At 38.1% G+C, this 144,179-nt stretch overlaps 2 protein-coding genes across 6 annotated transcripts in view; one reads left to right on the top strand and one right to left on the bottom strand.

The window, feature by feature from the left end:
- Window positions 1-39,996: 39,996 nt before the first annotated feature.
- Window positions 39,997-115,413, bottom strand: DTWD2 (DTW domain containing 2). 2 transcript variants are annotated; one of them, XM_017807360.1, is made up of 6 exons: window positions 115,159-115,413; window positions 90,849-90,939; window positions 84,771-84,865; window positions 71,555-71,744; window positions 46,122-46,250; window positions 39,997-40,855 (listed from the first exon to the last, which is right to left on the bottom strand). In XM_017807360.1, the coding sequence occupies exons 1-6, from the start codon at window positions 115,242-115,244 to the stop codon at window positions 40,685-40,687; spliced, it is 762 nt and encodes a 253-aa protein (XP_017662849.1). In that variant the 5' UTR covers window positions 115,245-115,413; the 3' UTR covers window positions 39,997-40,684. The 2 variants fall into 2 exon arrangements, with proteins under 2 accessions (XP_017662849.1, XP_017662850.1); XM_017807361.1 differs by lacking the exons at window positions 90,849-90,939; window positions 115,159-115,413 and adding an exon at window positions 109,981-110,090.
- A 24,031-nt stretch (window positions 115,414-139,444) lies between these two features.
- DMXL1 (Dmx like 1) overlaps window positions 139,445-144,179 on the top strand; it is a 78,084-nt gene continuing 73,349 nt past the window's right edge. For all 4 annotated transcript variants that reach the window (XM_017807288.1, XM_017807290.1, XM_017807289.1 and 1 more), the window contains exon 1: window positions 139,445-139,560. In XM_017807288.1, coding sequence (XP_017662777.1) covers window positions 139,474-139,560 — 87 coding nt within the window. In that variant the 5' untranslated portion in view covers window positions 139,445-139,473. The remainder of the gene's footprint in view (window positions 139,561-144,179) is intronic.

The following is a 144,179-nucleotide window of genomic DNA, read 5'->3' on the forward strand; positions in this document are numbered from 1 at the left end:
TTAAATATTTTGCTGCTCTTGTCCTTCTTAGCACACTGATTTTAGACTCCACTAAGAATGTTCTATACCATCCTAATTTTTAAAGTTTTGTAGTAATTCATATTTTCCCTTTTTTTAAACATTGTTTTGATTGTTTCAATTGAAAACTTTATTTCTTCACTAAGACAGAAGGCCTCCACTGAAACTGTGCTCTTCCTCAAACACATTATTACAGGTTTTTTACTTCCCCTTAAAATGTAAGATCCAAATTTTTATTCACATTTTCCATCAGTTTTATTTATAGTTGTACTTATCTTTGTTGAATAAAGTTTTTTATGACTTAAAGTAAATATTTGACTGCTTGGCATCTTCCCTTTTCCTTACAATAAAAGCAAACAGATAATAATTGCTGATTTATAAACTATCGACCAAATTCCAACCCAGTCATAACATTATCTTAATCCATCAATATAGAGCTCTAAATGTAACAAACACATTCATGTAATATCATTAGAGGTAGAAAAACATCATCTGTAATTGTTAGAGACTTCAATGACTATACAATGACTGCTTGCACATTTCCTCCAAATTGAAATTTCACAGTAGCAAAAGAAGTCTCATTTTTATGTATTCAAAACAGTACTCTTTTCCTTTTTTCTGATTCAACAATTCTTAAGTCCAGCATTCCAGAATTTAGACCATAATATTCGAGGATAATTATTACAACTCTGTATTTTTATTGGTACATTGATCACATAAAATCAAGCAATGGTATTTCATCAGAACGCCACGTCCCTTAAGTATCTCTAAACTACACTGAGTGTCCTAAGTAGAATTAGGCAACAAATTTGTCTGGTTTGTAATATCTCAGTACTAACAAATAGCTCCAATCAGATATTAGAAAAAAATTTCTCACCAGTTGGATTTACAGCTTCCTCTTGTCTGTTATTATTGTCTTTTTATTTCTATTTTTTACATTGATTTTTTCATTAATCTCAATTAGTTAAAATTGATTGAAAATTTATGGACAATATTTTTTAATGAATTGAAATCTTTTTCATTCCACAAATTGGTTTGCCATCTAGTCTATGTTAGACTTGCCACCCTTGCCAACACTGGCCACAAGTGTTCAAGAACACTTGTGAGATTGAATATCTAAACTCTTCACTATTTCCTACCTTCTCTTTATCTCAGAGAAGAAAACTGACCTCTTTTTCCTGTGCTCTCCTTTGTAATTTCAAAACTATCTACAGACGGCAGTGTTCAACTGTCATCTAATTTATTCCCATTTACACAATCAATTGGACAAAATTTTCTGAAGACTCCATAATCTGGCCTAATTGTGCAAGTATAATTTAAACCTTTCCTTGAAGAGAAATTCATATTCCTACTGCAATTATGTCTTCTTCTGAATTTTCATTATTTTTAACAACAAATCATCAGGTATCTCAATAAGTTTGTTGTTTTATCAAGTATTTATTTTTCTCAGAGGTTAAGATATGGTGTATTTACCAGAATAAATATTCCTAGCCAAGCTGAGCAAGTTATTATTGCCATTTTTCTCTAGTCAGAAGTCTCTCACCTATTTATTTAATCTTAACTATTTACAGTCATGTTAATGCAATTTTGTTTCTTTCAAGCCGCCCATGGTAATCTCTCCTTAACCTTTGTTTTCTTGAATATTGCATAGCATTGGACTCTGAATTTCCAAAATAAACACATTCTCCTGCAGCTTATGGCACAACTTGCTCTTTGCAAACCAGAGCTCTGGTCTGTCTGTGTTTCAGAACAAAGAACACCATAAAAACTTTAGGACACCCACTAGGAGCACATTAAGAGACATTTGCACGATCAGAACAGGATGAGGGAATTCAAAGGAACCTTTCTTCCCAGTGGTAAGCATCAATCAGAAAGCAAGTTTCTGCTAGAAAAGACTTTAGTTAAACAGGTTCTCTGCAAACAAAGAATTAGTAGGAAAATGTCTTTGAGATAAAGTGTGAGATACCAGGTTATATACCATACAGATACCAAACATAAAGAAATAGTCCTGACCAATACCTGCTATTTAGTAGATCACTAAAACTACTGTTCGAGGAAAAAAGGCAACGCAGAAAGAACCGTGTATTGCAGAATACACCACCTAAGGAGTCTTTCTGCTGTGCCTTTTGCAATCGGATATGTCTGTCACGTATTGGCCTCATAAGCCACCAACGTGCCTGTAACAAATGTGGATAGAGCCTTCCCAAATCTTCGTTCGCGAAGCCCAGCCATGATGAAAACTACTGTGAACAGTAAAGAAAAGCTATCAGTTGGGCCTACCTTTGTTTTCCAGGGGACTATGGTGTCCAGAGCATAGCACCTTTCATCTGGACAAACAATAAAGTTGCAGGAATAGTGTCTCTGACATCAGTGAAGTTCTGCCAGCTAAAAACATACTAGAACAGACAATTTGGCTCTTTTTCTTGAAAATACTCTTTTTAAGAGCAGTGAATCATTATCCTGTGCTGATTCTCAGTTTCCCAAATCCATTGGACTAATATTTATAGAAGTATGATTTGAAAATAAAACTCCCAAAAATATTACCTTCTCTGAAGCTAATTAAAAAAAAAAAAAAGAAAAAGAAAAACTAAAAAAAAAAAAAAGAAGGAAAAAAAAGGCACAGAAAGGATACATGGGAGTACCAATATTTTGAGATCTTTCAATTTATCTAAAACATATGAGTACCACACATGTGCAGTTATCTCTCTGATGGATGCCTGAACCAAATATTTTCTAAATGGAGAAGGCAGTAAACATATTTCCACCTTTAAATGTGAATTTTGGGCTTCCACGTTCATTCCTTTCAAATTACTCATTTTTTAATCTTTTTGTTTTTCACCCCATAAGAGATTCAAACCTCAACATTCATTGCAGTGGCAAAACATATCTTTAAGAGATATAAATAAGAAATAAAATCCTGCATGTTGGGCTTCCTTTGCCACAACCTGGGATCTTTCACACATGTGCAAAGTGGATGTGAAGTACTGTAATCCTCAACCAGATAGAGTGGCCACACAACTGAAAACAGAGACAAGCTTGCAGCCTTTGAAAGAAGAGAGCCTAGGTACTGCTGAAACTCTGCAATGGGAAGAAATATTCTCCTCTCTGGAAGATCTCCACCCTTGGAACCACGCTGATGTTACTGCTGATCAGTGACACCCATTCTGACAACTTTATCCTGCCAGCAGTGTTATGGTCCTCTGCCATAAAACACTGGCACACATAAAATTCTGTATATCTCTAAAAAATGGGCCATAGGTGAAAGTAGGCCATAGGTGAAATAAAATATACAAATTTTAAAAAAGATCTTTCTTTTTAGGTTGGGATGCCATGTATGTGTGTCTATAGTACTCTAATATGCACTCATGATGAAAAGACTTTTGCCTCATCTAAGATTTGAAGCAGGTAATTTCTGTGGTTCTGTATGCAAAAAAGAGTATGAAATACTTGATAAACCTCAATATGACAACAGCTGCTCTGTTTTTCTCAGAGGAATTGGTGGGCTATTAGCCAGGGAATACTGGAGCCTGTAGGTTCTTTTAGTTTACTTTGCAACTGTGACCTATGAGTTTTTAGTTTTATGTGTGTACATCCATCTCTCACAAGTCAACTTCAATTGTGAAATAGTTTTCCTCTGTGTATATGTAGATAATGAATTCTTCCTGTTGCAAAGTGACCTCTAGAGTCTGAGAACTAGTTTCATTTCAATTTGTGTCAATGAAATACTTGACAAATTGCTCTATTTAGAGTCACGTACATCCTGGATTTCAGTACTGAGCATTGCTACCCCTCTGACAAAGACAAATCAGGCTGTAAGGTTTGCCCTGCCATGGCTGCAATTACAGATGTGAGTTCAGAGTGTAGTCTCTGAACAAAGCAGGATGCATCACAGTGACACTATTTACTTTCACAAACATAGCAGGCATCAAGCAACTTAAAGATTTTAGAAAAATTTTTAAACAGAACATGAGAAGTGTTTAAGGAAAACAAAACCACCTAACTAGGTAAGTGTATACAGATTTTCTAGTTAAGTGAATACAGAGGGGTTCTTTTCTTCTTTTTTTTTTCTTTAAATAAATACTAGTTAGATGCACCGTCAGCTCAGTTTAGCATTGAGGCTATTGATTTAAGACTCTTCACAGCATAAAGAGCATTTCTGGAAAGAAGCCATCTCTTGGCTTCTTTTCTGACTCTGCAGGATTCTCCTGAAGGAATCATAACACAATCTTCTTTATTAACCAAAAAAAAAACAAGGAAAATTTTGTCATGTTGATCTAAAGGCAAAGCCTTCATCACAAAGATGATGAAATCATGTGCTTATGGTTTGCCCTTCCATATGCTGCAGTGATACAAGCCAATGTTTCCTGGAGCATCTGACACTTGTTCTTTTTCTCCTTGCTCCTAAATCATTTCAGCTTCACCTGTTCTTTTCTCAAATTAGCCCCAAATCATTTTTCATTTCTAGACTTATGCCAATGATAATAACTGTGCCAACTGGTACCTAGGCCTGAGATCAGTGGGCCACTCACTTCTGAAACTGTATTCTTAATTTCTTTGAATGGAATCAAAGGTTTACAAACTTTTCTCAAGAATTCAAAAAGAATGGAATTTTTTCCTGAGCAATATGCATACAAGTGTCCAAACTTACACTATCATGTATCTCAGGAATAAAGAAGTATATAATGTAAGCTCCAAGGAACTAAGCAATCAAATAAAAACACAGAAAGGTGTGATTAGATTAATTAGAAACAGTCTGACTCCAAAATCCTCAGTAAGACTGAACTTAGAAAGTTGTTAATGCTGTCAAGCCCACATGCAAGTGAAAATTGGAATATTTCACTGAAAATCTTTTCTCTTTTTAACCTTGTTTATCATGTTAAGTTCTTACTGACTCTAAAACCATCTATAAACTTTACCTTGACAATATCAATTTAAGACTTATACCCAAATTATTATTTAAAATTACAGTTAAGGTTCATGTTTTATAACAATTAAATTCCTTTGTTCAGTAAGAAAGAAGGCAGATACATAGTTTGAATGCTTCAAACTGAAAGGCAGAAAATAAATCTTTTATTTACTCTTCTAATATTTGTGAAGACCAGAGCATTCAGCATTTACAACATAGCTGTACTTAGTCCACTTGTGTTTTTTTATTTTCAATTATATTTACTGGGAAAGTATAAAAAAATATTTTTTAAGTGTCTACTCTTTCTTCTCGAGATCTGTTTTCCTTACACATGGTTGTTATTTCAATTTGCAAAACACTTCTTTCCTGATCTGATCTTCAGTAATAGGAGATGGTGAGTTCTAAACCTTTCGTTAATGGCTTTTAATTTAGTTCTCCTCAGTCCTTACTTACAGCTCTCATTGAACACATCTTAAAACCTGGAATAAGTCTTATTGACTGAAGGTTACAAAACCAATTCAATTTCCATCTATCATTTATGATGCAACATGACTAATAGACCAGCCACAATTCAAAGTATGTGTGACTTTAAGACAGTTCCTTACGCAAAGTCCTTAACCAGCTCCTACAAATAATTATCAGTAGACAAGATGAATAATAATCCCTTGTTTATTAATCCCAAGCTTTAATTTTGTAAAAGAACTGATTATTAGAATTTTCCATATGCTTCATTTTAGGGACCGGCTAAGCTATTAGTAAAATAGGACCCCCACAGGCTCTGAAAAACTGAGAAAACCTGGTGGTGAAATCCATGTCTTTTTCTTCTAAAAGAAATGTTAGAAAAAATGCATAGCAAAACTTCAATATATTCCAACCCACCTTCTACAAGGACATTCTGAAAAATATGAGTATCGTTACAAGTAATACTGCTGGTATTACTCTGTAGGGAAAAAAATCCCCTCAAACTCCACAGAACCATGTTTTCTGCAAGCACAAGTGTTCAGCTTCCTCGTATATAGCTACAGTAAATCAAAGCAGGCTTTTATGCAGATTGTGCTAGAAAGGGAAAGGAAAGAGAACTAAATTTGATGTCATGCTTACTTTTGTATTTTTAACTGGGGTTTGGATTGAAGATTTTTTAAATGATATTGAAGTAAAATTAAGAAAAGGCAAAAAGTCATATGCAGGATCACTAATGAAACACAGCCTAGATAATGTGCACCATGTCTTGCTCAATGGGAAGTAATTACTATAACATTAGCTTTGCAGTGTTTAAACAACCATTTCATTATATTTTTTCCACACTGATTAAATTTTCTCAGCATTTATAATGCATCATTACATCTGCTTTGTGCACAGATAGCGCACAGCATAGCTGCTTATTAAAATTTCACTGCTCTCCTTCATAATTATAAATAAATCTAATTTGAATGATTTGCACAAAGTTTTAAAAAGAATTGTTAGTTCTTTATTAACACCATATCTTAGGTGTGAAGTGACTAGACTTACCACTTGCCAAAAGCAGGGTTTTTTTCTGTTTCAAGGCCTCAGAGAACTACACATGCCAGAGGTAAATAATAGTGAGCTCTAGTCATGAATACTGGTGTACTACAATGGCCCACAGCCAAGCATGGTATGAGCATATGACCTTACTTCCATTCTCCTTGTTGCTATGGCATTTTGTCTCATGGGTGCAGTAACAGAAAAATATTAAAATGTTGGTCTTCTGGTTCATAATAATCTTCATGGATACGAAGAATACTTCAGAGAACAACTAAGAGAACAACCTGTTGAAACTGTCTCGAAAAGAATTTTACATTCTCTCCAGCAAAAAGCTACACTTACTATTAAACCAAGTCTTACACTGGTTGAAATTTTTGAGTCTTTTCTGCTGCTTTAAACTAAGACATGAAAAATCCTAGCTTATTTGTTTCAACCATTGTGAAGCAGATAAATATATTTAATTATTGACCTTGATTTCCTCATTAAATGCAAGATCTTACCAAAAAACAGAAATTCATTTCTCTTGATCATTTATGATTTTATTTCTTTTTATCTTTCCCATATGTCTTACTTTATATGTATGAATGTATCTTCTGTTTGGACAACATACTTTGCTGCCGGAGATGACAGATCTGGGAGTCCTGAGGACCCTGGCTCCCAAATACACAGTTGCTGATTATGGGGAATGTGAAGCTTCCTTCCAACTCACAAAGTATCCTGAATTCTGGGGGGAAACCAAATCCTTTGTGACCAGGATGAAAGTACTTTCTGCCTGACATCAGAATAAAAAATCCATTTTCTTTTCTCTCTCCAGTAGGAAGTTATAAATCTTGACAAACAAGAAGACTCAATCAAAGCCAAGCTCTAGTTTCAGTACAAATCAAAAGAATCTTCTCTTACTTTTAGGGTGTCAGTAGTATCCAAGATGGGGATTTGCCCTGACATGTTTAATATTTCTATTATTTTAATTAGAATAAACGCAAAGATGGAGTGCTGAAAAAGAATGTTAAATTGATTACTTTTCTAATACCAACTCTTTAATTATTTTACTTCTGTAGTGATCCAAAACTATCACATAATTACTGTCACATGCTTCTAAAAATTTCAGTCAAGATACTGTATTATAGAATCCAAATTCTGAATGATATTGTCAGTATAGCCATGCAAACAGGTGGTCACTCCCAAAGAATTATCTTATGTCACAAAACAGTGAATTGGACAAGTGAGGAAAATATATTTGAGCCTCATTTAGAAGAGAATTATGAGTCTTTCTGCTGCGCCTTTTGCAACCAGTCGTGCCTGTCTCATATTGGCCTTTTTAGCCACCAGAGCCCTTCCCAAATCTTTGTTCCCGAAGCCCAGCCATGATGATGTGCAAATCAGTTATGGTTAATGATGAACATTTGCACTGGGAAATATCTTATTTCTTTCCCAAAAGCATGATGGTTTTGGTTTGTGGTTTGTTTTTTTTTTTTTTAAAGTCACCACAGCCTTCTGTGTGCAAGCTGATCTGTGCTGGACAGGCTTGCTTCTGCTTGCTCTACAGGCACTTCACAACAGAGAAAGGAAAGTTATCTTCTATTCTTGCTATAGACACAGATATTTTCTCTTAGGAGAACTTTAAGATTTTATCTGCTGAGTAAAACATAATTCATCCTCTGTCTTCTCCTCAAAGAGAACATGTTTGTCTGAAAATTCATCTTTGATAGGAATTAAACAACACCAACATTTTATTAGATATACTCAGTCTATACTAACTAGATAGTAATAGCAGATTTATACTAGACATGAAAGCCCAGCATCAGTTTCAGTTTTATGGGCACGCTGCTGATAATTACTCCTCAGTAATATTTATGTCACAAAGATTGCTCCTCCATCCTCACCCATCTCTTTCTGAAGGCAGAAGTTCCCAAAGTCCTTCTCCTGTATTTATACATAACTATTTCAAAAGAAAGTACTGGCCTGTGAGCCAGTGCTTCCTCTTTCCTCCTCTTAGGGCCACACTATTTGAGGTTTGCCAAATAAGACAAATAATAAAAAAAAAAATCAGAAGTTTATAAAGGAACAGCATTTCAACAGCTTAACACAACAGAATAAAACTGGGAAAAGGTAAGAAAAACACCAGAGAATAATAGAACCATTCTGTAGTCCCACAATGACGTAAGCTTTTAAGATCCATTCATTAGAAATAATTACAAGTCTCTCTCTTGAAGAGGAGAACAGCCTTCTTCAGAAAGCTTTACTCCCTGCTACCTTCAGCTGCCAGAAAATCAGAGGTAGAAAGCAAACCACAGGACTTTCATCTTTCAGATCATGAGACCAGATCCTTCAGAGGTGAACAGCATAGCTCTCCAGACAATACTATCCTCTCTTTTTCTATAAACAAAAGGAGTAATAGTGCCCCAGGGCTCATTTAAACTCTTCAATGGAGGTAATTATTATAGTTTTCACTTTCTTTTCCTGTAAAACCATTTTATTTCATTTTAGACTTAGAACACCCACCCATCACATCAAAGAGATTAGCAGGTGCTTTTCCACACAGACTGATCCTATGACCTTCAGCAGGGCAGCAGAGGCAGGGGTGTATTTGTCTCCAAACAAGGATACATGCTCACTGTACTTCAGGTTCTTGCTTGAAACCCATAGGATTTGTAGATGAGCACTCTTTTTCCATTGGTAACACTAATACCTACTGCTCTCAGTAAAGCTAGGAAGTCCATACCAGTGACCACTTCTTCTTTCTTTCTCACTTCTTTTTTTTTAAAATCCTCACAGAGCAAGCAGAGAGGAATAGGCAAATGACTTGGATGAAAGCTGCCTAGATAAGAAGGAAACAAAACTACAATATGAAGGCATCAGTCAATAAATTAAACAACTCTTAAATCAAACTCAATGAAAGAGATTAGGAATATGTAAATGTAGCATTTTGGATGCCCGATGATTTTCTAACACAATTTTGGATGAAAATCATCTCTGATCAACTGCAACCAGTGTTTTACTGAAAGAATGTCTAAAGGATAGTGCCTTTATTGTTCTGATCAATATCCTGAGCTGGGAAAATCTTTGCAAGATATATACATATATATATGTGTGTGTATATATGTATATGTGTGTATATATATATACATATATATACATATGTATCTATAATTCAGAATAAATACTTATATTCTCCCTACCTCACTACCCTTAACAGTAAAACTAAGTCAGTTACTTTTCCTGAGCACACTTTGGCCTAACTAGCTGCTAAAGATCCTTAACAGTTGGTGTATTGTATTATTTTTTATTCACTCGCAAATATCCTGCAGTTGCTACATTGACCTCCAAAACTTCAGTGATAAAAAGCAAATTGTAGATGACTGTATGGACAAATCAACAAATTCAATCTGTAAATTTGAGGCTAAATAGTAGGACATAAAGAAGGACAACAGTTGGAATGGACAAGAGCTGAAATACATAGAGTTTTATTTAAGATGCAGAGTTGATAAATCTCATAACCACCTCGGTTAAGAATTACAAGTAGTAGAAGTTCAGTTAAAGATAAGTCTCAGTGTATTTAGCTCTGCTTTTTGTCACATACTGGTTATGTACACATTAAAGTCTTCTGATAAAGTCCTTCCTTAAATGCAATTGCATCCACTAATCATAAAAACATCCCAAGGCCTCCTGAGCCTTTTGCCATTACAAACAAAATTCCTATTCTGTTCTACTACTCCTAGAGTAACTATTTATCACTTGCTAGCTGCCAAAAGAAAAAAAAAAGCAAACCACACAACCAAACCAAAACAACAAAAAAACCTTTCTCCTCCTTTTCTACATTTGTCAATATTAGACTCCAGATATTTGACTATAAGAGATCCCTTTGCACACTATGGCCTCCTCAATAAAGGCTGCTAGCTAGATGACAGAAACAGGGACAGATTAAAGTAATAAGAGAGCATCTTTAGCACAAAGTTTTTTGAAAAGCTTGCCTGAAAAAAACTCTCTAGGGTAACAGTGCCTTTAGGATATACAAACCAGGAAAAAAGTACCTGATAATGACCTAATGTATTCTCCATTAAAATGCAATTCTAATTAAATCATTACTTTGGTACTGGAACAAAAGTTTTCTTTAATGCATATAATATGGTGATATCTGATGCTAAAATTCAATGATTATCCTTATGGAAAAAAAAATTTCAGATGCAATTTATCCTATTCATTCCCTTGTGGATATAAAGTAGACCAGCATTCAACTGAAATTTGTCTCCACATATCTGTTTTAGTACAAAAATACTTCTCCTTTTCCACCTATTTTCCTCATGGTTTTCATCTCATCTAATCATAATATTATTGTGATTTCTGCAACTTAAGGTAGGCCAAGAAGCTTAAACCATTTGTGCAAGAACATGAACTTTGTAGGAGTTCAGTAGAATTTGACCCATTGGTGCTCAGAACCTTATTAAAGAGTTCAAGGGCTTTACTAGGAGGATAACTGCACACTGGAACAAGTTGCCCAGAGAAGTTGTGGAGTCTCCCTCACTTGAGATGTCCAACAACCTTCTGGACACAAACCTGTGCCATATGTTCTGGGGTGACCCTGCTTGAGCAGGTAGGTTGGGCCAGATGACCCGCTGTGGTCCATTCCAACCTGACCCATCCTGTGATTTTGTGAAGGATGTGGGTGTAGATGTCTGTGTGACCTATGCTTGATCTATCTATGGAAAGATATCTTTTGTCATTCCAAACATTTTCACTCTGCTGAAAAAAAAAAAAGAGTCAACAGTAATCGTTATTTGGTATATTGAGGATAGAGACAGCTATCCTACAGAAGGGAAGTGGCCAGCTGTAGTAGCCTAGGCACCAATATAATGAGTATTGCCATGCTTGTGGAGGGACATCCTCTGCTCCTTCTGTTTCCCTTTCCAGTCTGGAAGCAGCAGGAGTGTTCCCATGTGCTCTGCTCCCATCTCCTCTGTGGCCATGGCCCAGCCAGGTGCAACCCCTTTAATGCTTTGGGCATTAAAATTCAGCTCTGATTCAGTTTCAAAAAAACTAATTTCTGAGTCAACCTTAATCAAGAAAACTGAAGATTTAATGAAATAAAAACTTGGGCTAGCCAACAGGAGACTAAGGCCAGATAAGGCTGCCTCATAGAGGATCAGGAGGTGCTGTTCTACAAAGACCTCATCTCTGCTTGAAGCCTGTTCTTTGGAGTTAGGCTAGAAAATAATTCAAAAAAATAATAAAGGTGAGGAAAAGAGTAAAATGAATGTTTTATTATTGTTCTGTTCTCCTAAGGAGAACAGAAATAAAAATAGAATTTGGGGCAGAGACAGCAGCACATTCTGGCAGCGAGCATACTCATTTCTTTCTGAAAGATAATACTATCTGTCAAGATCTAGCCCATAAAGGGTTTCATACGCTTCTATTCCACTTCCTCACATTCATGCTGAAAAGGTCAGAAATTGTTTTTCTAGGGACTCAGAGTCAGAAATCATTCTTTCTATCCAGGTTGCAGTAAGAATGAAAAAGGTTATCAAGCCTAAAAAGACAATGAAGAAAGGGTGGTATAAAGGGGAAACATTAAAAGAAATGTGGGTGAAACCTGAAAAGAAATGTGAGTAGAGGCAGTATTCACAATGCAAATTAGACACAACCTACCAAAAAAATTCAAGAGGGGCAGGAAAAATTATTTCAGTATAATGAGCTGCCTTCATAGCAATTCCCACAGGTAGATGTCAAGAAATAAACAAAACTTCGCTCTGATACACCATTTTAAATATTACCACTCCAAGAGCAAGAGCCTGTGAAAATGTCCAGACAAATTTCAGGTAGTTCTGCTAAAAAAAGCAATGCTACCCGTGGGACAGAACTTGTATCACGATCAGCAAAGCATTCTGTCAATTAGGCTTCTTCCATGCCCAGGCTCTCTCAAGTCTCTGCAGGAGAAAGCAGTAATCACTGGCTTGTGCTAAGCTTGGGTGTGTGTGCTTGATTGCAACTTAATGCAGGCAACTTAGTCTGCAGATATTCTGGAACATATACTGACTTCAGATGTAAGTAACACTGAACATCAGTCTTTTAGAGCTCACAAGGTGGCATCCCCAGCACTACCACAGTGCAAATACTAAGTAATAGCAGGAGGACACAAAATTCAGAATTTTGTGATACAGATTTGGTACCATAGATTTTGGTGAGGATCCTTCATATCTGTCTGATATCACTTTCTTTCCCTGTGGGAAAAGGATGGTTGTATTCCTACAGTATCTCTAACTGGGAAATTACAATCTTGTTCATTTAGTGTTGAGCTGCTCAGAATTCCTGTATTTTAAGTAAAGACATAAAGCAGCCAGAGTTGCCTAGTAGTACAGCCATAAATAGTACTATTACTAAAAGAGAATCCTCAGGTACTTGGAAACTGCTTGGATTGGATGTTGTTTTAGATCAAAAAGACTGATACTGGAAAAACCCTTTTTCAAATAGAAAGTAACTCAACCGCTCAATTAAACTGAGCTCTATTGCCTCATTCCTGAAGTTTGACTGGAATTCACTGGAGCTTCACTGGAACAAACTAAAGTCAGGACTAAATGCTATTCAATTTCATACATTGCTCAAAATACCTGCATAAATCACTGAAGTTTTTATGTTGTGGCTTCTCCATGTTTCTAAATAAAAGAATGGTATGCAATCTTCTCTACCTGTCAGAAGCATTGAGCAAGCATATCCACAAGCATTTCAAACTCAGTTACATTCCTTTTCTATCCTTTGTACTGTCTTTAAAAGTATAGATCCTAAACCATATTTGTTAGCAAGAATGGACTGAAACCAGAAAAATTCAAAAACATTTCAATAAAAATACCAATGGCCATATAGAATATGATAGAGTAATTTCATTACTTCCACTTATCACATTTGCAGCTTCATCTATATTCACAGAAGTTCCAGGTGTACATTTTTCTTTGAAGCCTTAGAGTATGGAGTAAGCATGAGGTTTTTTGATTGGTACTCTTTCCACAGTTAGGGCATTTGTTTTCAACAGCACATGTTACAATTTATATTCATTTCCCTTCTTCTTTCTCAATCTCATGGGAGGAGAAAAAATGCTACCTGAAATTTTACATCTGATTACTCTGACAGCTGGTCTCAGACAGGTTTTGCAATCAAACAGAAACTACAATTTTTTCTGATAAGTGAATAAGTATAACATTATTTTTCACATTCCTTAAAGAAATTACACTCTTTATTTTAAAGGACTTGAAACTGTATGGGGGACCTGGGGGTCCTAGTTGATGGGAAGTTGAATATGAGTCAGCAATACCCTGACAGCCAGGGGGACCAACCATGTCCTGGGGGGCATCAGGCAAAGCCAGTGCCGGGGAGGGAATTGTCCTGCTCTGCTCTGCACTGAGGCATCCTCACCTTGAATATTGTGGTCACTGCAATATAAGAAGGATATAAAGATATTAGGAAGTGTCCAAAGGAGAGCTATGATGATGGTGAAGGGCTTTGAAGGGAAGCCCTATGAGAAGCTGCTGAGGTCACTTGGTCTGTTCAGCCTGGAGAAAGGAGACTGAGGGGAGATCTTATTGCAGTCTACAACTTCTTCACAAGGGGCAGGCACTGGTCTCTTCTCTCTAGTGACTAGTGGCAGAACACAAGGGAATGGCCCGAAGTTGTGTCAGGAGAGGCTTAGATCAGATATCAGGAAAAGATTCTTGCCCCAGAGGGTGGTTGGGCACTGGAACACACTCCCCAGAGAAGTGGTCACAGCACCAAGCCTGACAGAGTTCAAGAAGTGTTTGGACAACACTCATGGGCACATGCTGTGATTTTTGGGGCTGTCCTGTGTAGAGCCAGGAGCTGGACTCAACAATCCTATGATTCTATTCTTTGGTGTGTTATATGGGAAAAAAATGAAAAGCTCAGAACAAACTACTACCAGTGTTTGAAAATACATAAATCCAATATAAATTCCAATTTTGTCCAAGGGCTTCATTTTCTTTCCTACATAACACGATCTAGAGAATATAACATTTTATCCTATTGAAATCTTTTTTTTTCTGGAGATTTTTTTACAGTCCTGTATACCTTTGTGGATTTCTCTAAAGATAATTTGTTGAGTACTTAAAGCTTAGCTGAGACATATATTTGCAGGATTAGAATCTTAAAATCCAAAACTTGAGGATACATTCTCTCTGAACAGAACTGAATGAAAAAGGAAGAAAAAACAAAGAAAACTAAGGAAAAAAATAAATTAAAAGAATAGCAGAGTTGTTTACTCTTGGGTTTTTTAAATAGACTGTTTGAATCCAGTCTTGCCACCATGTTAGAAGTTCACATATCAGCTTGCTTTACCTGTTTTTGTGTCTTTAATACAGCACCTTCCTGAGCATCCCCACCCCTCTTTGCTGGACTCAGCAGTGTTTCCGTCCTCAGTCCAGATCAGCATCTACCAGAAGCGAAGAACTCATTTAATTATAATAAATGGTGGAGAAAAGGGGCAAGAAACAACCTCACTATAAGATAAACTAGAGTGGAGGTTATCAGAAAGTTTGGGGATTTCAACTAGATGTAGCCTTCTAGACTTCTGGTACATATCTATCACTTCCTATTGAAGTGATGATCGAAGTGTTGATGATTGCTCTAGAATTAATTGCTCTATATGCATAACTTAAACAGGGGAGAACCTCAAACTATCAAGAATCTCAGTATTGCCACAATTCAAATAATGTCACAAGCTATGGTAGGTCTCTATGAAAATTATATGCTTCTCAAGGAGATAGCTCTGTTTATGAGCTGCAAAACGTTTGAATCTGAGGTCTGATATTCAAATCTGCTACTTCTGGCAAGACTTTTGAAAGTTACCTCAGGGGGCAGTTCTAGACAAGTAGAGGAATTGTCCATAAAGTTTACAAGAAGTCATTCTTTAAACATTCTTTAAACATATCCTATGCCATATTTGATCATTTGGTAGATTTTCAGTAATGCACAACTCCTTCTCTGTGGCACTTGCTTCATAAAGCTAGAAATTTGTCAGGTCTTCATGGATTTTTTTTTCACTTGATCTTCTCTTGCAATTTGGGACTGGGGAGTCTCGGGTATTTTGGGCAGCAGAACACAAACTCATTGGGGGTCTCCTTTCACATTGATGGCATAGTACATAAACAAAACAAAAGTAGGTTTGCTCAATTTTACATTCATTTAGAGAACACAACATAGAAGGAACTAACAATAACTAGGAATTCCCTTCAGTAAGCAATGAGTCAGTCACAGGTGACTCAACAGTGATCAATATGAGCAAATATCAGACTGTGCACCTCAAGGTACCCCACTCCATATGTTAGAGTGTCTTATTTCCCAAAAGTGCAAGTCTCAGCAGTAAGCAGGGACTGGCCCCAGCTCAGGGACCATCTTGTTGGACAGGAGAAGCCTTAAAAAACCTCTGAGACAAGTTAAGTGACTTGAAGCCAGTGAGTAAAGGGTGGTTTTTATCTACACAAATGTCAAAATCAGAGCTTTAGGAACATAAACAATGAGAATTTCTTCACTGTTCACATCCCAGATTTCACAGCCATGTGATGAAGCACCTGCTATGAAATAAAATCCTGTCCTGGACAGGCTCCAGGCTCTAAAACAGGTGCTAATGACAGTAACTGAGTCACAGTGGAAATCTTAAGTCCTGCAGTGTAGCCATAAAACAGAAAATGAGGGGGGAAAAAGACATAAAATACACTAAGAAAGTATACAATTTATCAGAACTTTACCAACTTTATCAGAAAAACTACTGAAAACAGGTTCAAATAGCAACACTTAGGTCACTGACACTATATACAACTCTTGTTCTATTAGAAATTAGAGGTTAAAGTGAGGTGGTTGATTAAGCATCTTATTCTTCCTTATTCCAGTATCACAAACACTGGATCATGGCATTCTCCTGTCTCATCACAATCTGCCTTTAGGTTACAATCTTTCTTTGCTTATATCTGTCAGTGAAATATCTGAAAGTTTTGGGAGGGAGTGTAAAATCCACCAATCAGTGCCAGGAATGTAACATGTGAACACATGAACTCAAATAGACACATTATTAGTTTTTCTGTAAATGAATTAATGCAGAAAGATTTTGCATGTCTCTCTGTGTGTGCATGTGATTTTTCAAGGGTAAAAAGCAGAATGCTGAACCAGTACGGCAATTCACCCCGGTGTTCACCCTGTACCTCCTGTCAATCAAAATTAACAGAAGTTTTGTCACTGACTTCAAGGATATGAAGGTATACTGTACTATCTGAAGCTTCACAGATGCATGCAAGATATGCCACGGGGAAGTATCAGAAAAGCAATTTAATAAGTCAGCACATCCCTCAAGTAAAATAGCTGCTCAATTATCAAATAAGTTTCAAAGCACCCTTAAAAAAATCCTGATTTTGGAACAGTCTTCTTAAATTGCTCATTCGTCCCTCAGCAACCACATTCATAACTCTGCATCATCCATAAGGCTGAGGCTGATAAATATACTGAAAAGGTCATGTCATGCAGCAGTTGCTAAAGGGATACTACAAAAGGCCACAAGTAATAAGTCACACAGGAAAAATTTACTCACAAATCTTAAAACCCTTGCAGAAAGGCAAAATTGTTTGCAGGAACAGTGGATGTCCCTGTCTAGCTAACATTTTCAGTACCTTCCTTTTTCAAGTGTTCTACTCTGACATATCATTTGGTACATTAAAACTATAGAAGGAAAAAGAATGAGACTTTGCACAGTGTTATATAGGTCCATCTTAGCATGGTAATTACCTGGCTTTTCCAAATATAAGATGTGCATAAGGTATCAGTGACAAAACTTCCTGTGACTCTCACAATATTCTCAGCGTATAGGATATCACAAACAGCATGACTTCTGTTTTGTCAACAGTTTTAATTTACCTATGTACTATTTCACTGCAATCCTATTGCAGCACGTGTCATGTCACAAACACGACTGAAACTGTTTTTCTTCTCTGTTATTTCCCCTTACCTACTAAAAAATAGAAATAGACCTGTGTCAGGTAAGGGTTAACTCCAGAAATGAGTGCAATAAATGCTCTAAAAGCATTCTCTTGTCTCTTGCAACAAGGCATGGATATTGGAAACTCATCTAAGATACAGACTGTCTTTTTGCCATAGAACTCATATTTAGAAACAAAGTATATGGAACATCAGCTTACCTCACAAGAAAAAATGATGTGAATATTTGCTTTGGCAAAACTCACAGGGAAATGATTACTGATTTGTCGAAAATTTTTAAAGGTAAAATAAGGTTTAGCTCTTCAAAAAAAAAGTTAACCAAACTTCAACAGCAAGTAACCTAGGAAATCAAGTTTCTTTATTAATTTTTTTTTGCTGTTGTGGCAGCTATGCAGTGGCACATAGCATTTAAAATTATAACCAGTAGTCGAGCTAAAAGAAATCTTCTCATAAAGAGCAGCTTTACCAGAAATATATTCTGCTCTATAAATTTTCAAATGCAAATGACACAAGATATGAGTATCTGGCTACAATAGCGCCCCCAGGTGACGCCCTTGTTTCAGTTAGTTTTTTGTGTGCACTGAAAGGGACCGTGTCAGGATGTTTAGGACCAGTGCTTTGGAGCTGCAGTTCATCCTCTGGGAAGTCTGTGATACACGTACAATTTCCATCTGAGCCCTAGAAAAGAGCAGACTACAGGGTATGTAGGATTCGTCTAGATTTGTCTCCTACCCAGTACTTGAACAAGTCTTGATTGCAAAAAAATCAGCTTCTGTGCAAAGCACAGCTGATGGATGCTGCACTGAAGTTTCATCCTGCTGGGACATCAGGACATTCTGAACTAGGATAAGGGACAAGGAGGGTGGTTTTGGAGGAGACTTTTCTGGTTTTTTTTCCCATTAGACTGGAGAGTGGAGGAAAAAGGGGATGAGCTTAGTGGAGAGGATACTTCAAAGAAAGATATACTGAGAGTGAGTTTCATGAATTTGCTACACAGGTGCCATTCTGTACACCTTCAACAAATATTTCACATAAAAGCATTTATTCTGATACCAATATTTGCCAAGTAGAAACATACTTTACAAAAGTGTGCTGAGAAGCCAATAGGAATTTGCAAGTGAGCTAGATAAAACAGGCCATCAGGCTGAAAAACCATTCAGTAATTGAACAGGTATTTCTTGGACCTTATTCTGAGATCTTGCATTAACTGGAGAAGAGCCAGACATCTCTTTTAGCCCAAAGAAAAGTTTAATCTAGGGCTGGAGTAATATACAATGTTCCTGGCTCCACCACTCAAAGCCAAATATGTCAACTCTTGAGCAGCGCTATCAGGAAGTAGTGCAGAAGATATAATCCCTCAGTTTCCCCACAAATCTACCCTTGAAGCTTAGGCTTTGAATTCATATAGTACAGTGGTCTCACAAACCTGACCTAACTGTATAGCTGAAGTCTAGGGAGGCCAACGTGCATGTCATACATCCATGCTGTCTCTCCTAAACTGGCCTCAGGAGTCTCACTTAAATTCCATTTACATTGCTGATGGCTCAGGTATAACCAGCATGCATCTTTCACTGTAAGACAAATGGAAATCAGGTGGGATTTAATGACTACTATTCTCCCAAATATAGACATTGTTCTCTAAAAATCATCTATAAAGAACCATGAAACTTTAATAGAAGTTCTTCTTTCAAACCACCTGTTTGAAACCACCATGGGTAAGTCCCAGTTAATTCCTATAGGTATCTCTAAGAACACTCACAAATAACTGAAGACAAGCACACCCTGCTCATAACTAAGAAACTTTGTGTGAAGACCACATTTGCTATGCATCCACCTCTTTGTTAGAGAACTTAAAGACTCCTGTTGTCACTTCCAAGGCTATCAAAAGATGCCTGATTGAGTACTACAGCTCTCCAAGTGTGCATTGCTATTGTTGCATCCATTTCAGTGGACTTATTAATCTGTACAATGAGATAGCACGGGTGTGTCAGTGGTATGCAAGTATATCAGAAAGAGGTCTTACTCCAACATATAAAAGATTTAAACACATCTTCAGGTCTATGTGCAAGTGCAGGCCTTGAAGTTGCAAGTGCTCAGAACCTTACAGGACACAAGTCCTTTACCCTAGAAGCAGTGTGATATCCTCCAGACTGGTGGAGAAGTATAGATTCGACTTCAAACAGCAGAATTTGGGTTTGTTTGGTTTGGTGTTTGGGTTTGGTTGGTTTGTTTTTGGTTTGTTCAGTTGGTTGGTTTTGGTCAGTTTGAGTTTAATACAGAATACAATTGTATTTTCACTTGCTGTAACACCTGCCTTTTTGAAAATTGCACAGTTGAAGGGTTGGCTGCTCCAAACATTTAAGCAAAACTATGAATCCCCAGGAGTTGAGTTTTGATTTCTCTTTACTCGTTAACTTCTAAATTTAATAAACGTTTCAAGTCTATTTATTTATGTATAGACTAGATTGTTAGTCATGTGGAAGTTGTGTTCACTCCACTTAAACCCAACTGGCAACATAAAATTGTTGTCATGAGGAACATTATATTCTGACTTCCTATTGCGCTATAGGTGTAACAAATTTGGACATTAGCCTCTGGGAAGAACTCAAACCAAAATGTACCAAAGAAACCAAAACCGTGATCCCTACCTTTCAAAGCTCAAAATTTATCTAGAGATTTTCAAGTCAGTCAAAAAAGAAAAGGCACAGCCATGAAATGGCAAACGAGCACTTTTTTTCCGAGCTTTGAATTCTGAATACCACTGCACAGCAATACTCAGAATTAATGCAAAGGCTGAGAGGGGTGCTTGAGGTGGTAGCATAAAAGCACACATTCATTACCACTTTTCTGTTTAGCACAGTGTTAATGAAGTACAGCCTTTTCCCTTGCAGAGAGGCAGGGTCTGCACTGGTTACAGGCTGGTTTTTGCTCTAACTGCAAAGGAGTACTTCAGCTGCCACCTTCTGGATAATCAAGCCTACTGCACTGCACCAGAGTTCTTTCCCATCTGCCTTCCTCAGTCTTGTAATTACAGATGAAACAAGTTCTCCTTTAAGTGTACACTTACCCTAATCCAAACAGGTATTTTATTTCCTGTATTTTTCAACAGCAGACTGACAAACAACACTGTATTTTCAGCCTTGGTCTCAAGTTTGACTGCAAGAGACCAGAAAAACTAGGAACTTGGATATAACACAGAAGGACAGTGGTGGGTCCAGTGGAGGATGGAACAGCTATTGCAGCCCCCCACTAAGATGGCAGTACTGAACTAGGGGGATCTCTGTTATACAAAGATCTCCCAAGACCTGCCAAGTCTAGCCTTCACAGGGAAAATAAAAGGAGAAATCCTTGATGATTTTATCAACATGATAAGGTAAAACTGGTCATTAAATTAACAGCTTAAATACAGGTTTGTGGTAAGGAGGAGAAGGATATTTACATATGTATTTTTTCATTTGATTACTATCGTGACACCAGCTTCCAGGTAAGCCAGTGTAGGTTAGTCATGAGTGATACCTTAACAATGGCAAGAATGAAGTAAAAGTCTTTGGATGACCAGTGCATTACATCAAAGAAGCTGGAGTCTTTGAAATTCTGCATCTTGTTTACATGGGGCTATGACTCTAAAGTAGAAGGAAAAGAAGAGGATTTTTAGCTTCTTTGAATAAGAATTTGTAAGGAGGCCACATCTATCTATCTATCTATTTGCTGCAATGCCCAAATTGAACTACAGAGAAAATGCTTATGACAAATACGGGTATTTCACAGTGGTGACTCACTAAAATGAAGAAGTGTAGGATTCTACTTAGAAAACTGAAATAAATAGAAAAAAACACATCCTGGACCTCTTAGATATTATGTCTCAAGGCACCCTTGTACTAAAATAGTCAACAGAAACCGAGATGATGACAACAGATCTCCCTACTCATCAGTCCCATTTGACTCTGTTGGACAAGGCCTGGGTCATAGTTGAACATTTGACCTAAAGTGTCATACTTAGTTAAAAACAGGCTCATAGAGAGTGGAAAATCACAGGTACAACTACCCATATAGCTGCAGCCATCAGTACTATCTAGTATCTCCTCAATACGAGTCTTCAGCAGCTTGGGGTATTCTGAGACTGTGAAACAAACATATCACACTCTCAGGAAATGCAAGTAGCTCAGACAAGGCCATGGCTGCATCCTCTATTCAAAACCTCTGTTCATGGATGAGAAGGCCAGAGAAGCAGAGTAGCAGACTTAATCCCTGTATTTATAAAGAAGCAGCACTATTTCATTTTACCATAACGTATCACATTTACTTGCAGCCGAGCAAGACAACACTTACATAAAAACAGCACACTACAACAAAAATTGCTTGTACATTTGAAGTTTCCCTTTTACTCTCATAATCTCCCTGCAAATTTTCAGTTGTTGTGGGTTTTTCTCTTTTCTGAATTATGGCTTGTCCAGTGCTCTGCATCAGTGTTTGTCTCTGTGTAAAAGAGGCTGGGGATTTCTGGCCTAAAAGTGTAAAGATTGTTAAAATACTAATATTCTCTCCTTAAATTCCTAGTAACTTAGACAATAAGATGGAGAAATCAGAATCAACATTAACATCAAATAGGGAAATCAATGAAGCAACATGTTAAGAATCAGTAAAGTGGGTTTAGATTTATCTGAGAAAATCTAATCACACTAACAGCACATGCTCTGAGGTTTATAACACTAAATATCACCTGTTGATTTTCATCCAGTATTTTTTCCCCACTAGACCTCATTCATAGACTCCTTTCTCCCAGTCCCGATGTCAGTCTCCCAAGAACCTCCTGACTCTCCAATTCCAGCTGAGCTCTTCCCCTAGCCAGTGCCACCTTTGCACCGTGATCTAATAAAGGCATTCTTGTTTATCAGCAAGTTCAAAGTAATTTTTAAAGATGGCATTAGGCTCGTTTGGCTCTGCCATGCACTGTGTAGGTTTATACATAAGCCACAGTCATTTCCAAAACACTCTGAAGCTATTCTTGATAACATGAACTGTATAAATCGTCGTGGCCAGTCTTCACGAGCGAAGATTTGGGAAAGGTCATTAACCCTTCAAGCCTGCGCAGTGGATTTTTTAGGTGAGACCCAGTGTGTGCTGAACTGAGCCCACCCTTTAATCCTGAGGTTCATCTGCCGGGGCCGAGCAAGCTTGGACAGTGGCAGCGAGGTCCTCAGGACGTAGGTTTGTTTAGAGTGACCTTCTCTTAGATGGATTGCCTTACAGGGCTAACGAGCTCCATCTGTCTGGAGGAATTCCCTGACCGGGAATCGAACCCAGGCCGTGGCGGTGAGAGCGCCGCATCCTAACCACTAGACCACCAGGGGGCCCCTGACTGTATAAATAATGTAATATTTATTTACAATCTGTACCAATGCTGTACCCAGATCCCACACAACATTTCATAAGTTTAGGGAGTTGTGACAAGATTCTTATCAATTGTAATTACTATTTGTTAAAAATGAAACAAAGCAAAATAAAACAACAAACTGATTCCCCTCAAATAATTTAATCAGTTTTTGATCAAATCTTGGAAATACAGGAAAAGCTGAACTAACCCCATTACCCACCTCTCTCTCTGCTTCACTCTGTGTTTCAGTCACTTGTCACTAAGAAGAAGCATAGTTTAAAGGGAAAAAGCTTTCCCTTCTGTCTGGGAACAAAGGGCTTCTTGAAACAGAATGCTTTTTCATTTGGGGGCTGACCTTGCTTTCATTTCCTTTCACTCTTAATCTGCACATCACTACAGCAATGTTACTATGGCAGGGAGATAAATATCATCTGGCTATTGCAGGAAATAACACCCAAGAAAGTACAAGCAATTTATACACAACTATTAGGACATGAACTTTTTGAGGATTTCCTTCTCTCCACTAGCTGCTGGAGTAGCAGTATCTTTCATTGCTGATCTTACCACCATCTCCTCTGCTCACAGAGAACTGTGGAATGCTTGCTCCCTTTTAGCACTCTTAACAATGCACAAATTTGACACAGAAGGACAATATTTTACTGCAGTTTCCCAAGGGCACCAATTAGTTTCCTTTCATCTACACTTCCTTAGTAGGCAGGGGTGACGCTTGGTCACACTGAAGAAGACATATCACCATTAGGGCTCGCAAATACACAAACAGCACTGCTCTGAAGAAAACAATGCAAGGAATAAACATGAGCTTGTGCTCAAGGAAATGCAGTGTAAGACAGCTGCTGGGTTAAATATGTACACAGATTATTTTTCTGCTTCATCATCCAGATCTGCAAGTAATACAGCTCAGAACTGATGTTTCATCACCTTGAGGAATTCACAGCTATGCAACATCAGTCAGAGCCAGATCAAAGATCCACTGCTAGAGGCAATAACTTTTTGGTCTCAGCTTGCCTTGTTTCAGAAATGCTGTTTCTCTGCAAAAGCTGGACTACTGAACTAGAAAATTCATCAAGCTTTTTCTTTCAATTAGTCATCATGACATGCAGAATAGGTTTTAATGCTTCTCAGCATTCTATACATGTTAGCACTGCTTTCTGAAGATCATTTTGAGGCAGCAATGCTGGAGGGAGGATCAGGTAGGTCACTGTCATTAAAAACACTTTCACTGAATTTTGGCAAAGTGAAACTGCTGATTGTCCATTAGCACACTCATCTTTCCATACATTCAAGACTGCTTCACAACTAGACCTTGAAGCATCCATTGCCTTTGTTTTTGTAATTCTTGCTGAAAACAGAGTTAGGCAAAACACACTTATTTAGTATTCTCATTCATAATCTTTACTAGGATGAATATGTGTCAGTTTTATTCCTGACTGATATGATGTCATTATGAATGCATACATATACTGTTTCAAAAACAAGGAAGCTTTGGGATACAAACAAATTACATTGCAAATCAACCTGAAAAAAAGTCAAACTAGAACCTCTGCACACAAAATAATTCAGAATACTAATACTTGAATGAAGCTCATGATTGGACAGCTCACTAGGATATAGAGCAAGGAAGTAAAAAATTATGTTTGGGTTGCCCATTTCATAACAGGGCAAAGAAGGAACAGTCATTTGCTAGTAAAGTGATAGCACTAAGACTTCTGATACTTAGCTAGACAATTAAAAAATAAAAAATAGGCTTTACGCTAAGCAGTATCAGCATAAGAGGCTAGAGGACGAATCTGAGGACAAATTGAATTTTGGAAAAACTCTTAAAAGACTATCATGTACATCAGCCTAGTCAAGGTGAAGTAAGGAGAAAAGAAAGTAAGTGGATACAAACATCTGAAAGGAAGAAACATCAAAGGAAGAAGAATCAATTGCTGAAATAGAAAGCTATGTTGAACAAAGAGATGAAATTAAAATAAGGCCATTTAATACGGTTATTACAAAAAATAGCTTGTGCTAAAAAACATCAGGATATGGGATATATCATGAACAGAACTGAAACTTCATAACTATTTAGAGGAAGAAAAAAAGAATTTTTTTTTTAATAAGAATTCTGCAGCAGAAATGTGATGTTATAGAAAGTACTGAACAACAGTGATCCTATAGCACTTTAGTTGCCATGTCCTGCCAAAACAGGACTGCCCATGTGTTGAAAAACTGCAAACATTCAAGTGCTGCATTGGTAATAAGACTAAACAGACATTTTTCTAATAACATTGGAGCCTTTTCAGGTCATTGTAATCATTGACACACTTTTCCACTTCATATATAAAACATTGGGAAATACAACATGAGAGTATTTATGCAACCTTGGAGAGTAAAAGTTTGGGCAGTTTTTTCTGTTTCAGCCCCTACAATGATACCCCAAAGGAAGAGAGTGTCCCAACATCCACAACAGGACCCTTTGGAATATACCACCACATCACACAAGGTAAACTAGTGTATCCTACACACTTAAACAGAGCCATTTCCCAGGAGATGTCACCCACTTGCAGCACTGTGGCAGCACAGGGACTGTACCAGAAGATACTTTTGAGGTTTTTAAATGATCCATAGCTATTTATGTTATTCATTTCATTATTACTAAAACAGTGACAGTCTGACAAAAACTGCATATTTTCAGACAGATCTGCAGAACTAAGTGGCACAAAGCCTGCAGTCTGGCTGTACACACAATTAAAATGAACAGGCTACAGAGACAGATGCAGTCCTCCCTGACCTTAACAGTGTTGATGTTTACATATGAACCTTCCCACTCCACTGCAGATAAAGAATGACAGACAATATTACAAATTAGTGAAGGTCAACAGAGCAGGAGGCAGCAGTTAGTCAATTACAAAAGCAAATCTTCTGCTGAAGTACTAAGTCCTGTGTTTTCTCAGTGTAATCAACTGTCTCAGTCATGAGGTCTAATAAAATTGACCTGTTTTTCCTTTGTCTAATTGACTGATGCTTAGAATTGCATGAACTTTAGGTGTGCTAGAATTTAAGTCTTAATATCATGCAGCAAAAGACAGACATCTCATTAGTCTGTCTTCAGGTCTAATGGCTGATCCTGCGATGTGCAGTTCTATCCAACCATGACTAAATCTTTGCTTTGAAGGTGTTTACAAAGACAAAAAAAAATTGTTTACGAGCTATGTATGAACTCTACTGGGTGCTAGTAAAGTTGCTATAGCAAAACAGTTCTTGTGTGAAGAACAAGGATTGAATTATAGACAGAAAAAAAAAACAACACCAAAAAACCCCCAAATCCTAACACTTTGCTTAGACAAAATGTGTTGTTCCTTTCAGAGATGAAGAAAGTCATCACGTTAGTTTCCTTGAAATAGCAAGGTGTAAAAATTTTCCTGATTCATTCCCCAGAATAAGTAATTCAAACCCCTAAATAGTCTTACAGCTCTGGTTTTCCCCATTATCTCTGTGGATTATCTATATAACTATTCAGACCCTTTAAAAAGCTATATACTGCTTCAAGATCTTAAAGGGTTGGGGTTTTTTCCACATATTTCCTATATATTTTTAGCTTAACTTAAAATAGCCTTCAGAGGAAATGTCTCTTGCTCCCTAGTCATAAGTAGCTGCAACTGCTGTTGCTGCTTCTCCTCTAGCCACTTGTGTGTGTTCCTTAGCTTAGACACCACTGCTGAGCTTTAACTGGAACAAAGTTCGACACTGGTTGCAAGTACTATTTGACAGTTGGATTTTCTAAGGAATCTAGCACACCCAAATCCCACTGCAAGTGCTAGTGTCTAGCAAAATCTTAACCCAAACCAGAACATACTTCACTGTGTTTTGGCCATGTCTCAGCGAAAAAGTAGTTGGACATGAAAGGCCCAGTAGGTTTACTTTTACTTGGGGCTCTATGACTCTCTTTTCCTCCAACTAGACTCATTGAGATTAGAAATTCAAAAGTAGCTGTTAAACTCCACTATTACATCATTTTCAGTATGAGAGGAATAATTAAAAATAATGATTTTTAAAAAAGAGAGGAAAAAATTGAAACAAACTCCAAAATTGTACTTTCTGTGTACAACTCCCTGTGCATTCATAACAACCATCAGGGAGTTTCTGCTTTGGACAAAACAATTGCCTAGGGTTTCCAATAATAAATTCTGCTTGAAAATATATTAAGAATAAAGTTCCTCCAACAGGCCCTGAAAAGGGATTTTTCTAACACCAGAAACTATAGACCAAGAGGCAGAAGAGAACTCAAAGCAAAATTTTAGCCTTCATTTATGTACAGTTTAGTGACAAAGTACATATATTCTCTGTCTCTCTCTAATCACACACAATATTTACACAAACACAAAATTGTTTACACATTTTTACATGTGCGCAAATACAGCATACAATTTAGAAATACAACTTCTAAATTAATTCAGTTTCCCACTGTTCTACTAGTACTCTCTCTCTCTAAACCTCTAACACATTTTTTCAATAGTTCTTTTCTTTTCCCTGGGAAATTTACTAGCTATTTTCCTTCCCTCCCAGCTGCACATTTACTGATGTCTCACTAACACATTTCCCTTGAACTGATTTTGCTTCTCAACCATCTCTATGTTCCCCAGTGTCATACTGCTATTTCTGGACTAAACAATGCACTCTATCACCACACAAGAGTCATTCCCTAAGAGGCAAATCAATTTATTTGCTATTTCTCATTCCTTTTAGCAAGGGGCTCTCATTTGAAAAATCAAAATTTGTTTTCAACATTCCTAAGAGCAGCACACTTAAAATACACACCGTGAACTCAAGTTTTTTTAACAATACTTCAAATGTTAACATACATTCAGAAGTGAGCATTAAGACAATACTTCACGTTGCTACATAAGGCTATCTAGATCTACAATAAAAGGCCAGGAAAACTGGAATTCCTTTAGTCACTGCCAGGAGCCTACTACATTCATGAACTGTCACAGAGAAACATTTTAAAAGCAGAAAAAGGAAAAATAAGTAGACTTTACATCTTCTGTTAATCAGATTTAGTACATTCTGCAGGTCCATTCAGTTTTAGACAGTTCCACAGACAGGTCTTAGAAACCATTCAAAAGCTTTAAAGCTTCTCTTGAATTAACTCTTATTTAGTTCAAGGGAATTCACAACAGGCACTGGTCTGACAACATTAGCATTGTCATGCATAGTCAACCTTTACATAAATATTTCCATTCCACTGAAAAATTATTTATATGATAACACAAAAAAAACCCTGAGCAAACACCAGAAGCCTGCACATCTTCTACCCACGCTACAAATTAAAACAAATTAGTAGTATAAATTACTTTTAGCAGGATTAGTGCTCAAATGTATAAGATTCCCTTGAGATCTTTGAGAAATCACAGCCCAAATTTTCCTTTTAAATGAAAGATATGCTTTTGTACTAGACTACGTTAGCAAACAGTAAGGCAAATTTTTTAAAAAATACAGCTTCATTCATTACTAAACTGTGTTTAAACTCCTCAGCAAGGAAGGAATAACATCGCTTTGGTGAGACTACAGTCACTTCTGATGCAGTAAAATTGCATCTTAAAAAAAAAGGGAATGCCTTAACATATCCTTCCTCTGGCCATCACAATCTTTGTCTCATTGTCCAAAGAGGCTTTACAAAGATACAGGAGGAAAATTAGGGGGATAGGAAAAATTAGTGTTCTCACACATCATTTGTGCCTCGTGGTAGCTGGGTCCTGTTGCACACATCAGCAGGATCAAGTACATTTCCTACTATACTGGGTGTGCTCTGCATGTGGAGCTCGTGGAGCTCAGAAAGACAATACTAGGAGGGCTTAGGCTTTCTGTGACCACACTGAATAGACACAAAAACAACCTCTGAAAAGACTTTGGTAAATATCTATACCTCTATGCCTATATTCACTGAGTGTTGTGCATACCAGTTACATCTCTACTACGGTACACTTGGGCCCCTTTAGAATGCATCAGTTTTTGTCATAATGGAAAAAGAAAGGCTTGTTTCCAGTTTATGTAGAGCTTATGTCTGAGAGCTATAGTTTCCTCAAAAAGGGAAGCAGACACAAACCAAAGCCAAGGCCTATTGTGTATGAATATATAGACAATCAAGGGCAGAATTTACATAAGAAGACAAAATAGCACCAACATAACCTTACAAACTCATCCACAGACATCTCCTATAATACACTGCACAAATTTTGAGCTGGCTCTTGCATTTTATAGCACTTTTATAGAAGTTATGATCTGGTAAATTGTCAGTTAACATACATGAAGGCCAAAGAGGTCCCAAATAGGTAAATTAGTGAGAGCTTCCTGAAAAGCAAATTCAAAACATAACAGGTTATACAAAACAGATGCCATGGCAGCACCAATTCTATGTTGCAGTTTTAGTTTAAGATACAGGCATATGAACCAGAAAATGTTGTAATCTTATACTGAGATATGAGGTCTGTGGAGCAAAGAAAATGGATCTCTGAAAGGAATGTTAATAGAAATCAGTTAGCACAGTAAGGCAAATGAAAGAACTAATTTACATGCAATTAAACTCCAGAGACTCAGAGAAGTAATTCTTAAGTCTGGCCAAACAAAAACTAGACATATAAAAATAAGAGAAAGAATCTGTTAATTTATTAGTTGGGGAAAACTGGTACTCTGTTTTGTGGCAACTTGTCAGACAGAAGCCAAAGGAAATATATCTAAAAATAGGGTTTCAGAGAGGTGGGTTGACATATGCTCTACACTGGGAAGCAGACGTTTCAAGAGACACCAAGGAGGTTAGAATATAATTCCTAGCATAAAGGACATGTTGAAAATCAAGGAAAAGACAACAAAGGAATTCTAAAGGCTTGGAAAATCCAAGCAGTCCTGAAGGGATATCTGCAGCATCTCATGTTTTTTAAAGCACAAATTATGTTTCTACTTGCAATTTATGAGAATTACAATTTTGCTATGGATAAATTGCGGCTTGAGTGAGAAACCTCTGTCAAGACTGCAGACCTGATTTCTGTTTCACAGAGAGTCAAAAGTCTATCACATTTTTTAATGCTTCTGAAATTAGCTAGTTTTACTTTTGCAGGAACAAACTTAAAGGCTGCTCCACTGAGGATTTGAGGCTAACTGGATAGCTCACTGACTTGAAAAACACAATCACAAGATTCTAACCCTGTAACCATGTTGAACATTAACTACTCTACATTGCAGCTTGTATACACATGACCAGTTACCACATCTCACCCATCAAGAAACACTACTATACCATATTACCTGAAATATTTTTGTTCATATCACTAACTAAAAATCATACTCAATCATGTACAATCATGTACACCACTAAAAGATGGTGATCTATTTTGGTTTAGCCCTTATTTCCTGGGTTTTATTTGCAGAAGTTGACTCTGACATGCTATCTGGAATTACTATTTTTTAAATTAATTAGCTAAAAGGAAATCAAAAGCCATGGGGAGCCTGAAGTACTGACACTCTTTCTAAAGCTGTCATTACACTTCAGTGGGATCACATCTACTTTCCTGAAATGATGTCATACTGTTCCTTAAGAATCAATGACCTATGTATCACAGCATCACAAATACTGTGTCATGTTTTATTAAAACAGACTTTTGCTTCAAGGAACACTGAAACATAAACATGTCACAGCAGTTTTCTGTGTCAATATGCTCTAAGTGCCATTAAATGTAAGGTCTCTGGCATTACAGAGCATCATTAAAATCCGTTTTGTCAAATTGAGTAGGTTTAATTAAAACCTATTTTACCCTAGAAGGCACACTGCAAAAAACATAGAGAGTATGCAAGAGCTATACACAATCAGTTCTAACAAATGCTGTCAAGTAGAAATTGTCATATTGTTTAAAAACAGAGAGCTGTTAAGTCTTCAGGTGATGGGGAAAGAATGTAGAGTGGTATTTCAACCAATTACCTTAGAAGCGTAGTAGAATAATGGAATTACAGAATATCTCAAGTTGGAGGTGACCCTAACAGTCATTGGGTCCAAATCCCTGCTCCTCACAGGACTACCTAAAACTAAACCCTGTAACTCAGAGTGTCATCCACACACCCCGTGAACTCTGATAGGCTTGGTGCCATGATGACCACTTCCCTGGGGAACATGTTCCAGTGACCAACCACACTCTCAGTGAAGAACCTTTTTCTGAAATCCAGTTTCCAGTCAGAAAGGTCTTTTTCATTGGGTCAGATTGACATTGGTCCTAAATTTGGGGGTTTTTTTCTTCCTCTGCAGTACTGGGCACAGACCTTCACCAGGGCATCTCTAGGCCATTTTGGGTAAGAGCCTGCCCACTGTTCTTGCAGCATAAAGACACCAGAGGTGCCCTGAATCCCCAGAGCTGCCACTTTTCAGCCATCCCTGCACTCAGTAAAGGTGCAGTTTTGTCTCTGATCTGTTGTTTGTGTCATGTGTGTGCTGGCCTGGGCCCGGGAACCTTGTCCCGCAGCTGTGCTGTCAGCAGTGCATGTTCATGGTACTGGGCTTTTGTGGCAAGTTTGTGGGGGGAACAGGGGAGAGGCTTCTGTGGGAAGGCGCCAGAAGCTTCTCCCATGTCAGAGTCAGTTCCAGCCAGCTTCAAGATGGACCTGCTGCTGGCCAAGGCTGAGCCTGTCAGTGGTATCGGTAATACTCCTGGGACAACACAACCAAGAAAGGGAAAAAACTTCTGCAGATACTGCAATGAGTTTTTGAATGCCACTGCACATTAAAACACATTTTCAGCTCTGGGATGCTGAAACAAATTCTACATGCTGCAGTGAAGTCCTTATGCCCCTGCACAATGCCATGACAATGGTAAGGCAGAAGCAAAAGGAGCAGTCTCCAGCTGCACATACCTCAGAGAGGCCTTCAATAGCCACCATCACTGCAGCATGAACTCTGGCCTAACAAAACAGGTAAATAGGAATGGCACAATCAATCCATTAACTTTCCAAAATCTCATTTTAAGCATAAAGCAAACATGTTAGCAGGTTAGCAGGTTTTGGCAGTGAAAATGCAGAAACTAAGAAATCTTTTAAACCCCTCAAAGTGTCTCAGATAAAAGTCATTATCCTCTGTATAACTCAAGCATCTAAAGGCTGCATTCACAACAGGGAATACTTGCACAACAAATATATTTGTTTAATAAATATGGAAATTAAAACACAAGAGTTGGTATTTACTGTGCATTTCTTATATGAGCTATCACAGATCATTTTAAAAGGATATTTCTATTAGAGCTTGCTTGTGTTGCTGCTCAGATTATTTACTCAAGGAAATTTAACTCTTCAGGAAGAGTTCCTGTTCTCTTCAGGAAGCAGAGCTACATAAAGTGGAGTACCTGTTTCTTTGCTATAATTTCCACAAACATCTGTAAAATTTTGTCACCACACTCTTTCTTAAAAACCAGTTCAGCCTGTCTGAGAACTGGAGCGACGTTAGGAAACAGTGAACCTGCATTCCATTTCATTTTAAAACAGAGCATTTGTGACAGCTTCACAAGCGATATACATGAATCCTGTTTGGGGTTCAACCATACTGCATCCTGGTTATCCTACAGGACAAAACTTATTAATACTTAAAGATCAGCATTAAGACTATAATGCATTTTACATAGGATACTTTGGTTTCAACATGATTTCTTCATTGAGTCACTGGTCAGCAAGGCACTTGCTTCAATCTTACCTGAATTATTCATGGGGCATTCCCCTGTAGAAATCATCAACTGAACTAGAAGAATCACTCAACAGAACACTTCTGTCATATTTTATTTTTTCCTCTTTTTTAGGTTTCATTGTTAATCAAAAGCATTGCATTTCTACCCCAAGAAAGAAACAGTGTATGAAGCATTTATTCATGGTCATCTGTTACCTGCCACATATTGGAAATAGCACCCTGGACTGAAAGGTGGGAAATCTGTTGTGCACATGACAAAGTTCCTAAAAATAATTGAATTAATACAAAGAGGTAGATATTAAAAAAATTTTGATATAAATGAAATTTAATATAAGTAACTACTTGCCAAACATCTACTTCTAGGAGCTACTAATTATCTCAAAGGCACTGATATGACTGTAACTTTAGAGGAACTTATAAAGGAAATGAAAATCACCTGTCGACATTGAATAGACACAATCTATAGAATTATTTCAGGAGGATGACGTTTCATCATGAAAGCTGGAAACATATACAGAGTGCAACTAGGTTTCCATTTTCTATGGCTGCTTCAGTAATTTTGGAGGCAGAATATACTCAGTATTTTACAGGCAAAAAATCAAAGCTAACCGTAAAACTTGAATTTAATCCAAATCACTAAAATTTAATCCAAAGCTTCACAAAGGCAGAGTTCCTCTAGAAAGGGCAGCAAAGTTCCTTTTTAAAAAAAAAATATTTATTTCAACAGAATATAAAGATGAAGACTGATTTAGTTCTCTGAAAGGTTATCAAATTCACCTTACAATTTTTCTTCAAAGTACTGGGAAGTCAGAGCAGATGCAAACTACAGGGTCGAAAACTCTCTGATTCTGTAACTCACACTGCTCTTTACAACCAATTCAACTTTGGTAACAACTTCTCCCGTGCTCCTGAATTTTAGAACTATCTTTAAAAACAAAACAAAACCAAACCACAAACATCTAATTCCCTGTCCCCACACTTCGTTATCACTTTGAATTAGTATCAACTTCTTTTATACACACTGTGAAAACAACAACAAAAATAATTCAGAGGTGACTGAGGTCAACAATGCTGACTTCAGGTAAGTGAACGCTTCTCATTTGATTTTTAAATACATTTAAATTTCTCTTGATGTAAAGTCCTTAAAAACTTTAAAGAGGACATATCCTAAAGAAGAGGCTGCATCCATCCACAGATTTCCTTTTATAGCAGTCATACTCAGTATTACAGTTTTGAGCTGCACAACAGTCATGCCCCTTTCCCTCTGTCTTTGAAGTGATACATGCCTCTAGAGATAGAAAGACAAAACTGTTCTTCTATTCCCTTGAACAGAAGGGCTGCGATTTTCCTTGCATCTTGTGAAGGTCACATAAGCAAGGACCTGCTGTTACGAGCTCCTAGGTAAAGTGTAAAATCTGATCCTTAAAAGTTTGCTTTCATAATTTGTCCTTTATCATTGGACAATATCGACATTTTATTTTTTCCATTTCAGATAACCCCTAGTAAACAGTAACTGCAACAGAAACTGGTGTGTTCTCCCTTCTCTTATCAAAAGCACATAATGCCCCAACAGTGCCACAACAGCTCTGCAAAATATCATCTGCAACTCCACAGTGACAACTGAGTCAAAAGGAAACACGACTGCTGTCTGAACAGATAGGCAAGGAGGATTTAGTTTTGCAGGTAGAGATGTAGGTTCAGCCTGCTTGGCTAAAGAGTGGGAAACTCTGACTGATCACAACATTGCAAGTGCCACGAATCCCAGCGGGGAAAACTGCTGTCTGGGGAGATAGGTAAACAGAGCCAAGGAGAACAAGAATCTCACAACTGCTTCAAGATCAGCTGAAGTGTGCATCTTGTGTACTACCAATGCCTGCTCAAAGAAGAACAGAAAGAAAAAGTCTTTAAATAAGGCAAGGGTCACAAACCACAGCTCTTTTTTTTTTTTTTTTTTTGGCAAATACCTGACTACCAGTATTTTCCAGAATGAAAGAGAATGACCAGTAAGATTCCAGTTATGTGCAATACTATTACACCTCTATGGAAACAAACAAACAAATCAGGCATAGATACTAGTCCATGGACTTTCATTTTCAGTGAAAATTAACATAATCTTTCTAGGGAAACTTATATGAATAATCTTCTCATCTAAATCTAGTATTCCCCACAATACTGATTCCACATTTGGCATACACCAGCACATCTAGCACTGACTGAAGACATTCTATCTAATGCCTGAAAAGAATAAGGAGCTTGCTTTTGGGTAAAGTTAAATTCCTTAGAGGATTGCTTCAAATATAATAAAGCACCATAAGCTGATATATTAATATAGTACAGTGTAATTTTTTCCTCATTGCCTTCTGCTGGTAATTATGAAAAAAAATCAAAGGCAGTGTATGTGACCTCAATTCTGCAAATGCTTAATCACAACAAGTATATGACCCGTTTCTCAACATATCCACCTAAAAATGTATTTAAAAAAAGAGTATATAAAAATCCCAATAGAAATTTATATTTTTATCTACACATTTTATATACATATATATATGAGTCATTCAGCAACAAAAGGAAAACAGGTAACTAGAAGCAATGGCTTTTGTTTCATAGAAATTTTTCCTTTTAAAGCTTTTTTTTTTTTAATTGGCAATAACTTCTAATAACTTATGTATTTTATAAACACATGATCTCTATTTACATGCATGTGTATAAGCAGCAAATGGTTTATATGTTATTAATTTGCCAAATATTCTGTTGCTTTCTTACACTAACACATTAAGTAGGTCTGTCTTAAGGTGCTTTAAATATTTTGTACATACTCTGATATTATCTCCTTATTGAGAGTAAATTCTAGTATTCAAGCCCAAAAGCATCTCGCATATGTAACATAAAGTTCCAGTTTCAGTTCAGCTAAAAAAGCTATAAAAGCTAAAATATGTTACCTGTCCTTATAGACACAGCAGGCCACAGCGTAGCATATGGTCTGTTACAGCTACTGAGGTTTTTAATTACTACTTCCATGGGCAGAGAGAACAGTTCAAAGCCACTTCCAACTGAGCATCTGCTGCCTCTCACATCCAGGACATAAGAAGTGCAGTATGCATGGTCCAACCAGACCAAGTGGTGTATAAACATCAATTTAAGCCCTAACTGTGCTGCAAGCATTGCTGTCCCATACATATAGCAATTCTTTTGTTGCTCAGTGATAGAAGTACCTCCTCACATAGAAAACTAGTTAGCATCTTTCAGGAAATACAAAGGGATCAAAAGAAATATTGCGTGAATCTTAAACCAAAAAAACAATGCAGGTGCCCTACTCCACAAATAAGTCAAACTGTTAGGACAATCTTGGTATTAAGTGAACACAAAGCCACAGTGACGAGTACCAAGGTTTTTAGCAGACATACCCTAGCAAAAGAAACAACTTTTCCCTTAAGCCTCTGTACTTGTTTTGGCTGGGGTAAGTTAGATTTCTTCACAGTGGCTGGTATGGGTTTGTGTTTCGGTTGATAATACAGAGAAGGTTTTGTTATTGCTGAGCAGCACTTGCACAGAGCCTTTTTTGCTTTTCATACTGCCAGGCTGGTGAGGTGATGGGGGGTGTGTGGGAGGCTGGGAGAAGGCACAGCTGGGACAGGTTATCCCAACTGACCAAAGGGATATTCCAGACTATATGGCATCATGCTAACATATAAAGCTGGTGGAAGAAGGAAAAGAGGGATGTTCAGAGTGCCGGTGTTTGCCTTCCCAAGTCACCGTTACGTGTGAGTGGGCCCTGCTCTCCTGGAGAGGCTGAACACCTGCCTGCCCATGGGAAGCAGTGAATTAATTCCTGTTTCGCTTTACTTGCACATGCGGCTTTTGCTTTTCTTACTAAACTGTCTTCATCAAAACCCAGGAGTTTTCTGGCTTTCACCCTTCTGATTCTCTCCCTGATCTTGCTGGTGAGGGAGTGAACATGCGGCTGTGTGGGGCTTGGCTCTGGCTGGGGTTAAACCACGACAGTCTCTTATTCAGCTTCTTAAAACACAGACCTTTCTCTTTTTCTCTCCTCTTTACTTCCATCTTTCATATGTCCTTTCACTGCAAAAGCAGCAGCTCTCAGGGCCAGGACTTTGGAAGGTTTGCAAAATGGGATAAAAGGAAAAAGCCTGCTAACCAAGGCAGTATGGAAGCTCCTAAAATGCAGGTTTTATAGCAGAAAGGTGAGGAATGGCTGCATTAAGAAAGGAACGAGTTCTGGTTTTGGTTTTTTTTAATATGAGTGTAACAATTTGGAGAAGGAAAAACTGTGGGTGAGGTACAGAATATTCAGCTCATTGCTCCTACTAGGACACTGGCTGGAGATGCAGAGAGAGTGTAGGGAGATGTGCATGCTTTTGGGGCAGCAAATGGGAGTTAGCCACCACTGCAGAAATAAAGAAGAGAGCTCTAAAACTGAAATGCTTGAGTAAGGGCCAAAGCAATTTAGTCTTCATGGAGGTTTCAATGCATAACAAAGGAATCCTTTTCCTTCAAACAGCATAGGCAAAGCCATCTCTCTTCATTAACTGACTGAATGGTGTTAAAAAGGCACAAAAAAGGACTAGGCTTTATAATACCGCTTTGTATTACTGGTACATGCAAACAAATTCGGTTCTGTAGAGATGTAGTGGCACATCATCACAGTAAATTATATCTTTTACTGCTTTGAGGCAGAAACAAATATATAATTTATGTGCATTCATGTACATAGATATAAAAAACACAAACACCAAGAGAAAAGCACAAAACACTATCCCTTTTAAACCATTCAGTTTTTAATTATATTTCAAAACAAGCAGGGAAGTTGTACAAAATAATGCAGCATAAGCAATTTTTTATCTAATGTAGCAGTTGAGAAAAAATTCCTTAGTCTTAAAATAATGTTTCCCCTTTTTGAAGTCAGGTTGTTTTTTATTTAAAAAAAAAAAACCTAATAAAATAGTAATTTATTGGTAGTATGGGGTTATGAGGCAATGAAAGTAAAATGTTGAAGAAAAATACATTTATGTTTGTCCTGAGCACCTCCTTAATATGAAAGCTTTCTAAACGAAAGAGATGTGGTGTGTCTTCTTACTTAAAAAGATTTCTAGCTTTGTATTTTTTCTTAGACTGTGTCTCACAGATTATAGAAATATGGCAACTTAACAACGCCCACCATTGAAAAATATATATACCTGTTCAAAAGCCTAATATCCATGTCACCAGTTTTCTAAAGCACAACACTGGAGCACACAGAAGGCAGATTTCATCTTGGTAGCAATATTTGGAAGTACAAAGTGGACAAGGACAAAGGACCAAACATTAGAAGCAAACACATTCCTTCTTTTTTAATCAATATCTTGTTAAGACTGGTGGGTTTCATTCATTAATCTTTCGGAAAGTGAAAAATGAAACAGATCTACCATAACAGCAAAAATAAAACTGAAAATTAAATTCATTCTATTGGAATTGCTTACAAAGAGTGCTGGTTCATCACACACAACTTAGTCAAAAGAGTTTGGACTTCAGAGTACTCATTTCTTTGAGGTAATGTATTTATAGGCAAATTTTGAATCCAAAAGACCTGAAAACAAACTCTCTAAACTCTTTCTCTTATACTGTGCACATTTTTAAAATCATGAAAGTTCCACCAAAAAAAGTTTTAAAAAGTATTGTGTTTTGTGTTTAATAGCTTCGAACAAACCTAAAACTGAACTTCATGTGACTGCTCTGTTGCACCTAAATGTTCACTATATTATAGCTGAGCCAGGACACACTAAAAAAGCTCCAAAAATAAAATGCCTGGAGGTTTGCAATGAATTGGTTTTAATTTCTTCAGCAACTGCTGCATAGTGATTGATCTAGTATCGTACAACACAGGAAATTAGCAATTAAAGGCTTCCATGCATCCAGCATGAGATCCTACAAATCCTGTTATCCACGGGAGCAAAATTAAAAGAGCAAGAAGAATCAACAAAGCTAAAAAGTGCATATTGTAAGCTGTGCAGAATTTGTCCTTTGGTGAAAAACATGAAAACTCTGCACAGACTGCACACATGGGAGCATTTAATGTAGGATTATAACTCAATTAAGACAACTATTTCTCTGATCCTGTAATTCTAAGGCATTTTGCAGATGGCTCTGAATTCCAGGCTGTAATACAAATTTCTTTCTGTTTTCTATAATATAAACTCACATATTATGTAAAGACACATTTAATCTTCTGTTTAGGAAAATAATCTTCACGATGTAGGTCAAAAGATACACTACTGTTCTAGATGAATCTAAAATAAGGTAAATCAAATTAACACACACAACATTAAATGTGAACATCATCCATATATGCAAATATGGCATTAACAATAAAGCTTAACTGATACCCTTGTTTCCTTAAGGAGTTATTGAGCACATCCCACAGCACAGGGAAAGAAGATTCCCAGCCCAGCAGGAGTCATGCCAATCCCAGAACTGGAGGCAGCATCACACACAAGGCTGCGCAAGCAAATTGCATGAGATTGCAACTTCAGACTCCAAGTTAGCCTGGAGATTGGTGTGTTACAGGAATAAACATGCCCTTTCTCTGTTCCAATGTGAACGAAAGTGCAACTACACTATCATTAATCATATGAGACTGGTTTGCTTCAGATTTGTCAAAACTAATTCAGCTTTGCTGAATATAGCGACAGATACCGGATTTATCTAGACCAGGAGAAGAGAAAAAGGTTATATAAACTTTGCTAACATAGCCAGACAAATTATATTGTTTATCCATGCCTAAACAAAAGGTCACTATTAGCTCAGGGTTAACTAAAACTTCTTAGCTAATCTCTGACCTAATTTTGACCTCTCCTGTTAATCGCAGAAAAGCTTTCAGTTAATATATTGATTAGTTGTGTTTACATCCCCCAATTCTGTAGTTTCTTGCCTTGCATCGCATAAATTAAAGACAAAACATCTTTTTCTAAGGTTAATTAGTAGCCAATTAGCTCCATGTTGTTACCTAGAGTGGGACCGACAGTAAAGACAAACATTAAGCATTTTAATCTGTTATATGAAGGAGGCATTTATGTATAAGAAGAAAGGATCAACAGACCCTTTATTTCACTCTGTTTTTTCCTCCAGATCATAGAATATTATTTCAGAAAACTTGTGATAATACCCAGTTCTTCTGCTTCCAGCAGTTCCCATTAGAAAGAGGTACAGTTATCTATCACCATTAGAAGTGAAAACCTAAAGAACACACGAAATCTAAGATCTGCAATCCTATTAGTAGGCTGTAACCAGACATAATCATTTGTCATTGCATCATACTTCTTACAGAGTCATTTACATAGGACTTGTTTAATTCCTTTAGTAGCATAACCATTGCATGTCAAGATACGGGTATGATATATTCATATCTGCAAGATCTCCCCATTTGCAGAAGACTAGTTTTTACTCAAGTAAGAGTGAAGCACCTGAGTTAAAATTCCAAAAATCATTTTTCTACATTGCCTTTTTTTTTTTTTTAAGTAGGAGTTGTTCAGTTTCTGGTAAAAACATATGCAGGCTTAATTTAAAAATTAAGTCTGAGAGAAACAAAACCTGACTGCATTGTAAAATATATGTAAATTTACAAAAAGGAGTTCTAACAATATAAGAAATAAAAATCTCAAAGTTAAAAAGAACTATCCAAATACCATGCCTTATGTTCATCTGAACCAAGTAATATAAGGAATTACAGTTTGAAAGCCTACTGTAATTAGATACTGAAGCTAAAAAGCTCAGCAGAAATTCAATATAATTCTAAATGCTGAAGCCTTACTGTCCCATCACATTCCTATTCATATTTCTTGTCTTTTTGTACTGATAAAAGCCTCCCAAAAATAAATTTATCCAGTCATATTGAGGATCGTATTTGACACTCAAGTGATAGCGTAACTCTAAATTATGTTCAGAGTTTTCTTTCTCTTCTTTCCAGGAAATGAGAATGATCTTCCATCATCTGAAAAAAAGGCACCTGGCCTACTGCAAAAATGAAAAAGCTTGTCCATTACTGTTTGTCATGTTGGTAGATAAACTCTTTCCTATGAAGGCCTAGAAGTTGTTTTATTATAGTACAGTCAACCATTTGGATCAAATCCAGAGTCCTATTCATTAGTGAGCTGCAAATAAATTCCACTGCACAGTCAGTACAGTTTTCTTATATTTTAACATTATTCACCAAAAGCTCCATTCTTCTGAGTTTGCGTTTATTCTTTGGCATTGGCTTGTCATATAAGCCATTTTTGAGAAGATGTTCCTTGCTGTGATGGATCTGGGCACCATGCTGAAGCTGGAAAGAGCATAAAGCTTGAAGTGGATGGAGTATAGTCTGCAAAAAGATGAAGGGGTGGGGGACAAAAAACCCAGCCTTTTAGTAAGATATTTTAAAGACATCAATTATTCTATCAATTTTTATTCAATGACTACTTAAAAATGCTGATAAAATATAATTTGGATGATAAATGCTGATAAAATATAACCTTTGGAGACACAGAAGGCACAGCTGAATAAGAGATGTACTGAAAAGAACTACACAGCAGTCATATATTCACCTACCTGATGCCATCCCTCACTCCTTCCTCGAATCCACTCAATCCTGACTTCAGCCCCAGCTACATTACTCTAAGTTATGGCTTTGACTTGACCTTAGTAATGGACTACAATCAATTACTGTGGCTCGGTCAACAAGCTGTAATAAAATAAGTCACAATAACTAAGCTGCTTGTGTTTGCACAAAAGTCCCTGAGGCAGGGTTTTAGAAAGAGAGGAGGGACTCATGGTCGAGGCAGCAGGACTGCTATCCTGGACTGTATCCATGCTTCCAGCAATATTTATACCTAATGATGCCACACAAACCAAATTCATCTCAAGAGGTTCCTAACTGTAGATTCTTCATTTTCTGGTTGCCTGACTCAGTATCAAACAACCTCATGTGCAGATGTGTACAGCAATCACAAATGTAACTGCAGCCAGCAGGAGCTAAGATTCTACTGAGAAAAACATGACTCTTACGAGCACAGAGGAAAATCAAGTGACTTATACTAGGCATCAAACTAAGTGCCCGTTTTTAACTTCCATAGCTTTCAACTTCAATTCACCATCTTATATGCTGGGAATAGCACTCAATTCAGAGAGCTTTCATGAATGTAGCTCTTGGCTGCTGCAACACTTTGAGAAACAGGTAATTTTGTCTTTGAAAAGTAGGCTGAGCCAGTTCTGAGTGATAAGGATGAAGCAATACAGGTACCAGAATACCAGATGGGTAACTGTGGACATGAACTAAACCCTCAATAAGACAGAAGTCCTAATGAAGAAAAGATATGTTGTTGTAGCACAACAAATAAAAAAAAAAATATAAACCCCCACATATATACACAAGTTTCTTGAAAAGCCTCTTTACACAGAGTTCCAATTTCTGAGCCATACTTTCTTGTGTGTCCACAGACTTTATCCAAGTCTAGTTTTAAATGCAATTGATTTAATGCTAAGGAAACTCTCTACTGTCACAGAGGCAGATATGGAGGTGGCACACTATACACTATGCAAGTGGTAGGAGTAGTTTTTGACCTGAGAACCTTTTATAGTAGACAGAGGTTGAGTATCAACATATTAATTAGCTGATGCAAAGGTGTATGAGCAATGCAGGGTGAACAGTAGCAAGTAGTGGGTACATGGATGAGCTTTAAATCGCTTTTCACAGATCCTTCTGTACTACATCCTGAGCACATGATCAGATTGCAGACCAGGGCCTATGGTGCAAAACTACTCATAGGTGTTTTTCAGAAGGCTTTTTAAAATTATATTACTAATGTCAGCAACAAAAGATTAAGAAGGACATTATCTTAATGACCTCTTCCATCACAGACTAGTGGGATCACAATTTACAAGGAAAGGTTAATGTTGATTTAGTATTCTTTGACCTGGGATAAACTTAAACTCAAGAACTATTAAGTCCCAAATTCCTCCAATGACATATAAGAGTTGTGAGTTGGCTGCTAGGAAGACATAACCCAGTGGGTTGCACTCCATGCCCGCAGGAGTGCTGGAGGTCAGTGGCCCTGTCTTACAACAGCATTTAATCTTCAAGATAGCTGGGAGTGGGTATTCAGATCATCTCTGCTGTCTAGTTTTTGCAGAGAAAAACTTACTATTTTCCATGCAGTACTATACTCAATCTCCTGTCACAACCTGTTATCAAGTTTTTGAGAGTCAAAGATCACCTTGCTGTGCTTCAACTTCAAAGGATAATTAAAAATTACCAATCTATTAAAAATGATAATGGTTATTTGACTTCAATAAATATTCTGAGATCAACACATGCTAAAAAGGAAATTAATCCTATCTGACTGCTAACTAAATGAAACTTTTTAGTCTAGCACCAGCTACTCTAAACATCTGTCAGCTCAGTAATTTTGAATTCAGATCTTAAGTGAAGTTAACCTGAAATTTAAGGGAGTTAAACAATTTAATATCCTATGTAAGGGAGACAGGAACTTTACTAATCTTCAAATTTTCTCAAGTTTCTCCTATCTTGAAAATGCTCAATTTTTAACAAGTTGTATCCAAAGGTATTTTACAAATTCCCAACAGCCTCATCTGGTAGTACCTGAAGTAATACTGTTCCTCACTAATAGAATATGAAGAAATTGGGGGATATATGTGAATTTTTCTATGACAGTTTTGTTCTCAGCTGAAGTAAATAAACATTTTAAAGTGTGTACACATACATATCATATCCCAACATTTATTGTAGGATGTGCAAATTAAAATTAAAAACTCTCCTGACTTTAAGTGGCTTCACGTTTTAGCTACCACTAGGAAAAAACACAAGAAAGTCAAAGTCACTGCTTGCCATATTGTTCAGTATCAAAGAAACATAAATCAACTAAATAATCATCATGTTTTTCTGGCTTCATGAAAATTAAGACATCAGAGTGATTTTAGAGTATAACCTCTGACAAGCTTGCTAATATATTCCTTTGCTACAAATACTAATCATACTTTAGAGTGAGCATAACTTGGGTAACATAAAGAGTTCAACACGTACATTCCACATATTAGTACAAGTGAACAGTTGTTAACAGCTACTTAACAGCGTACACAAAATAAAGCAATTTTCTATACACTATAGTTAAGAAATACCCAAAAGAAAGCTGTGTTTTTTAAAAAATCAGTCTAGCACCTTACATTTGTACAATTTTGTATATTACACTTGCCTGGTACACAGTCTATGTTTTGAAGTTTTGGACTAAAAAATGTCAAGTGAACTTAGAAAAACATCACACGAAGAGATAACTACAACACTGCATCTCCACACGACTTTCCCTGCAATATACATAGCAGTACTTCTATTTGCTTGGGTCTAAGTCTCCAGCTGCCTTCTCTACAGATTTTTATTTTGTATTACAGCAATCACAGTATGTATTTGGCACCTTGAAATCAACTTTTTAAAGAAGTAATATATATGCGATGAGAGTCTGAGTCACTCTTCTCATTACATTCAGAGGGACAGGAAGAAGTGTGGAAAAGAGTATTACAGGATAAGAAAATGTGATGGGAAAGAAGAATGAGGTAGAAGGAAAGAAAGAACTGGAAGACACTACAACACTGTCATTCTCCCAGTCCCTGCATTTGCCTTTCCTGACTTGGGTGGCGTGGCTGGAGCACTTGCTGTTGAAGACTGAGGCATATAGCTGTTGAGAACATCAGCCTTCTCTTTGCCCAAAGTAGCCAGGTCTCCCATTTCCCTGTAGAGAGGGCCAACAGTATTCCTAGTCTTTCTTTTCCTTGTAATAGATCTACAGAAGTCCTTCCTGTTATCCTTGATATCACTGGTCAGACTCAATTCTAACTTGGCTTCCCTAAGCTTACCCCTAGCTTCCTGTACAATTTCCCTGTGTTCCCTCCAGACCACCTGTCCTCATTTTCACTTTCTGAAAGCTTCTTTTTTGGTCTGAGTTTGCTCAGCAGCTCCTTATCCATCCATGGGGGCCTCCTGGCATTTTTGCCTGATTTCCTCCAATGTTGGGATGCATCATTCCTGAGCTTGGAGGAGGTGATCCTTGAAATTCAGCCAGCATTCTTGGGCCCCTCTGCCCTCCAGGGCTCCATCCCCTGGGACTCTACCAAGTAGTTCCTTGAAGAGGCCACAGGCTGCTCCTCCTGAAGTCCAGGGTAGTGAACTTGCTGAGTGCCATTTTCACTGGCCTGAGGATCTCAAACTCCACCATCTCATGGTCCCTGCAGTCAAGGCTGCCTCAGAGCACTAAATTCCTCACCCTCTTGGTGAGCACAAGGTCCAGCATGACACCTGTCCTTGTTAGCTCCTCAATCACTTGTGTAAGGAAGTTGTCATTGACACATTCGAGGAACCTCTGGGATTGCTTATGCCCTGCTGTGCTGTCCCTCCAACAGATATCAGGGTGGCTGAAATCCCCCATGACAACCAGGGCTTGTGAACCCCATGAGAACCAGGGCTGCTCCTGTCTGCCTAGAGAGGGCTTCATGCACACCATCCTCCTGATCAGGTGGCCTGTAGCAGACCCCAATATAACATCCCCTGTCCTCCCTTTAAACTTCACCCAGAAGTTCTCAGCTGTCTGCTCATCCTTCCTCAGGCAGAGTTCCATACTCTCCAGCTGGTCCTTGACAGAGAGGGCTACATCCCCTCCTTGACTGGCAGCATTGGGATAGATAGGTGCCCTCTCCTGAAAAATCTAGTTTAAAGCCCCATTCACCAGATTGGCAAGTCTCCAACCAAAGATACATTTTCCCTCCCTTGTCAGACCGACCCCACCACCTCCTCAGGAAATCAGGCTTAGGAAAGCAAGTCCCATGGTCTGAGTAAAAAATCCTGACTACAGTCCCATCACTTTAAACATCTGCTGACCTGTCAGATTCAGCTGACCATTTCGAGACCCTCTCCTTTGACCTGAAGGACTGATGAAAAAACTACTCGAGCTCCAGAGCCCTTTACTGACTCTGTAATCCCCCAGACTGCTGCAAGCTCTCACATGGAACACTAATAGTGGGTAATAATCAGTGGGTTTAACTAGGCTTGGCAGCTTCTCAGTGACATTCCTTATCCGGGCTCCCTGAAGGCAATACACCTCTCCTGAGAGCAGGTCAGGCCCTTAAGAGATGAACGTCTCATAAAGCAGAGTCACCCACTACTATCACCCACTGCCTTTTCTTGGTTGAACTAGTTGCTAATTTCTTTATTTGTGGAGCAGGTTGGGCTGCCCGAGTTAGCTCCCTCTGTGTCAGGTGTTGCCTCATTAGCCTGTAGAGCTACAAAGCTAACAAACATTCAGCTTGTACCTAACAAGTTTCCTTAGCAATCTCACAGCTATGTTGGGTAAAGAACAGGAAAACCGTAGAGCCTTTATGGACAAACATGAAGGAATCACAGTAGTCTGAACACATTGAAGAAAAATGGTTTCCATTGGTACATTCTTGTTTAGTTTCCTATTCAACAAAACCATTACAATGTCATTAAGATTTCAACTGTCAAATGTGTTACACTAATAGCAAAGTACCTTTGCTGCTCTTCTACCATTCATAGAAGAAAAACCCAGGTGTTTGAAGTTACATACCTCTTGTATGCTCTTATTCTTTTCCATGATAGTAAGAGCAACAGCTGCACATTCAAGTGTAGACAGACAGGTGTTTGTTGGCTGTGTACGAATTACATATTGACTTGAATGATTGGTTTTTAACTGCACCTGAAAAATAGTAAACTCTAGTAAAATAAACAGGTCAGGATAGCAAACAGGATACCTATTCTCTACACCAAGCAAAACACATCCCCTTTCCCTTTGTGGTCACTTGCCCTTTTTTTGCTGTTTAGCCTCCCAGTAGACAATGAACTTATGCTACTGTTAAGTGTAATACTGTAACACATGTGAGTCACCATCAGAAACAAAAACTGCACATTTGTTACTGTACAAACATGTAAAGGAAATACGACTGTTTCCTAGAGAAAGATTAAGTTAAATTTTAGCAACCACGGATATGCTATAACAAAAATAAAATTATTCACTCATGCTTGTTTTATTGCACACTCTAAACAGATACATAATCCCGTGCAATGTACAATGGCCATATAGTCACTAACACTATATACCTTGCCTAAATATTATTTGTCAAGTTCTGGATTAAAGATTTCTAGAAACTACACTTATTTATATAATGTACTAGGTCACTGATTAGGGCTATTTGCTTACCTAAATCACATTTGAAAATTATTTAACAGCTCTGCCTCAAGCAATAAACACTTTACACCTTGCAAGTTAAAGGTTTTTTAAAAAAAAGGAAATTTAATTCAACTACTACATGGCCTGTTTTATCAGCTCCAAAAGCTTTTATTAAGTTTATAATCAGTGGTTGAAACACCACAGAATTTACACTATTAGACTCTATGTGAAAATTCAGATATTATTCCTTTATTCCAAAGATTTCCATCTCCACATATACCTAAAATGTAATTTGCAAAACAAGTAATGTTTTAGCAATATTCCTAACCAGAAATTCTCAGTTCCTTTTCCAAAAAAATTCTAGTACAGAACCATAAAGCCTGATGAATTATTCTAAAAGAGCAAGGTTTTTTTTTATCTCATCCAAAAAACTGCCTTTTGATTCTTCCTGAAAAAATGAGTGACTGATTCCCATGGCCATCATCATATTGCTCCCATTTTGCTTGCCAGAAGTCTGTCAGCATTCCTCACTTCATTCAACACTTTCCCCCTTCACTTTCTCATTTTTGTTTTTATTTGTAATGTTTCATTTTCCTTCATCTCTTTTACATGCAATTACCCATTCTCTAAAGTTCAAAGTGGCTCATTTATAAAAGGAAAACTCCAAGCTGCTGAAGAAACATGAATGAATAAGATCAAATTCCACTGCTTTACCTGATCTCAATTTAATGGAAATAAAAAATAAGAAAATAAAAAGAAGGCAACAAGAGAAGAGAAAATGCACTCTGGAAAGTACAAGTAAGTTAGCTATAAAACCTCAATCTACTAAAATACAAGAAAAACCAGAAAACTGTAGCCTTTATCAACTACCTTCTTTAATTTGGTATTCAAAACCAAGAAAAGAATAAACGAATTTAGAAGACAAAATGTAGAATTTGGACATCAGCATATGTAATGAAATTAAAAAGAAAATTAAAAATTAAATTAAATTAAGATTTTCATTTGTCATTCCTCAAGGTTTTCTTTGGTTTTATGCTTCCTCTCCTGGCACCATGTATAGATCTTCATCACAACAGAGTAGGAACACTAGTTATTTGAAGTATACAGAAATCTATGCTGCCGGAAGCTTATAGTCCCTACTTAGAAACTTACAGACAGGTATCAAAAACCAGGTGAACTCAGTCCACCATTTCTCCAACATGTAACCTGAGCAGCAAAGCAGACATATACCCACACCTTTTCTCAACAGTCACATTCTTCACAGAGTATCTCTACAGAGGTCGAAACCGCCTGATGGACTACCTGCAGCACACAGGCTTCCCCCTCCTTGGGCAGTGCCTTAAGGTGCTTTTTTTGTAGAGTTTGGAAGTAGTTGTGTCTGCTGGTTTCTATACTTCATTTCTTGGGTGTCATGCTGAAAAATATTTACAATAATCAGCACTCCAGAGAAAGAAAAATTATTCATGATTGCAAGACAACTTCTACAGAGAAGAAAAGCTGCCTGCACTATGCCACACACTGTGGAGCTCAAAGGTCTGTAAGTTCAGCTCTCAAACAACAGACAATGTATAGAAGGGCAACTTTCTAGTTCTAATAGCAACAGCAGCAGCAACCAAAATCCTTCTTTCCTGGGAAGAATATGAAAGGATGGAAACAAGTGATGCCCATCCATTTTTCTGAAATATTACATATTCCCTGGGATAAGATTAAAATACCACAGACAGTGGTGGAGATAGAGGAAGAATACCCGTTCAGGACAACTTTCTGCTACAGTTTGTCTCTTTGGCTTCTTTCAGAATACACTGTACCCTAGTCTTTAATCCAGAGCAGCCCAGTATCTACATAAGTGATACTTAGTCATCTGAAATACAGTCAGGGTAGCCTTTATCTATCACAAATTGCACAGATTCACCAAAGTTTCTATCTGAAACTAGGGACATTCACTGAATCAATAAAACCGACAATGCGCTGCTAACTCACAGTATAAACTGAATGCTAAGACAAAGACAAAACAATACAGAAACTAAAACAAATTAGTATAGTTAATACTTATTTCAGACATGGGATGAATATCTTCTTAAAAAAAAATGCCTAGATATAGAAAATATTTACTGTTCTCAAACTTGACTGGGTAGGAGGATGACTTCTGTCATTTTCAGCCAACAGGTCTAAAACTTGTCTTGTCTTTTGTGGAGTTAATAATTTCAGGTAGGGTATTGCAACAGTCTCATGCAAAAGACATATGGATTCCTTGTCTGTCACTCGCATATCTCAAATCCAGGTGAAAAAGTTTAATTCAGATTTAGAGAAATGTTCATCTCCAGTTAATTTAAACAAAATCACATTATTTACCTCTGACATTAGACTTTAAAAACTCAGAATGAGCATACATAAATATCCTATTCAAGAACATTTCAAAACAACAATCATGATATTTTACAAGCACTTCTCCATTAAATAACAAATACCACAACACAGCAATTTACTTTTTTTCTTTTGCTTCAAAGAAATTTTCAAATCATATGTACACTCTAAAATAGTATTAGTTTCTAACAAAATATAGCAATGTCAAGTTGGAAAAACAGCAGCTGATTTAACACCACACACCTAAATAAACAATAACATAAGACAGAAGATGGAAACTATCTCAACCAATTCAAACTAGAGTGGAATTTAGATAAACTGAATGCAATTACTTGCTGGAATTTAGCCAAGACACTGAAATGAGTGTATCTATTCTCTGTAAGTTCAGGGGAGTTTGGGGACTTAAGTTTCCAAGCCATCAGAAATATGAAGCAACACATAAAATCAAATTTTATTTCTACTGTAACTCAACACCTGTGGTTTCCAAAAGCCTGAATTTCAGCAATTCTCACAAACTGTTACATTAACTTAATAAACACTGTTTTATCTGCCAGTGCACCACTCAATTAGCAAATGCTACAGACTTTGAGCATTTACAAAGGATTTGAACCACAGTAAAAACAGTGACCCTTCAGTGTTTCTCAGGGCTGAGTTTTTCTTCCTGGGCCTTCTTTGGACATACCCCAGGCAAGTAACGATCCCAGCTGATCCCACTCAGCTGTTCAAAGCTGATGGAAGAAAAAGTGTTGCCTTGATGGGGTCGAAGACCCACTGTTTGAAATTTTAAAAATTTAAGCCAGTAAAACCAGGAAATTGATTTCTGCTTTTATTTTAAATAACAGAACTGGAGCTCTCACAGAAAGCTCTAAGTGCTTTTCTCAGTCCCCTCCTTAATGTCAATATACTTAACTTTCTACCTTTTCTATGCCAATTTTTTCATCATTATTCTTACTAGCTTTACTTTCCAAATAGAATCCAGCATTATCCAAAATTATATTTGGAAAACATGCATCACCAAAAACTCAAAAAGGCTACAAAGTTAGTACACCTGTCTCACAGGGCACACTAAACAATTCTTGCCTGTCCTGTTGTCTGCAATAACACCACAGGCATCTCAAAACAGGCAGAAGCACAACATATTCTTCTGTGGCTTCTACGAAAAACCTAGTACTTAAGATCCCCTCTTTTTTACTTACATGTCTTTACAAAACCTGAATTTCTATTTGGGAATTAATCTGCTAAACTCTCCAAGAATGAAGCAAGCAAGCACCATCTGTCCTCCTGCTTAACATAGGCAGTAGTTATTGTTCATACGTTCTATTACATTAATAAGTATCTTTCAGAATTTTTTTAAACAAAAGGCACAAAAAAATCCCAGAAAGAGCACAACCATATCCTGCCATCTTCCCTGTCCTTCTAGAAACTAAGAAAAAAATTGCTTTTAAGGTGCTGAGGGGGAAGAGCATTTTCTGTGTTCTACAGCACAAACAAACTCAGACAGATGATGGGTGTCAGGTATGGAAAGATTTTTCACTCAGTATCCAGTTGGCACAAGCACCTTTTACCTGTAAGCTAAAAGAAATTTCTCTTTTTGACGAAATTTCATACAGTTAAATAAAATTACCTTTCTGCCAGAGAAGACAGCCTGAGTAAATTGAGTCTCAGCATGCTACTGAAATTTAAATCAAGAATATAAATAAATTATTTTGTTCAAAATCTTGGCTTTAATTTAAAGTGACATCTTAAGAGCACTCTGTTTCTAAAACACTGGAGGGAATAACTGCCATGCAACTGTCACAAATGGACAGCTGGAAAAAGCATACGAAGCTGTCACAAAACCCTCTATCCACCTTGCACGACTTTCATGACTGGAAAAAGAGAAATATAGCCCCCATTATTAAAAAGGGGAATGCAGAAGACCTGGTGATCTACAGACCAGTCAGTCTCACCTCTGTGCCAGGCAAGATCATGGAGCGGATACTCTTAAAAACTGTGTATGACGGTGCTACAGCTCTGGTGGACTGGGGCAGAGGAACTGACATCACCCATCTAGACTTATCCGAAGCGTTTGACACTGTGCTGCTGGAGAGACATAGATTTGATGGATGGGCCACATGGTGGATAAAGAACTGGCTGTATTGATGCACAAAAAGAGTTGTGGTCAACAGCTCTTTGTCCCTGTGGAGAGCAGTGATGAGTGGTGTCCCTCAGGGGTCGGTACTGGGACCAGTACTGTTCAACACCTTTGTCAGCTTCATGGACAGTGGGATCGAGAGCACCCTCAGCAAGTTCACTGACAACTTCAAGTTGTGTGCTGCAGCTGACACCCTGGAGGGAAGGGAAGCCATCCAGAGGGACTCGGTCTGTGTAAACCTCATGAAGCTCAACAAAGTGAAGTGGAAGGCCCTACACCTGGGTCGTGGCAATCCCCAGACATACCTACAGGTTGGCTGGAGAAGTGATTTGAGAGCAGCCCTGTGGCAAAACATTTGGAGTTGATGGTAAATGAAAAACTCAACATGAGCTGGCAGTGTGTGCCCAGAAAACCAACCCTGTCCTGGGCTGCATCAAAAGGAATGTGGCCAGCAGGGCAAGGGAGGTGATTCTTCCCTTCTACTCTGCTCTTGGAGTACTGCATCCACTTCTGGTGTCCCCAACATAAGGACATGGAACTGTTGGAACAAGTCCAGAGGAGGCCACAAGGTTGATTAGGGGACTGGAGCATGTCCCCTACAAAGACAGTCTGAGAAAATTAGGGCTGTTCAGCCTGGAGAAGAGATGGTTGTGTGGAGACCTCACAGCAGCCTTTCAGTATTTGAAGGGGGCCTATAGGGAAGCCGGAAAAGGACTCTTTGTCAGGAAATTGTAGTGATAGGACAAGGAGTAATGGGTTCAAATTGAAAGAGGGGAAATTTAATTTAGATATTAGGAAGAAATTCTTTACTGTGAGGGTGGTGAGACACTGGAACAGGTTGCCCAAGAAGGCTGTGGATGCAGCAACTCTGGTAGTGTTCAAGCCCAGGCTGGATAAAGCCTTGAGCAACGTGGTCTAGTGGGAGGTGTTCTTGCCCATGGGAGAGTGCGTGGGAACTAGATGATTTTTAAGGCCCCTTCCAATCCTTGACATTCTATGATTTTATGATTCTATTTTGATTGAATATTTAGGAATATCCATGTAAAATGGTGAAACAAGTCATAGATTATATGGTGACATTCAGGTAAACCTGAAGTAATCTGTTCAATTTCTAGGAAATATTTTGCAGACTGTCTTTGACAATTTCCCAGGAACTCTTCTCTTTATGTATCCCATAAACCCTTTCTCTCAGGCAATTTATGGTGTCAGGTTAGACTCCAGAGTCTCATTACTACAACAAGCCTCAGGATATCTCACTGCTGCTACGGTGGGATTCTGTGGTAAGTATATAATATTCTCTGTGTGGAAGAGAAGCATAATGACTTTTGCTGAACAGTGGCTGTGTGTAGGTTCTGCCTACTTACACTCCTTTCAACCTATGCAGAGTTGCCATTCAAATTAGCTCTTTTGCAGGTCAAAATCAGAAGCCTTCTTACACCCTTATAAAACACACATCTGTAAGATCAGTGCCCAGATTTTCTTTCATCAAGTATGTTGGTCATGTATGAAAATACATTAAACCTCTATGTGCTTTCAAGAATGCCCTTTCTTTGCTTCTGGAACCAAAACAATTTAAGAACCATACTTCATTGCTGCGGGCTATTATATGATAAAGATAAATGGTCCAGAAGAAATCAGTAGAACTACTCACTGAATGACTTAATGTTCATAATCTGAATATAATGCTACACGATGTCTCTCTGTCCCATGACTATGTCAAATGACAACTATTTTTAAAAAATCACCTCTAGTACTTCATTATGTCTCTTTCCTGTATAATCAAGTTCAAAATAACATAAGTATCCTGTAATTTGACATATAGAAAAATATTTGAGAACGCCACAAGTAAATCCTGGGAAAAAATCAGTTTTAGTGTTTCCAAATACTCTGACCCTTCTTAAAACATCTTTTTCAATGAGAATAACTCAGATTGCACAGAGTATTTTTCTACTGTGTTCCTTGCTTTCACTCTCAGATGCAGCTGATTGACAAGAAGATAAAGTAAATTGCAAAAGGAATGTGTCCTTCACAAACAGAGATTCTTACATCAAGCTCCTAAGAATTTTTTCTTTTTTTTAAACAAAACAAAGCAAAAGAAGAGAAATTTGGGGGGAAAAAACCCCAAACACAAGCACATGCACTTTATCCACCCCAGCGTTGCCAGGCTGACTTTTTAGATTGCTCCTACTGTGCTTCAGCTAATTTCTTGGGCTGGGCAAGGAAGCGATGAATGTAAAAAGGAAATACTGCCTTTAAAAAGTAAATCAGAATAAATACAAAGCTTTTATGATCATATATGATATGATAACATTACATTTTCTACATGTAAAAAATTGTGGTAAATTAACCAAGACAGAAAAAACACTGATAAAAAACCATTACTAATAGGATAATTTATCTAAGGAAGACAAGTTTCTCACCTAGCAAGCTTCCTACTTTGTAATCTATTTTGTGTAAAGACCAGAGAATTTGACACATAAACATGAAACTTCAATTTATTAAATAGTTCAAAGAACTGCAAGCTAAATATTTACTAAAGTTAAAAAATGGCAACCAAAATAGATACCTCACTTTTCCAAATATATCTGTAATCTAATCTGTATATCTACATTGATCATCTTTACACATGATACTATATGAAGTTAAGTGAAAATTCAGGTTCCAAAGCCCAATTCTGCTTGAAAGAGAACCTGGTAATTCAAAATACTTAGTACCATGTATGCAGACTGTTTTGACAAAGTCCAACAACTACTTAATCATTCCTTAGGCTACATAGTTCTGGTTTTAATGCACTATGAAATCAAAGGTCTAAACAAAAACACAAGATAGTTTTCAGTGACCTTCTTAGTACTTTTCTTCTATGAAACTATTTATAATGGGCCCTTCTTCTTTCTGTTTATGCAATAATTTCTGAAGTGTTTTAACCAGGAATCCCACGTTAAAGTTTTTGTAAGAATTCAAATTTTTGGCATCTTCTCAAAGATGCTAAGAGAATTCAACAGTTTAGCACTTGCCATGTCTTGTAAAGTCAAATTCAATTGTCTTCTCTTTCGATAGTCAAATAAGGCAGCAGAAACACCAGCAAACTTCAGCAGTTTAGAAACATCACCAAAGTAAACAATGCTTTTGAAAGTTACTTCAGATGCTTATGCCCATCTGTATACTTTGATCCTTAACCACAGAATCGTAGAATGTTAAGGGTTGGAAGGGACCTTAAAGATCATCTAGTCCCAACCCTCCCAGCCATGGGACACCTCCCATTAGACCAGGTTTCTCAAGGCCTTTCTGGGCTGTGAGCACACACTGTACAGTTTTCCATCAACCACCTCCCTCAAGTCTTTCTCCGCAGAGCTGCTCTCAATCACTTCTCCAACCAACCCGCAGGTCTGTCTGGGATTGCCACAGGCGTAGCACTTTGTTTTGTTGAACTTCATGAAGTTTACACAGGCCCATGCACACCTCCCAAGACTATCCAGATCCCTCTGGATGGCATCCCTTCTCTCCAGTGTGTCAACTGCACCACACAACTTGAAGTTGTCACTGAACATGCTGAGGGTGCCCTTGATCCCACTGTCCACATCACTGACAAGGGTGTTGAACAGTATCAGCCCCAGTACCAATCCCTGAGGGATACATACTTTCCCCCTTGTTTCTTGTATGAATATTTCCAAGCACAAGAGGCACTAAAAAAAAAAAAACAAACAAAAAAAACAAACCACCAGGCTCTACTATCCTTACAAAAAGCAAAATAGATTTGCCTTCAGTTAAAATAGCTAACTGAAATAAAGCCCAATGAAGACAAGCTGTAGTTCTAATCTAAAAGTAATAGTTCTAATTCCTGTAAAAGAAGGCAGCACAAGGCTGACTCAAATATCCTAAAAATTAACAGCTAAGAGACAATGAAACTGTAAGGAGAGGAAAACCCTCACAGCTAAGGCATTACAGAAGATAGGACTGATCCAGTAATGTCTGAACTATGCATTTTGCACAAATAACTGAAATACCGTCTTTATGGTCTCCAGTTCTGATAGTGCATGGTTTTATCTATAACTAAGGAATGAAATAATTCTATGTTTTATGAAAATAATTACATTTAAGTGCAAGTCATATAGGGCATACCTGGCACTTTGTAAAATGACTATGCATTTCCAGCTAATTTGCATGTCTTGCAATTCTTTTGTACTTAAAGAAGGGAAAATCCAGAAATTATTCTGGTAATAACTCTCTTGTTCTGCTTACATTTAAAAAATTAATGTCAGCCAACAGTTCAATATTTTATGCAGCACTATTCTTTTAATAATTAATAAAACAGGAAAGTGCTGCGAGTAAATTCAGTCAGTGAACAGAGTATGGATCTAGAGAATGGGGTCATGAAATGAAGGAAGAAAAATTAATTATGTGCATTGTCACAGACATTTAACTTTAATTACCTGCAAATATCAGAAAATTGAAAAGGAAAATTAAATACCTCAGTGTCAGAATGTAGTATCAATGCAATGACACTGTTCTTTGGAATCTACTAATTACTTTTGCTTTCTGTGATTTCTTTCTTTATTGTTATACGTGAATAGTAGTAAGCACTTTCTTGGATGGGGAAAAAGCAGTGGAAGAAGCTCCTGAGAAGAATTTTGGCAAGGGCACAAGAGAACATAAAAAGAAAGACTAAAATGAGAAAAAAGCCTTCAATTAACCTAGCTATTTTAAAGCAAACTCAATCAAAATGAAACATATTTCTAGTTTACTTTTCAAAAAATGTTCATATCCCATGAGAATTTCAACATGGGTACAATGGTACACAATATGCAACTGATACTGAGTTTTTTTAGCAACTTGATATTCAGATATTTGTCAAAGAGTTTGACAGCAATTATGAAAAAAATAGCAAAAAAATAAAAGCAAAGTTTCTGCCCCAAAAAAGCATATGCTTTTGACATCTGGCAAATTACTTTTCAGTTACAAAGAAAATGTCACTGTATTGAGAGGTAATAAAGACATACCTACGACTAGAAAAATGCCAAAACGGACCAGTGTCATTCAAATTAACCTAAATGTCAGAAGGACAGACTGCTGTCGATTGCTCAGAATCATATCTCAACTATGAGATAGTCAATCTTGACCCAAAATAATTCCCAGTTCTCTCCATCTGATCTCAGCCTTCTCAAACAGCAATTTCTGCCAATCCTTTGTTCTCTAGAGTTCAAAATATTTTTTTTAACGTTTAAGTTGTAATGAGACAGCAGCTAAAAACTGAACACATCAAACATTTCCCAGTATGCGACAGGTTTTAGTGATTATGTTTATCTTACAAGCCATCATAGCCAGGAGAGGATGTGCGTTACTTACTCCATGAAAACAAGTTTTCTTACTACATCAAAAATTACACAATTGGAAAAAACCAACATAACTCACAAACAAAAATTTACTATCAAAGCTCACAAAGACTTCTCCACTCTAAGGATAACTGGGTTGTCCTGTGGGATTATAAGTGAAATCACCAGTATCACACACATATAGATAAAAACATGTTTAAAACAAGTCAGTGAAAATGGAGTATTTTTCTTCCATTAGTATGAGGATGTATGGATGAATGTATACCACTTTCTGGGACCAACTTTACTACAGTTTTCCTGCTGCAACTATTGTGGCTTACCTTTGTCGCCTTGGGTTCTGATTTGCCTCCTGCCCACCTGCACCCCTCATTCACAACCATACTTCTTTCCCTTGCAGAATTTAACTGGGCATTGTCCATTTATTTAGGTTCTATGGCAAAAATTGGTATTCAATCTCTCTCTATCATGCAAATTGGAAATTGTAACAAATAAAAACAGAGATAGGAAAGAATATAGATAAAGAGGGACAGTAAAAATTGCATTTACTACTTGGCACTATTTAATATTTAGTCCTCATGTAATCACCTCCCTAAGTCTCATAGCTGTGGAAGATGAACAAGTGTATTTTTCTCTGGATCTCCTGAGCTCATTGACTAGGAGATTTAATAAAAATTAATTCAAAGTGCAAACATCAGAAAAAGAATAAACTAAGATACAGCCAGATGACAACAGTGATGCTTGCTATTTTACCTTTTCTTCTGTTCTGGGTGTTTTCTGTGTGCAGATGAATGGATTTTTTATATTTCTACTTTTACATTAATTGTAATCCTCTCTCAGGGTGTTCAGACAGTTGGCTATACAAGTTAAACTGTATTAAATTCTGTGTCTGTGAGCACTACATATAATAGTAGGAAGTTTTACCCTCCTCTAGAAGGAATTTATCTAAATAGTAGATTGCACTTTAGAATCGCTGCTTGCCCCATCAACAAAATTCTTCTGATTTTTGGACATGCTTTCAGAAACAAACTGCTACTCATTCTTTAACTCTCTAGGCTTGAAAATGGCAAATCCCCAAATAAAGTTTTATAACCTAAACGCACCAGAGGACTAGATCACAAAACCTACTTTCTGTTAAAAAGCACAATATAACTATTTACAAAACTTGTGAATCATTACAGTTTGTCTACCAACTCCTTCATGACTCTACCTATCATTACCAGAAAAATAATAGAATTAAATTCAGTTTTTGCTCGATTATGCACGCTGTCAATTTTGTATTGATAATTCTGGTATTGTTTCGAGTTGAATTGCTGACAGAAGATCCTACAGCCAACCACAATTCAATGTCTTATACCTTTTGACACTTTTGCATTTTATCTCATCTGCCACAGAGTTTGCCTTAAACTTAATGGCATTTTTTGACTTCCTATTTTCCATTTAATCCTTCAGGGGAAGCTCATGGGCTTCTCCTACGTAGTAACTCCAGCAGCACCACTTGAATTGAAAAGCAAGTGGATCTCTAAAGGAACAGGTTTTTTAACTTTGTTTTTCTTTTCTTTTAAATAAAGAGAGTGGCAAGAGTGTTTTGAGCAGGCTCATTTGAACAAAGATTCCTTACCTTGCTTTCCATACTCCAAGAACAGTTCCTTCCTTTCTTACTGACACAGTGCTCAGTGAGGTGGTGAGAATAGTTTGAGCATCCCTTCACCAATTCCTACAGAGGAAGGATGAGTATGCCCTCCCAAAGAGTCCCTAGGATGACAGCATTTCAAGCAAGGTGCTTGATAAGACTTACTCTCAGGCATCCCATGCCATCTGTGAACCCATGCTCACCCAGCAGAGGCAACACAGAAACTACAAACACAATCCAGTAAGTGCCACTCACTTTGCACAGCATGAAGTTTTGACATGAGCAACAAGGTAAATTGGCAACAAATTCTTAAAGCAGATGTTGATGTGACTGACATTGGTGAAAGACCAAAACTCTGGAAACTCAGAGAGCAGTTTGTGTTGACAACTCCTCAGGCATATTACAAGAGAGTCAGTGAACACTTGAAAAGAAACAGAAATGCCTAAGTGTTCCATAAATATTTAATCACACCATCTTCCAAACTGTAACAAACATGTGGACCACATTTCTCAGAAGCTGAGAGTAAGAAAAGCTTCCCCTGCCTGAAAGTTCTCTTTCACTGACTGGAGTTCTAGATAGCAGATAACCTTGACATTTCAAATTCTAGGTCCTTTTTAGAAGACAGCATATCAACTATAAACTGGCAACAATGCTTTTAATTAACCAGTTTATGAGGTCAAAGACCACAGTTTCTTGTCATCGGCAGCACCTTTGGTAAACCTTTCCTTTCTATTGAAGACAATGAAGTATTTTGAAGGGCTTTTTTGGAGTATTATGGCATTTTAACTTACTAATACATTTTCTTAACAACCTGATTATACTGTTTGCAAATTAAAGCATGTTCAGTAGCTTGTGCCCATCCTATGCGTGGAGTGAGAATGTTACGAAAAGGTCATATAGAAGGGAGTAAATAAATAAACTTGGAAGGAATAACCCTTTGATAAATGCAGTGCTGAGTAAGAATATTCACATGATACCTTGAAACTTTGCACTTTATTGCCACAAACAAGTTCATAAGTCACCCTGAAGGTCTTGGCTCAAAACCATTATGTTTACCTGCGAATGTACAACCTATTTTAATAGCTTTATTATGATGCATTTTACCATAGGATTCCTAAGATCTTATACAAATATGAAGAACTGATAGTAAAAAAAAGGTTTATGAAAGAAAACATATAGCAGCATTTACCTCACCTAGCAGGTCACATTTTTTTCTAGTACATTTCAAGTCCATCAAACTGTGTATCAAAGAACACCCAAATTCAATCGGGAAAATGGGAGAAACTGAATGTAAGGAAAGGTTTAACCACTCTGGGAAAAATTTGGCTAGGATACTTGAGCTAAAAGCCTACCACACGTGGGAAGACAAAAACTTCAGGGGTTTGGTATTTGTTTTAATTTATTTATTTGCATAGAATCATAGAATAGTTTTGTTAGAAGGGACTTTTTATGGGTCATTTAGTCCAACCCTCCCCACTTGTCCTTGCTGAACCTCATGAGGTTCCCACAGGCCCATTCCTCAAGCTTGTCAAGATCCATCTGGATGGCATCCCATCCTTCAGGAGTCTGAACTGCACCCCTCAGCTTGGTGTTACCTGAAAACTTGTTAAGGGTGCATTCGATCCCTCTGTCTTTGTAATTAGTGAAGATATTAAATAACACTGGTCCCCATATGGAACCCTGAGGGCACCACTTGTCACTGATCTCCACTGAAGCACTGAGGCATTGACCACTACCCTCTGGATGTGACTGTCCAACCAATTCCTCATCCATCAAATCCATCTCTCTCCAATTTAGAGGAAAGGATGTTGTGGGAGACCCTGTTAAAAGTTTTACAGAAGTCCAGATAGATGACATCCATAGCCCTTCCCTTGTCCACTGATGTAGTCTCTCCATTGTAGCAGGGATTGGAACTAGACATCTTTTAAGGTCCCTTCCAATCCAAATCATCCTATGGTTCTACAATTTGCAAGAGAAATTTTTGTATACACTATAGAAGACCTTGAACGATTTGCCAAGGCAGTAAAATACAAACAGGTAAGATTTGCGCAGGATAAAGAGACCACTCAGCTAGAATGGACTCAGGTACAAATAAATGCTGCAGAAGGTATTACATTACATGTCACGGAAATAAGTCTAAAAAGGCTGCATGTTGAGAGTGTTGTATGAAGTTAATCTACCATCATATTTGATTGCTACTACTAAATAGAATGTCAACTAATTGAAATCCCACTTCCAATTAACTTCAAAAGAATTTCTGCACTGGACTGACAAATACCTTTTTAATTTGTAGTAAAGAAGTGTTTCAGTTGTATTTAGTGAAAAGATTTCAAAGTAGAAAATATCTTGTTGGCAGTGGTGTTGCCTAGGGGCATGTCAATTTAACAATTCCAAATCAGGTCCTGAATTTGAAATATTGTCTTCTGGGTATGTAAAATCCAAAACATACATAGATAATGTAGTTAGATGCTTGAGTTCAGCCCCTAAATGACACTTCTAAGTAGTTTCTTACATGAATATTAAGTAATTGCTCAGTGGTATGAAAAAGACTATGGAATGAACTTTTAAAACCAAGGACCAAATTCTGCTATCCTTTTTTTGCATGGTAAAATAGTAAGTAAGTTCAACTTAAATAAATGTAACTGATTTCTTACATGAATAAGCAAATTCTGTTCCTAATTTCTCTTCTAACACAGTGAGACCTCACTTCAAAATTTCACTTTTAAAAATAAAAACCACATCTAATTGTCTCCTTGACTCAATAAACCCTGAAGAACTACCACTCCTCCAGAATGGCTGAAAAGTGTCTTTATCAACAGCATGAACTTTCATTAAAAAAATGTGAAATAAAATAGTTTCTATAAAAGAAAGATTTTGGCCTTATGAACTTTCAGGTGGTGAGGTCAAAAAAAGTTTGCTTCAGCTTTCTCATAAGCTGAAGATAAAGGACTTTAATAAAATAAATGGTAATTCTAAAAATAAATTGATACTGGAAGAGCTAGTGAAACTGCCTGCACTGGAGTGGAAATCTAAAATAAATAAAAAGAGGAATGTGACCAATTACAGAATCTGGAAAAATCACAGAAGTGACTTTTGAAGTCAAATAGTTCAGTAGTTGGTGAAAAAAACAATAGACAGACCAAGTAGCACAAAAGACCTTTAAAAAGATTAAACAAAAAGAAAGCCTGATTTAGAAAAGTCAAAAAGTGGCTGCAGAGATAGGAATCCAAAAAAGAAATACTTTTGTTAGAAGTAATTTATACCAAAAATTTATATAGACAATGGCATATAGAATAGAGAAGATGAAAGTAAATTAGTGATTCTGCAGAAGAGAAGTAGGCACTGTTGTGCAGAAAATACCACAAGAAAATAAACAAAAATAGGCAACAGGCTGTCAATTTTAACACGTTTTAATACTGAAGAAGGTAACAGTACTTGTATAAACATGCCAAAATTATGTGACTGGCGGCTCCGGTAAAATTTACTTCTTGTCTCTCTGTTGAGGATTCGGTTGTAACTGTTCTCACCATCAGTTGCTACTTCTTCGTTACACTGACACCACCCACTTAAGACCCCATCAGATTTCAGGGTCTGGGCATCAATCTCCTCCTGGCTCATTGTCACCTACATTATTCCATCTTTTCACCCAATTTAGTTTCACTACTTCCTCTTTTGGGGTATGGATAGAGGGATGGAGCAACAAAATATTTATTTTGTAAAGTATGGGTTTACATCTGTCCTTAATGAGAAAAACAAAAACATAACCCAACATTAACAGCAGAAGACTATAAAAAAAGTACACACAGAAGTACTTCCCCTGAATGTTTTTCTAACCTTCAAGAACCCAGGGTCTCATAGGCTGGAAGTGAGCCCTTGGCATTTAACAACAATTTAATCCTTGATGGATTTTTCTTTCATGATTTTGTCCAGCTAACTTCCAAATTTCAAAAATATATGAATTCCAAATGTAAAAAATTCCAGTGCTTTTATACCTGTGCGAAGAACTTTGGGGTTTCTTCTATGCAGCCCACCTCATATTTTGATCATTTGTAGGCTTTCTCTGAACCTCTTACAGTTGTTTGTGAATTTTTGTGCAATTTTTTAATAGAAGGGCTTCGGGCCTGAAAGGGAAAGCATGTATGCATTCAAGCAAGCAGATGTACATCTAACATTAAGTAATATTTCAATGTTCTTGGGCACTGAATTGAAGTTTTGACAGAACTTGCTGTTATAATCCAAAAATCTCATTGCTGATGAGTGAAGTGCCCAGTTAAGAAGTATTAAAAAAAAAACCCAACAAAATTAAGATACTTTTTTTAATATGCTCTGATTAACATTTCTCTACAGGGAATTTCCTGCGCTTTGTTAATGTCCAGTTACTGAGCTTCACAGTCTTTTACAGCTCTTCACAGATGGTCCTCGCTACCACTCTAAATAACTTAACATCTTGATGAAATTTTATCACTGAACTAGTAAGCCTTCAGTATTACTTCAGAATATGCTAAACAGCATTGATTCACTGCAGGCTCCATTGTTTTTTTCTCTATAAACTGTAAAATAAAATTACAACCACTCTGAAAACAGACCAGTTACTGCTGTCTAGCATTTTTTTTCATGAGACAGTGTTTCTTACAACACCTAGTTTTATTGAGGGTATTCCGTGAGGGCACCTGCCAAGAGTGACCTCTGCACACCGCTTCAGTCAGGTTGCTTCTGAAGGAACCACAAAGCAGGGGGCTAAAGCCTCCAGTAAACCTGTGAGATATGTTTCCTGTTTCCAACTGCTGCACTGAGCTAGCCCAATACTGCATATATAACCCTGGATCTTCTAATTCTATTCTTTATCAGATTTTATATTAAGTTATTTGCTACAGGTATTAATGCAGTCTACCTAGACATGTGGAAAGATACACAGAAACACAGCCAATAACATGCAGCACTTGAGGAATAATCAGGGACTGTGATAATCTTAGACTGCAGAGATGTTGAGACTTCCTGGTGCTCACACTTGCCCACACTCTCCGTGTTGGCAGGGTGAGATGGCAATGAGGCATGACTGTCTGCAGAAAACTGACGGATCTAGATCTGAACATAAACTTTGTGCCCAAAAGATCATTCTGGGATACTTTACCCTTATTTCAAGAATCTCCTTTGCATCAAGTGTCCTTGAAGTTTAAAGCACTGGCAGGAATGACTTTGCAGGACGCATGTCCTTACACACATATCATGCAGTCTAACACATAGGAGATTAGCACCTCTTCTGATACAGACATTTTGTGTGCCAAGTATTGATACGTGTATACATCAACAAAATGATACTTACAATTTTAAATTACACAGCCCTCATTAAAAATGCTTACATAGAGAGCCCGCTTTGCATTAGTTGAAATAATTTCTGACTATTAAAGGTTGTTTATCTCAAGGCTTACTGCAAATAGATTACCTCAATATTGATAAAAAACTCCAGCATCCAAAATCTCTATATAGAGATTATCTACTGCAATAGACAGTGTTTGTCAAAACCTCTGAATTACAATCAAAGTCTGTACACATACATTCTTGTAATTTCTGGGTGCTTCTGCCTTCTATTCTCCAGATGGTATTTGGAACTCTCATCTCTCTTTCAAAAGAAGAAATACACAAATCACTTTTAACGGTTTAAGCCCTAGTTACAGTAAGTCAGATTTACTGATGATTCCCTGATCTCAAAGCTACCTCTTATTTTTTAAAAGCTCTAGCAAGACTGCAGGCAGATCTGATAAAAGTCTTTAAAAGTCATATCCTGAGCTCTGATGAAGCTGGTTAGGAAAATAAATTCCACCTCAGGGATGGAAGGGTGAGGAGGGAGAAAGAGCAAGAGCAAGAGAGATCTCAAGCATAATCTTGGATATGAAAATATCAACTTGTGTGAGGAGTAGTGCTTGAAACAGTACAAGTATACACTAACAACCACTCACCACTAGTCAAGCAGATTTAAGCATACAGTGCAAGCTGAATTGAGCAGTAAACCTCAAAGGTTAAAAATTTGAGAAACCAGATTTCAGCTGATGATACCAATTTTCATATAACAAAGAAAGTATAAGGAAAACAAACTAGATGTGTCAGAAACTGTGAAGGCATGATGGGAAAAGAAAATGAGGTGTTGAATACATGAATAACAGGGATACTGTGATGAATGCATAAGCAGAATGATTTGTTGGCACAATGCTGCTTACACTATTATGCCCATCAACTAGCAGAGGAGTGCCTCAACAAAGAATTATGGAGTTACAGTGAATATGAAACTACCTATAGTCTCAAACCAAGGTCACTCATCCACAAGAAGGCACAGCATTCAGATCAACAGTGATTCAAGCCAGAAACAGAAAGTTACACAATCTCTGCAAATGGTAACATTACAATTGGAATTACCACTTCATGAAAACATTCTATAGTCTTCCAAGATGTTTACAAAGTATTTTGTCACTACAAAATGTCAAGGAATTACAGATTGTTAAGTATAAATGTTATGCGTAACAATATAGGAAGAAAAAGCAAAATAATTAACACTGTATGCCCCATTCCTGACTTTCTAAAATCAAATTTTTCTTGGCTGTTAGCTAAACAGATATCAGCTTAAAAACAGAAAGAGAGTTTTCATACATAATTCTATATTCACTTAGAATTATTTATCGATACCTGTACATTAATTCTGCCCCACCCCCAAAATTCTCAAAATCACAAGTGATTTGACTGGGGTGGTGGGAGCTACTCTAGAACCTGGGTGGGCACAGTCCCTTTGGCATCACCATGGCACAGTGCAGCTCCTGGTGCCACTGCTGCTCAGTCTTGCCTGGCACGCTGACACACCCCAAGCATTGTTTCTGATGCAAAACTACCATTATCTGGAGCTGCACCACTACTGCCTGTAGCTCTCAGGGGACAAAGAAAGTTATTCTGTTTGATAGAAGGACAAAAACAGAAGAGAAGCAAAAAGCAAAAACCCAAACTTCAAGCTTGACCAAACATTAACATGTTGTTAAGAACTCAGTCCAAATGCCTCTTAAACACAGAGGCTTGGGCTATTGATGACCTCTCAAGGAAGCCTGTTCCAGTGTTTAACCACCCTCTCAGTAAAGAAATCCTTCCTGATGTCCAGTCTGAACCTCCACTGGTGCAGCTTTGAGCCATTCCCACATGTCCTGTCACTAGACCCCAGAGAGAAGAAATCAGTACCTCCCTCTCTGCATCTTCGTCTCCAGGAAGCTGCAGAGAGTGATGAGGTCACCCCTCAGCCTCCTTTTCTCCACATTAGACAAGTCCAAAGTCTCAGCCTCTCCTCAGAGGAAATGCCTTCCAGTCCTCTCAGCAGGTTGGTTGCTCTCCTCTGGAGGCGTTCAAGGACCTTCATATACTCTCCCAGCAGTGGGGCCCAGTACTGAGGAAAGCTCCAGATGAGGCTGTACCAACGCTGAACATACTGGGGCAATGGCCACTGACCCAGTGGCCACACTATGTATGATGTGCCCAGGATGGAGTTTGCCCTCTCAGCTGCCTGGGAACACCACTGACTCTCCTTGAGCCTGCTGCTGACCAGTATACCCACGTTGGTTTCTGCAGGGCTGCTCTGCAGCCGCTCCTCTTCCAGCTGAGACCTGTGCCAGGAGTTATTCCCTCCTAGCTGCACTGGTTCAATTTCAAGCACTGATGTAGGCCCAGTGCTCTAATCTATCCAGATCCCTCTGCAAAGCCTCTTGTCCTTCAATAGAGTCAGCAACACCTTCCACTTTAGTATCATCAGAAAATTTGCTAATGTGGCATTCAACTCCTGAATCCAGATCACAGATCAAAATATTGAACAGCACAGGGGTGAGGATGGAGCCCTGAGGGCACTGCTGGTGATGGCTCACCGGCCAGATGTGCCCATTCACTGGAACCCTCTGAGTCCTGCCATCCAGCTGGCTCTTCACCCAGCACACTATGCCACAGCTGGACAACTCGTAAAGCCTCTTCTCCCAGGAAACTAGTGATTGGACAAGGGGAAACAGCCTCAAGTTGCATCAAGGGACATTCAGGCTAGATATTAGGAAAAATTTATTCACTGAAAGAATGGGGAAGGTGGCAGGGTCATCATCCCTGGAAGCATCCAAAAAACAGGGAGATTATGGCACTTCATGATATGTTTTAGTGGGCACAGTGGTATTCAGTTGAAGACTGGACTTGATGATCTTGGAGTTCATTTGCAACTTTAATGATTTCATGGTTCTATGATGTCCCAGCAATCCTTTTCCACTCCAGACTAGCAAGTCTAGTGTGGCTGTCAGTAAGTCAATTTTTTCAATCTTTTTTTTGGTGCTGAAGGAGTAAAAGGACAAACTGAGTTTTTTAGCCATCTATTCCCACAATGCTCTGCTTACCTCCTCATAACCAGAAGCAGCTTCACCCACAGCAGTCTGTGATTGCTTCATACAATACACCACCACACCAATAGTGCCTACAATGCCTGCTGTGCAAACCAGGCACTCATTCCCTCAAACTAATTGTGTCAACTCCTCCTAGTTAACTGAATGCCTTCTCTGTATCACCTCTGTTAAATATTTTAGGTTCATAAATATATTTCCTGTGGGGCTTTCTGGAAGAGCTCAATTGAAATATCTTCAAATATTTTTTTTCAAAGGAGAATGCTCTGCTCTAGCTATTAATTAAAAGAGTTTTTATTGAAGATCTAGACTAATTTGAAACAAAGTTTATTAAAATATCCTACAGTATCTTTAAAATCATTCAACATAGCAATTTTTATTACCCAAAATCAGCAAAGCTGTGAAGGAACAAAATTAAATGTTTCTTTCAATGCTTCCAATCTATTGTGTCTTTGTAGTATATCTTGCAATTAAGAATTGCTAATCTCTTCATTACTAAAATAGCTCTTTCCTACCTCCACAATATTGATTAAAAGCTCCAATCACTATTTATTGAATAATTTTAGTTTCTTTTTAAATCACAGATAATGTCTGCAGGAATCAATCCTCTTCTCCTTGAATATCCCCTTCATTTAGCTATTGTCATGTCCATCTTATCTTCTTTCTGGGACCAAAGCTTGCCTTCTTATATTTCAAATATAATGATACTCTACTCATTTTCATCTCACAAAACTGCATTATCAAATCCAAAGTTTCAAGATATGATCAACAAAAACTCTATTGAAACAGAGAACCATTGACAAAATATTTAAATGTGAACTATAATGTAGAAAACAATAAATAATAAAAAGCCAGTAAAACCCTACAGTGTTGGCCATGGTGTTTAGCTCAATCAGAAAGGTGAAACTCTATCACAGGGTGAACAAAATTCAGTGTGTAAGTGTGCTGGTGTTTGCTTGAAGGCAGTTTTATTATAACCTTTTGTGGTGGTTTGGGCTAGGCCTTCCTTGGTGACCAGTTTGTAACCAAGGAAGGGTCCAGATTTACCCAGTATTCCCTACAATTTTTACGTAAGCCAGATTATAAGAAGAGAGGAGGAGAGGCCTTAGTCTCTCTTTCCTTCTGGCAGTTTGGAGGTGCAGGTTCCCTGCTGTTGAGTCTGCCGTGTTGGGGAGCGAGGCCTGGTTAGGCCTTGCCGACCTTGGGAGAAAGAGGTTGCCGGCGATCATTCCAGAGCGACTTTCGGTTGTCCCAAGGAGAGTAGTGAGCTATTTCTTTGCTAACTCTTTTAGTTGTTAGATATTGGGTCACTAATTGGGTCACTAATTGGGGCCCCTGGTGATCTAGTGGTTAGGATGCAGCACTCTCACCGCTGCGACCCGGGTTCGATTCCCAGCCCCCCGGGCAGATGGATCTCGTCAGCCCTGTAAGGCCATCCATCTAAGAGAAGGTCACTCTAAACAAACCTACGTCCTGAGACCCTCACTGCCACTGTCCAAGCTTGCTTGGCCCCGGCAGATGAACCTCAGGATTAAAGGGTGGGTTCAGTTCAGGACACACTGTGTCTCACCTAAAAAATCCACTGCGCAGGCTCGAAGGGTAATGACCTTTCCCAAATCTTCGCTTGCGAAGACTGGCCATACAATTGGGATATATATATTTTATTTTGGTTTTGTTCCTTTTCCCTTCCCCCTTCCCTTTCCCTTGTGAAATTGTATATATTTCAAGTGTATATAACTGTAACATAGGTGTAAATATATTTATATATATCACTTTAGCTGTCTCTCTCTCGTTTTGGGTTTTCTTAGTTTTTTCCCTCCCTCTTCTCCCTGAGGTTTGGGGGGGGGGGAAACTTCTGGTGGTAGGGTTTGGAGACTTGGCAGGGAACCAGCTTCAAACCATATCACCTTTTAACACCTGACTGCTAATTTTAACTACTTAGAAGTTATAGTGGATTGCACAAGTACCTCTAGTTCATTTCAGCACAAAATAGCCAAACTTAGTGTAATACACAGTTGTGTACGCAGCGCATAAATGTAGTCTTTGCACTGCTCCACGCTCAGCTGGTGCCTCTGCTGAGCACCACCTGTCTCACAGGTGCCTGCAGCACAAGTTCTGACTTAGCACAGGACAGCAGAAATAAAGCTGAAATAACAGTCAAACCACTAAGTATAATTTTTAAACTTGATCTAAGAGACTAAAGCCAGTCAGGTCACACTTCATCATAGGAAAACATTTTTTTTCCTGCAGGAAGCTATTTCTGCGTAAGGGAATAATGTCATTGAAACAGCTCCATGTGATTTGAATCATAGCAAGTATCAACTAGCATATAAAAATAAAAATCAAACCAAATATTGATTTTAGCTGTCATAGATTTAGTATTAAGCCATCCATCCATCATATTTTTAAAAAATTAATACTTGTGTTAACCTAATACTTCAAGAGTCACTGTATTTTTCATTTTAACTAAGACTTTAAACTCTTTAAAACAAGAGTTGCAATGCAATTCCAATAAAAAAAAAGGGTAAGGAGAGTCAAATACTTTTTTCCTTAAAAAAAAAAAGGACCAGATAAAAAGTACCGTGTTAATTAATAACTGCAACTGAAATAGAGAATTCAAGTACGCACAAAGAAGCAAATCTCCTAACAATGTTTCTGATATTCCTGCTCTCTGCTCATGTTTTCCTCAAGAGTTTTAAGTATGACCCTTCGCATCACTGTTTCATAAACCAGTGCCTCTGAACATTTTCAGAAAGCAAGTCTGTGACTCACCCAGTGCCAAACTATATCTGATAGACTTTTGCAAAGTCTTAAACCCTGTACAGAGGCTTACACTGCAGGGAGGGAAGGCACACGGTACTCTGTTAACAATTTCCATCTGCAAGACAGATTCTCAGGGCTGTCCAGCAGTTACATGGTTTTATCCACGTTCATGTACAGAGATTTATAGCTTAACATTGCTACACCTCGTTTGCTCCTATAGCCATGAAATTTTGTACAAAACAGGATACAAAAAACAGTTATGGGCAAATTAAGTGTCTATAAAATCCTATGTAGATGTGATTCCTACCTAATCTTTCTGGTGTAATAAACTCCCATGGTAGGAATACATTTGTTTGTAAACAGGAAATGCTTTTTCATTTGCTGTAGTAGACAAATACATTTGATGAAATACACTGATGAAATACATTGATGAAATCTCCTGTAATAGTAAAGTAAATCTAAAGTAAAGTAATAAACTGGGGTTTATGAGATTTTTAAAGTATTTATTATTTATATATTTAATAGCTGTATTAAACAAGGTTTCATGCACCATAGTTAATACTACTGCTCACTTTCCCAAGAGTTTTTGGAGTAGTGTCTTACTTTACTTCCATTACATTATTTTTACTTGTTCTATCACTTCAAAGTCTTTTTCAGTTTCATTTTGCATTAGGCAGGATTTCATAATTTTAAAAGCATCATTTGTATGTAAAATGATCCATAATTTTGCTGTCCATTATTTTAATAAAATAAACATTTTAACAGCCTCAGAGATACTAATTACATTTTATACTCCACTACAAGGCCTAAAAATATTTTAGGTAGGTAAAATGCCAAAATACTAATGGTTTTAGACCACAACCCTTTGACTTTCAGCAAATGCTCAGACCACATGAGCATTTATGTAGCTAGGTTCATTCAGACAGTACTTAACAGCACTGGTTTAAGTAACCTTTTTACCAGGATCATAACAACACATACACATACACAGCACATGCTGTTACCATAACTGCTGTGCTAAGATTGATACTGAGATTTAAGTAAGAGACTAGTTTAAACCAATTGCTTCAACACCGTCTCGAAGACATATCCATAATCAGGAAAACAGCCCTCTCAAGTACAACACAGCTATAATTTTAGGACTCCAAGTGTCAACACTTGAAAATGGAATTAAACACTGGAGTCTCTTCAAACTTGACAGTTATCACCTTCAGTATTTGACTACTATCTCATCTAGCTCTGCAATACTTCTTGTCTTTTCTCCATGGTGAAGAGAAGGCTCAGGGGGATTTCATCACAGTATTACAGTACTTTAAGGATATCTACAAAGAGTAGAGAGATTCTCACTTCACAAGGAGCCTCAAGGAAACGACAAGTGGCAGCTGGCACAAGTTGCACTGGTAGGAGTTTCATCTAAACATAAATTATTTTTTTACAGTGAGAACAATCAAATGCTGGAACAACCTCCTCAGAGCAGTGATGGAGTACCCATCGATGGACAAAGTGGTGCACAATCTCATTCAGGCTTCCCTTCCCACAAAAGAGTGGAGCAGATGATCCTCTGAGATTGCTTCCAACCTGGGCCATTCTATGGTTCTGCAGTTATGGTCCAGGAGTTCCCGTGTCAAAGAAAATACCATAGCATAAAGACAAGCAATCCTAGTCTTATGGAAATACTTAAGAAATAGACACAAAATTATTGTTCATACAACCCAGAGGGCAGTATTTGCCAACCATTTGCCAAGAGAGAAAGTTTTTAGTATGGTGGAGACCACACATTGGGGAAGAGTGTGACATTTTTGTAAGAAGCTACAAAATTCTACTTTCAGCTTCCCTATTACTGCAATGCAAAATACTTATGCAGGGGAAAAGAAATGCTTATTTCAATCAAGAAATGTTTTTTCAATTTGTATGTTCTAACATCTTAAACAACATGCTACAATTTTCTACACAAACCAGTTTTCAATTTGCAAAACAATGATTCCCTATGAAGTAAGATACACTGACTCAGAACAAATTTCAAGTGGGGAAGTGAAAACCCTCAATATTTACAATCATCTTTCTTACATCTTACAGATTGCTTTATATAATTGTTGAAGCTGTCATTCTATTGTCAGCTGGTTACAGCCTCAAAAAACCACTCCCTTCTGGCTGACCAAAGCAAGCATCTACCAGACAAAATTAATTTTTTTATTTTACATTTTTTAACTCACCTGCTTGGGAAGACGGAAGAGAGAATTTTTGTAAAATATATCTTTAGCCTGGCTCCATGTTCCATCAATGATGATCATAACAGATGAACTAGGAGACATCACTGCAACTTCTTCCAAATTGGTTGCTTCAGCTCCAGGATATAAAATTAGAGTATTGGGATTCCTGCATACAGTTGCTAATTCAGGATACCTTCCACGCACAGAAACAAAATTAAAATAATTATTGAAAGTTTTCATGACAGACACATACTTGCAGATACTCTGAGTTACTAGCTCCCACTCATTTTCCCCAAATTTTACTTAAAATATTCCTTTCTCAGCTACCACTTTCTTTTTCCAAGAACTCAGAAGTTGTTGGTTCTCTCTCCTGTGAAGAGGGAAAAAACACACAAAAGTAATCAATGAAACCTTGATAAAGCGATATATCAGGAATATTTTCCAGCACTTTAATCACTAAGTCTAACGTCTATTAGAACCAAAGATGTTTTGAATTGTTTACAAAAATTTAACATGTATCTAGCAAAATTTGTTCAAGCACTTGCCATGCTGATGGCAAACTCATTGAAGCCACCAAATTTCAAGTGGAGATTGAGAAGCTGAATTTCTAAAAAAGTACTTTTCTTCCTACAGATAAGAGGTTGACTTTTAAAGAATTTAAAATTCCGTATCAGCCAGGGCAAAAAAGAGAGAGAACATTGCCACATGAGAAATAAAAGAAGGTCTTAAACAGTCTGTTTCCCCTGAGTGACAATGTGAATTTACTTCCTAATTTAGGTACTGTACTTCAGTGTATTTCCAGACTCTGTAGGCTTTAGAATTACTTTGTTTTCAAGCTACTTCACAAACAACTTTTTTCATTCAAAGAGTGGATCACAAAGAATTTCAAATACAAAAATTGTCCTATGTTAACTTAAAAGCCATGAAGACAATCAACTAAGCACAGTCTTCATTTACTTTGTTACACGTATTCATGCACTATTAAAAACACTTATCAAAAGCTTCATGTAGATTTGTTATGATTAAGACTTGGAAGCCAAGAATCTCCATCCTTAAGTAACAATCTCAAAAGAATATAGCAAATCTCTGATGAAATTAGGAATATACACAATTCACTCATACATATGTGACAAGAAAAAAGATATGTAACATTCCACCCTTAGCCAAAGCAATCATTTGACTGAGCTCTTAATTGTGAGTGGGAGGAGTAAGAAGAATACAGCATGAGTTTTTCTTTCAGAAATATTATTCTCTATATAAATATATATATATGTATGTATATATATGCCATATACATAAACTGAGGACCCCTGGTGGTCTAGTGGTTAGGATGCAGCACTCTCACCGCCACGACCCAGGTTCGATTCCCGGTCAGGGCAGATGGAGCTCGTCAGCCCTGTAAGGCCATCCATCTAAGAGAAGGTCACTCTAAACAAACCTACGTCCTGAGACCCTCACTGCCACTGTCCAAGCTTGCTCGGCCCCGGCAGATGAACCTCAGGATTAAAGGGTGGGCTCAGTTCAGCGCACGCTGTGTCTCACCTAAAAAATCCATTGCACAGGCTCAAAGGGTAATGACCTTTCCCAAATCTTCGTTCACGAAGACTGGCCATGATACATAAACTATATAAACTACAAGAGTTTATAATAGTTTTTAGTTGATGTCATCTGAAAGGACCTGATAATGAATGTGACTTAGTTGCCTGTAAAGGCATGATTTAGGTTTCTTAATTAGTGTTAAGTGAGTACTAAGCAATACAAACCCTGAGATTAGCTCAGTTGGTTAGAGCACAGTGCTAATAATGCCAAGGTTGTGGGTTTGATTCCCACAGGGGCCATTCACTTACAAGTTGGATTCAATGGTCCTTGAGGGTCCCTTCCAACTGAGAATATTCTGTGATTATGTGAAAAATAATTACTAAAATGTGATTTAAGTGATGGAAGTGACACTTGGTAGGAATTAAAAGGACTTTAAATTATATGTGCTAGATGTTAAAGAAAAAGAGCTTACTCGAAAAATACACTCAGGTAAAAGGAAGCTTTACTTTTTCTGAAGCCTGCAAGGCAGAGTAAGATTTGTTCTTTTCTCTGTGTGTCTCCAAGTAAAAACTAAGGAACAAAAGATTAAAGTGGGGGCATATGAAGAATCACATGGCTTGGATTTTTCTTTTCTAACCAAGACAACAGAATTTTAAAAACAAAAGCTATTCACAGAATTGATGGGCAATACTACAAATAAGTATGAAAGGAAAAAACAAATCAGAAAACAAAATACAGCAATGCAGTGAGAACTTTTTCCATATCCTGAACACGTCACTGATGTCATAAACTGTATGAAATAGAAAAAGTATAAGCAAACATGAACACAGATCCAACAGGGACTCTCTAAGACACTAAAGATGGCTATGAAAGTATAGCACAAAACTAAACGAGTACTACAAGAACCATCACACTGGTCTGCAATCCAGAGAAAGAATTAGTAATAAATAAAATTAGCAATAAGTAGAATCTCAAAAATCATATTTCACAGTCGACTTTTTCAATGGAATAATGTGGGTAACACCAGCAGCATCAACCCACAAGTCAGCTCATACATTAGAATACAGACCACCTCAAAAAGTCCTCTGCTGCAATTAAAATGCAATGTTCTTTACTATACACACAAAAAAAAAACCCCACAAAATTCTGCAGAAAGTCCACTACCAAAAACAACAAGAGAGATGAAACTAACTTATTCTGCACATCCATAGAGGACAAGAAAAGAAATAATAACTGCAGCAATAAAGATGCAAACTAAACAGGAACAAAACCTCTCAGGCTTTCTAATGGTAATAAGTTAAGTTCATATGTTCAAACAGATCTACAGAGAATTCTGCAGACTCTTCTGTAAGTGCTATTAATACCAGGCCTACTTGCAGCTGATCTCACTTTCGCAGGAGAGTAAGTATTGGCATCTTGATTATCTTTTTATCCCTACTTCTCCAACTATGCTGCTACATATAGCAGCATTTGATGTATATATACATCAAATATACATAGCATCGGTTTGATGATACCAAACTAAGTGGGCAAGTGGACACCTTGGAAGAGAGCGTCATCTTGCAGGAAGACCTGGACAGGCTGAAAGAGTGGGCTAACAAGAACCACATGAAGTTCAACAGAGACAACTATAAGGTCTTGGACTTAGGAAAACATAATCCATGAGTGCAGCATGGTCTGGGATCTAGCCGGCTGGGGAGAAGCTCTGTGGAATGTAACCTGGAGGTCCTGGTGGACAACAAGTTTAGTCTGAGTGAACTGTCCTGCTGTGGCAGAGAAAGCCAACAGGATGTTGGCTGCATGAACAAGGACACCACTAGCATAGATAGAGAAGTAATTATCTCGCTCTACTCAGCACTTGTCAGGCTACACCTGGAATACTGTGTTCAGTTTTGGTTCTCACAATATAAAAAGGATGTGGACAGGCTGGAGAGGGTCCGGAGAAGGGACACAAAGAACCAGGAGGCCTGCCAGATGGGAAAAGGGTGAGAGAACTGGTTTTTTTCTGCCTTGAGAAAGAAGGCCTAGGGGAGACCCAATCACAGTGTTTCAGTATTTAAATTGTGCCTACAAAAAAGATGAACACACTCTTCTTACAAGGAGTCACATGGAAAAGATGAGGGGTACTACATACAAGTTATATCAGGAGAGATTCCAATTGGACAAAAGAGAAAAAAAAAATTGCAATAATCTCCCCAAGGAGTGGTGGATTCCCCGAAGCTGGATACTTTTAAGACTTGGCTGGGCCAAGGTGCTGGGCCATCTTGTCTAGACTGCTTTTGCCAAGAAAGTCTGGACCAGATGATCCTTGAGATCCCCTTCTACCTTGGTATTCTATAATTCTATGGTACATATATAATGAATATCAATGGCCAATGTTGCTCTTTAGCTGATCTTATTCTTAAAACACAATGATTTCAAGTAATTGAAGGAATATCCTCTATACTGACTATGCTTAAGAAATATCATCTGTTCATATATCACGACATTTCCAGTACTTTCATTAGCAGTTTGCAGACTATAGAAAATGCTGGAATTCCCAAGAGAAATCAATTTTTATCATTTACAGTTGAAGTAATCCAGTCTGAAGATAACCACTTTCTTTCTATAAATACAACACCACAGAATTTCTCATCTGTTAGCCATCTTTCCATGACTAACAGTTAATGTAAAGTTCAAGAAGATGATATAATTTAAAAGACATGCCGTAATGTGCAACTATGGACTTGAACTCTTAAAAGAAATACTTGCAATACTTGCTTCTCATACAAACCACTGTTCAGCTTTGTGTTTGGTATGCAGCAGGCATTGAAGGCCTTTATAATCCATTTAGTCTGATAACAATCTCTGCTAGAGCAGAACTATTCAGATGTTTCATTCATGCCTCAATTATATCCAACTGCTTTGTCATAGCAGATTTATACATTCTCATGATTGTACTTAAGACAAGTAGCATTTCATTATTTCTGGGATCCATGCTCTTGAGATGCGTAATTTAGACACTATCTTATCTCATAATCCCGTTTCTGTATCATAAACATTTTTATTACACATGCACAGTCAGTTGCTCTCAAACTCTCTAAGTGGTTTTAGTTCCACAGAGATGTATTAAACTTTGCCAAGGTGAAAGGCAAGCATTCAGATTTTAAAAATCCAACACTACCATTTGGTAGCAAACAATACTAATATTAAAGTACAGATGCTAATTTATTATCTGTAGAACCATCATGTTAAAGGGAACTTCTCAGTTTTTGTTGTCATTTTTACTATTTCACCTTAGTCATAAGAAGGTACCTTGGCCTTTCTCAATACTCCCGTGCTTGGAAGAATGTAGGAATGCTGATTGCCATAATTCCCATAAGGTAGCAATTCCCATCAAGTAATAAAATTAATAAAAATAAAGGCAATTGTCCTCTGTCATTTCCCCATTCAGAAAGATGCCCTTAGGACCAGGACTGAAGCATGAGTGATATCCAGCAAGAGATATCAACTGCTTTTTTATCTACTTTTTTATCATTTATCTACTTTTTTGTAGATAAATGACATTTACTCCCTAATACACTCTGTATACACAAATTATCTTTGGTCAAAAGATCAAATAATGACATATTTTTAAGGTTTTGAAACCTGTAATTTTATAACTAAATGTTTTAACATTTACTAGGGAAAGAGGTCATAAATACAGCTTAATAAATAACCCTTTTTATTCTATGAAAATATGTATATAAAAAAGTTTCTAGCAAAGGTTCTACTGAGTTCCCCTGTAAAAAAAGCATCATTACTACCACCTCCAAATAACATTCGCTTTTACAGCATAACATGGAAATAAAACAAAGCTGAGTTTGTACTGGTACCCTAGTGCTTGATATTACTGTGACAAGTGGAGCTGGCCTGCAACATTTAATAAACTACAATAAAAAGGAATAATAGGTAACAGTGGGTTGTTTTTATAGTCTTCTATTACTTCAATTTCAATTTATTTCTCCCTTCTCATATACTGTGCTTAAAGCAAAAATAGAACATAAGCTAGTAATAAAAGGAAAACTATTTCCTGCCTGTACTATCAAAGTACATACTTTTCTAGAAAAAATGGTTTTCAACCAATCTCAAAATGTAAAAACCTGATTATTCCAACCAGTATGTCCACAATCATATTTGGTGACATTGGCAGATTAGTTTTGAAAATGAATGCAATGGCAAGGAAGGGAAGAGGGGAAGGAATTACTAAAGTTACAGGTCCAGCTTGGTAGAAAATATATATATATATATATATATATATATATATATACACACACACACACATATATACACACACACATATATATGCACACACCTTAATTCTAGCTCGATGTATAACAAGAAAAAGAAGCAGAGAATTTTACAGAGAAAAGAGTTCAGATCAAAACTTCTAAAAACAGCTAAAATATTGAAGCAAATTAGAAACCGAACTGCAGGAAATAAACTACGTATTTGAAACAGCAGCAGCAATTATTCTATCTAGAAATGCTATATCACTTTAACATAAATCGCATCCATTACTGTTTCTCTGAAAAAGCTGCATGTTTTGTTTCAAGGAAGTAATGCATCTGTTTCTCATCTCTAATGGCCTAGTGTAATTAATTTCACTATTAACATAAAGCATTCACAACAAATTATTTCCAAGTGAAACAAGGGGAATAAATTACTAATGCCAAGCAACTTCTACTTTTTACTCAAGGTGAAAAAAGAAAAAAAATTCAGTGCAAATTTTGGCACTAATTCACAAAGCTGTTGCTGAAATGGGCCCAGAGGCATCATCTTGCTAAGGCAAATTCGAACCTCCACATTATCTTACACAGCTGGTAAAGCACAGCTCCTGGTCACTACATTCACTTGCACAGTTCCTTAGCTGCATAGTGCAGAGAAATAGTGCAGCAATAGTGCACATTTGAAAACAAAAAGCCCATAATATCAAGTCTTTCTCTTCTACCTTCTATGCTTCACTGTGAAGCATAATCTTTAAGAACAGAAACATTAGGAGAAGGATCACGGAATCATAGAATTCTTTACATTTGAAAAGGCCTCAAAGACAATCAAGTCTAATTGGACACACTGCCAAGTCCACCACTAACCCATATCCCCAGGTTCCACACCTGCAGGTCTTCTAAGTACCTCCAGGAATGGTGACTCAACCACTTTCCCAGGCAGCCTGTTCCAGTGCCTGACCATCCTTTTGGTGAAGAAATTTTCCTAATACCCAATCTAAACCTCTCATGGAAGCACAGCTTGAGGCCATTTCCTCTTATTCTGTCTGTTCATTGTTACATGAGAGAAGAAACCAACACCCATCTCAGTACAACCTCTTTTCAGGAAGTTGTAGAGAGCAAGAACATCTCCCCTTATGCATCATACGCTGTGTTGGGTTCATGTCAAGGTTTTGGTAGAGAGTAAGCTGCAAGCGTCCCCTGTGGATATGCCTGAAGTGAGCTGCAGCCCATAGACAGCACGCAAACTAAGGTAAAGTATGAGGAGGAAGGAGTGGCAGAAAGCAACTGCTATGTACTGACTGCAAAGCTGAAGGCTGTAGTATTCAAAGGAAAAATAGCCAGAGAGAGTGTTATCCAAATTATATGGAGGAATGTGAAATTTGATATGGTAAAGTACAGTCTCAGATGTAAAACAACACATGTTCAGTTAGCCAGCATTAATTACTCTCATACATAGAACCAAGAGAAGCTGTGACAAGCCAATGATCTCTGGTCATTGTTGACTGAGATGAGCAGAAAAAAATGTGCAAATTTAGTTTGATAACACAATGACAGCAAAGCACATGAAAAAAAGCTTACTGAATAAATAGCTTTAAATTTTTTGTTAAGTGGCAAGATTTGATACAGTAAGAATTTTTGATACAGTAAGAATTTTTGATACAGTAAGAATTTTTGATACAGTAAGAATTTGATACAGTAAGAATTTTTCTTTCTCAACAAGCACTAGAAAGTGCCATACCTACTGTATGTAATTGCCATAAACAACTTTATAAAATCAACAGAAATAAGTTACATTTTATTACTCCAAAACTGAAGTTACAAATTTTTCCAAGTGCTCCAATTAATTTCTGATCCAAACTACTGAACTATAGCAGAGCTCACAACTATACTGAGATATCACAGAATCACAAGATATTTTGAGTTGGAAAGGACCCACAAGGATCATTGAGTCCAACTCCTGGCCCTGCACAGGACACTCCAAGAATCACACCAGGTGCTGAGAGCGTTGTCCAAACACTTCTTGAACTCTTATCAGGCTTGAGAGCCTCTTCCACTGCTCAATCACCTTCTGGGTGAAAAACTTTCTCCTGATATCCAACCCAGACCTCCCCTTACTCAGCTTCATGCTGTTTCCCTGAGTCCTGTCACTGGTCACAAGAGTGAAGAGATTGGTACCTGCCCCTCCACATCCTCCTGAGGATGCTGAAGACCACAATGAGGTCACCCCTCAGTCTCCTCTTCTCCAGGCTGAATACACCAAGTGACCTCAGCTGTTCCTCATATGGCTTCCCCTCAAGGCCCTTCACCATCTTCGTTGCCCCCCTTTGGACACTCTCTAATGGCTTAATGTCTTTTCTATATTGCAGTGCCCAAATTGCCACAATATTCAAGGTGAGGCTGCCCCACTGCAGAGCAGAGCGGGACAATCCCCTCCATCAACTGGCTGGTGATGCTTTGCCTGATGCCCCCCTGGACAAAGTTGGCCCTCCTGGCTGCCAGGGCACTGCTGACTCATATTCAACTTGCCATCGACCAGGACTCCCAGGTCCCTTTCCACAGCAATGCTCTCCGGCCTCTCATTCCCTAGTCTATACACACAGCCAGGGCTGTCCCATCCCAGGTGCAGAATCTGACACTTGACTCCAGAGACTCCAGAGAGCAATGCAGATAAATTTGTAACTGCCCTCTCACTGTCCTAAATAATGGGGTGGTGGATGCAGAGATATTTGCATCTGTTTTCCTTTAAGTGATCACCCATTAGAATGCATAATTTAATCACAGCATCCGGAATTACCAAAGTGTGAATATTTGCAAGGAGGAAAGGTCTGAGAATAAGATTACCTTTTCAGAAAAATAAAATAAACAAAATAAAATAAGGCAAAACCACTTTCATTTTTTACTTTGTGACCAAACAGTCACAAAGTAAAAAATGAAACTCAAAAGCAATAGTGCCAAGGTTGTTTATAAAACTGTGATATCAAATTAAAATAATTCAAATTTTTTACATGTTAGACTTCAGAAATAGTTGCTATCACTGTTCAATATATGCCCAAAATTCCTGTTGAGTGGAACAGTATTATTATTCAAAATCAGTTGCCTACAAAATTTTATTAGTAGCCTAAAAAGAACATCATATTTTATTCATTAATATGAGACTAAAGTTGTTTTTTGCCCTAACATTTCCATAATGAATAGCAAAACTACTGCTGAAATATGCTGCAATTATGAGATACAATCCTAAGAACAATGCTAGGAAAAGGCATTAGCACACTTCTTTCACCTGCCCTGGTTCATTCCACTTTTTTGAAATTTCTATTTATAGCAAGAATCTTAATAGACATCCTTCAAACGTAAATGCTTCTGTAACTGCAGTTTCAGAAAACCATACTGCAAGTGTCTATCCAGTAATATAAGTTACATCTTAATTCCGTATCCAGGAAAGAATAATTACCCAGACAAATTAAGACAACAAATACCCCAGGCACCCTTCTATCCTCCCCAAAACCTTTTATTAACCGCCCCTGCTCATGTATACTAACATTTTAAGTGAAGGAAAGAAAACAGCAAATATTAAGAACTCACAAAAAGGCTATTTTTACAATACCACCACTTACATTGCGTAAGTATGTCCTGGTTTTGTCTGTGGTAAGGTTAACTTTCCTCCCAGTGGGTGGTATGGGGCTGTATGTTGGATTTGTGCTGAACATAGGGTTGATAACATAGAGATGTTTTTGCTATTGCTGAGCAGAGCTTACACTTATATAAGCATATAAGCAGAGCTTATATGATTTTCATACTGCCACGCTGGCAAGGAAGGTGGGAGGCTGGAAGGAGACACAGCTGGGACAGGTGATCCAAAATGATCCAATGGATATTCCAGACCATTTGACATCATGCTCAGTCTGTAGAGCTGGAGGGAAGAAGGAGGAAGGAGAGATCTGGAGTGATGGTGTTTGTCTTCCCAAGTAACTGTTACACATAACGGGGCCCTGCTCTCCTGGAGAAGCAGAACACCCACCTGCCCATAGGAAAAAGTGAATCAGATCTTTGTTTTTCTTTGCTTGTGTGCACACAGCTTTTTCTTTCCCCATTAGACTGTCACTATCTCAATCCAAGAGTTTTCTGGCTTTCAGCCCTCTGATTCTCTCCCGATCCTGCTGGTGGGGGAGTAAGGGAGTGGCTGTCTGGGGCTTAGTGTTGGCTGGGGTAAACCACAACGAAGTACTTATGCCAAACTGTTTGGTTTTAGCTTAATCATTTTGGCACATCAAAGATTCATCCAAGTATCTGATACTAATGTAATCAATACCAAAAAAAAGTCACTCTTTTCAGTACTTGGGAAAAAAAAAAATCCAATTAACCAACAGAACCGGTCTTTTATTTCAGAAAAGCCATGTGAGGAGCCAAGTCACCATGCAAACATTGCATATTTTCAGTAGAATTAAAATGTCAGCTTACAGGAAGAACGGACAAGACTGGGAAAGATGACATATTAGCTCTTAAAAAATTAATCACTTCTCATCTTTACCATTTCTTTATCAATTATATGTTGAAGATACCAACTTCTGGAAAGACTTCTAAAAGTTGGTTCTTTAGCTTTTCTGCAATATAGGTCAATCAAGAATAAGGTAAATTTAATCTACATAATTTGTTTATCGGCTTCAACCACAAGAAAAGGTGTACCCAAGGAGGAATTGAGTAGAGGAAATGATTAAAAAACAAGGGGGGGAAAAAAAGTGCTTTATGTTTACTCTTTCACCCAAACATAAGTTTAATAAAAAATAAAATTTTGATTTTCAGTCTTACTGTCATAAACATCAGAGGTCCAAATGTTAAGCTTTCATTCAAATCATGACATTTATTCTAGAGGACGCAATTCTGTGTGGAGCTCCTCATAAAATCCCTCTGCGCTCCTCATACATTTTGGATCCTGATGACAAAGCATAGGAAAAATAACCAAGACACACTTAAAAAACAAACTTGCCTTCTCCTTCAAAAGAGGGGCACTGAAGACTAAAGAGCTGCCCAGCTGAGATGGTACATACATTTTCCCCTGAAAGCAACCTCCTCTGACAGCTACAGATTCACAACAGTCAGTCTGCCAGTTGGCACACCACTGCTGGAGCTGCTGCAATGGAGACCAAAAACAATCAGCTGCTGTGTACAGCTTAGTTTCCACTCAAATCCATAATGACAATTAATTCTGTTCACAAAGGCTGCCTTGAAGCGTTCTAAGTTTACAGATCTGTTGCCAAGAGCTGCTGGATCCCATGATAATACAAGTATGTGCACTACCATTCTATTCTGATAATTTACAAAAATATGGGCAACCATCAAGGTCATCACTTTCACAGGTCTGCTGCATGGTAGGGCTTCTACATGTACATGGAGAAACAATGTGTGCACCACGTTACCCCTCCACCTGCAGGCACTGCTCACATGCAAGATCAGTGCAAGCAGAGATTCTGAGTTATACTGATTTATTCCCTTCCAAACCATGCACTTATATGGTGGAAGCAGCAAATGACATAAACACTATCACACACTGTCAGGAAAAAAAAAACAGCAAAAGTATGGCCTTAATGTGCTTCAAAACAATGATACTTCTAAAATGTATCAACAAGCATTCTTTAATAATTTATTTCTTCAAAGTAACTAAGAACAGGGGGCAAGGTTGATCAAGCTGCTTGTACAGCACCTACCAAATTGCTTACACACAGCATGTTTTTTAAGAAATCTAGAAAACAAACAAGTCCTGTTTAGTTTAATATGTCGTAAAACATCAGCTGGACCACTGCAATTTATGAGGCTTTAAAAATCCCATTAGCAGAGACTTTCACCCTAAGAGAAGAGCAGGGACCAGTGCAGCCCTTCCCATTTACATTAAAACATTGACATGTTTCTACCCATCTGCAGATGCCTGTTGCTTTGCTGTTATAAAGAAGGAATATTGATTAACACATTGACAGAATGTATTTATGGCTAAGAAAAAAAAGTATGTAGAAATAACACACTGCAAAGCTGGAAAATAATTTTTCACCTCTTCTCATCTTTCCTCTTTCCAAAAAGGTGATCACAAACTCAGTGACCGAGCATTCTCAATTTTTCCAGTCTCACATCATCAAGAGCAAAGTAGGCATAGTGCAGATGCTTAAAGTGGAGCCATGACTATCACGTAAGTAGTTTTAGCACTCCATCTGGGTAAGACAAATCACCCAAGGCAAACTTTCGCTTCTTTCACCATCTCCAGTGTGTTTTTATGGAAAAAAAAATTAATAGGAACTAAGTAATTATGAATCAATTTAAACTATTTTGAGGCTGAGATGTCCTACAAGCAGTTTTGGCCTAAAGAGGATCCTTTAGGTTAGAGAAATATCCCTGTATTCAAACTTTAAGAAGCTTTAATACTGTAATTGTCTCTTCTTCTTCTTCAAAAAAAAAAAAAAAAAAGTAGATTTACTAGAGGCAGACTGTACTGACAGCATTCCACCCGGTGCATATCAGTTTGAAAAGTTGCTTCATTTTCAGGTTTTAACAGGAAGACAGTATAACTTCCCTGTAGTCTGGAACTTTTCAGATAATTATTAGAGTTATTATCATAGAAGACTAAAAAAAAAGAAAAGCAATGTATTTCTAATGTTTTCTAATTAGTATATGGGCAGCACAAACATGTGGAAGCACCATTCTGAATTACCTTCCACAACATTTTTGTTCACTGAACTCTACAGAAAGTTTTCTCCAAGGATTAAACTCAATTTTAGAATCAATTTCCTTCAATTTCCTTTGTGATTTCTATTTGCTTTACTGAAAATGTATGTAGTAAAATTTCACTGGCATTTGTACCAAGAATTGGTTTCTAAGACTTAGCTTCATCTAATGAAGATTAAAGATGTTACATGGGAGAGCAATACTTTCCAAGGTCTCAGAATATTAGAAGAAAAATAATTAAAAAAACTCCAAGAGCTATACTTTCTTATAATTAATTTTAGAGAAAGAGGAAAGAATTTGAAAAAACTACATTCACTAAGAGTTTTTTACCACAGGGTTGTCAAATTCCCACACTTGAGTAAAAACTATTAGTTTTACTTCAGTGACACCAAATGGTTAGTCAGACAAAGCAAATCAAAGAAAGAACCAAACAGAATAGCAAGATAAACCTAGTACCAGGTAAGAACAGAACTGCAAACAGCCAAGAGTTTGACAGTAGCCACTTGAACCTTCAAGAGCATAAAACTGAGATCATAAATACTACAACCTAGAGGAAGAATATCAAGTGTTTCTGACTACCTTGGGAAATCAGAAGCTTGTATCAAAAGTGAATATGCACACTTAAAATAAAAATTAGGAGCACTGTTGGTTGTTAATAAAGACATTGAAAAAAATATCTCTATAGTTTACAGAGAATCAGAAAATGCACAGACAATCCTGCTCACCTGTCTTCACTAAAACGTCGACCAACCAAAATTTTACATTTGTCTGGAGGGAGACAAGCTGCTAGCAAAGGCACTGTCCTTAACACTCGACTTTCCTGTAAAAAAAGAAAATTTACTTTTGAATCAAATCAAGGAAGGCTTCTATGAATGCTTAAAGCTTTCATTTTCTATCAAATTCTTTTGACTACAGTCACAGAAAAGAACCTTACCACATAACAGGAAAAAACAATCTACAAGAAAAATACCCAATCTTGATGATACAAATTGTATTGTTTCGATGACAGCACTTAAATTTTAACTCTAGGCTAACAGTATCAAAAACAGTAACAAAATTTCTCAGACAAATAAAGAATAGACAACAAAACAGCCTTAGCATTAATGATGTCACAGTCTGGGGAGCTAATGTCTCTATACCAGAAAATGAGGGGAGAGCTCGATTTCCACAAACAGATGCTAAAATTAAAAGCACTGGCTGCATCAGACCAGACACTGTGAAACGCAAACATCTCCACTCCGCTGTCACTTCATTTCACAGTAACCTGGACAATGACACCTATGCTGCCATGAATCTTCCAATTTATGCCATTCAGGCTGTATTGATCAGGCATCTGCCTACATCTTTGTGACACAGAGAGGAAGGTGACCACCATGCTTGAGTGGGGAGCAGGGGCTCTTCAGATCTCAGAGCATTAAAGAGAGCTACGTGGAAGCAGGATTTCAGAAAGTGGAGGAGGGGTGAAGTAATAACAGCTGAAACAAACTATCTACTCGTCAAACAGAGCAATTTATTTCTGTGCTTTATTTAACACAGCTGGGAAGAAACTTTTTGTCTAGACAAGAACTAATGCAAACTGAGCTTCATTTGTGGAATGTCAATTTTTGTTTTCCCATCAAGGAAATGGAAGCAACAGAAAGCCAACACTAAAACACTGAATGAAAGTTTCAGTTACTTTATTTATCGTAAGATGAACAGAGGAAGGCTAATAGCTGAATCTAGCAGGAGGCAAGGCACTAGATGTCAGGTGAGGATTATGAAAGCCCTAAACCCAGTAAGAGTTCTTACAACACAATGCACCTCTTACAATCTGAATGTCTCATGATTCAGACCATGAAAATCCAAACATCAATCCCTAAACTATGGGATTCATTAATGAAAACCCAAGGGGCTTTTGGTCTGCCTTTTGATTTAAGAGCCTTACCTCAAAAACAAAATATTTGTGAACATGTGAACATGAGGGTCTGATTAACTCACTCTGGGCAGATGTTACTTTCACAAGCATCAATGTGCAGCCATCTGCACTCTCACATTGTCTTGCTACCAAACTCCTGTTAAAATAGTTTTGTGAAAACTTTTATTACTGTTGCCTAAAACCTTAATTCATTTTGCTTTTTCTGATCCTTATCTACTGATCCTCTATAAATAAAACATCGTGGAGTTGAAGGAGTAAGTTGTTCTGCTACATCCACCACTATTTCTCATGGTGGCAGCAGCAGCGTAATGTCTCCTAGGGACAGATGAAGATCAGAGTACCTTGGAAGTGAAGTGCCAGCAAAAGGAGGGAGAAGTATTCTTTAAATTGACATCAATTTCTTCTATCTCAGAACAGCAGAATCAGCCATCAACAGTGTCATAGTATTACTTGCTTTTATGTCATCATAATTAAATAACATTCCAATTCACTAGTCAGAAGCCTCCCTTCTCCATAAGAATCTAACAAGTGGCAATAAAGGACCTGGAAGAAAATCAATTATTTGCCTCTGATAAGCAAAACCAAAAGAGCTGTCAGCAGTCAGGAGAAAGTTAATCAACTATTCTGTCCAATGTCACATCATTACTTCAGAATTACCTTTCATTCAAATAAATACATTCTTTTACCAAAATAGAAAACTGTTTTCCAATCTAAAAACAATACGTGCTTATAGGAAGATAAAACATAAAATGTAAAGCTCAAAGGAATTGAGAACAGAAGCTTAAGAACAGTTAAGTCAAACTAACACTAAAAAAGGTTTCATTTGTTTATAACGTTCTTCATTAAAGAATTTGTATTTAACTAGACTATAGATAACTTATTTGTTATCCTACCAACAATTTTCCATTTACTAGCTTAAAAGTGAGTAGTTACTCTCTTTGTTCTTCTCAGTGTTCTAGCAGTTATTTGCAACTCTTTGCTTATTAATTATTTGACTATTAAAGTATATAAACAGAAACAGGACTGGGGGATTTATGTGGTGGGCTGACCTTGGTTGGCCTCCAGCCAAGGTGCCCACCAGCCACGCTATTATTCCCCCTTCTCAGCAGGACAGAGGGGAAAAAATAAGATGAAAATGAACTCTTGGGTCAAAAAGGCCAGGGGTGGAAGCAAAAGACAATAAAAATATTTTATTCTTATTTCCCATCAGCAGGTCAAGTCCAGCCACTTCCTCAGAAGCAGAACCTCAGCAGGTGTAGCAGTTCCCACAGAAGACAAATGCCTTAATCACAGATGCCATTCCCCACCCACCCACCCACCCCCGGCTTTTACTGTGTCATATGGTATGGAACATCCCTCTGGTCAGCTTGGGTCAGCTGTTCTGGCCATGTCCCCTCACAGTCTCTTGTCCACCCCCAGGCTACTGGCTTTTGTGGGCATTTTGGAGGGACAGCCCTGATGCTGCGTGAGCACTGCTCAGCACTAGTCAAACTCTCATGGCATGCTACTACGGTGACTGCAACGTGGAAACTTAATTCCATTCCAGCTGGACTCAAAACAATTTACTTTTGTTGTTCTTTTTCTTTTCTGGGGATTTGTGGTAATTTCGGTTACCATAGCATTATCCATCGACAATAAATAGGACAGTTCAAACTAATAAAAATATTTATTAAAGCCAGGAGATATATATTTCTTCCATTTCTTTTTTCTGAATTGCTAGGACAAGCAACAAGAATTTCCCCCTTACATTTGATTCCTGCTGTTCAATAAGGAATACTATACAGCAGAAGTACTATAACAAGCAAGCCAAAGCTAATTCCTGGCATTAGATCAATACATAGAATCATTAAACACGCACAATCTAAATTTTCTTCTCAGATGCTTAACACCGAAAATTCTTACTCTTACAGAAAGAAAGATGGCAAGGAATGAAAACAACTTAAACAGACACCCTCTGCTATGCTTTAGGGGTTCTGTCCCAACTTATACTTATCATCCAGCTTTTGAAAAGCACATAATGGCCTACATTGTACTGGCAGTCACATTAAGAATGATCAAAGGCAAAAGTAAGACAAAAGTGTACAGGGGTTTATACTCTTAGCTGTGTCACTGATCAGTCCTATGGATCATAAGAGTAGGCATGAAACAGGAAAAATGACAATTTTTTTTTTTTTTTTACTTCTACATATATATATATTTACATACAAATTTATCTATATGCAAAGAAGAAAAATAAATTACTAGGCATATAAATATTTCGCTTTTGCACTAGTCCTGATGCTGGGTTTCTTTATATTTAGTTTTTAAATGACTCTCACAATGAATAATGGTACAATAACAAGTATTTGCCCCTTGATATGGAATGCTGAATTCCGGATTCCTTCACTAATAAAAATCTAATTAATTCATGTACCTATTACGCAAATAATTCCTCACTTGTGATCCACTGTTCTACAGTTCCTCTCTCTTTCACAATATGTGACACATGCACAGGTCTTTCTGGCAGCACAGTCTCTGGAAAGTATGAATGTGGAGACTTAGTCACATTAATCAGGCACCAGGAATGTTGCTCCTGACTTTCTACATTACTATCTTGCCTGAATACAAGTCTCAATAGCATCTTTTAACCACAGTTGAAGGTTTACTTCACCGCACTGCAGACTTCCAAAGACAATAAATAATGAAGCACATGAAGGATGACAGCTGGGGCTGACACGCAGTAAGGGAAAAACATTCACTATCTGGTTAATTCAATGAGATATTTTTGAAACTGAGTGTACCTGTAATGAAATGGCAGACTGAAGGATCAGATGCAGTTCAGAAGGCTTATCTGCATGCAAGATCGATTCTGTTTTGAGTATGAGCAACTACAAGCAAATGGAACTTACCTCTTGTCAGGTACGCCCCTGCTGTTATGGAATCAAAAGCATCACCCGTGAACACTTTCAAAGACCACTGTAAGATGTTCTTAGCTTCCCACCATTTGTTTGGATTTATGTCTGATAAGCCAAATGCCCTCATATAGCCAGATAGTGGTCTTCCAATACTGTGTAAATTATTATTATGCAATATATACTAACAGAAAACTTGCATCCCACTGTAACAGACAACTGTTGCGATTGCTGATTCATAAAATTGTAGACAGTCACTCAGACTGTCACAGCTATGGTGTATGAAATCTAAAAAAACCCTGCCAACTTTTTCTAATACCTTCCACTATGAATAGGAAATTCAACACAATTCAAATGCCAGTTCAAAGTCTCTGACGCATTTTTAAATCCTTTTTTCCCTTCAAGTTACTTTAGCATATATAGAAGTACTTCTGAAATAAGAATTAACACAGAAGAGTATTCCTATTATAATTATGTGAATTAAAAATTACAGTTTTCCCATTAAGGGCCCAAATATGTCAAGGACTCTGTTTTGTTTCCCTGTGAGAGAATACTTCTTTTAAACTTGCTTTTTTGCATTCTGTTTAAGTTCCTTCAGGCAAAGACTCTTTGCATATTGGCCAAGCTACTGTAAAATGTCAAGCTGGACCACAAGAGAACAGCTTTCTGAACTTCACAGTCTTATCTGTAGACCCACCATCTACCCAAATATGTGTAGCTGCAGTTCAATTTCCAAAACCCTTATGATACACAAGAAAAACATTAATATATATTCTCCTATTGGTAAACCAAAACATACTGTTCCATTGGCTAAAATAGCTAAGGTCATCACTACAATGAATTGCGTAATTCATATTTTTAACAGAACACTAACATCAGTAAAAGACCACTGCCATAATCAAACACATTCATCCCTATATCAACTCCAAACACCTCTGTGAGACACTGTGTTTGTAGAATCCTAGAATATGCTGAGTTGGAAGGGACCCATCAGGATCACTGAATCCAACTCCTGGCCCTGTGCAGGACACCCCAAGAATCACACCATGTGCCTTTATGTTATTTAATGTTATTTAACAATTATTTTATTTAATGTTAATTAATGTTATTAATTTTTACAATTTGTACCAAGGCAAGCAGATTTCAGATTCGAGTAGGACTATTCAGATAAGATGAGATGTCTTGCATGCATGGAATTGCAGAAATAAGATGTGATTTCAGAAGATAAAATAATTCAGAAGAACTGAACAAAAAATACAGTAACTCAGCTGAACTGGCATTCAATCATCAAATTTAAAAGAAAAAATCATGATACGACAGTCTTGGTTTTGGCTGGGATAGAATCCATGTTTTTCCAGTAGCTTGTACAGTGCTGTTTTGGATTCAGGATGAGAATAATGTTGATAGCAACAACCAAAACACCAGTGTGCTAAGTAGTGTTTACCCTAAGACAAAGAATTCTCAGTGTCCCACGCCCTGTCAGTGAGGAGGTGCACAAGAAATCCTGAGAGAGCATGTCCAGGTCAGATGACTTAAACTGGCCAAAAGGATATTCCATACCAAAGAATGTCATGCCCAGTATATAAACTGGTGATGCCCAGGAGCCACCAGTTACTGCTAAGGGATGGGATGGGCACTGATCAGTGTGTGGTGAGCATTGTATTGTGCATCACTTGTCTTTCTTGGGTTTTATCTCTCTCTCTCTCTCTTCTTTTTATTGCAATTATTATTGCTATTATTATCATTAGAATTATTAGTACTATTATATTTTACTTTGTTTCAATTTTTAAACTGTTCTTATCTAAACCCACAAGTTTTTACCCTTTTTTCACTGATTCTCCTCCCCATCCTATCTGGCACAGGGGATAGTAAACTTAGCTGATGGCTGGGGTTGAAGCATGACAACAATGGTAACAGCATAGCTGTTTCCTCTTGCCTACCATTTGCTGCATTAAGATTCTAGATGAACTCTCAACAGTTAGCACAGCCTTACTCACCTCTGCTGGATGCTGGATTATATACAAGCAGGTGGAGACCTTTAGCGGATGTACAGGCAGGAATGGACATAAACACACCTTCTGAGGACGGCTACATGGCAAAAGAAAGCAAAAGAACAACAAAAGCAATCAGCAATTTGTGAAAGATGATGTAAATACACTGCACAAATACACACTGCATCCCAGAAGGCACAATGAGAACTTCTTCTTACAACACTGTACTAAACCTGATTTTTTTTTCATGGCTAGGCTTCGCGAAAAAAGATTTGGGAAAGGCTCTATCCACATTTGTTACAGGCACGCTGGTGGCTAATAAGGCCAATATGAGATAGACACAACCGATTGCAAAAGGCACAGTAGAAAGACTCCTTAGGTGGTATATTCTGCAAGACACGATTCTTTCTGCGCTGTCTTTTCTCCTCGAGAGTGATCCTGAGTGCTTTCTCAAAGGAAGCAGCAGCGTTATAGATGGTGTGTCTCCAAACCTCTTGATTTGAGGCCAGAGTAGACCAGTTATGATGCTCAATATGGCCAAGGCTGAGATGTTGGTTCAGGGAGTCTTTGTATCTTTTCTTTGGGGCTCCTCTCTTGCAGCAGCCGGTGGCAAGTTCACCATAAAGCAAGATCTTAGGGAGGCAGTGGTCCTTCATCCTGGAGATGTGTCCTGCCCAACGCAGCTGTGTTCTCATCAACATGGCCTCAATACTTGTGACTGCTGCTTGCTGTAAAACAGATGTATTGGTCACATAATCTAACCAGTGGATGTTTAGGATTGTACAGAGGCAGCGTTGATGGAAGCGTTCTAGGAGACGCAGGTGGTGGCGGTAGATGACCCATGATTCAGATCCATATAAGAGAGTAGACAGCACTATGGCTCTGTAAACATTGATCTTTGTACTTTTCTTCAAGTGTTTGTTTCCCCAAACTCTTTTATGGAGTTTTCCAAAAGCACTATATGCCTTTGCTAACCTGTTGTCTATCTCCCCATCCAATCCGAGGAGATGATGCTACCTAGGTAATTAAACTGCTGGACTGATTTGAGCTCTGATTGGTCAATGGTGATATGGGGATGATGGAAGACTTTCTGAGGTGCAGGCTGATAGAAAACTTCTGTCTTCTTCAGGCTGACTTCCAGCCCAAAGAGCTTAGCAGTGTCTGCAAAGCAGGATGTTAAACACTGTGGAGCTGCTTTTGTGTGGGCAACAAGGGTGGCATCATCAGCATAAAGCAGCTCCCAGACAAGATGATTTAAGGTCTTGGTGTGGGCCTTCAGTCGCCTTAGGTTGAAAAGGCTTCCATCAGTACGATATCGAATGTAGATACCGTCCTGATCATCGAGGTCTGCTGTGGCCCTTTGGAGCATCATGCTGAAAAAGATTGTTAATAGAGTTGATGAAAGAACGCAATCTTGTTTCACACCACTGGTAATTAGAAAGGGCTCAGAAAGTGCATCACCATATCTGATTTGGCCGCATTGATCCTCATGGAGAGAGATGATCATTTTAAGGACCTTGGGGGGACATCCTAAACGTTCCAAAATCTGCCACAGACCTTTTCTCCTCACAGTATCGAAAGCCTTGGTGAGGTCAACAAAGGTTACATAGAGATCTTTGTTCTGTTCCCTACACTTCTCTTGCAATTGTCTGAGAACAAATACCATGTCTGTGGTGCTCTGTTGGCTCTGAAACCACATTGGCTTTCAGGTAGAATTCCTTCTGCTATAGCAGGTATTAGTTTGTTCAAGAGTATTCTTGCCAGGATTTTGCCAGCAATGGAGAGCAGAGTAATACCACGGTAATTTGAACAGTCTGATTTATCTCCTTTCTTCTTATACAAGGTGACGATGACTGCATCACGAAGGTCTGATGGTAGTTCGCCGAGTTCCCAACAGCTCACCACAAACTTGTGAAATTTAGCATGGAGTGCTTGGCCCCCATGTTTCCAGATTTCAGGTGGAATTCCATCAACCCCAGCTGCCTTGCCAATTTTCACCTGCTGTATGGCCTTAAGAGTTTCTCCCAAAGTGGGGGCAATATCTAAATCATTCTTCACTGGTTGTTGTGGGATGGACTCAATTGTTGAGTCTTGAACTACTCGACTAGTACTGAAGAGAGTCTGAAAGTGTTCAGACCATTGATTCAGAATGGAGGTTTTATCTCCAGCCAAAACCATTCCAGAAGTGTTTGACCATCTGCACTGAGTAGAGGGCTTTGGACCTGGTATGCAGGCCCGTATGCTGTTTTCAAGGCCTCATGGAATCCTCTGTGATCACCTGTATCTGCGCATAATTGAGTTTTCTCAGCTAGATCGATCCACCACTTGTTCTGGATGTCACGGAGTTTCTGTTGGAGCTTGATGCATGCAAGACGAAAGGCTGTTTTTCTTACGTGACAGGAAGGCAGTGCAAGGTGTGCTTGGTGAGCAGTTCTCTTCTTCCTCAACAATTCCTGGATCTCTTGATTGTTTTCATCAAACTAGTCCTTGTTCTTCTTGAAGGAGAACCCTAAGGTTTCTTCAGAGGATTGCTGGATGCTGTTTTTAATGCGGTGCCAAATTGTTTCAGGAGAGGAATCTGTAGAATCTATGGAATGGTTTTCGAGCCTAGTTTGAAGGTTTGCCTGGAATCTGTCTCTCACCGTGGCTGATTGGAGATTGTTAACTTGGAGTCTCCTCCTTGGGATACTGCCCTTTTTTGGTTTGAACTTAAGGTTGAAGCTAAGTTTGCAGCGCACAAGCCGATGGTCTGTTTGGTATTCTGCACCGGGCATCACGCGGGTATGGTGGACATCGCGGACATCCCTTCGTCGCACCAAGACATAATCAGTGAGGTGCCAATGCTTAGATCTAGGATGCATCCAGGTTGTCTTCAGACTATCTTTCTGCTGAAAGATAGTATTAGTGATGGTGAGCTGTTGCTCTGCACAGAATTCAAGCAGAAGTCGACCATTATCGTTGCAGTTTCCAACACCATGTTTGCCTAATACTCCTTTCCAGGCTTCAAATTTCTTACCTACTCTGGCATTGAAATCACGAAGGATAATGATCTTATCACCTGCAGGAACCTTTTGGATAAGGCAGCGCAGGTTGGTATAAAATTTATCTTTTTTGGCAGGGTCAGCTTGGAGAGTTGGGGCATATATACTAAAGAGGACAACGTGTTCCTTGTTGTGAAGTGGAAGACATAGGGAGATAATGCGGTCAGAATGGCCTGTTGGCAGACTTTCGAGTTTAGGAACAACAGAGTTTTTGATCATGAAGCCTACTCCCGAGAGGTGCCTTTCAGTTCTAGGTTTACCTGACCATAAACCTGATGTAATTTTGTTTGAAATTCCCTCAATTTCTAAAATTAAAGAAGCAAGGCTTTCATTGAAACATTTGAGAACAGTGCACAAACTCTCCCTGTGGGCTGGTTAGAGTTAAAACACTCTAAAAATCCTTTTGTCATATTCAAGATGAGCAGCTTACTAGTATCTATAACCCTATCAGAGAATTCTGTTACGGCTTTCCTAACAAGTTAGTTTCAACAATTTGATATACTACTATAATAGAACAATGTCTATAATTTACATATTTATAAGATTGATTAAAATAAAACAGTTCAGAAGTATCCAAACATGAAACCCCAGACATGCTGTATTTTAGTTTTTTGTAATTCCATTTATGTTGAAATACGTAGCAGAAATACATTTTCAGTATGAAAACAGAGAAGTCCTTATTAGGAACTTCTAATCTAAGTCTGAAAAAAAAAATATCTATAATTCTTCAGTGTACTGCATGAACCTGTTGGAATGGCTAACTAAAGAATTGTGTCTAAAGAAATTAACTTAAATATTGCTTGATATGAAACTGATATGCTGAATGATCAAGAATAAACAGAAGCAAAGAACAAAGTTTGAAGTTATAGACTAATTGAAGTTGTTACTCCAGAAAACCACACATATGTGCACGTGCACGCACAGATATCACTCTGGCTACTTGCATATGTTATTCAAGAGCTCAGAGAAATTAAGGACTTCCTTAACAGCGAAGCTATTGCCTGTTTTCACCAACTAAAATCATACCAACCCTGCAAACAAAGCTCTTTGAGCTTAACAAATACAAAGTCAGTATTTTCAGCACAATGATAGGGGCTTGGAGCACTCTTTCACCTGCATCCTCCTTGTAGTCTTCATTGGCAACAGTTCACGTGTTGCTCACATATCAGAGACAGTAAGCAATCGATCACTGCAGCAGATATGATTCACTGAAGTGAATTCTGAAGACAGGCTCAGATTAAATTCATGACAAGCCTGTCACTGAATGTGCTCGTCCACAAGAGCACACACTCACACAAGATGTACTAAGTATTGTTACAGTAGTCCAAGCCAGTACAACTGTTTCCTAGTCAAACAGTATGGTAGTAACAAGAGGTAAGCTCCTCCTTATCAGTTGACAGGTTGTGTTAATTGAAACTCTCTATTTCTAGCTGCAGCTACTGTGGTTGAGAGACTATTCCCTTCTCCACAGGGAAAATATTTTAAATATTTTAATAACTTTTAAAATATTTTAAATTATTAAATAAAAATAAATTATTAAATAAAAATTAAATATGTTAAAATATTTAGACTAGAAGGCCCACAGGCAAGCAATCAGTCTAATAACAAATTGGAAATTACTCTGATACACTCTTCTGGTATACTGTTCCAGTGGCCCATGTTTGTCTTTTTTTCACACTTCTGGTGCTGGCAATTTCCTGTTGCTAATTCTGCATAAATTTGGCACATTCTCTTATATAAGGCCAGGCTGTGGGCCTAGAACTAAGTACTCAACAATTTCACTATTCAGTGCGCTACTCTTGGGACCTTCATCATGAATGAACTGAAACCAACCTCACTTTCAGGTCTAGTGGGTTGTTCTCCAGTGCTGTAGCATTGCTTTTTCCCCAAATTTTCTCATGTGTAAGCAATTTAAACAGAAATTTCTAAAAACGGTTTTGTTAAAAACTGGAAGCAGCAAGTACTGCAGAGGCTGTTTCTTGCCTGTGCCCTGATTGTTAGGTAGCAGTTCATCCTCTTTTTGATCATCAGAAATTCAATTTTTTACCAACTGTGATTCCTTGGTTTCTCCCCAATAGTTGGTTTCACTAACAAAAGAAGTTTTTAAAGTTCTTCCCATTACGTCATTTTCTGCTGAGGAGATATTAGGACATGACAAAGCTGTTCCAGTAAGCTGTTCCAACAGTAAGCTGGTGACTTCAATCCAATGAGTTGCATTGCTCATTAGCTCTTATAAGCAGACAAAGAGAGCTTCCGGTGATTTCTGACCTCAGGGTGTTTAATTACAACAAATTTCACTAAACAGAACTTATGTTCAAGTCTCCCTTTAACATACACTTTTTGTATTTTCCACAAGTTTGGATTTTTCACAAGTAGTTTTTTAAGCTTTCTTAACCTCACCAAAAAAACAAAACAAAACAACAAAACAAAACAAAACAAAACAAAAACCACATGCACACAACAAAAACCACCAAACATAAACAAAAAGAAGGAAATTACCTGGAAAGCAAGCAAATAGTTGCAGAATAAACTCTGCCTATATTCTAAGGAGCAGAGCACAGACTATGACAAATAAAATACTTTCCAATATAATTTAATTACTTACGTATGCATATATATCACTTAACTTTAAGCACCCTATTAGATTCCTAATTATGTTGAATACATAGGTTTACAACCCCATCCTGGGGCACAAGACTTACTTATTTCTGTGATTTTACTTCGGAAGGTAATGGTTATTGAGTCGAGACAAAAACATTATTCCTACATGAAACTGACATTACCAGCCTACATCTGCCAGACAGGAAGCACTGCAGAACAAAAGAAGTTCTGTTCCACCACCACAAAAGCTGCCTTTGCTCTGAGAAAGGCCACCTAGGCAGAAAAGGCTATTTGTCTTTTTCTTTTGTTTAAAGATTCTGTTACATTCTTGCCCTACATACAGAGCTGATGTTACAGAAGAGCAGGGAAAGCACCAGGAACCTATTCCGCGCTGAACATCAGTTTTCTCCCATTTCTGGAAATCAAAGTAGCAATCAGCTCTAGGCAGGAACAGTAGCATTCAGAACATTAAAGAAAAGGTGTGTAGGTGGGGATTAGGATTTGAAGGAGTATAATTTTTATAGTATTATTCACCTCTATGCGATTTCGGTACAGTTCGAAGCTACTCAGTGCGTTCTTAATTGTTTTTAAATACAGCATTTCTAGTTTAAAAACTTATGACAAAGTAACCTTGGCAAAGTAACAATGGCATCTAAAATAATCATTCCACATCTCACAAAGTGCTTCATATGCAAGAGACAGCCATGCACATGCACTGACTTCTCACAGCTTTCTTTCCATTATTCATATCTAAATTAATGATGTTCAGAATAACATTTAGTTATCTTCCCAGGAGAACTGAATCTGGACAGTGGATTGTGCTGCGGTGTCAGATTTAGTGTGATTACTAGTTTTTGGGCAGAGATACTCTAAAAGTGAATTTGCAGTAGTCTGGAAAATAGTGAGCTAATTCTGAAACTCTTTCCAAGTCTCTGTATTATTTTCCTGTAAATAAGTCCTCCCTTGCTTCAGAACTAAGTTTTACCTCGTTATAGGCCCAAAGAGCTTCTGAAAACAGGCATCATTCTGGGAATGCAAACAACTGTAGTCTTACACCCATATTCAGAAAACTACAGGTAGTTAATTCAAGGATTTAAACCACAGTAAGCAAAGACTAACAAAGTTACAATTTTACGCTCAGCATACATAGACATTTTTACAGAAACACATAAAGGGGTCGAGTCCGCCAACCACATCTTCTAGAAACAATGCGAAGAAGCTCATGTTTTTAAACTACTAACACTTGTAGCAACATTTTCATGTTCCAGCACATATTGCCAAGGTCAGGCCCTAGACTCCATATTTTCAAAAAAACACGCCTGCCAAAATAGAAACGGCTGCTGCAAGTAAATTAGATTTCTCTACTGTTTTCGTCAAAACACCAAGGGTTTCAAGGTCAAAGCCCACCTGAGAAGTCTGGAGAAACAGCAAAGTTACCATATGTTTGCTTTATACTAATGCTTTTGTATGTGTTTTATACTGACACAAGTCCATTACACACAAGCATTAAAACAACATTCAGAAGTTTTACAAAGCTGTGTGGGAAGTTTATAAGGAGAAGCCCATACCTTTTAAAAAATTTGAGAACAAATGTTATTTTTGCTTGTTTTATGTTACAGGACAAACACAAACTAAAAATTGCTTTAATATTATATTTTGCATCCTCCACCTTAACCACCACAGCTGTAGAGGGAACATAAAAAAGAATGAGTGGATTAAGTTAAACATAGATAAACAAATTTATGCATTTAAGAAGAAACAATCCTAACCCAATAATTAGAAAAAAAACCAGCATCTATGGTTTACATGACATAACATTCAACAGTATGAACTCACGATAAACAATTCTGTGAAAATAGCAGTTTAAAATGCCTGGCAGTTCTCAAAAATGCAGATCAGATGTTAAGTGTTACTAGTAAAGGATTAAATAATTAAACATGGAACATTATTATGACACTACATAAACCTCTGGTTTGCACTCTAAGTGCTAGAGGAGCCAGGTCAAAAACACAAGGAGTAATTCCTCATGCCATCTGCACTATTAAGATTTCTTCTAGGCTTATTTTGAACATTCTTTGCTCAAGCAAAATTTTCAAGCCTTAGTTTTAATGGTGCTTCCTAAGAAAAATCAGGCATAGAAAAATTACTCTGACTTCAGTGTTTTCCAGTTTCTATTCTTTCCTCCAGTCTCTTTCGAAAGACTTTGGAACTCACTGGTCATGAGGCATTATAATGTAAAATTAAATTCTTACAAACTTCATTAAGAGTCAACCGTCACATAAAAACACAGTATCAGAAACACAGGTGGAGAGAGTACCAAGATCAACAGAGCACTTCCTTTTCCACTTAATAATCTGTATAGCACCAGCTTCCTGGCAAAGCAAAATCAAAAACAAGAAAAAAAAGAAGGCATATTGTGAAGCTTTGCTTCCCTCAAAAAGTTACAAATAAATAAAACAGGCGTATGCGTTTGTTTCATTTTGTTGTTTTAGTTTTTTTAATGATGCAGCCCCTGAATTTCACAGAATATATCCCAGTTTCCCGAGTAAAAACATACTCAGGAATGCATCTCAATGGAGAAGCATTAAATACAAATCACAGTAAAATTTTCTCTTCAAAGAAAAGACCGCACATAATACAAGAAAACTTGTTTCCATGTTACCTGACAATATGAATCAATTACTTCACAAACAAACTGCCTTTAGATGTAAAGAGGTAACTATTTTAAGAAATTTTACAGTTATCTTGCACAAAAGCTTTTATAACCTTTTCAATACAGTTAGGGACAGCAACTTCAAGCAATCTAACACAGAAATAAAGTAACTCAACTGTTCAGAAATCTAGAATATTGTTCTAATTCATATAAAAAGTTCTACCATGGCTCTCATAGTATCATGAGAGAGCTATGGAGTCACTTGGTGTCTTTGTATTTTGCAGATCATTTTCCAATGCACAGTGAAAGTAAACTGTGCTAGTGAGCTACTAGTACTGAGTTTGAATGTCAGGACTCCGTGTAACATCATATCAATATCAGCTTCCTCCTTTCCTTGCTTCAGAGTGCCAGAAACAAAAAGCATCCTCCTACAAACATGCATTTAGGGCATTATCAGACTAGATCAACAGCAGAATGGCCTGAGTTGAAAAGGTTTCTCAAGACCATCTCATTCCATACCTCTTGCCTTGGAAAGGGACACCATCCAGTAGATCAGGTTCTTCAAAGACCCATCCTAGCCCTGAATGCTTCCAGAGATGGGTCATCCACAGCTTCTCTGGAACAACTGTTTCAGTGCCTCACCACCCTTATAGCAAGGAATTTCTTCCTAATATCTAATTTAAACCTGCTTCCTAATATCTAAGTTAAACCTACTCTCTTTCAATTTAAAGACATTGGCCCTTTTACAATTCAAAGTTGTAATGTATTCTGTTACAAGTTCCAAAACTTTTCTATCTAGTTTCAGAAAAAGCCACTGCAGCAATAAATATCAAATTCATTAAAATATACCAGTTTAAGTTTAGCTTTTTGCATCAGAAGACAATCAAGGCAGTGGCACAAATTTCCAAACAACATGACCATAAAACTGACCAACTGAATACAGGTTACCATTGTATTCAATAATATCATTTCCAGGAGACTTTCCTGGTTGTTGTACAGTCAACATAACATAGCTAAGTTAGCAGAGCACACTTCTTCTTGCCACAAGGCACTATCAACACAGCAAGCCTGGCCACGGTATAAAGAGGCATGATATACAGCAGAGCCATCCAAAAAGCAATACAATATTTTCAGACAAAAACTGCCTTTGAACTGATCTAGTATTCCACTGAAACTATCATGGGCAAGGGCTGCAGCAATGGTAAGGGGTCAGAGATATACCAGAGAAGAGGTACAGAAAGAGGTACAGAAAGATATTCTGAAAGGGGAGAGCCATCTCCCTGCCTCTCAACAAGACATACACTACTAATGAGCAGCTAAGAGATCACAGAAAAATTTCCTAGCATTCAGATACCCATGGCACCACCTCTCAGCAGTTCTCCTGCTCCTACATTCTATGGTGAGAACATACATCCCTTGTCATTTTCTTTTCTGCTCTCAGCATTATGGTCTCCTGATCAAAACCCTGATTATGTTTTACATCATATTCACTGAAGATTTCTCCTTCCATTTGAAAACTGTTGCCTTCCTGTAAATTTGAATAATCCTGGGCCTCTGCCCAGACCACTGGACTTCAGAAAACCCAAAAAAAGAATAAGGTAGTTAATTGGTAGAGGTATCAAGCAATACCAGTAGAGACCAAGTTCAAAAACAAACACTATTTACATCTGTTCCATGAACATGTATCACAGGATGGAGGGGGGGGGGAGAAATTCACAGCAATAAAAAGTTAATAAAGCATGAAGATATGCTTTTTAGTTCAGAAAATCACAGAACCACTATTCCTATCAGCCACAAAATACCACTCTACAAGTGCCCTGTACTTATGCTGACTCCCAGGCACCTGTTATTCATTGCTCAGCTCTTCAGCACACAAATCTTGGGTTTGTTCTGAGCATGGTTTACTGGCACAATCACTACTTAAAAGAATACAAGCTGTCAGGCCATGCCAAGCAGCTCTCAGGTCTTTCAGTCTTCCTCAGTACCCTATGCATGAGTGCAGGTTTTACTGCTAGTGAACAACGATACAAACATGTTGGTGAGCAACAGATATAAAAACAAAAGCAAACCAAACAAACAAAAAAACTTAAAAAAAAAAAAAAAGCAATACACCATTATCCAGCTCCTAGTCTCAGCAGGAGAAAATAAAGCTCGGCAAGATAAGTGTTCAAAACAAGATCATAGACTATATGTGGTCCCACTTTAACATTTACTTTCAAAGCAATCCAATACATTTCAGGAATTATGTCCTGAGCTCTTACTGGGAAAAAAAGTGACACATCTGTCTGAAAAAGCAAAACCATAAGAAGTATCCACAACGTAAGCCTTCAAAGAAGATGTTGTGTTACTGCTGATTTTCAGCTTGGAGTTTTCTGTTGTTGACAGCTAGCCACCAGAAATGGATTTACATCTCAACTCATTTCTTTTTCAGCACCAAGCAATGATCAACTTGTAATGATTTTCAGTCAAAGTTCAGCTGGTCTGCTTTTGAACAACTGTAGCAAAACATTCGAAAAGCCTTACTTACAAAGACTACAAGATTTAATTCTTCCTAGATTTAAGACTAACATTGGACAAATGATGCAACACTCCAGCGGTGAGGGATTGAAAGTCACTTAGTTCATGACAAGCTCTGAGTTCTCCTTAAGGACAACCCTCCTATCTTTTGGAAAATTACATCAGTTAGTGCTGTAATTAGGCAAGTAAGTAAACACACATACATATCTATCTCTCTGTTTAGAAAATGTGTATTTGTAAAAATATCTAAAATTAGTGAAGAAAAAAATCCTTCAAGTATTTGGTAGCTTATGCATCATTCCAAACTTCCCTTCTATTTTGCATTACCATATTCTTCACAGTAGTTTGGAACACTAAGTAAATAGTACAACAGATTTTATTACCATCATCATCAGTAATAGCAGGAGTAGCAGCAGCACACTGCTATTGTGTTGTATCTAGAAAATTACCATTTAGGGATGAAGTGGCTTTTATGGAGAAGCTGGTAACACTAAAGTGACAAGCAATTATATTAGGAGTATTTTCAATTAGTTTAGACATTTCTTTAGAGATTGACACTATAACAGAAAGCAACAGGTTACCCAACAAAATCAGAGATTCAAAATCAGTAGATTCATTAGCACAGCTTCTGTATAAATGCTCCACGTGTGAGCTATCTTCAATGAATCTTCTTTCACATATTTTCATGCTGAGGGTAAACAGACAAAAATCAGTATATTTCAGAAATGTGGGCAAAAGCAGCACAGACCTTATTAAAGGCTTTTTAGTTGTGCAGTGTTCTCATGCGTCCATTTCCCAAGGCAAATAACCTTTTTGCCTGACCAGTTAAATCATAAATAAAGGACAAACAAGTAAGTTTGGGGATTTTTTTAGCCTGGAATGTTCATGGCAGCTTTACAAGGTTAAACAGAACATATTCAACAAATATCTTCTAGTGCTTTAAAAAAGAAAAGGTACAAAGAAGAAAGGAATAAAATATTCACCCTGTATAATCTTTTGAACTTATAACATGTAAGAAGACTTTGGCAGGCTGCTTTCCTTGTAAACAACCTAAATTAACAAATCAGTAGGAGAACACTCTTTCAACTATTTCAAATGTTTCCATTAAAGTTGGCTGTGGTTTCCACTGTAACTAATAGGAGTAAGTTAAAAAAACCAGCATTTAGCTTATGCAGCACTGCAGTCATTACAGAAAGGCCAGGAAAGCCAAAAATTAATGAGCCTGAGATTGTTGACATTTTCATGCATCTTGGCTCTACAGTCTGGCAAAATAGCTGGCAATCTGACAAGCCTGATGCCAGACAGTTAGCAGAGCTTTAAATTTGTTGAAGAACTGAAGCAGTAATGGCATTTAAAGTGAGCCACTGAGACACTAAGAAGTTAAACTGAAGTCCTACATTGCCAGCTCTATAATTCCCAACCTGTTTCAGAAGTTTAGAGGCTATCACAAGGAAAGACAAAGCAGGAAAATTCTGTAACCAAAGTGACTTGTAGAAAAGCTCAGAATTTCCCAAGGGAGAGAGGAACCCACCAGTCCAAGAACAAAAAAGAAAAATAAATATTTCCAACAATACAGAGTCAGCATCTTGGGTCTGGTAGACTTGCAAGCCTGCCCCAAGAGCCTCTCCATGGAAGACCAGAAACTGTGGCTAGCCAGTCCTTCTCCCCCTCTCCTTCTCAGTCTGGTACCTCGATGTGAGGGAATACAGGCTCTTAACACTTCTTGCGCAATAAAGGTTCATAATGAATCCTGCAGTGGGGAAAGGCAGCTTGAAAAACTGAGGGATTAAGACACTCCAAGCAGAAGATGCTGACAGTACATTTCATCTGCACTCAGTGGTTCAAAAATAAAAACTTCTAACACTACATTTCCATGTCCCAGTTTATATTTTTTTTCAGTTTTGATTTTAAGTTAGTTTAAGTTACATGCATAGAATTCTCTTGTTCCAAAAACACTGACCATGTTTCAAGAAAACCAGCCTTTTTAATTCCACAAAAGCAATAGGCTTTTTAAAATCTGAAATTTAGGTCTCCCTATGCAATTTCACCTTAGTTAATATAGTAGTTTAAAGATGGAGCCTATTGACATGTATACTTTATTCATTAATAATAAAACAAGTCTGGATCCAAGTCTGAAGCAAGTAGATGAGAAAAGTGAGTTTAAAAAAAAGCTAAGTTCTGCACCAAGTGAAGTCAAGTGAATTCTTCAGTTGATTTTTAATGAAAGCAGACTCAGTACCCAGGCATCTCTCAGAAGTTAAAAGAAGAAGTTCTTGTGTTTCTCAGTCCATGACACAATGCCATATCCTGTCACTTACAGCTATGAATTTTAGCTTTTTTTTTCAGAAATAGAAAATAATTTTAAAAAATCAGTTAAATTAAGGTATTGCTCTAATTTATTATGGTAAAAGAGAATACACGACAGAATGCTCATTCTAAATTATATTTAGCACTAACATAAAAGTAGATACCTTCTATCAGACAAAACTTCTTTAAAGAGTACATACTCTTCTTAAAAGATAGATTCTCTGTAGTTTATCTTCAACTGAATGTAAGCAAAAATACAGTTAACAAAGCTTCCAGTATTTCCTAAAAACTATGAGGAAAATGGTTAAATTTTCAGTTGAAGCATTCTAGTGTATTATTAACTTCTGCCATACATGGTAGAAGAATAGAGTTGTGTTTATACATTCAGAAAACTTCAGTGTATCTTAACATTATAACACCCTATGCACAAAGGCAGTTTGCAAACAGTGTTCTGTTCAGAAGCCTTCATGATGCTGCTTCACTGTAAGAGCACTAGAAATGCTACACTACACTCTAGTGTCCTTTTTCTGAATAGCGGCACTTTTGTTGAACACACTGGTTTTTGCTCTAGCACCAATATTTTTAAAAAGCAGTCAACTGGTTTCCTGGTATAATATAACACAATAATGTATTTTAAAACATTATACCTGTTATTTAACTGTAAAAGGTTATTATATTTCATCAAAACATGTTTTTGCTAAATACAGAATATTTCATTTATTTAACCAGGCATAAAGTTCATTAAGCCATTCTAAAGCTTTTCGGGGATACTGGAAGATGCTGCTTTTAAGGTAGGTAATCCATTAAGCACAAGTGCTTTTTAAATGCTGAATATAGCAGTCACCACATCAAACCTCAGAACCATATTGATTTGTACCACTCAAGGCACTTTGCAGGCTGCATGTCTTGAGAATAATACCTTACAATAATGCTTGCTTTTAAATAAGAAAGCTAGAAGTCCACTGCATAGATGAAACTTTCTTATGTAACTTGAAAACACCATTTTTATAACTAATGAAGTATATTTAACAAGCATGTTTGTAAAACTTAATAAAAACAAGGTTAGACTGCACCCGAGTACCTCATTAAGAGACTGACAGGAATAAGAAGGACCACAACAGTTACAATTTTGCACTGAGGAAAACAGCATTGCTTGATCTGAAAGGCCACTGGTATTAACTTAGGCAGAACACAGCAGTACAAAGTCATAAACGGACCCATAAAATAACTCAGAATTGGACAGATTTGGACTGAAACCAGGACTAATTTCAAAGGACTTGAACCACCTGATCTGAGCGTTCTAAGAGTAGAGGCTCACCAGGCAATGAGCATTTAACCCCTCTCACAAAGCGTAATTCATTTTTTCTGAAGCTGAAACACAGCTACACTCTCGTTAACAGACAGGATACACTTGACATCTTCTCCCACTAGGGGATGCTGCTGGTCCCTGCTCAGCCCGCTGCCCACCTTTGCTGCAGGGTGGTTCCTTCGCTGACAGTGCTGCATGGGTTCGTTCCGCCCTGGGCACAGAGTTTTCAATGTGCTGAGTTTCAGGAGTCTCCTCATGACTAGACAGATGTCAACGTCTCTCTGAGAGGCAGCTCTAACCTACAGCAGTACAGCAATTGCTCCGTCCACCTGGCTTCACCTGCTGGCTGCGTAAGTCTTCACCTTGCCAACCTGGGCACCAGGAGCATGTTCAACAGCTTTGCACGCAGCATAAACCCCCACGAAAACCTCTCCTACTTTGAACTGTCAACTGTTTGAGGCCAACAGCCCAGGCAGCTCTCTCTGTTGGTTTTGTAGACCTATTCATCCAGTCTGTATCCTCCCAGCTTGACTACCAGGATATTGTAGAAAACTGCAGAATGTTCCCTTAGTATTCCTATCCACTCAGACAAATGTAACCACCTCTGCTCCAAAAGCTGTCATCATGGTTAGATACTGTTAAATCCATTAACCAGTCTGTCAAAGAAGGTGGGCACTCCTGCGCCCTACACCCACTTGTTTTAGTGGTACATGACTTCAGACCTCTGATACTGCCCTTACTAAATTTCTCCTCTGACTCCTCTCCAAACAGCTACATAATCTGCACTTGCAAACAGGAACTGAACACAAAACCAAAGCAGTAGCTCATAGCAGAATTATATTAAAGGATAAGTAACTTAACAGGGTTTGCCAGATTATATCCACTGTACCATTATAAATATCAAAAATATTATTAAACCAGTTTTAAGCTTTAAGATATTTAGGTGTCTAGATCCCTTTAAAACTACTTGAGTTTAAAACACGTTCACCAGCATCCCTGCTTCAGTTTTGTCAGGCATGAAGGGGCTATACATATAAGTAGGCTTGTTGTACACTGTGGGTTTTCTTTTAACCTACTTGAATATGGCATATTCTAAAAGGCACTTAAAATCTACTTAATGTACTGCATTAGCTGCCTGCTTTCTCATATATTACGGTTGTTAAAAGAACTTAGATGTTCATGAAGAATTTGACATAGATCTCCAGGAGAATCAGCACATTTGTTATTTTAATGAAGGAATTCCCTATTAAAGGGTACAATTAACACGCTCTTCTATTAAAGATACCAAAACACATTTAAACTCTAAGGATTTTACAGGCTTAAAACTTCATTTGATGAAAACTCTAACAAAGAGAGTTTCTAAAGTTTCTGAATCAAATTCTAATAAATACAGAGAAAAAATTAAAGGGCTTATTTCCAAATTGCTCAAGTGTAATATTGAATTCAGAACTATAAGGAAAAATAAATTCCATACATTATAAAACTGAAGTGGACCACTACTATTGTTCCATACGCATAACAAACCATAAGAACCCCCAAATCACCCTTTTTTTGAGAATTCTTCTTTATAAACTACCACCCACTTGATTTACCATTTTATAGTCATTAGAAATATGTGTTAACAAAACTAGACTTATCTCTGATTAACTTTTGTGGCAGTGGATTTCCTCAGACTGTTTACCTTCCTTAATAAGCCTATAAACTCTAGGTGCTTTTTGGGTAAAGTGTATTTTCTTTCCACTATCTGATATGAGCATCAAAATACTGAATTCTTGAATATTTCACATCCACTCCAATTTGATCCATTTATTCTCTCCCTAGTGCACAATTCACCTATTTTCAAATTCATTAAACTGGACTTCTGAAATAAACAGAAATGTTGAAGTGCTGGTACTAAACAGAAATATAGGGAAGAATGCCTATTTTATGATACCATAAGAAAAAAAAAATTTTATACCCAATATTGTAAGGGTGTACAAGTAGATACTGTTAATTCATACAAGTGTGCATTTAAAGGTGATCCTTCTAAAATGTAAGAAGCATGCACACTCAATTTTATTTAACATTTCTAACCTTTTGGTTGACTGCTTAAAAAGGAAAAAAGGCCAAAAAAACCTCTCAAAAATTGTATTATCAATTATTAATATATCAACAATTAAGAAAAACATGTAGAAAGAAATAAATTAAGTATTCAACTACTCATTAGGTAAGAAAAATTCATGTTAATTTTACAGCATAGATAATCTACTATCTGCTACTGTTGTGTCAGAAGAGCCAGAACTTATTTGATCCATTTTTACACAGCTCAGTAAGACAAAAATGCTCAGCATTTTTATACAGCAAGGACATATTAACCCTTCATGTGACTAAGCTAATACAGGTGGACATTCATAAGGAGCTAAACTTGAGATTAAATAAAAATCACCTGTTACAGACAGTTTGCAAGTCTTCAATATTGATATGCTCAATAGATTTAGGAACTGAGGACATGAATTTAAAAAGAAATTCTTATCATAAATTTTAGCCATCATCAGAGTAACTCATAAATGCTATGTAGAAAGATGGAGGAAAAAATAGCTGAGGACTATCTCTTAGAAGCCAAAGGAGAGCTATGCAACCACTACACTGACACATCCAGGAGTCTGAAGTTGGATTATTTGTTCCAAGAAAAAAGCATTACAGACTGATGAAAAACATTTCAGCAGAGCTCGCAAAGCAAAAGTACCACTCTGGTAAAGCTATAAAAGTGCCAAGTAAAAACTGCATCCCCTGCTCAGAACACTGTTTGACTTTAAAGAAACGAGAATATGACACACAAGTGCATCGCAAAGGCTAAATCTGGATGGCAGATCAGATGGTGGAATGAAATACAGTCACTATAAGGAAGAGAGAAGACTCCAACAACCACTTTCCACAGCTGAAATGGAAAACAAAAAAAAATTCATAAATGAGAGACAACCAAAAAAACAGGTGGACGAAGTCAAATCACCCTGATAATTCAGCCTCAGGGTAGTCAGGAAAAAAACCAAACACCTAAGACATTCTAGGCATACAGTTTCAAGAAGGGAAGGAGGTTTGAGTGGTGCACCTGAAATCACAGGAAAGCTTGTTTCTTTTAAAAAGTGAAACTCAGACTGAGGCAAAAACAAAAGAATATGAAAAAAAAACAGGGTAACTGAAAAGAATCTGACTGAAGACCATATTAGTCACAGGAGGTTAAGACAAGTTCTGTAGTACTTTTACATCATAAACAATGCTAAAATATGTCAGAGTTGGCTCTTCTCAAAAGGAGACAGCACTGCAGGTGAAATTCACCTATGCCAATATCAGATGTAAGCCTCAGAAACTACATGAAAAATCACTGGATTTGCTGCACTTAAACCAACTTTTATTTGGGTATATGGATAACAGTCTTCAGCTCTCACCTAATTTTCTAACCCCCCAGAGAGTGAAAAGTGAAGTTCCTTTTCTTAGGTTTTTGCTTTGTGTTATGTTTATAAAAATCAACGGCAATTCTTGTAAAGCAACCACTGGTATTTTTAGTATTCTTTATGATTAAATTGGGAAGGCTTGATCAATGCTGAAACATCTTTGGCTTCCCTTATAACACACTACCATCCCCAAGGCAAAGTTGTACTTGGTGTAATTACAGAAAAGCCAATCAAAGGTACTAGAGTCACTTTAATTAACAAGACTATTCTCCGCTGCAGTTCTTGTCTCTGGTTGTGTTTCTATTAGCCTATAGTTGTCTATAGTCAAAACTATGTGGCCAGTCATATTCTTTTTCTTTTTTTTAATGCCAGATCAAAATGCATGCTAACCAAGTCAGCTGAGGCACAAAATAAGCGGCCAAAAAATACCTTTGAAATTTAGCCCAACAGAAATAAGTAACATTGAAGTCACAAAATTTTTAATTCACCAACAGTTCTGGCACCACTCATTACTGCTAATACAGGCTAAAGAAAGAGCAGCATGAGAAACTACTGCACATACAGTAACTGCTACACGCAGACCAAAATTTAACAACGTTAGCTTTACATTTATAACTCTAACCAAGAGAAGACACAGAATTTAGTGTGCAACCAACAATCATTTAAAGCAACATTAATAAAAGTATGTTAAGATTATAAGAGGCACTGAACTTCAAAACTAATGCTTGGTAATTTTTCCACTTAGCTTCTCTTCTTAAAATGTGGTACACATTATTTATATCCTGTTCATCAATTTCAAACAAGTTACATCTTAATCTTTTTTACTGCATCCAACCTGGCTAAGAATGTATAAATCAAGTATCAAAAAAGAATACAGTCATGGGAACAGAGCCCTTCTTGCCATTTGCATTTGCTATGGGGCTGACAAAGCCCCAGAGAAGGGTCAGACATCTGATCTACACCATGGTCTCTCTTACTTTCTCAACTGCCTATATACCTATGCTAATGAAAATGGATACATATTTACATCTCTACCCTTAGATATTAACTTATTTATATAAAAATCACCCAACAACAGGAATAAACACTTATTTTATATTCACAGTAAGATGAGAAATCTTTGCCAAATACTTCTAGTTATTTTTTTAAAAAATTCAACCTATAGGTGAAAAGGCCCATAACTATTTTATCAGGCTTATCTGTGTTGAAAGCAGCTTCCATAAGCCTCATTCCAATTAAGGAATTGGGGGATGAGGGGAAATCAGTGGATGTTGTTTACCTCAGCTGCAGTAATCCTTCTGACAGTGTCAGCCTCCCATAACATCCTCCTAGACAAGCTGATCAAGTACCACTTAGATAAATTGGCAGGAAGGAGAACTGGTTCAACAGCTGGGTGCTGCAGGCAGGACCAGAGGGACAAAGTCCAGTTGGAGGCAAGCTGCTAGAGGAGTATTCCAGGCATTGATATTGGGGCGAACACTACTTAACCCCTTCATTATTGACCTGGATGATGGGACAGAGTGCACCCTTAGCAGGATCACAGACAACAGAGTAGCGAGTACATGGCTGTGCAGCCATCAGAGGTGCAACCGATGATAAATGAACCCTTCAAGAAAAGGTGGTTCAGGAAACAATGTAGGAAAATCACCAGTGTTATCACAAAGGAAGATGGACTTATTTCAATACGAAGGGGACTGGAAGAGGGACTTTGCTTTAGATAAACTGCTCTATGGGTCAACTGTTTGTCTAAATGGTCTCCCCTAAGAAAATCCATAGAGATTATTATCTCCCTGACCCAGCTAGACTAGCATGGAGAAAGTATTTATGTGGCTCAGCACAGTACAAAAGCTGAGCAAATGCCAAATGAGCTCTGAAAAGAGCAATGAGCTCAAGCTGGGTTCAACCCATGCACTCCTTTACAGTAATTTAAGAAGCACAGTGATAGCTAGCATATAGATACCAGTAATCACATTTCTATGATGATTCAATATCCTCTGTAGACTGCAACTGCCATATTGTGATTCTATTATGATTGTAGTATACTGCTAAATTAAAATTCATGTAACAGCAGATATCTTCTATTATACTTTCAATCTTTCCCCATTGGTACATCCAAAAGAACCTTACCAGGGAATACTGGCATCTGGCAGGACAGACCTTGACAGGCTGGAAGGAATTTCATGAAATTTCAGCAAAGTCCTGCATAGGAGGAAGAGCAACCTCAGGCACCAATACACTCTATGGAATCACTTAATACCAAATTATGAGATAGAGTCACTCCCTCCTGAAATCCTGCAAGATCCCTTCCAGTGACACAGTGAACCCACCTCTCCCAGTGAAGAAAAATAATTACCGGCACAACCTTGGTTTTAGTTGCTGATAAAGTAAGACTTCTCACCTGTTCCACCTCATCCTTTCTGTCTCTTGATGATGCACAAATTTAGCTCCTTCTAAACTCTGCAGAATCACCTTATTTATCCATGTAAAACATGCAAGTTTGATATGCAGATTCTCAGATACAGGCAATTGTAAACCCATTCTATGCATTTAACTACACTGGACGTGAGTAAATTCAGAAAAAATATTCCTCTGATTTAGCAGTCTTTAAAAGGGCTAATAACATTTTAAAAAATTTGCACTTGATACATCACTTAAGAACCTGGAACAATAAAACTCAATCAACTGATGCCTGTCACCTAATCTTGTGCAATTTTTTTCCTTTTTTTCAATGCAAACAGAATAGGAAATGCATGAAACCTTTTAGAAAAATATCCTACAGAACTATAAGTCACCTCTTACAAGTCAAAGACCCAGAGGAAAATATAATTTCAGTTACATAAGAAGTTTATTTATTTATTGATTACAAATCAATACTTTCAGGGATTGAAAAACTGCAATAAACTTAGAGCAGTAAAAATAAACGCCTTTAAAGTTCATTTCTAAGAACATAAAAGAAATCAAAGACTATGAAGCTATTTTTTTGCAACAGGCACTGCTAATGCATGCTAATTAATATTTATAATTCACGTTTTCACCTAAATACCATAGCAGTGTGCTATAAAGACACTGCATATATTTATTGTGTTGAAAAAAGCCCACATTGCTTTTCAGACTCAATCTTTATATGATTTAACAGAATTATTAACAAATATGTGACACTTATGTAAGAACGCTACATTTTTCCTCAAAGTATGAAGCAGCACTCTGTCATATTATGTCATTATCAATTTACCAATGCTATCAAGAGCCCTCAGACAGTACCCAGATTCAGCAGAATATCTGTAATATTTTAGATACAGGCAAAGGAAACATTTGTATTAAAGGATTAAAGTTATTCCTTCTCTTCCCCTCCCCTTGAAATACAAATACAGTACAGCAGTATATATCATAGAGACCCTGAGAACACACCAATTTTTATTATCCTAACTTTACAACATAACTCAGTCCTGCAAACAAAGAGGACTGTTTCCAGTGGGGCTCTGTGATGGCATACAGGAGACCTAGGAATCCCCAGAGATCATAAATTATATTCAGTTTAAAATCTTAATTTCTCCTGAAAACATTTCCCAGAAGTTCTCCTACTACAATAAAATTCTGCATATGCACAATCAAGATCTGTGGCAAGAAATCATTAAGGTTCTTGTTTAAGGCTCTTGTACTACCAAAAGGTTCTTTCCTTAAATGCACACAATGTATCTAGAAAACAGTGAAATCTGACCCACAGAAGGACACTCTTTCAAAATGTTATATTGCTCTCAGTGTCACACCACAAAATCAAATTGTTGTCCTACATTACTTCAGTTGTGGGGCCTGCCTCATTTTGGTTTTCAAGTTAACAGCAACTAGGAAACTATACTCAGCGTATTCTCCTATTTAAATGTTTGGGTGTGGGGCTTTAACTTCTGAAAGCAAATAGTCAGCTATGAAAGCCTTAAGAAGGTATCAATTCAAAGTTTATCACCACCTACCTTTTGGTTTTGGCAGACAGAGTATGTATTAAATTGTATCCTCAAGAATAAAACAGCATAAAGTCAACTGCATATACTTCACTCACATCAGCTGTTTGCCATCTCAAACACCAACTACAAGCTGGGTAATTTTACACGTTTTTTTTTAAATTGGCACTTACACACAAACACCTTCAAAATGTAAAATCTCATTATCTTATTTCACTCAAATTCTCCACCATAAGCTATTTCAAATAGTTGTATTTTTTCCACAACCATCACAGGCAATAGAAAGTCTCAAATACTTAATAGTTAGAAACATTCTGTTCCTTCAGGATGCTGAAGTCACTTATATTATCCAAAATGAAAACTTATCTACTATACACCCACATTTCTATTGACATTTTGACTGCCAGAGTACTTGGTTAAAAAATTGTCAATCAGGTGTCTTGCCATATTTTTAAAAAAGTCAGAACCTGAAGTCGGTCCCCATGAGGAACCACCATAAAGAGAACCCATTCTTCCATGCTTTTGCATTGAATTCAGATCATCATGACAACTAAGTCACAGTCATTAAGGTGCTAACAGTAAAAATCTATAGTTCAGTTTATCTATAGTCAGATAAACATACCTGGCCCCAGCCAACAGGATAACATTTCTTCCCATGATGTACCCTAAGTCATAGCCTTACTCTGCTCAGCAATTCTGCACTTCTACTCCAAGTCATGCCACAGAATGTCATGCTCATTGAAAAGCATAATTTAGTCATACTCCCGAGGAAGAGAATGGAGAAGATACACTGCAAAAATACACTGTGTTCACAATTTACTCATGCATAGTCACCTCCACCAAAACTTCAATTAAAAAATGCCACTTCCTTTTTTTCTTAAAAAGTAAGCAACTCTGTTGTCTTTTCATCCTCCTTGGTTTTTCTGCCCCTACATTTCCTTCATTGTCTGTGCTCATTGTACCCATGCTCTTCACAGCAGGTGTAATTCATTCACAGCTCTTCAGAAAACCAACTACTACATGGTATTGAGGAGCTGAGTAAATACTTTCCATCAGATTTACCACAAAAGTCTATTCTAGAAATCATTTCTGAAGGTGACTGATCAGAGAATCTGTCCAAAATTGAAGGAACTAGGGTAGAGGTCATGAAACACAATGACAAAAAAAAATCAACAGTAATGAACAGTACACTATTGGCATTTTGAAAGTGCTCAAGGTTAAACACCTCCGTAAGGAATGACAGTGGGTTAACTCTCATTCGGTGGTTTCTTGATGTGTCAGGACTAGAAATGGAAAGCAGAAAACAACTAAAAATAAAAATCTTCAACAAATAAAACTGTTTGTGTGAACAGAAGCTACAATTAAAAATATGGTTAGTGGACTCTTGCAAAAAGTAGAAGAAGAATTGGCATGGCTTTTGCAAAAGGAAATCCTGCTTTTCAAAACTATTTAAGATCTCTGAAAGAGTCAATAAATACAGCGGTGAGGGTGCTGTAGTTGTCAAAATCAACTTTGGCTTTCCAAAATACTTCCCAAAGTCCCTTTCCAAAAGGTTACAAGGAAGCTAAGCAGCCATAGCATGAGGAACGGTCCTATAAGCAGAAGAACATTAGCCAAGGTATAAATCTGGCTGGCTCACTCATATCTTATATACTGTGTGGAGGGGAGGAAGGTAGAAATCATAACAAAAATAAACCAAAAGGTAATTCCCTCTGATCTGGGGTTTGTAGGCCTGGGGTGTCTTCCTGCCAGCCTGATGTTGCTGACACAAGAACTTTACATGGGTTCAAGGGGGACTGGAGAAATTCACACCAAAAAAAACCAAAAAAACCCTATGTCTACTGCGACATACAAATACACACAACACCACATCCAGTTCAAGAAGTTATTTGAGCTACAAATCACTGGAGAAAAAAAAAGGGCAGCAAAAAGCAAGTGTCCTGCATCTGTTCTTTGGGCTTCAACTACTGCCTATGACTACTTTTTTCAACACTGAACACTTAAAAATATTATGACTTGCATAGAACATATTTTTTTATGACAACTTATATACAGGAATCTTACAAAAAATAAGCTCCTGAACTCTGACACTTTAGCAAAATTACATGCCTTTCTACTTGTTTCACCAATTAACAGAAACAGAAGAAATCAGTGCAGGTGCTGGGAATCTTTTCCTTTGGCTGTTATGCACAGTGAAGGAACATCTGACATCCTGCCACTCACTCTAATAAAAGGACATATGTACAAAGACATAAAATCAGGTTACAAGATATTTCCATAACACCAGAAGTGACTGCCTGCTTTAGAAAGATACCCGAATTCACAACAAGTTGTATTAACCCCTCCATGCCCCGGTGCTTGACTGGATTTCAAAATTAGCTGTAAAGTTGTTAGATAAGGGTAGTTTCTCGTTTTCTTTTCACAAAGCACCAAGGACTGCCCAGCCCTGCTGAAGTCTCTGCGTGGCACTGGGGTGACGCACCTTCCCCCTCCCACCTCACCTTTTGCTCTTCAGGTGTGTTCGTACAGAGAAAAGGTGTAGCACTCCCTGACGAGCCTCTATAAATTCCTTGCCACACTCCGTCATTCCCCCTCCATAAGAAAGTTACTTCATGCCATGATTTTGTTACACACGAGGTGCGCACATGCTCTCAGCACACGATGCCTTCAGGACAAGAGGCAACGCGCAGAAACTGATGCACATTGGAAGTTCCACCTGAACATGAGAAAGAACTTCTTTGCTCTCCACTGGAACAGACTGCCCAGAGAAGCTGTGGAATCTCCCTCACTGGGGATGTCCAAGGGCCATCTGGACACAATCCCGTGCCACGTGCTCTGGGATGACCCTGCTGGAGCGGAGAGGTGGGACCACATGCCCTCCGTGGTGCCCCCCAGCCCGGCCCATCCGTGACTGTGCGATGCCACACGCGCTGCTGGGCGGGCAGGCCCCCGCTGACACCGACCCGCTCGGTGCGGGTGTCCCCGGGGGCGGCTCCGGCCCCGCCGCGACACCGACCCGCGCCCGCCCCGTGGCCTCGGCGCGGCCCCGCGCCCCCGTCACCTGCAGCGCCCGCACTCGGGCCGCCTCTCGCAGAGCTCCACCGGCAGCTCCCAAAGCCCCTCGCAGCCCTCGCCCTCCTCCTCCTCCTCCTCTCCCGGGGCCGGGGCCGGGGCCAGGCCCGGGTCCCCCCCGCCGCTCCCCTCCATTGCCGCGCGGCCGCCGCCCGCCAGGGGGCTCCAGGAGGGCGCCAGAGGAAGGGGGGCGCGCACCTCCCGCGCTCACGTGTTGGGAGGCGGCACCGCCCCTTCCCGGGGCTCGCCCAATGGGGGCGCGCGGAGCGCCGTCCAATGGGGAGGCTCCGAGGGGAGCCTCGCCATGCCCGGAGCGGCCGGCAGGGGGCGCTGTGGGCGCGCGGCGCTCCCGGAGAGTGGCGATCCTTCCCGGAAATGAGGAACGAGGAACGGGGACCTGCCATCGGCTGCCGCTGCGCTCACCACTGCCCTCACCTGCGCGGGTATTGCTGCCGAGAGAGAGCGAGATATCAGCCAAGGGCTGGAGCCCCCAGCGCCCCACTGAGCGCGGATAACCAGCTTCTGGTGCTGGTGCCCTTGGAGGTGGAGATCGAAATTCTAGTAGCGTTTTTTTATTAAAAACCCCACGAACTTCTGGTCGTTAAGTGCTTATCTGACCGTTTTAATTGGTATTTTGTTCCAAGTGGTGCAGAGTAGGGGTTTGAGAGTTCCCATGCCCGTGGATCCCTTTTACCCTCCCTTGGGCTCTAGGACAGTTCCTGCAATACATGCATAAATGTAAGTTTATACTGTGATAATTAAGGTAGATCTGTTAATAAGGTGCTGATATTGGAGTCTGTTATACAGTACAATAAAATTCAACTTCAAAGTCATTGCCGTTTACATTAGAAATCTACTGAAATACAATAACCAGTAAATCTCCACAGGACAGATTCTCTCCTGAAATTAATAACTGCAGATGATGGCCAGTTGTGTTGTTTCCTGTTTTCTGTTCTGCATCCAAAATAAACTCTGTTGCGTTTATGTATTTACAATCTTCAGAGCCACTTGATGCAATTCAGGCCTCCTGGTATTAGTTGTATGCACAATATTAATGTGGTTTTGCTTTTAGGTTGTGTATTTTTGTACCATAGCTTTGTATTTGTAGCTCAAGCTACAAATAAATGCATTTTCTTGTATAGACATTGGAATGCATTTTACTCACCAGGTAAAAAAAGAGTAAAAATCAGAGCCCAGTGATTCTGAAGCTAGCTGTTTATTTACATACTGTAAATTTAAAAATTAATACATAAGGAGGTAAGGAAAAGGAAAGTTACTTACTGCTAGAATTATAGGCCCCTAATTTAGGACAGGGGGACTAGTGTAGGAGTGGGAGAGCTGAAACTTTCTTATTAAGCTGAAAGCCTTATCATAAGGTGAATTGTTATAACTTACAAGCAGTTTATTTAGGCTGATTATTAGAAATAACACAGCTGTAGTGGATATGAGAAGGAGTATTGATGTCTTTGTGCAGAGTCACTTTTCTACTTCCAGCTTACTAAGAGTCCCCATGGTACTGACAGTAGCCTGGAAATGCCTTCATAGCTTTCCACAAGTGTCTTCAAAGACTGACTTTTTATCTGGTCTGGTAAGAATAATCAGCTTCAGTCATCAGTTCAGAAGAAAGTAAACCACTGTAAACAGTTCTGATCTGACCACACAGAAGAGAAAATTGATCTGCCGATAGATGCCTAAAATACATGTAACAATAACACGGCCTGAAGTAATTTTGTTGTCAAGGGAATGGGTAAATGTAGCAGGGAATACATAGAGGCTCAGTAGAGAGAGTGCTTTTCTCTATGTGCATACATCTGAAGTGCAAAATGAATCAGCTTAACCTGAAGGAAACTGGAAGCATGAGATCAGGTTAGGATAGACTGACCACGCCTAAAAGCTGGGCTTGAGGGTAGAGGGTTCCTGTTACTTGAATATTGCTGTTTTGGACTACCAACAATAGCAGAAAGGATTAAAAACCGGCTCAATTCTAGATTTTTTTTTTTTTCTCTTTATGAACAGAACTAGTGTTTGCTATGTGTCTGGTTCCAAAGCTTAACAGACCAGCAGCTTCTCACACTACAGGCCAACAAACTATAGATCTGGCACTAAATACTCATTTTTAAAAATTGGAAGCATTATTTTTAGGCCAGAAGTCTTGTTTAAACAACTGAAGGAGTTTAAGAGGAGAAATGCCTGAATATTGAAATTTGAGGCAAAAAATAAAATAAATTTTATGGCAGATCTTCATAATCTTTTGCAGGCTAATAGATATGTGTGTCTACACTATCTTTTTAATGCATGATTACCTTGAGTATTTGATGTGCATAGTTGAATCAAAATTAACACCTCCACCATTATATTAGAAAACTGAGGAATTCACAGCATCTCTTTGGACCAGTGTTTGCAATTTGTAAATTTACAGATCTAAATGATGGGCTGTCTGGGAGCTTCTTACTTGCATTTAATACATTTGATGTACTGAACTGTTTGTTCCCTTTTTTCAGATCATGAATGGTCACATGTTTAGTGACTAGCTGTAGACTCACTGTGGTATGGAAAGTCCATTAAATTTTATGGAAAGTACCATTCCTCTGTACATCCAGCCTCTTCTGTGTCCCTACATAAACTATTTCTCTTTTATTCTAGGATTTAATATTTATTTTATTCTAGGATTAGCCCTTACTGGGTAAGTACAAGTTAGAATTCTTGCTGTTACAAGTCACCAAAAAAGCCACCCCACCCCTGCCAAGAAGTTCAAATTTATTATACATTTATTTTAAGAGATGGGAAGAAGCTGCCAGGATGGCAGTTCTCAAAGAAGCGTATTCAAATGGCAGTTTCTCAGCAGCTTTAGCCAGTTTAATTCCAAGTGCCATGTTTCTACTGCCTGGATTGACCCACAGTTTCAAATACTGACATAAGTAATTTGAAATCCTGAGGAATACATTTTTCTTTTTCTTTTTTTTTTTTTTTTTTTTTTGCAAAAGCTGTGCCCTCGTAGAGAATTGCAGCTTTCATTGCAGCTCACAAATGTTGAATTTGGGCCGTTTGTGGTTCCCGTCCATACCCATAGTTGTCCATACATTCCGGTGATGTATCCAGAAGCCATCAGTTAAGCTGGAGGGACTGCCTGACCGGGCTTACTGCACAGTCACTGGTGTCAGCATGAGGTGTAGTCTGTGTAAGGGGACTTGGAGCTGGGAGCTTGGAAGACATAATGAGCTAAGATGATGTCTCAGAGCACCACAGGTGAGCCTGGAGAACTGACTAGGACTGAGAACTGTGAGTCAAGTGGACCGAGGCTGGAGACAGGTGAGCTTGGAAATGCTCATACAAAGGCTGTAATGAGGAAGAAGGATGTTTTTGTTGTGTGATTCTGCCTCATTGCCTCACAACAAAAGACAGTCAGACATCTTGCTATTTGTACGGCAGAATGGGATTAACAAAGCCCCTTCTTAGCTGTCAGTGTGTGTGAACAGAAGGCCATGTGCAGATATGAAGCCATATATTAAATAAGGGGGGTTGAGAGTAGTGTTGGTAAACACCACTATGGCTGGGAATAGAGCTCTCTGCAGGTGAAGTCTGGAGGTGCCTGATCGCAAAACCAGGAACTGTTGAATTTTGGAGAAGAGCTTGCTTTCTGTTTGACCCAAGCATGCACTGACCTGATTTGTCATAACACTTGTCTCCCAAGACAGTCCTTTTTGAGGGAAAAAGAATGGTTTAGTTAGACACAGTAGCTGGCCAGAATAATTAACTCCAGCCTTCCACCAAGGACTTGCTGGAGGTGCTGTATTTTTCCACACGCTCAGAGATGCTGTGAGTTCTAAGGGCAAAAACTGTCTGTGACTGTCTCTATTCTAGAAGGTACTCTAACTAATTTACAACAAAAAACATGGCTGTAAAACATTTAGCCATCCAGTACTGAAATCGACTGCATTGTAAGAGTCATGTAATAATGATGTACATTGCATAATGTTGTCTCCTATAATCTGTTGAACCCATGGGTTTCAGACTTTACCAATTCTATTTAAAGTCTTTGGATTCATTTGTCACTCATGATAACTCACTGCTTTGTAAATACTGATAGCAAGTGACTTGAAAAACGCAGAGTTCATTTCAGATACTTTAGTCACTACTGGGGTGTTGGAAATGTCCTTTACATGAACTAAAGAAACAACAGCAGCAACAGAAACATCCTGTTTGTCACTTAATCTTCATCTGCATTTTTTTTCTGTTAACCAAAGAACTAAAATTTGTGCAATTGTGTCCAAAATGCAGCAGTGATTCTGCCTCTATTCTGTCTGATGAAAATTCTTCTACAGAGCTGACTGTTGTGCTCTTCTACACATTTGCCAAAAAAAGAGATACTTTCCATAATATTGTTTCCTTCTCAGAATCACAGGATTTGGGCAATAATAATGTTCGTCCACTGAAACTCTTTTTTTTTCCCACAGCCTAGAGATACCCTGTAAGAAAGCACTATTAGGAACTATTTTCATGTGAGGAAGTAGCATAAAGTAACATTCCATTCCAACCACCTAATTCTAACTCCTGTATATATACTTTTATTTTTGGCATAACTACACACATGAGTTACAGTGAAATAATAAAGGTGTGACATTTCAAGGTAACTACTACATCACAAAACTATTGGTTTGCATATTTTCACATACTGTTAATACCAGGAAGTGTTCTTCCTCTTTCTCCCTTTCACTTTGGGATAATTACCAGCAATTTTAGAAAAAATAATAGTGTAGACAATGATACATATTGAGAGTAGAGCCTTATTTCTTTACTCAGTTTTACAAAAGTGAAACCTTTTTGTGAATCTGCATTGGAACTAATTTCAACTAAGTTATATTAGGGTACTTACATTGTAATATTTTTCTTCCGAGAAGATGGGAAGTACCAGGGTAGGACAAATATCAGTACAGACTGGATCTTGTTTTTGAACTCTCACCCAGCTTAGTCTAAGTGGCTTAGATTAGCCTCACTTTCAAGAGAGAAACCATGAGGAGTCTGAATATTGGTCTGCAACTGCACACTTGTGCAGTTATCATTCATCACTTGCAAATACATTTTACCTCACACAGATATACTATCAGAGCCCTAAGCCTCTGGCATAGATACAATTATGGCAGCAGGTATTACTGAGAGGCAGCTTTTGATCATTTTAGTTGCATTTGTTACTATAAAGTGTTACTAGCTGGACAGAAAGATTGCTACTTCCAAATGAATTTAATAAATATTGCCGCTGTTTGCAGTCTACCTGCACCTGGAGTTCAGCATTCTGCATTTGGTGGGCACATGCCAATGGCTCTGCAGGCATTTGTGCCTGATAAAGTAGTCACTCTTAATGGTGGATTAGCAATTCCTTCTCCTAATGGGAATTGTAAACATACATGCACACATTGAATTCTTATGAAACAATATTCGCTTGTTCCAGCTCAGAAACTGGTGAGTGCTGGCAGGGTAACAGGTGTTAGACGATGCTGCTGCAGGCTGCCTCCAGCCAATTTCCATTAGGCTCAGATGAGCATGTTGTTCAAGCCAACATTTATTCAGCAACCTTTAGAAGTTGTAGCATATTTCTAAATGCAACAAATAATTTGAAGGTTCGCATAAATTGTCAGAGCTGACGGAGGTGATGATCTTGCCTGTCTTCCCATCCTCCCCATCTCCCTTGGTGCTAACACGAGTCATCATGTGTCCACACAGCCACTCTGCGATATTCTTTCTCTTTATTTATTCTCAGATAGGCCAGCTGAGTTTACCCTGTGTCCAGCCAGGCACTGGTGCTGGCATAAGCATGCTGATGGGAGGAACAAGGAGCAGGAAAATGTCCATCTGATCCATTCAGAACTCTAGTACCAGTAAAAAAGTAAAAGACCAGTAAAAATGTACAAATGCTGAGGGAAATGGACTGTTTCCCCAGGCATGTACTGCTACCTGCAGAGGTTGGCTTCCATCCCCAGCCACTGTCTTGGTGTGGGCCAGCCCTGTGCAGAGTACACAGTCATAATGCTGGAAGGGCATGTGGCAACATATCCACGTATTGCCAGCTAAAAATAACTCTTCATGTACTTGTGGGGGTTTTTTCTCACCCTTCCTTTTCTGAGCTACCACTTTTCCTTTCTTCTTGTTCTACTGCTGCAGTGTTCATCTTGCCCATGCTACAGTGGGCTGTGAAATAACATGCTAGCCTGATGCTTGGGCTGTGCTCCCTGCCAGCATGCCACATCACACCGTGCCGTGTTTCTCTGATTCAGAAAACTTCTGCGTACTCAGTTCTTTGTTTTGCTTTGATAGGGGTTGGTTGCAAAAGATGTGAAGAGAAAAGATGTCTGGAAAAATACACCAAAGTACTACTTTGGTAGCCTAATTTGGCTCACAAGTCTGGTTGTTTTTATGCTTGTAAAAACTAACTGCCTTCTCAGCTGCTTTTGGTTTTATCTGTTGCAAGAAGATCTCACATGTTGCATTAGAAAGTCACATGGAACTTCATAAAGTTATTCTATTAGGTCACGTGTAAGTGTCATCTCCTTTTTGAAACAGCTTAGAGTGAACATCCAAGGTGAGTGAAATACAGCATGTGACAGATCATTCACATTCATTCACTTCTTTCATAAGAGATGGAAACAAACATTTGTAAAGTGTAAACACATTTTCATACACAGTCATTTCGTCACTAGTTTGAAAGCTTGGTAACAAGGATTCTGATGGCACCATGGTCTCACTCATGACACTGGGCTAGTAACAGAGGTAATTCCAATCACTAAACCTCTAATTGCAGCTCTAATTGTAACTCTGATGACCTGGAGCACATTATAGAAATAGGTAACTGAGAAGTTCATGCTCATTTCAAAATCCTTGCCTAAAATCAGATTCAAAAATCAAAATCTATGCACTGTATAAAAACAAGTATAGTTAGTTGTATAACCTTGGTATGCTGTGTATGTCATTTCATCACTGTAAAATGCAGCTGAAAATACAAAGAGCAGGTGCAAAACAAACCAGGTGAACTTTAGGGGTAATGGTTAAAATAAGTAGCCAAGAGATAGCCTTTGAAGTGGTATCTGCTAAAATATTTTAGGTAAGGGCCACTATGTCCTCCACAGCTTTGTAGCTTAAGAGCTAAACCAGAGAGTTTCTGTTTTTAGGACTACCGAGTGGAGACTTCTGTATGTTACAAGTCTCTTGGACGCTGATAAGCATGTGCAGAGAATTCACTTGTATCAGCTTGTACTGCTGATGCAGATGTGGCATGTCACAAGGAGAGAAAAGATTGTGAGTGCACTGTTTAAGGAATACTGATTAAAATCTTTAACTCCGAATTTTTATTTAAGACCTCTGAAGTCAATGTTCCAATCAGCTCTATCTTTACAAGGCACTTTGACATCAGAAGCATTTTCCCACTCATTTTAGAAACTTTACATTCAGCAAGTCATTTCAAAGTTGTAAGAAAATTATCACCTGAGTGTGAAGTTTAACAGTGGGGAATCCACTCAAACACCATAATTACAGTATTTTTTTTTTAGTGTTTCCTGCTCCAGTGTCAGTAATGGTATGTCCTACCCTAGGTGGTCAAAGGAGGCAGGTTCCATACGTCTGGAAACTGTTGCCTATTCTTTAACTCCCACAGTAAGTGTAGCTGAATTACTTCTGCTCTTAGCAAACAGTCAAGCAAATAGCTTTAAGGATAAGTCCAAGCTGTACCCGTCTTGCAATGTAACATTCAGCTTGTTCTCTGTTTCTATCAGAAGGGTACATGCAGCTAACAGAGATGATTTATTCTTAGCTACAGGGACGCACCTCTGGAAAGGAGAAGTATCCCTCTCTTTAAATCCAAGAGGTTTTGGTCATTTGGAAAACATGACAGTGCAAAGGGGAGATGTCAGGGCAACATTACTCATGCCCATGTGCTTATCAAAATCTTGTCATTTCTCATTTTTGGCAGTTTCACAGACCGGATGCACAATATAGGATCTGGTTTTGGAAATACAGTCTTCTGGACAAGCTTTCATCAAATGGAGTAAAAGCCTCATGTTACAGCCATGGCAGAGGACATTCAGCTGAGTCTTTTTGTAAGAATAAGAAAGCAGCAATATCAGTCTGTAAAATGCAAGCATTTCATGGTTTCATCTCTAGACTGCTTAAGAAAATTATTGACAGATGTGAAAGCATACAGTAAGCCAGAGAAACTCTCTTCTTCCAGAGCATCATCCATGCAGCACAACTGTCCTGGATCTGTAGATCAAACACTAAATTAGTATTAAATAGTACATGTGGATATCTGCCATGCTACTCTAGAACTAGGCTGTAGTTTGAATACAGATCGTAGTAAAGTGTGAGAGGGCTAATTATGAAAACAGAAGTTCATCCTGTGTAGTGAGAGAGAAGACAATAGTACATGACATAGAAAAAAAAAAGCTGTATTAGTGAGACACATATTTCCAGTAGAAGGAACTTTGAACAAAACTATGTCTTAGACAGCAAAGCACATAGCACAGCAGATTGTTTTTGCCTCTGTGCTAGAAAGTCTTGGCAAGTGCATTAAATGGAATGATTCAGGATGGTTCCTGGTCAGGACATATTTTGGATGCTTCCAGCTCACTGTCACAGTTCTATTACTTTGCATCTAACAGAGCAGATGTTCCAAAACTGGTGTTATTACGTAGTTTCTGGTCCCTATCTTACACACTGAGACACACTGCATCTATCACAGCCATATCTTTACTTTATATTTATTCTTATGATTAAGCCTGAGTTGTTAAATGGATGCATGTAAACAATTAAGATAATTTTTAGACAGATGTTATTAGTGATGCATGACATATTAATATCCCCTTAGTTGCCTCTACATCTTGGGTTCTGGGATGTTGGTTTTGCTTTGGTTCTGATCATTGTGCTAATTCTGGCAATATACTTACTAATCCTTCATCATCCCAACAATATCCTTAATAGTATCAGGCATTTAAGGACATTAATTTGAAGTTAATGGATTTGTTTCCCCTACAAAGAGTTGTTTGTATAATAAAAAGCACTGTCAGGCAAAACACATTCTTTTTTCCAGTAGCTGACAAATCAGAGGGAGTAAAAATAAACCACCTTATTCATTTCAGAAATCTTGCTATTTTTTGAACAAACAGATTCTTTTTGTAATACCCTGATTTTAATGTTTTGCTAGGCCCTGACCAAATTCTTTTCATTGGACTGGACTGATTTTTTTTTTCCCTAAGAAGTTTTAATTTCTAACAAAAGCTTTGAACGGAGTTAAATAACCCAAATACATAATTCCATGGAGTGGCCTTGCACAGTAAATAGTTGTGGTAGTGTCAATATGTTTGTGTTACTGCAGCTCTACCATCTGCTTGATAGATAATGTTGTAGGCAAGATCAATGCCTAACATTATTATGTCAGTAGAAACCTTGATGTAATGTAGACATAATGGCCCTATAATATACTTCCTAGGGCATTCCCCAGACAAGGACATGGCATCTGTATTATCTTTCATTTGCAACCTCAGCCTGACTTCTGGCAGTCTACAAAACCCCTCTCACTTTGCAAGAAGTCACAATGGGGATTTTCTTAAAAGAATGCTGGATTGATTTTTTCCCTGATGTTGTCTCTGTAAGGACAGCAAGGTGAGTCTCTGTAAGGACAGCAGAGCAGAGGTTTAATGGCATGATGTGTGCTCGCACACCTAAATGGGGCTGCGCTTATGCTGACACCAAATGTGTTCCTTCAGGCACATGGTGTAGATGATTTCAGTCATGAGACTGCATAAGAGAGATGAGGAAGACAGAAGGATGCTGTTTTATATAGTGCTGTAGGTGCCAGACTAGCAAGATTATTAAAAATAGCAGAAAGACACAGGAGGTAGGGAATGTCTTATTATTATAAGGTAGCTCACAGCTTAAGGAACACCCTGGGCATGAATTTAAAGTGTGTATTGTCTGGTAAGATGGAGCATGGTCACTTGTGATACTGGACAGACACTTCAAGCATATTCTCTGGAGAATCAGAACCAGCTTTGCTTTCAGTGGGAGTGGTGAATCACAAAGAACCTATTGGCATCATTTGCTTTCCAAGACCAAGACCTGATTTTGTGCTGAACTAATCTTGACATAGTCGGAAAAATCACACTCTCTCATAGCCTAAAATCCACTATGAGGTGTGCATGTGTAAAGAATAGGTATGTGTATGAGCTGAGCTGTCACAGACTCTGTCACCTGTGTATATTTTGAGAAGGTTGTCAGTGGCCCACAAGCACCACCCTCCTATTTGAATATAATACCATTAAGCTTTCCCTAATCTACATCTGTATGCAGCCCTCCACCTCAGAGGAGTTCCACTCACTGTTCCCTAGCAGCAGTGTGATCCTCCAAGAGGACTTGTGTTTAAGGAAAGACTGGACATAGCACTTAGTGCTATGGTCTAGTTGACATGGTTCATGGTTCATGATTCTGTGACTTTTGAGATGAAAAAAAAAAAGGCTTGAAACTTACTCATAATGTTGTGAGATCCTGGGGAAAAGGCCACAAGGCTTTTAACAAACTGGATCCAAGGAGAAAGGAGACTCATAGTAGCTATTGATTTTCTTGAATATTGCTGGAGTTTTTAACAAATCAGGATGTGAGTGCAAGTAGTGAGATTTTATAGACAGTAAGCAGAATATAAGGATAAATACGTTCCTAGAAAAAGCTTCTTTTGAAAAAAATGCAGATTTCACACCAGACTGCACCAGGGAGGAGAATTCTCTAGTGAATTTTTTTTAACTGATTAAAATAAGGATTCAAACACACTTCATCAAATCCCACGTATTTATAATAATTATACTTACTCAATATCATACCATAAGTGGAATCGAGATTACCAAGTATGGAATAGACTGATTGATACCCTTTATTGAACTTTCTAGGTGTGTTAGGTAAAATAAAGAAATTGGCTGGAAAAAAAGTGTTAGAGAGAAAAGATACAACAACTACAGTAAGTACACTGTGTTACTTGGGGGTAATCAAATATATGACATTTCTTTTGAGGTATTCTTTGTGATAGAAGCAAATTAGAAAGTCACAGTATACATTGGAAAGGAGAAATAAATGGGCATGCTTCCCATTACAATGACTGGGTCTTTTTTCCCCACAAATATTACTCTATGCTTCATTAATAGGATATAAACAGGCAAATAAAGGTTGATGAGGCAGCTGATAAGATGAATACTTTGGCAAGTATTTGACAATTATATTTGAAAATGATAGGCTTTTATAGCCAAGTAATTTCTGTAGATTATCCGATCTCAGAAACAATGAGGAATAAATTTGCAGCACTCACAGCAAAAGATAAGGCGTTGCAGAAATTCATTAAGGCCATCTCAGTAAGGCAGACAGGGAAGAACACACTGAGCCTCTTATTACCAGCTCATTTCAGAGATACATATCACTGATGACTTACTACTTAAGGTAATAAACTTATGTCAGTGCAAGTAGGATTCACAAGAATATGTGGAGGTCACAGAGTATAACAAGCTGTTAAAGAGAGAAGAAAAATATATGAAGTATGAAACCTGTAAAAATTATTAAAGTGGACAAATACAGTTCTGGACATGCAGAAGCCAAACTCTAAAGTGTGTACGTTCCACCAAAGATGATGTCATAATGTTGTGCCATTAGGATGTAATTACACTAGCAGAGACTCTAATAAAAAATCATGCCATAGCATATCAGAAATCTGTATTTGTCAAAGATAAAATATTAAAATTGATGCAACTACCAGCAGCTCATCATAAGTGGTCAGGATTTTAAAGAAACAGTGAAGGATTACAGAGTTAACTGAGAAACATACATTCCCAGATATTATCCACTATACTGTTTACTGGGAAGTGCAATAATAGAACAGCAAGCATGTTTTCCGAAGTTTAGCCTTCGAAAAAGGATCCAAGCTTGGCTGTGCTGAACTGTGCCTTAAAATATAGACCGTCCCTAGGAGAGCTGTTAATTAACATCAAATAGTAGCCAGAAATATTTCTTTAGCAAAGATGGCAAAAAACATAATTGACCCAAATTAATTAAAAACTTTAAGATGAGATTTATGTGCACAACAGCATATGGTAGGCTCAGAGGTCTATCTTTACTGGGGAACCTACCCATATCCCTGTGAAACACAAGCTTTTTGAATTACAGTCTTTCAGGAAAAAGCTGTCATTTCCTCTTTATCCTTCGTGGGCGATATGAAGGAAGAACATGTAACAGCAAAGCAAACATAAAGTGGAACAAGTTTAGAAATCTGTTTCTACCAGCTCTCACATGAAAAAGGAGTCAGCAGCTGCATCAAGCAGAAGGGAGGAAGAAGTGCCTTTTAGGGATCTATTCCTTCAAGTACAATCTTGAAAGGGTTCCTAAGCACTCTCATGACAGTTAATACTGAAAATGCTTACCAATGCAAAAGGTTGTAATAAAAAATTACAAGGTTAAATATTTTTTCTGTTAATGTCAAGAATAGCCTCACCATCCTTAAGAGTGAGCAAGGACTAGGTTCAAAGGACCACAGTGCCACAGGATAATCCAGATGAGGAGAGAGCTCAGGAAGTGGCTGGTGCAAGATATGGCTCCTAGCAGGGTCAGCCATGGAGTCAGACCAGGCTGCTCAGGGAGGGGGGGAGCCTGCACAGCCCCTGGGCACTGCTCATCTGTCCTCCTGGGGAGAGGTTTCCTAATGGCCGATCTTGGCCTCTCCTGTCCCTCAACTGCTCACTGTGCCCCACTGAGAAGATCCCAGCTCCCTGACAGCCTCTCATAGGTACTGGAAGCTGCTGTTGGATGCCCCCAAGGCTTCCCCCTTGTCCAGGTTGAGCCAGCCCTGGCGTGCCAGCCACTGCACACAGTGCTGGGAACCCCATGGCATATCCTCCATAAGTCACATCATCAGAGTCTCTCCCATTTGCTGTTGTGTGCTCAGTCCCATTTGAACCGTGAGCTCAGCTATGGGCCTGCTTCCTTAAGAAACTTGAAAAATCCCCATTTTCCCCTTGTAAACACTGAAAATTTTGTGGAAAAAAAAAGAAAATCCAATGGATAAAAGTAATACAGAAAGCCGTATTATTTAATAATATTAATTCTCTGCATATATAGATTTGTATTTGAGGACTTGGAAGCACCTGGCTGAACAGACCTAAAATAATCACACCTTATCATTTCCCATGACAGGTATGATCTGAAGCACAGAGGAATTCAAAATCCCATGTTACAACACTGCAGCCCACAGAATATGAGAACTGCTGTGAGATAGGCAAAGATAGCTCAATGGTTTTCCACTGAGAACAGTAAGAAAAATCAGCATTCACTTCAGTGAAGAGTGGGAAATGGGCTGGAAGGAATATATCTCAGGCATGTTCAAGGCCAGCTAAGGTGACATTCACGTGAAAAGGAAAAAAAGGCGCATAAGCAACAGCAATGTGTTCAGTGCTGAAAGAAAAACCACTTAGCAGCCAAACAACACAAATACTGCAATTAATGTGACTTGTGGCTGCAGAGTATTACACAAAGTTGCACATCTCAGAATCTTATGTAGTTTGAGCTGCATCTGACGCTGAATTTGCTGTTGTGTATCTGTGTGATCATGTGCAGCAAAGGTCTTTCCAAAGAGGAAACAGAGGAAAAGTTGTAGTGTGTCAAATCTGAGTGTCATTCTCAGGTGCAGATTTAACAGAACAGCCTCTATATTAAAAAGCATGTGTTGATATGAACAAAGGTGACAAATTCATTGGTAGCTTGCAAAGGGTTTATCCTCAGATTACCTTGATTTGCACACAGTTTGTTTACTACAGTAAACAAACTGTGTGCAAATCAAGGTAATCTGAGGAAAATTTTGTTGGTGTGAGGTATACACTGTGAAGTCAGAGAAGTGTATAAATGACACATCAAATTATTGGAGACATGTATTTACATAACTTTCAGGTGCTCAGCATGTGCATTAGACGCCTCTGTTTAGAGGTAGAGAAGTGTAGGCAGCTTTTAATGGAGAGCAGCTAACTGTAAAATAACCTGGTGTATACCAGTCCCCAGACCACCAGAGTGGTCCCATGCCCATGGCAGATTTGTAAGGAGATTGAAAGCAGCAACGAAAGGAGTTGCATTTGAGGCTGAACAGACATGACAGTCAGGTTTATGCTGCTGTCTGCTGCTGCAGTGATGCCTGTCAGCAAAGCATTAGGAGAAAAGTTTATAAAAACTTATATCCTGATAATGGCACCTATGAATAAATGTAGTGTCCCAGCCATCTTAGGCACATATTTTACTTAACAGTGGTAAAGGAAAAGAAAGGACACACTTCTCTCTTTACTCAGTTAATTTAGTCCTGTCCAGTCTTGTGAGAGGTTCCTAGGGGGACAGTTGCCAAATATTTGCAATTGATGGGCAAACAAATACCGTCTTCGGAGGGCAATAGCGAGGTTCTCATCCCATGCCATTGGCAGATTCCCAGGCATATTGCCTTGTAAGGCGTTTGACCAATATTTATTTACTTAATATCTGTCAACTTCACACCCCAAGTCAGATGTCACTTATTTGATTTACATGAAAGAGATTAATGTTCTTATTTTGTGTATATTTTGTGTATATTTAGTATCTATGAAAGGGTTTGGCAAATTTCCAGACCCATCTCTCAGTTCCTGTCACTGGTAAATAAAATGCACACTTGACCAAAGGAAGGAATGAAATTATTTGTAGATATTTTTTCATTAGATTTCTCCAAAAGTGATAAAACTAACAGCTGATATGTTTAGTGAACAATTTGCACTGTGCTTTAATTTCCATTCTCATTCCTGTCATCAGAGCAGTGGACAATATACAATTGTGTAGCAAGTCTGCTCATTTTTAATTCTTTTATAAAGCTTTAAATTTTTTCCAATTCAATTATTTTATTTAATATAATATTATGCAAAGTGGCCTTATAACAATTACTATTTGCCAAACCTAAAATTTTTTTATGTGACATACCTTCATTAAAAGGAATGAAATTAAAACATTTAAGTCTTAAGTATTATTGGAGTCCCATAAATTAAAAGCTTTCAGAACTAAAACAAGTTTAAGTTAATGTGGAAGTCAAAAAATATGAAATCTGAACCTGCCATTTTTTCCCCCAAGAAGTATCTACATATTTTTTGGTAAAATGGGTACATTGTTTGTTAAAGAGTTCTTGAGGTTCTAAATCCTTGGGCTTGAGCCCTTCCTTTGCTTACAGTTTTTTTAAGTTATTGGTGATGACAGTTTTAAAACTGTGCAAGCAGTACTGAAACCAAGCTATAATACTTCACTGGAACTTTCTTGAGGACAGTTATTTTATTTATATATATTTCAATCACTCAACGGAAAATCACAGTTGTCACAGTAGATTTTATCTATGGCAAAAACCAAATTGTTGATTTCAATGTTTTTGATATATGGTTTTGTATTTTCTGTTGTTTATTACAGAGTACATTAGAATAATGAAATACTGATCTGTCAAATAATCATCTGGTGTTAACGCAAAAATCGTAGTGCTACATCTCGGAAAAAATCCTTTTTATATTAGATAGTACTTCTTATGTAATGTGAAAACACTGTGAACTCTTAAACCTATAAAAATCTTGTAACCCAAAGCAGGACATGTTGTTGTTTGAATCATCCAGCAATGACAGTCAAGCATTCATATATCTTCATATTTCAGGTAATCATTGTTGATTGCTATGCATTCTGAAAACATGCCAATAGCATGCATTAGTGATGATTCATAGTCTCTTTTTCTCACACAAAAACATACACATATGGATGCACACATCTGTACACATAGACTCCCAGAGAAATAAACAGGACTGTTCAATATTTACGTGGAACTCAAGAGCAGGAAACAATTTCCTAGATTGAACTGTCAGTTTTAGACTTTGAGTGCTCATTATTTGCTGAGTTAGTTAGTTATAAATTATTTTCCTCTCTGGAATAGTGTATTTAAACACAGAATCTAATTATATATGATTATTATCAATTTTATTTCTCTCTCCTCCTGGGGCGAGACTGCCTCTTTCTATTTTTATTTAGAAAGAAGATAGAGTAAGGTGTAAATGCAAACACAGAATACCTATCATGCTTGTCTTTTGCCTTGTGACTGTATTAGCTACCTGTTTCTTTGCAAAGCCCCTCAGAAAAAATAGAGATACTTGAGTAAAGTTCAAAGAAAAATTCCTTGTAGAGATGGGTATTGATTAAAGTTCTCTAAGTGTATTTATCAGTGCCACTGAACCACAGTGCAATGGAAACTCAGTTAATGTATAGAATAAGCCACTGGAATTGCAGAAGAGCAATTTATTTCTCTTCCTCCAAAATGTGTTTAAGGGCATCATCTTTACAACACAGCTGAGAGTCTACTCCAGCTTGTTACATGTGATCTAAATGTACTTGTGGAATAAAGCTTTGCACAGCTGTTTTTCATTTGCTGTGTTGGCATTTTGATATCTGTATGGTTCAAGTAGACTTCGTGTTTTTAAATCATTACTGAGAACCTACCAGAATAAACTGCTTGCAAGAACATATACCTAACATGAAAGAAACCAGGCTTGCCTGGATCCCAGTCTGCATTTACAAAGTGATTTAGTGTATCAAAGCTTCTTGATGGCTGCTTTTATTTAATTTCTCTCATATTTTCTCTTATGTTTGGTTCTTTCTCAGGTGTGTGCTTCTGGTACAATAGGATCTCTTTTGTTCACACATGCAGGGAAAAAAATCCTATTAGTTGCTCCATGGCGTTAGAACAACACTGTGGAAAAAGCACGTTCTAGGTTTTATACATGCCCTACCTCACATAGTATTTCCCCATTGCTCAATCAAGTTCTACAGGGCTATTGCAATACAACCAATAAACAGTAATAACCAAGGCATTGTAGCACTTTGGGGTGTTGAGGACCCTTAACTTTCATTAGAAACAGGTTGGATATGACTGGATTAAGGCCTAAATGCTTTAAAAAGCTCCTGGTACCATTCAGTTGCTCAGATAGGGATTACAACTACTGCAGGCAGTAGCAAAGTGGTAAATATTGACTCAGCATTAAATAAAATCAGTTCATTGAGGTGGAGTGTACAATATGTGATGGAGGAAGAGTCACGAGGAAGCAATATTGCTCTTGGGCAGATTAAACAGTGTACACCACAAACCCACATGCTATTTCAGGAAAGTCACAGTCTTCATAAAACACAGTGACACTTTACACACTTAACAATCTTTAAACAAGGAAGTTGCATGCACTTTCTTTTTTTAAATCTTAATTGTCAAAGCTCGTTTTCTTGAGTTATAAAACAGATGGTACTGATGAACAACCCACCACTCTTCATTATGTCTTAAAATGTGCATGTATAAATTTTAGTTCCTGTCAACCATTATGTTAAAAAAATCCTATAATTTGTTCTTTATAACATGGAGGATGTTTCAATACCATTCTCTCCTATAAAAACACAAGCACTCTATTACCAGATAAAGAAAAACAGATGTCATATAGGTGTTCAAGTAATGAGAAAGACAGCAATTTTAATAGTTTTTTTCAAGTCCCGTAAGTGTGGTTTGTTCCACCCAAAATCAATAACTGCAATGCCATTTTCTACTCATCATATAGGAGTCAACTGCAAATCTACTACCAAGCTGAAATGTTAGTGTTTCATTTGTCTCAGCACTTTTATTAAATTTTATGTTTCTACAGAATTATGAAAATGCTGTTGAATGGTGCAAGGGATGTGCAGTAACACAGAGATGAACACCCCTTCATTTGGTTGCTCTCACTTTCTCCCTCCTACTTTGGGGAATAAAAACAATACCAAGAAGGAAATATTAATATTAAAAAAGCATGTATACCTAACTGTTCAGACACCCTGCATTTGTATGTAGGAATGCCTGATCTCTGTTAGTGAAATGTAGCAAGCAGAAAAAGAAACAACTTGTGAGCTGCATACCACTAAAACTGCTGGCAAAAGAACAAAAAGTGGGGCTACCTCACAAAGTAGCTGTGAGATACGAGGGGGTGTATGCATTTGAGGGGAAATTGTTAGTTCCACTAGAATGGCCATCTGCTTAAGTCTGTGTATATGTATGGGGAATAACCAAACCTCTGTCTAACCAAATCCTCCTATGAGGTTAAAACCTAACCATAAAGAACCTTAAAGAGATAAAAGGCTGAAAAAATAGCATAAAATTACTTTATTTTTTCAGGCTAGCTGTTGAGCATACTAAGGTATTTTAAAAGCCTAAATATAAACATCTGTATGCAATAGACTTGTGGAGATACGCTGATACTGAATTTGGAAACATATATATCCAAGCTTTTGATATAAACATGAAAGGAACACTAAAGTGATTGCATTATACCTCAAGTAAGTTTCTTAAGGACACATATAAAAGATGCCACCCTTTTAAACATGATATGGAAAACATGTACCATGTGAAATACCACAGAAAGTTCAAAACATATAATAGAATATTCTTCCTTAGAATAGACAGACAACATGAATATTCATTATATGAATGTGGAGTGTCCATATTTATTTACATATAATTTCACATTTCACAGTAAACTAAAAAAAATAGTATTTATTATTATACTCAACTTGAAATTGGCAGTATATCAAAAAAAGAATAGACTTACTGAATAATTAAGGTTTTATATAAAAAGGACAAATACATACTGGTAGATAGTACTTCATAATGCCTATTTCAATAGCCTTTCATGTGAATTTCAAGTAACAGACCATACACAAGCAGCCTAATCAGAGCTCAGTGCCAGCAGGTGAGTTGTCAGCAGAACTTCTCCAAGGCTAGACTGAGTCTCCTAGGTCTACACAAATAACTGACCAACTAAATGGCATCTGTATTTGGGTGGAGAAAGGCTAGCTCATTGATTTCCAGGATACGAACTATTGCACTATGGCACAAAAAGTACCCTGTGCACATGAGACTGATGACATTTGAAAACTGATGTACCTGGGAATTGTCACTGTTTAGCATTTGCAGCAGGACAGGATTCCTACATGACACACAAGATCACTCTCATCTATGCACCACAGAGTCTACCAGTGGATATTTTGCGCAGCAGCTCTCAGAGCTCTGCTCCAGTGCAGCTCCCTGTCCTGGCAGCAGTCTGTTGGGAAGCAATGGGGGGACCCAGTAGGGCCACCCACCACCCTCACTCAAGAGATGAAGTTCAGCTCGGCATTCTCAGCTGTCAGGAATCACAGGGTATTTTATAAATACACAGGGAAGGAGTGGACAGTTAATGTATTATCCAGCAGTGTTTCCACGATTTTCTTAAAAAGTAGCTTTTTTCTCAGTCTGTGAAATCAATACAAAACCTTGAATATGAATGGAAATTTTAAAAGCCTATTAATTGTTATCTGTTAATTTGCAAGCCTGAAGGATCTAATAATGGTTGACTTCTACCTTGGAAACAACTACTGATGATACTCTGAGCTGGAACAGAAGTATCAGCAAAAGCCAAAAAAACCCGAATTTAATAAATGAAAACATCTTTACCAATATTTTGTAAAAAAGGTACCAGTCAGTATATATCTTCCTCACCAAGTAAAAGGTTACATCAGATCACTGAAGTGAAAGGGGATGTACTGCACTGTACAGGAGATGTGACAGCAACATTAGCTGTTATGAAATGTCTTTCACCAAATGAAAACAGTAAAAACCAAATGAACAAACAAAAAACCAAATATCACTCCAACCTTCAGGCTACAGATAGAAAACACAGGCTACTGAAGACATGAATAAAGCAAGCTTTTTGCAAAGAAAGGTCTCACAAAGTGGTCAGTTGTTGAGAACCTCACTACTAAATGTCAATGTTTATGTATTTATGAATTTCACATTTTCCCAAGATGCCATGCTGTGCTTTGACTCTTTTTACACAGTTAAAAGTCACAAAAGTTCAAGAAGAGAATCAAGCACTTCTTCAACAGATTTCCAGTGTGAGCACAGAGGGAGAACTCCAAATCCTAAGGAGATCAGTACAGGCTTTTTAGTCTTGATCTCACTAAGATCTGACTTTTGCTTTGGTTATTCAGAAACCGAAGAAACCCCGCAGAACGATCAAAGACAACAAAGATAAGGTCAAAGAGTATATGAGGTGGGTCGTTGCTGGCTGCAGTGCATTGTTTTTTTTAAGGAAAAAAGATAAAATATATCAAGAAAAGGTATGTTACCTTCCAATAACTCATTATTAAGAAATAAGGGAAGAAGAAGAACATTTTCTAGCAGTGTAGATAAACTCTAAACATGCTGCTTAAAATGCCAGCTTCTTTCAAAGCTGCCTGTATATCACTGACATAAGAAACCTTGCTGTTGTTAATGAGTGACTCACGGATGTTTATTGCACAGAAGGAACAGAAAGTATGTTGTTGTAATTCTAAAAGTGAAATAATTTACATATATACGTCAATTTTCTACTGAATTACACTGAAGAATATTGTTAATATGGATTTGCTTTGCAGATGTGCAATTTCGAATTTAGAAGAGACTTGTGGGAGTATATTTAAAATTGTCATTTGGACTTTCTTCAGATACTGTTAGGGAAATACAAGCAGGATTTATTAGTGAAAAGTGTGTATGCATATACTTGGTATTGCTTTATGAAGCATTCAAAGACCTCAGTGTTATTGAAAAACTAACGCTTTGCTCAATAATCAAAAAGCAATAAATTGTTTATTTCTAAGCCCTTCTGTGCATGCACAAATGCTGAAATTCTGTCAGGCTTTCAGAACAGCCACAGCCACTGTATGTTAAAATACTAGATAGTGATAGCCTTTTCTATGTTTTGCTCTTCTGATACTGAGAATATTTTGTATAGTGCCCCTTAAGAAAAACGAAGGCAAGGGCTGAGTGAGCATGCTCAGGAGTTGTGAATGACAGGAGTCATCAGCTTGTGACAAGAGCTGCAGTTCCTGGAAGACTCAAAGAAAGAAGATTTACTGAGGTTAGGGGAAAAAACAATGAAAAGGAGCTTGTGATAGAATTTTGTAATCCTGTAGGTAAATTCAATGCCTATTCCATTTTTTAGACTCTTCTGGGTGAAAGGTGAAACAAAGGTCTTTTTAAAAGAAAAAAACATTTACTGAGAAGGTGAGAAAATATGCAAAATTAACAAAAAACACAGAAAACACTTTTGTAGCAACTATTAGCTTGTTGAGCCTTTAATTTTTACCTTCCAGAAATTGTCAAGTTTTCAAATTCTGAGCAAACCAACCTCTGTGTTTTTCTCAACAAGATGATGTATAAATACACTTATAGTTTTACTGAATCATTTTAAGTTTTTCTTTTCAAATGCCAGTATCCAACAGTGTATTCGCTTTGACATTAAAATAAAATATACAGTACATAATTTGTCTGCAGCTGAATTCACAGATGTTGTACAGAAGTGAGAAAGGGCATCAAACTGAAGGACATGTCCCCAAGTCCCACTGCTGGGGGCTGTCCTTGCCATTCCCAAGCTGAGAAGTAGGAAAGGCCCAGCAGCAGTGTCAAGAACCAGCAGTGAGGTGAAGTGTGAGATCTGTGCTGACAGTGCACTGCTGACAGCAGATGTGGGAAGGGAAAGGTAGTGCCCCATTCTTGTGGGGATGGGAGCCAGGATATGGATATATGTGCCTGACAGGTCATTACATGGGCTTTCCCTCTATCCGCAGAGGAGAGAACAGAAGATAATGTCTTTTCTGTTATGAAGTAAGCCAAACATATTAATCTGAGTAGTCACAAAGACCAAATCCACTTAAGAAGGAAATGAGAAGTTCTGTATTTTCTTAGCATATCAGCGTGTTAGGGTGTGACAGTTGTAAACATGTCATATTTTGTTGTACTTAGATATAGATGAAAAAGCAGTTATGAATTGCAGAGTAAAACTCTTCCTTTCATTATTTTAGTTGGTGTCCTGAGTTTCCCCTTTTCCTGAATTCTTCATCTTCCTCATACAGAGGTCTGGGATCGCTGTCTCCTGTTACCCTACTCTCTCATCATACTGCAAATCCTATGTGCTTTACAGCTGTGGATTGAATACGGTTTGAAAAACCAATCCAGTTCTGCAGCATCTCTTACCTCTTCTGTCCAGCGTGTTCCACATCAGTCATTGTGAGAAGTCCCAGCTAGCTGCAACTGTGAACAGAGCAGTTCACAGTCTGAGCCCAGAAGTAGTTGGTTGTGCTGAAAATGGCAAATAAGGGCCTCTTACTGTTTCAGTCACAATTCACTTTCTTGCCTAGAACCCAATGAACAGAATTTCTGTTAACTTAAAAATCCACTAGGGTTGCTTTATGAGATTCTACAGCTGGCAGAAGAATAAAATCACTTATCAGTGATCAGAACTCCTAGTAAGGGTAAGATTACTATTCATTGATAGGATAATTGGATAAGCTTTTTTATCCTTTGCCAAACAAAAGCGATTATGGTGATAGCAGTTTATAACTACCATGAGAAAACCATGGCTCTTTGAAGGAACATTGATATGCATAGATTGCCAAACTTGATGAATTTTTTCTCCTATCAGGAGATTTTAAAAAATATAAGAAATCTTTATTTTATTTGCATTAATTATTACAGCAAATTGTGTTACGGTGAGATGCTTTTCATTCTGCTTTTCAAAGGATGCAAGGCTTATATTTACTAAAATGACCTGTAAGACATAGTGCCCAAAACGGTATGAAATTGACCTTGCTTCCACAGAGACTGAAAAAGTTACAAAAGGAAAAAAGGCATTGCCATGTACAGATACATAGTATCATCTTATAAGTAGTGTGGGATGTGGTACACAAAGTTATGCCTAACATTGCGAAATTATTTTAATTATGTATAATTTCTTGAAATAGCTGGTGGGCAGAAAGATGCTCTAACAGTTGATGAATTAAAATTTTACTTGAGCGCTGTAATTTACAAGGGAAAACATTAGTGATGCTGAAGTCCCTAGGAGAAATTAACGGAATCCTAAAAACTAGTTACGGTGGAGAAAATATATTATAAAGTGCTTTCAGTGTAGGAGAAAGAATGGCCATGCTGTGTCACAATGGCGAGACACTGTCAGTCCATTTGGCGGCGAAGCGCTACTGAAATGGTGAGGCGGACGTGAAGAGCCTCCCGCCATCCCGTCGGGAAGGTCAGGCTGCCTTGGGGCTCTCGGGCCCGACTTGACCTTTCCTCGTCTCGTTGAGCCAAACTGGCCTCCACCAAACCCGCTCTTAAAATGCACGTAAAGCAGCGCCCGTCCTACCCTGCTCCCTTTTCCTCTCATTTTATGAGGATAGCGAAAAGCCCGGTTGCCTACAGGTGATTTGATGTTCAAGTGAGCCTCGGGGGACCAAGCGTCCCGTTGCCACGTGCTTCCCATTGTCACTGCCGCCGAGGAAGCTGCGGCTGAGCCCCTGCGCGGGGGCTGGAAGGGGCTGCGCTCGGGGTCACCGCTGCCGGTGAGTCCGCTCCGTCACCCACCCCCTGGCTCTGGCGCGTCGGTCCCCTCGCAGGGCCTCGGCCGCAGCGCTTTCCACAGCTATTTTGACAGGAAAGTCAAGTTATTTTAGCAGGGAAGTCAAGTTCCGCCCTCGCACACAGAGCCCTCAGCCCGCCCCAGGCACCGCGGCGCGGCCGGGCATGCGCGGCCCCCGCCCCGCCGCTGGGACGCGCCGCCTCCGCCGCCGCCGGGCGCGGGGGGACGAGCGGCGGTGGGCGAGCGGCCGCGCCCTCCGCCATGAACCTGCACCAGGTGCTGACGGGCGCCGTGAACCCCGGCGATAGCTGCTTCTCCGTGGGCAGCCTGCGCGAGCAGCCCTTCACGGTGAGTGTCCCCCCCGCCGCGGCCGCGGCGCCTCCGCGGGGCCCGCGCTGCCCGGCGCCCAAAGCGGCTGCGTCAGGCGCGGGGCCGCGGCCGGCCCGGGGCGCGGGGCGAGCCGCGGGGGCGCGTCCGCCAGCGGCGGCACCGCCGGGGGGAACTGTGGGTCGCGGGCCCGGCGGTGGCGGGGACCCGCAGAACTTGCCCGTAGGGGCGGCCCCGGCTTGGCGCTGCCGGCCCGGTGCCGGGCAGGGCGCGGAGCCCGCGGGGCGGGCGGGCGGGCACGTGTGGCTCGCCGGGGCTTTGGGGACGCGGCGATGTGGTGGTGGCGGCTCTGATAAAAGATTACATAAACGGCGGCCGGGACGTGCGGTTCTCGGTGCAAGGGAGTTTCGGCGCTGGCGTGCGGTCGTGGTAGGGGGTTGAAATCTTCACTGCGCGTAGTTGGGGACGGTGGTGGAGTACCCTGCCGTGGTGGTAAGATTTTCAAAGCATATTTGGTCTCCCTGTCGATGTTTGTGCTTAGAGTGGAAGGAGAACACTTGCAGTACGTGGTAAAGGCCAAATGCTTTATTAGTGTGTGTTTTCTTCCCTTTCACTTTTGTTTTGTAAACAGACTTATGTTGTTGTGTTCTTCTTCCTACCCTCCCTCTGTGTGAGCCCGAAGAGGAATAAAATAAGATGCAGCAAAAGTTTCTCAGAGCACCACCTTTTGAGTGCTTTTAAGCTTACCTTTTATGGCCGCCCCCACCTTCAGCATGGCGTGGTTTTCAGTTTGATAGGGGAATGATAGCTAGAAATGCAAGAATTAAGAAACTCACTGTTTGCTGTCTATCTGGAATGTGCAGTTAAATTCATCTGGCTACTTGTGGCTTCGCTCTCAGGCACTGGGGCGAGGAGATGCCTTCCCACGGTTAGGGTGACAGTGAGAGTTCCTCTGTCTGCAGCATTGTCCGGCGATGTGCTTGCTTCCAAAAAAGTGGATCCTATAAATAAGTTCATGTTGGAAGATTTCTTAAACTACAGCAGTTGGGACTTCGTATGCCAACTGTGCCAAACTTTCTGGTTTTACGTATCCAGAAATTTCATCAAAGACCCACCGAAGGTGGTAGGACACTGTTTCATAAGAGACAAGGAGGTCTACTTTGCAGTGAAATGCTAGTAGGCTTTCAAAGTATGTTCTCATAAGTTTCCCATTTTGGTTTCATTCTTTTTTGAGGGAAATAATTCGAATCATTACTGTCACTGAACTCACTTTTACCTGCTACAGCCCAACTTATCAAAAGTGTTGGAGTTCCCCAGTGGGTAAGAAGAGTAGGAATCTCTTCTTGAGGAGAAAGGCATGACTGGGAAGTGCAGTTTTCAGTATCTGTTAGTGTGGTCTTTTTTTTTTTTTTTACAAGAACTATTTTCACATAAATATAGTAACAGTGTTTATAATGTTTCCCATAGGCTCATTCATCTTCCTTAGTTTGTCCTTTTCCCCAGAAGGTTATTAATGGATTTCTTTTCCTCAGATTTAAGACTTCTAACAGAAATATCCTTGAGTGCTTCAGGGTTGTTTTTGTTGTTGTTACTCATTCTGTACTGCCGTTTTAAGTTAATAAGATTGCTGAGAAGGATTAAGTGAAAGGTACTGAAGCTAATTTCTGCATTTTTGGGAAGAAATGATGGACTAAACCTTTAAAAAAATCCAAGAAAAAAAATTTTACAGTTGTTTTTCCATGTCTGAAATTATGATATAAGCATTAATTAGTATAAATACTGTTGAGTTATATTTTAGAAAAAAATCCAAACATGTCTGACTTCTGTGCTTCATGTTAAGCTTCTATGCTTCCAGTTTTCATGGCTGAGAACTCATGAGAGTTGATATTTCACGGTTATGTACAAGTGGGGCAAGTTATCTTTGTCCGACAGGAGAACTTGGTCTGTAATATTTTGATTTTTTAATTTAGTATACACTATGCTTCAGAATATTTTCTGATGTGCAGCACTGAATATTTGAAGCAAAATACTTAAGATATTACAGTTTTAAGCTAAAAATATCAGATTCTTCTCTTGACCTCTGAAAAACTGGAAGCAAAACTAGAAAAAAAATACCTGTACCCGCTGAATTGTATGCACCTTTTTGAATATGTTCAGTTGTTTTAAGAAGGTGTTTGCGATACTTGTTCTAGTGGTGTATTTATTCTAATGGTGTACATGTTTGTTGTTCTGACCTTGGATTTTTAGGATGTGAAGTGTAAAGTGGAGCATGACCTTCCTTGGAGAGAACACTTGATAAGGAGTCTTTAGCCCATCTTTTATTTATATATAGAAAAAGGCTCATAATCATCAAGTTATTATAAGCATGCTTGTTGTTTATCTGTGGAGAGCAGGAAGTAGTAACACATGACACACTAAATGAATGAGACCTTGGCCCTCAGATGTCAGAATTTAACTGTTTATTCTTTATATCCTCCCCCTGAAATTGAAATTGTTTTATTTTCCTTGTAATTGTCTATGGTGGAAGACACCCTTCGTTTATTCATTTCAGATCTGAAATATTAGAATAAAAGTTCGTGTAGTTCATCAAATAGGATTCCTCTGAACTAGTTATTGCTGAAGTTGTATTTAAGTTATTGGGTGACCCGCACTTTTGTGATTGGTTGGCTTTGTGCATTTTTACTTGTTCAGTTCTGATTCTGTAATATTTTTTCTGGTTTTTCTTTTTGTTTTTTTTTCCAAGTAGCAAAAGATGGGGGAGCAAAATGACTGTGAGCAATGGCAACTTTACAAGTACAAGTCCTAAGACTGATAAGGGAAGTGACAAAAGAGCGATTGTTTGTAAGGGTAAAAATTTGTGAAAGAAAGATTAATTACATGGATTATTTTAATGGGACCAAAATATTTTCTTGACACATTTCCTCTCTCTGTGAGATTAAATTCATTCTGGACTTGAGACTTGGTTTGTACGATAGATAAAACTATGAATTTAACATTTGAAGTTGAAAAGCACTTGAAAATTTTGGAGGGGGGCGGGCGGCATTGATGGCTTCATCAAGACCACATCAAGATAGCTTGGTCAAGACTGAGTTTTCAAAGGTATAAAGATTTCCCATTTTGCAGACTTTTTTGATAACTAAAAGTAGATTTTGTGACTCAATGAAATTGTTACTTGTCTGTCTAGAAAATACTTAATACTTGTATTTAGAATTCTGCAGATATCTGTAGTCCAGAAAATTAACTGAGTGATTGTAAGACTCAAGCAGGGAATTACACTGTTTACACTTGCTTCTTGATTGAGATTTAGTGAAGGGAAGGAAACCTTTTTGAGACTTTTTTTTTAAAAATAATGTCCAGTTAAGCTGTTATGGATTTGCAAAATTTACTGTCTTCTTAACTGAATTAATCTTAAAAAAAAGGGGGGGGGATAAAATTTTACTTATCAGTGAAAAGTGGAGTTTCAGTGAGACATGATTGTAAGTGCATGGCCAATCAATTTGCTACTTATATATACTATAATAAAGTATTGCATAGCTTAGAAAGTTGGGTTTTTTCCAAACATGATGAAGGAGTAGTTCTTAAAATTTAAGTAAGCATCTTAACAAAAGCATTTATTTATTTTAAATAAGATTTTAAAATTGAACACTTAGACTAATGTAAGTTGTGATGCAAAAATGAGGATGGAGAGAGACCACACCAAAAAGAATAGAATAATTCACGATGGCTGTGCTTTTTGATTTTGACCATTCTGTGCGAAGGAAAAAAATACAGTCATTGTCACAGTATTGCCTCTTCATAGATTTATTTGCCTTTAATTTTTGTCCTGACTTCTGCTGAGTTGTGCATTATATTTGTAATCTGTATGTTCATCCCCTGTGTATTTGCTTGGGTTTATATATATGTATTACTTTATAAATATGTATGTGTGCACACACATACTGCTGCATTCACCCATGGATAATAGCTGGCAATTAGGTGTACTTGTGCCCTTCCTGTAGGAGATGTAGGTTAAATAAAGCTTGCACAAGTTGTGCAAGGTAATGTGTCAGTCCCTATGTAGCTGTAGCAGAAACTACAGCAAAAACTTCTGTCAGTACATAGAAGAAATATATCAAGAAGGTTGCGTGTAAGGGAAATAATTGCTTTAGAGATGCTGTGCCGTGTCAAGACCCGTGGTTATTTGCTTTCCTTCTGTTGAGAGTTCCCAGTACCAGTCTTGGATTTTGAGTTGTGTATATCAGGCTTTCATTTTAGAAAGAAATCAGAATAGTTCATATAATTGTCTATACTATTGTCTGTTAAAACTCAATGCTTTTAAACCGCTGTTATTGTCAAAATATCTGTTAATCTTCTTCTAAGAGGTATTAATTTAGAAATAAGAGCTGACACTGGATTAAAAGAATGCATAGAATTTGTGTGAAAACCCAGTTCTGCAGTGCAAAATCATATTTATATTCACAGGCCTGAAACATCTTTCACTCCCTTATTTCAGGCTTGTTTTGTTATGTCAGCAGAGAGATCCATGGTCATGCAGCTTGAACTAGTTCTATCTTGTTTATTTGTGTAACAGAAGAACAAAGCATTGTTTAATAAACATTCCAAGAACATGATAATATCACATTATCTGCTTGTCTCATTGT

This window comes from Lepidothrix coronata, unplaced genomic scaffold (genome assembly GCF_001604755.1).
Source record: "Lepidothrix coronata isolate B3197 unplaced genomic scaffold, Lepidothrix_coronata-1.0 Scaffold18, whole genome shotgun sequence".
Lineage (NCBI taxonomy): Eukaryota > Metazoa > Chordata > Aves > Passeriformes > Pipridae > Lepidothrix > Lepidothrix coronata.

Excerpts from the sequence above, each read along its gene's own strand:
- DTWD2 (XM_017807360.1), bottom strand. The coding sequence starts at position 115,244 with ATGACGGAGTGTGGCAAGGAATTTATAGAGGCTCGTCAGGGAGTGCTA. Across the intron at positions 90,940-115,158 it reads ACACACCTGAAGAGCAAAAG|CCGTCCTCAGAAGGTGTGTT; the intron begins GTGAGGTGGGAG and ends TTTGCCATGTAG. Across the intron at positions 84,866-90,848 it reads TAATCCAGCATCCAGCAGAG|GAAAGTCGAGTGTTAAGGAC; the intron begins GTGAGTAAGGCT and ends CTTTTTTTACAG.